General features: G+C 44.7%; 2 protein-coding genes across 4 annotated transcripts; both read right to left on the bottom strand.

The window, feature by feature from the left end:
• Nucleotides 1-23,340: 23,340 nt before the first annotated feature.
• On the bottom strand, nt 23,341-143,556 carry SDAD1 (SDA1 domain containing 1). 3 transcript variants are annotated; one of them, XM_077276237.1, is made up of 22 exons: nt 143,291-143,556; nt 141,400-141,504; nt 140,836-140,934; nt 140,271-140,381; nt 128,147-128,218; nt 127,969-128,069; nt 119,180-119,237; nt 118,971-119,042; nt 111,083-111,184; nt 100,694-100,763; nt 90,026-90,129; nt 80,178-80,235; nt 77,658-77,716; nt 75,418-75,494; nt 65,333-65,430; nt 57,152-57,228; nt 53,619-53,748; nt 53,103-53,194; nt 46,275-46,465; nt 35,486-35,573; nt 26,950-27,111; nt 23,341-23,412 (listed from the first exon to the last, which is right to left on the bottom strand). In XM_077276237.1, exons 1-22 carry the CDS (start codon nt 143,378-143,380, stop codon nt 23,362-23,364), a joined length of 2,067 nt encoding a protein of 688 aa, XP_077132352.1. In that variant the 5' UTR covers nt 143,381-143,556; the 3' UTR covers nt 23,341-23,361. The 3 variants fall into 3 exon arrangements, with proteins under 3 accessions (XP_077132352.1, XP_077132359.1, XP_077132368.1); XM_077276244.1 differs by having other exon boundaries at nt 53,106-53,194; nt 143,291-143,512; XM_077276253.1 differs by lacking the exon at nt 143,291-143,556 and adding an exon at nt 143,219-143,288.
• On the bottom strand, nt 115,416-116,609 carry LOC143787446 (lamina-associated polypeptide 2, isoforms alpha/zeta-like). Its single transcript, XM_077276190.1, has 2 exons — nt 116,434-116,609; nt 115,416-116,361 (listed from the first exon to the last, which is right to left on the bottom strand). The coding sequence occupies exons 1-2, from the start codon at nt 116,607-116,609 to the stop codon at nt 115,416-115,418; spliced, it is 1,122 nt and encodes a 373-aa protein (XP_077132305.1).
• Nucleotides 143,557-144,179: the final 623 nt, after the last annotated feature.

Here is a 144,179-nt window from a genome sequence, read left to right as displayed (position 1 = left end):
GTGCATGACTCCTGAACATCGGGAGGTGATTTGCTTTCTTGTTCTGCATAAAATGAATGATTTAGTCGTTTTAGGTCTGCCATGGTTACAGACCCATAATCCTGTTTTGGATTGGAAGGCTATGTCTGTCTCAAGTTGGGGTTGTCAGGGAATTCATTGCGATTCTTCGCCGGTGTCTATTGCTACTTCTACTCCTTCAGAAGTTCCTGAGTATTTGTGTGACTATCGGGATGTATTCAGTGAGTCCAGGTCCAGTGCTCTTCCTCCTCATAGGGACTGTGACTGCGCTATAGATTTGATTCCTGGCAGTAAATTTCCTAAGGGACGATTATTTAATTTGTCTGTACCCGAGCATGCCGCGATGCGTTCTTATGTCAAGGAGTCTTTGGAGAAGGGGCATATTCGTCCATCCTCTTCCCCTCTCGGTGCGGGATTCTTTTTTGTGGCCAAGAAAGACGGGTCTTTGAGACCTTGTATAGACTATCGGCTTCTGAATAAAATCACTGTTAAGTTTCAGTATCCGTTGCCGCTATTGTCAGACTTGTTTGCTCGGATTAAGGGCGCCAAGTGGTTCACCAAGATAGATCTTCGTGGTGCGTACAACCTTGTGCGCATTAGGCAGGGAGATGAATGGAAAACTGCATTCAATACTCCCGAAGGTCATTTTGAATACTTGGTGATGCCCTTTGGGCTCTCTAATGCCCCTTCAGTGTTTCAGTCCTTTATGCATGATATCTTCCGGAAGTATCTGGATAAATTTTTGATTGTGTATCTTGATGATATTCTAGTTTTCTCGGATGATTGGGATTCTCATGTAAAGCAGGTCAGGATGGTGTTTCAGGTTTTGCGTGATAACGCTTTGTTTGTGAAGGGCTCAAAGTGTCTCTTTGGAGTGCAAAAGGTTTCCTTTTTGGGTTTTATTTTCTCCCCTTCTGCCGTGGAGATGGACCCAGTCAAGGTCCGAGCTATTCATGATTGGACTCAGCCCACGTCTGTTAAGAGTCTTCAGAAGTTCTTGGGGTTCGCTAATTTCTACCGTCGCTTTATCGCTAATTTTTCTAGCGTTGTTAAACCTTTGACGGATATGACCAAGAAAGGTTCTGATGTGGCTAATTGGGCTCCTGCAGCCGTGGAGGCCTTCCAGGAGCTGAAGCGCCGGTTTACTTCGGCGCCTGTTTTGTGCCAGCCTGATGTCTCACTTTCCTTTCAGGTTGAAGTGGATGCTTCTGAGATCGGTGCTGGGGCTGTTTTGTCGCAGAGAGGCTCTGGTTGTTCTGTGATGAGACCATGTGCCTTTTTCTCTAGGAAGTTTTCGCCTGCTGAGCGGAACTATGATGTTGGTAATCGGGAGTTGTTGGCCATGAAGTGGGCATTTGAGGAGTGACGTCATTGGCTCGAGGGTGCTAAGCATCGTGTGGTGGTCTTGACTGATCACAAAAATCTGATGTATCTCGAGTCTGCTAAGCGCCTGAATCCTAGACAGGCTCGTTGGTCATTGTTTTTCTCTCGTTTTGACTTTGTGGTCTCATACCTGCCTGGTTCGAAGAATGTTAAGGCTGATGCTCTCTCTAGGAGCTTTGTGCCTGACTCTCCTGGAGTCTCGGAGCCAGCTGGTATTCTTAAAGAGGGAGTGATCGTGTCGGCCATATCTCCGGATTTGCGACGTGTGTTGCAGAGATTTCAGGCTGGTAGACCTGACTCGTGTCCACCCGACAGACTGTTTGTTCCTGATAAATGGACCAGCAGAGTCATTTCCGATGTTCATTCCTCGGTGTTGGCAGGGCATCCGGGAATTTTTGGTACCCGAGATTTGGTGGCTAGGTCCTTTTGGTGACCTTCCTTGTCACGGGATGTGCGGTCATTTGTGCAGTCCTGTGGGACTTGTGCTCGGGCTAAGCCTTGTTGTTCTCGTGCTAGCGGGTTGCTTTTGCCCTTGCCCGTCCCGAAGAGGCCTTGGACACACATTTCCATGGATTTCATTTCTGATCTTCCGGTGTCTCAGGGAATGTCTGTCATCTGGGTGGTGTGTGATCGTTTTTCCAAGATGGTCCATTTGGTACCCTTGCCTAAGTTGCCTTCCTCTTCCGATCTGGTTCCTTTGTTTTTTCAGAATGTGGTTCGTTTGCGCGGCATTCCGGAGAATATCGTGTCCGACAGAGGATCCCAGTTTGTGTCCAGATTCTGGCGATCTTTTTGTGCTAAGATGGGCATTGATTTGTCGTTTTCATCTGCCTTCCATCCTCAGACTAATGGTCAAACGGAGCGAACTAATCAGACACTGGAGGCTTATTTGAGATGTTTTGTTTCTGCGGACCAGGATGATTGGGTGACCTTCTTGCCATTGGCGGAGTTTGCCCTTAATAATCGGGCTAGTTCCGCTACTTTGGTTTCGCCATTCTTCTGCAACTCTGGTTTTCATCCTCGTTTCTCCTCGGGTCATGTTGAGTCTTCTGACTGTCCTGGGGTGGATTCCGTGGTGGATAGGTTGCAGCGGATTTGGAATCATGTGGTGGACAACTTGAAGTTGTCACAGGAGAAGGCTCAGCGTTTTGCCAACCGCCGCCGCGGTGTGGGCCCCCGACTTAGTGTTGGGGATTTGGTTTGGTTGTCTTCTCGGTTTGTCCCTCTGAAGGTTTCCTCTCCTAAGTTTAAGCCTCGCTTTATTGGTCCTTATAAAATTTTGGAAGTTCTTAACCCGGTTTCTTTTCGTTTGGATCTTCCGGTGTCGTTTGCCATTCACAACGTGTTCCATAGGTCTTTGTTACGGAGGTACGTTGTGCCTGTGGTTCCTGCTGTTGAGCCTCCTGCTCCGGTGTTGGTTGAGGGCGAGTTGGAGTACGTGGTGGAGAAGATCTTGGATTCTCGTCTCTCTAGACGGAGGCTCCAGTATTTGGTTAAATGGAAGGGCTATGGTCAGGAGGATAATTCCTGGGTGGCCGCCTCTGATGTTCATGCGGCCGATTTGGTTCGTGCCTTCCACGCTGCTCATCCTGGTCGCCCTGGTGGTCTTGGTGAGGGTTCGGTGACCCCTCCTTAAAGGGGGGGTACTGTTGTGAACTATACTTTTTGGCTCCCTCTTGTGGTCACTAGTGATTTGGCACTTGGATTGTCTTTTACCAGGTTTGTGCTCACCTGCTTCGTTAGGCCTGGGGTGTTGCTATTTAAACTTCCTGGATTCTCAGTCCAGTGCCTGGCTTCATTGTAATCAGTTCACTTCTGTTTGCTCCTGTCTTCAGGTCCTGGTTCTTTGCAAGATAAGCTAAGTCCTGCTTTCGTACTCTTGATCATTTGCATTGTTCATATTTTTTGTCCAGCTTGTACAATATGTGATTCCTGTTATTGCTGGAAGCTCTAGGGGGGCTGATATTCTCCCCCCACACCGTCAGTCGGTTTGGGGGTTCTTGGATATTCAGCGTGGATATTTTGCAGGGTTTTTTGCTGACCATATAAGTCTTCTTACTATATTCTGCTATTAGTCAGTGGGCCTCTCTTTGCTAAATCTAGTTCATTCTTACGTTTGTCCTTTCTTCTTACCTCACCGTTATTATTTGCTGGGGGCTTGTATTACTTTGGGGTCTTTTCTCTGGAGGCAAGAGAGGTCTTATTTTCCCTGATAGGGGTAGTTAGTTCTCCGGCTGGCGCGAGACGTCTAGAATCAACGTAGGCACGTTCCCCGGCTGCTGTTAGTGTTTGCGCTAGGATCAGGTATATGGTCAGCCTAGTTACCACTTCCCTATGAGCTGGTATTTATGTTTTGCAGACTTTGCTGTAATCTTTGAGGTCCCCTGCCATTGGGATCATAACAGTGTCTCCAATAATCACAGACAGTGTAGAGACTCCAATCCTGAATTGAAAATGGAGGGATGATAATGTCTCACCAGTAGCCAGGAATCTGCTGAACAGAAAATGAGAAGAAAGTCAGTACATGGCTTTTTGAAAAAAAAATGGAAAAAAAAAACAAAGCATGGCTTTTTAGAAAAGAAGGAAAAAAAATCAGTACATGGGTTTTCTAACAATAATCCTAAAGACAGGTGTTTGTTTTTCAAAATTACGTACCTCAGGGTGACTAACAGCCGTTCCTCAGCAGGAATTGCTCGACGAAGCTGTGTGTTCTGCCTGGCGATTGATCCTTGGACATGTAGCAGCAGGTCATCGAAGCTCTTTTCTGACATCCTCGTATAATCTAAAAACTTCTCTGGGTTTTGCCGCAGCTCTGTGTACAATGAGTCGTATGCTCCACGTCTCTCTCGGAGTTGAAGGATGGGGTGTTGCCAAGAGCGACGATAACATCTTCTCCATCTTTCTCTTCTTTGTTCTAGCAAAGGCAGCAGCCAATTTCAATTGTAACTTTTCCTTTGAACCAAAAAAGGCCCACGAAGTGTATGTAAAACAATTAATAAAGTTTATTTCAAATACGTATCCATAAAATCATGTTAACAGTATATAATGGATGCCTCAACAAAAACGACTAACAACCAACAGCAGGATGACACACTAATTCACATACAGGTATATACCATAATAGGTATTATAATCATATTGTAACCATAAAACAATTTAATAGTCACCATCAATGAATATGGTATAATAAAGTGTCTACGTGCATAGTGCTACTCTATTATGAAAAAATAAGGTGCATGGAGTCACATACTAATACCTGTGTGAAGTGTCAATATAGCTGCGTCTCACCCCGATGCGTGTTTCGCCTATCCTTCTTCTAGATCTTAATAGAAGCTGTCCATGTCAAGATCCACCTTGCAGCTTGATACAGCAGCCAAAGACTATGGTTTCATCAGTGCAGTGTGTATATATATATATATATATATATATATATATATATATATCCCATGAGACACGCCCATTGTGTCTGGTGTCCAGGAAATTGTACTGAAAAAGCATTTGAAATATCGAACGCATGCGGATAAACAATGCAAACGCATGTAAAAACGCATGCTAACGCAGCTTTTTTTGGTGTAATGTGTAAGATGATGCAGATAAAAAACGCTGCGTAAGCATTGTGATGCAGTGACCAATGCTGCAGCTAGGGGGTGCTGAATGTGCTCCTCAGGATACGCATGGAGGCGTATCTGTGATTATGATGATGAAACAGTGACCGGCAAGATTGTAAATGGCCGGTATGTGAGCTATGTAATGGAGTGTGTAGATCCTGGATGGCTTGTGTGTTGCGAGGTCCTGTGTGTGGACCGGATCCCTGAATAGCACACTGAGAGGCCATGGATCTGAAGACTTGTGTGTCGGGAGATCCTGGGAGTAGGATCGGATCTCTGAATAGCGCACTAAGAGACTTCTGTGTTGGACGGTGTCAGGGATGGACGTCCTGAACAGCATACGCAGTGGCCTGTGTGCTGGACAGTCCCAGGCGGGGATGGACATCTGGAAGAGTGCATGGAAAGGCTGAGTGTATGCAGAGTCTGCAACAGTACTTCATTGGGGAAGCTACAGCCTGTCTGAGGATCTGGACTGTCAGGTGGCCTAGTAAGCAAGGCATTGTCTGGGACGGTGGTCCCAGTTCAACAGCTTCCCTAGGAACAAGGACTGAGGAGGAGTCAGCGTGTGGAGCAGGAGCTCCAAGAAGATAACCCAGAGTATGGGGAACTGTGTGCACTGACAGGGGGTCAGTTAATGAACTGTGCGGTCACCCATGGTAACTGGATGGAGTAAGGTCCAGCATGTTTAGAGACTGCAACCTAATGTCATGTGTTGGTGCCTATTGTGTTCTATGAAGTATACAATGAACTGTGCATAACCCGGTTTATGACTGCATAATAAACTGCATGGACTGTTTATGTGAGAAAAACGTGCCTGCGTGACTGAATTCCATTGCTAAGCGAGTGTTCCCAACACATGCATTAAGCACTCTCTCACAGCATGCGTTTGCGCAGATGATACGCTGTGCACATATACGCAAATGTGAACTTACCCTAAGCGCAGTATTTGGCAATCTCTAGCAGTCCCATTGAGAATGAATGAAACAGCAGTGTACATGATCGACTACCGCTCAATTCACACAGGAGTGTTCAGAGACCCAGCGCTCTGGATCAGTGGGGGTCAGACCCTCAGTGACCGGGAAGTTATCCCATCTATCTTGGATAGCGCAGAACTTTCAAACTTGAGAATAAACCTTTAACCTGACTACTGAATATGCCCTGTAAGAATTTTAATACCTCATCAACTAATTATCTAGTACTCCATCTCCTACAAGACTTCTGTTATATGTAACTTTGTCACACAGGAAAGCAATTATCAATGGCACAGAGTCAAAGGATGGGAGCTATTGGTCATGGAATCCAGGATGGATTGTAACTTTTTAAAATTCAAGTTAACTTTTTAAAATTTGAAATATAGGGAAAGCTATCTGATAATTGTTCAGTCTTAGTCTTTTCTTTGATCATACCAGCAAACAATAAAATCACCTCTAGGAGAGGCAGGTCTGTGCGTGACTAAGTGGTACATACTCACTATAATACCCCTAGACCAACGGGCACCTGGCTGGATCGAAGGGAAGCTGGCACATTCAAATATGACACCTGCAGTTTTTGCAGATACATCAATGTATCCAAAAATGTTTCCAGTGCAGTTACAGGCAGGATATATAGGAATAGGGATTTTGCCAATTGCAAAACTGCAGGTGTCGTATATGTGTATACATGCCCTAAAGATTATGTGGGTAAAACAAAAAGACCCTTTAAGGATAGGATTGGTGAGCAGATTGGGGATATTAAACATCAAAGGGGACACGTCTCTAGCTCGCTATATAGTCAAATACCATCAGTAGAGTCTGAAGTCTCTCTCATTCAGGGCAGCTGAAACTTTACACCAATCAAAAAGACTGGGTGATTGGGACAGGAGGAGCCTTCAAAGAGAAACACGCTGGATCTTTCTGCTTGAATCCATGAGTCCAGGGGGCATCAATAAGCAACTCAGCTTTACTAGTTTTATATAAAATCTGTTGAGCTATATGTCCACAATACAGTCAATTAAGCCTAGGTACAATGATCTCTAAGAGATCATAGCATAGATACTGTATATAATCTCATTCTGGTCCTAGCAAGGATCGAGATTAATAAATTTTGCATACACCGTCCTTCCCTGTGTGTTTGTCTCACACTTATCTTTTTTTCTGAATCTTGAGCTCCCCCTTTCTTCTGTTTTTCCTGACTGCTTTATTGTGGTACAGGAAATTCTGATGTTTAATGCGGTGGTAAATGGTTTATTGACATGCCCCTATTCTGATGATCAGTACCTTTGTTGGAACGCATTTGTGCTCCACCGAGTAATGTGGGAACATTAGTTAGGCTGGGTTCACATTACGTTTACAGCAGCCTGTTCAGCACATACGGTAATGGGCTGGTGTAAATGTAATTGCCGGTATGGCAGGACGCTAGCGCAGATAGAGCATCTGCTAGCTCTATCTGCGCTAGCAGTGACGGACCCGGAAACGCTGCAGCCCGCGTCTCAGGGTCAGTCACTCAATGACGGCACATCCCTAGCGCACACCCATTGTGGGTGTGCGCTAGTGATGCGTCCGACATAGGAATTAATGGCGTCCGTTAAGGACTACGTTATGCCGCGGTGTAACGTAGTCCGTCTAACGGACGGGTTCAAATTGACTTTAATGGGTCTGTGTAATACGTGCGCTCCCACGAACACTGACATGTCTCCGTGTTTGGCACACGGAGACACGGTCCGCAAAAAATCAATGACATCTGCACAGATGCATTGATTTTAATGTGTCTACGTGTGTCAGTGGCTCCGGTACGTGAGGAAACGGTCACCTCACGTACTGGAGCCACTGACGTGTGAAACCGGCCTAAAAGGGAACATGATACACAGGAGCCTGCATGGATGCAAGACTCCATTGTCTTAAGTCGCAGGAGCTACTCATAGCTTTGCCCCTCATGCTCTAATCCCCTGATAAACCCATTATGTTATTTATGAGGGGGGAACGCATCTTGATGGGGTACTCTACTTAAAGATAAGTGACATTAATAGACCTTATTAGCATGTCTGTGAGGGATTTATTATAATTCCACTATATTTCTATTTGTTGCATTGAATATCTGAAACCTGTCTTGTCAATGCTCACTGACACACAGAGACAATGTGTTGTGCGAAGCTTACTGTTCTTTTACTGGGATACCTCATTTATGGGTGACACTGCCCTATTGTTATAAGACCTAATTCAGTTCATATAATCATAATTAGGGGTGACTCGACCCTGGTGTAACATCACTTTCTGTCTTATTGCAGAACATATCCTACTATTGGTATACCCTCACCTATTTTTTCCAAAAACCTGTTCTTTAGCATTACAACCCGTGATCTGTGTTTCCCCTTATCCCAGACAAAATACTCCCTGTCTGCCTGGGATTGTCATATGCTATATGCAGTTACTAATTGAGAGAATCTATTCTTTATTCATCAAAATACATTTTGACTATGCAGTGAGCACTTTACTTGGACACAGGTGTAAGTTTGGCACCACTTAGCTATGGCAATATAAAGAATACAGTGTCAGGTTCAGGGACTTTGTATTGCACTTAAGCACTATAATGGGTGTTAGTTACGGCTTGGTGAGGGATTCCCTTTTAGGGTCAGGCAGTGTTAATCCACATTGAGCGGGGGCGCCATTATGTTTAACCTAGGGAGCCAACCTCCGCTGTCAGGTAGGGAAACAGAGGACTACTTACTGTTCCCTTAGAATTATTTTCTTTGACAAATATATGTATCTTTGTCCATTTATGTGCCCCTGACCTGATCTGCTCACTTACATGTTTATAAGTGTTCAAGCTTTTTAGATTAAATACAATAAAAGCTAAATTTTAGAGGTTCTGTTTTTCTCTTGTATAAGAGCTCTACAAATGCGGCATGATGTCTGCAAACCACTGCAAAGTCTGCTTCAAAATGGCATTCCTTTCTATTGGAGCTGTGCATTGTGCCAGAATAGTTGTTTTCCCCCAACATATCTTACCTTTTTGAAAATAAAAGAAATTTTGGCTAAAGCAACATTTTTGTGAAAATAAAACCTAATTTTTTAATGTTCACGGTACAATGTTTTAAAATTCCTTGAAGCATCAGTGGGTTCACGAAGCTCATCATGACTCTAGACAAATTCCCTGTGGGGGGGGGGGGGAAGTAGTTTCCAAAATTAGGTCACATGTCCGATGTTTCCACAGTTTAGGCACATCAAGGGCTCCGCAATCACAACATGCATCAGCTATCTATTCCAGCCAAATTTGCTCTAGAAAAAAAAAAAAAAGTCAAATAGTGCCCCTTCTAAGCCTTGCCATGTTCCCGAATAGCCGTTTTCCACCATATATGGGGTATTAATGTACTCAGGGAAAATTGCACAATAAATTGAGCAGTCCACTTTATCCTGCTACCCTAGTGAAAATGAAAAATTTGGGGCCATCGCAATATTTTTGTTGGGAAAAATAGGACATTTTTTTCCCCCCCAAGCTTGAATGTTTGTTGCTTAGTTTCATTAGCCAATTAGTTAGGATGAAGACTTGCAGGTGTTCTGGGCTGTTTTTTTCCTAATCTAACATGAGAGAAAAACAATCCATTTTTTCAGATATAAAAAAAAAAAAGACACGGATGTGTGAATGTAACCTAAAAATGTTAAAAAAATAAGTTGCTTTCTGCACTTTTTTGGCCTATCACAAAACTGACTTAGGCTAGTTTCACATTTGCATCTATGTGTGCAGCGTATCATCCGCAAACGCTTAACACAGCGTTTTTTATCTGCATCAACTTACGTATGACGGGCAAAAAAACGCGTTTGCATGTGTTTTTGCTTGCGTTTGCACTTTTTATGAGCATGCATTCGATATTTCCAGGAGGACGTGTCTCAATGGGGGTCTCAAAACAGTTCCTGGACATGCAGAGTCCGAAGTACTCAAGCGCATTGAACGCATGTGTACTCATGTCCTTGCTTATGCATGCATTCCCATAGACAGTAATGCGTTTTTTAACGCACTCATCCGCATGCCTGCGCATATTGGACTGATTTTTGACGCTTCCAAAAATGCAACATGTTACGTTCGCCACGCCCGCCGCACACTATGAAAAAATGTGTACGCAAAAGCATGCGAACGCATACAAACATATGTCCATGCGTACACCATGTTAAAGATAGGTACGCATGACGCATGCAGATTTATGCGGGTCGTACGCTGCACACACAGGCGCAAATGTGAAACCAGCCTTAATTGGCACTATTTTAATTCTTTATTTGTAAGTTTTATTTTCTGTTTGCTCTATTCTTTCTTTTGGCTTGCAAATATGGATCAAAATACGCAAACAGCTTAAATCAGATCAAAACCCATGATGCTAGTGTGAACAGTGTGTAAGATATAAAGTTAGCTACTTGTCTATGTTTTTGGAGAGAGGGATGATGCCAGGGTGGCGGAAAATCCAGACAAGTGTATAAAAAAATATATATATTAGACTTACCTGGAATTCCTTTTCTAGGAACCCCTTATGACAGCACTACAGGAGGTTGCCCCCCCCCACACCTAATAGGGACAGGAAACACAAAAAAAGTAAATAGCCCCTCCCCACCTCCTATCATCAATGTTTTTCTAGGACTACACCAGCATCAATTTGTCAAATACTTAACACCAAGAAATAAAGGAAATCAAAAAACATAAAGGCAGGAACTAACAATGAGGTAGAGGAGGGTTCCTAGAAAAGGAATTACCAGTAAGGGTACCGTCACACATTGAAATTTTCATCGCTGCGACGGCACGATTCGTGACGTCGCAGCGTCGTATAATCATCGCTCCAGCGTCGTAGACTGCGGTCACACTGTGCAATCACGGCGCTGGAGCGATGCCGAAGTCCCCGGGTAACCAGGGTAAACATCGGGTAACTAAGCGCAGGGCCGCGCTTAGTAACCCGATGTTTACCCTGGTTACCAGCGTAAACGTAAAAAAACAAACCGTACATACTCACCCGTCGGTGTCCTTCAGGTCCCTTGCCATCTGCTTCCTGCTCTGAGTGCAGCCGTACAGTGAGAGCAGAGCGCAGCACCGCTGTGATCTGCTCTCACTTTCCGGCCGGCACTCAGAGCAGGAAGCAGACGGCAAGGGACCTGAAGGACACCGACGGGTGAGTATGTACGGTTTGTTTTTTTACGTTTACGCTGGTAACCAGGGTAAACATTGGGTTACTAAGCGCGGCCCTGCGCTTAGTTACCCGATGTTTACCCTGGTTACAAGCGAAGACATCGCTGGATCGCTGTCACACACAACGATCCAGCGATGTCAGCGGGTGATCAAGCGACGAAAGAAAGTTCCAAACGATCTGCTACGACGTACGATTCTCAGCAGGGTGTCTGATCGCAGTAGCGTGTCAGACACAGCGATATCGTAACGATATCGCTAGAACGTCACGAATCGTAACGTCGTAGCGATGGAAATTTCAATGTGTGACGGTACCCTAAGTCTAATTCTATTTTCTCTAATTACCCTCCCAGACCGCACCAGAAGAGGAATACCTAGGAATATCAGGAATGGACAATTCCCTGGAGGACTTTCCTCCAAAAGGCTAAACCTTTATAGATTAGATGCATTGTCCAATAATGTTTAGATAAGTGATGGACCAAAGAACAGGTGGCGACTCTGCATGATGGAGGCACTGCTCTTTTCGACCCACAAGACAGAACAGGACTCTTACAGGATTCCGTTTGTTGAAGATTGTAAAGGATGGTTCTCCAGACATCTAAGGAGTTAAATTATTTTTCTGTGTCATATGTTGGAACTTGGCAAAAAGAAGGGAGAATCATCTCTTTAGATACAGTGGGAAAGATAAGTATTTGATACACTGCTGATTTTGCAAGTTTTCCCACCTACAAAGAATAGAGAGGTCTGAAATTTTTATCGGAGGTACACTTCAACTATGAGAGACAGAATATTTAAAAAAAAAAAATCCAGAAAATCACATTGCATGATTTTTACATAATTACTATTTTATTGTATTAAATAAGTATTTGATACAATAGAAAAACAGAACTTATTATTTCTTACAGAAACGTTTGTTTGCAATTACAGAGGTCAGACGTTTCCTATTGCTCTTGACCAAGTTTACACACACTGCAGCAGGGATTTTGGCCCACTACTCCATACAGATCTTTCAGGTTTTAGGGCCTGTCACTGGGTAATATCGAGTTTCAGCTACCCCCAAAGATTTTCTATTGAGTTCAGATATGTAGACTGGCTAGGCCACTTCAGGACCTTGAAATGCTTCTTACGGAGCCTTAATTGCCATGGCTGTGTGTTTCAGGTCATTGTCATGCTGGAAGACCCAGACACATCCCATATTTAATTCTCTCTGAGGGAAGGTGGTTTGCTGGCTAAAACCTCGTGATACATGACCCCACGCATCCTCACTTCAATACGGTGCAGTTGTCCTGTCCCTCTTGCGGAAAAGCACCCCCAGAGTATGACGTTTCCCGCTCCATATTTGACGGTTGGGATGGTGTTCTTGGAGTTGTACTCATCTTTCTTCATCCTCCAAACACGGCGAGTGGAGTCGATACTAAAAAGTTCAATTTTGGTGTCCTCTGACCACATACCCTTCTCCCATGGGTCCACTATATCATCCAGATAGTCGTTGGTGAATGTCAAACAGGACCTGGACATGTGCTGGTATGAGAAGGGGGACCTTGCATGCACTGCAGGATTTTAATCCATGACGAAGTAATGTGTTACTAACTGTAATGTTTGACACTGTGATCTCAGCTCTCTTCACATCATTGACCAGGTCCTCCCGAGTAATGCTGGGCCATTTCCTGACCTTTCTCACAATCATCCTTACGCAACGAGGCGAGATCCTGTATGGAGCTTCAGACCAAGGAAAATTGACAGTCATGGAGTGTTTCTTCCATTATCAAATAATTGCACTAACAGTTGTTGCCTTCTCACTAAGCTGCTTGCCTATTGTCCTGTAGCACATCCCAGCCTAGTGCAGGCCAACAATTTTGTCGCTTGTGTCCTGACAGCTCTTTGGTCTTGGCCATGGTGGAGAGGTTAAAGCGTGATTGGTTTAGTGTGTGGACAGGTGTCTTTTATACAGGTATTGAGTTCAACCACGTGTAATTAATGAAGGTAATGAGTGCAGAATAGGGCTTCTTAACCCCTTTCTGACCTCGGACGGGATAGTACGTCCGATGTCAGATCCCCCGCTTTGATGCAGGGCTCCGGCGGTGAGCCCACATCAAGCCGGGACATGTCAGCTGTTTTGAACAGCTGACATGTGCCCGCAATAGCGGCAGGTGAAATCGCGATGCACCCGCCGCTATTAACTAGTTAAATGCCGCTGTCAAATGCAGCATTTAACCAGCGCTTCCGGCCATCTGGCCGGAAATGAGCGCATTGCTGACCCCCGTCACATGATCGGGGGTCAGCGATGCATCAGAATTGTAACCATAGAGGTCCTTGAGACCTCTATGGATACTGATCCCAGCTAGCTGTGAGCACCACCCTGTGGTCGGCGCTCATAGCAAGCCTGTAATTAAGCTACATAGCAGCAATCTCATGATCGCTGCTATGTAGCAGAGCCGATCGAGTTGTGCCAGCTTCTAGCCTCTCATGGAGGCTATTGAAGCGTGGCAAAAGTTAAAAAAAAAAAAACAAATGTGAAAAAAAAAAAAAATAAACGTTTAAATCACCCCCCTTTCGCCCCATTCATAATAAATCAATAAAAAAAAAATGAAACCTACACATATTTGGTATCGCCACATTCAGAATCGCCCGATCTATCAATAAAAAAAAGGGATTAACCTGATCGCTAAACGGCGTAGCGAGAAAAAAAATTAGAAACGCCAGAATTAAGTTTTTTTTGTCACCGCGACATTGCATTAAAATGCAATAACGGACGATCAAAAGAACGTATCTGCACCGAAATGGTATCATTAAAAACGCCAGCTCGGCACGCAAAAAATAAGCCCCCAACCGACCCCAGATCATGAAAAATGGAGATGCTACGGGTATCGGAAAATGCGACAATTTTTTATTTTTTTTAAGCAAAGTTTGGAATTTTTTTTTCACCACTTAGATAAAAGAGAACCTAGCCATGTTTGGTGTCGTAATGACCTGGAGAATCATAATGGCAGGTCAGTTTTAGCATTTAGTGAACCTAGTAAAAAAGCCAAACAAAAAACAAGTGTGGGATTGCACTTTTTTGCAATTTCACCACACTTGGAATTTTTTTCCCGTTTTCTAGTACACGACATGGTAAAACCAATGATGTCGTTCAAAAGTACAACTTGTTTTGCAAAAAAATAAGCCCTCACATGGCCATAATGACAGAAAAATCAAAAAAGTTATGGCTCTGGGAAGGAGGGGAGCGAAAAACGAACACAGAAAAATGGAAAACCCCAAGGTCATGAAGGGGGTTAAAGAAAAGCCAACAGGTCTGTAAGAGCCAGAATTCTTGCTGGTTCGTAGGTGATCAAATACTTATTTCATGCAATAAAATGCAATTTAAATATTTAAAATCATGCTATGTGATTTTCTGCTTTTTATTTTTAGATTGTCTCTCAAAGTTGAAGTGTACCTATGACAAAACCTCTGCATTCTTTGTAGGTGGGAAAGCTTACAAATCGGCAGTGTATCAAATACTTATTTTCCCCACTGTTCTGATGCCACTTTAGGCAGAAATAATGGCTCCAGGTGGAATACAATTCTATCTTCCAGGATCTTTAGATAGGCTCTCTCAATTAGATAACCCTAAAAGCTCATTGCCTCTTCTAGCTGGTATGGCTACTAGGATAGTTGCTTTCCAGGACAGCTTATTTAAATCCACTAAGGCTATTGGTTCAAAAGAAGGAAGAGTTAGACCCTTGAGGACAATATTTAGGTTTCAATGTGGGACTAAGTTGCTCCTTCTCGGATGCACATGGGAGGTTGCGGTCGTGAATCTCCTTGATTCACCAAATTTTGGTAAAAATAAAAAAAAATAAAGGAGCTTAAGGCCAACACCTGGACGTTAATGGTACTAGGCTTTCAGCCTCTTCCTACACCATCCTGTAAAAAAAAAAATCCAAGATTTTGGATATGTCTGGATGAAATGGATCAGGACTAACCAACCCATACCATAAAATAAATGTCTTGCATATTTTTACGCAGATAGCATTTGTTATCTATTTTCTGCTATTTGCAGGGTACTCATGACCCTGTCTTAAGGTACCGTCACACTTAGCGACGCTGCAGCGATACAGACGATGATTCCGATCGCTGCAGCGTCACTGTTTGGTCGCTGGAGAGCTGTCACACAGACCGCTCTCCAGCGACCAACGATGCCGAAGTCCCCGGGTAACCAGGGTAAACATCGGGTTGCTAAGCACAGGGCCGCGCTTAGTAACCCGATGTTTACCCTGGTTACCAGTGTAAAATGTAAAAAAAACAAACACTACATACTTACATTCCGCTGTCTGTCCCCCGGCGCTGTGCTTCTCTGCACTGTGTAAGCGCCAGCCGGAAAGCAGGGCACAGCGGTGACGTCACCGCTCTGCTTTCCGGCCGCTGTGCTTACACAGTGCAGAGAAGCAGAACGCCGGGGGACAGACAGCGGAAGGTAAGTATGTAGTGTTTGTTTTTTTTAACTTTTACGCTGGTAACCAGGGTAAACATCGGGTTACTAAGCGCGGCCCTGCGCTTAGTAACCCGATATTTACCCTGGTTACCATTGTAAAACATCGCTGGCATCGTTGCTTTTGGTGTCAAACACGACGATACACGCCGATCTGACGACCAAATAAAGTTCTGAACTTTCAGCAACGACCAGCGATATCACAGCAGGATCCAGATCGCTGCTGCGTGTCAAACTCAACGATATCGCTATCCAGGACGCTGCAACGTCACGGATCGCTAGCGATATCGTTTAGTGTGACGGTACCTTTAGAGACCATTAGCTTTTAAGATTGCAACCTTAGGAGCCAGGCAGGCAGAGACAGATTCAGAGGGAGATTGGAGGGAGAATAAGAGGTTCCTCCGTTATCTAGCTGTTCAATGTCCCAAACCAGCTTCTCTTTGGCAAAAGAAAAAAAAAAAAAAAAGGTGCTGCACGGATCATCCTGATTTTTAACAATGTTCTTGGTAGGATGGGAGTCGGGGGAGGGGGAGGAAAGGCATAGGCCAACTTGAACTCCCAGGGATAGACAAATGCATCCAATGCCATACTGGTGTCCTTTGGATTAAGAGGGAAGTATAGCCCTATTTTGCTTTTTGACTGCACGCAAATAAAGTCTACTTCTGGACAACCCCATCTCCTGTTTATCATTTGAAAAACGCTATATTCAGACGGAACTCACCCGGATGCATGTCTTCCTTGCTGAGAAAGTTCTGTGAGAGTTGGCATAGCCATTTAGATAGAGTGCCAAAAGGGACAGAAGATGCCCCAGAAATTTTTTTTGTTGAGACTGACTGCAGATTCCCAAATGTCATGCTTCCCTGATAAATTTGAGCCACTGTGTTCATGTTGTCAGAATAGATCCTACATCTGAGGTATCATTACAGCAGTCCTCAGGGTTTTTTCCACCACTTTCAGTTCTCTGAAATAGGATGGCTGAATGCTTCTCTCTTGTGGCCAGATCCCCTGAAATGAGACTCGGGAGACCACCGCTCCCTATCCTCTCTTGCTGGCATCCTTAATTACAGTTGTTAGAGGAAATTGAATCCCACACTCCTTTTGCAAGATTATCTGGCTTGAGCCTCCAACTGAGGGAGGATCTCGCTTGGATGAGCAAATAAATTCTCCTGTTTAGGGCTCCGGGGCGGGGGGATTTGTCCCAGCAGGACAAAATATAGAAGTTTGAAGAATTCTAGGTCTGGTACGAAGACAATACTTGGATACATTATGTCAAAGACCTCAGTACAGACATTGCAAACCTTATGGAGACAGTCTTCTGATTTCGCAAAGCCTGTATTCGTATTTGTCTCTTGGTAAAAAGGGTGCTCGTTCTTAGGAACTCAAAAGAAACCCTAAGAAAACCTGTATGGTTGAAAGATTTAAATATGATTTTTGAAGATTTACCAACCATCCTAGAGATGTCAGGATCTGAAGCATTATAGGTAGAGTTTCTCTGAGAAACTGTACAGAAGGAGCCATGATAAAAAAAAATCATCAAGATAAAGAATGATATACAGTACATTCTGTTTTTTGACAAATACTACTATTCCTGCCATGATTTTCATAAACGTGAGGTGTTGATGAAATTCTGAAGGGTAGAACATTGAACTAGAAGTGAAGAGTCTGCTGTATATATGGGAATATGGTAGTAAGCATCTTGTAAATCGATGGTAGCCATAAAGTATGTCCCTATCAGACAGAAATTGGACTTAATAGACTCCATCTTGATCTTTCCTTCTGTAGGTGATAGCGATTTATGGGTTTCAGATTTATAATTATTGTGTAGGTTCCATTTAGTTTCCTCATTAAGAATAGATGAGAGTAGTGAACTTTGACATGCTCCATTTCTGGAACTGGTGAAATTACTCCTGACACGTGCAGATTTTACAGACAGGATATTACAGATTTTTGTGCTTTTTGAGATTAAAGAAGTTACTTTCATGCTTTGGGGGGAGTAAGAGGAGAAATTTATCTTTTTCCATACTCTGACGGATTCCAGAACCACTTGATCTGAGGAAATCATTTGCCACTGGAAAAAAAAATTGAGATTCTTCCTCCAACATGCCTGGCTTCATTGTATATCTTGGTGCTGGTTCCTACCCCTTCCTCCTTTGGAATAGCTCCGGCATAGTTTTCCCCTCCCCTCTGTACTGCAGGGGTTAGGTCTGTAATGGAAGAAAGGATCTTCTCCTTAAGACTTTTGGTTCAAGTAGCAACTTTTTATCCGATGCTTTGTCTAAAGCAAGCCTGAACACATACTCCTTCTCAGAAGGAATTAGAGCAAAGTTTGGCTTTGAATATATCTTTGTTCCACATCTTCAGCCAGAGTGCCCATCTTGTTGCATTTAAAATACTGAAGACCTGGCTGCTACCTTGACTGACTGTTGAGGCATCTCCTAGGAATCCCATAGGTTTCTGAAGGAGAGGTAAAAGAAGCTATTAAATCTTCTCTGGGAGTATCCATGCTCAGTAGATCCTTGAGATGGTTCAGTCATTGGCACATGGACCTTACCACACAGGTTGAAACCTCTTTTGTTCCTAAAGAAGTCGCCAATGCCTCCCAAGATTTCCTCAAACAGACTATCCATCTTCTGATCTTTCGGGTCTTTGAGTTGGGAAGAATCCTCAAACGGCAAAGTTGTCTTCCTAGCAACCTTAGTGACCTAGATGAGAATCCTGGGAATCTCAGACCAACATTTAGCTACCTTCTCCTCTAAAAGCACAGTCAGATATAACATGGACAACAATTGCATCGCAATGCTCGGACTGGCCAGTGGCTCTCCTGACCAAAGCTTAATAGCCTGTATTTCTATGCAGCTGTCACACTCGGGTCAGGACCAACAGCCAGCACAAGCATTGCGATTTGATAATCATCAGTCGGGTTGAGCGACCTTTAGTTTTTTAGGGTCGAGTCGGGTTTTGTGAAACCCGACTGAATTAAAAGTCGAGTCGAGTGTAATCGGCCGACCACCGTGAAAAGTCGGGTTTCGGCCGAAACACGAAACCCAATGAAGAAATTTTTTAAATATTTTTTAAATCTCTCTCTCTCTCCTAAACGCTGATTTTCCACATCGCTCCCAGAACGCTCATTTTACACTTTGCACATCGCTGTAATGCACGCGAAAAAAAATGCCTGTTGTTGTGTACGCCCCCTAACACCTACGTCAGCACTCTACCGCTCCTTCATTGGCTGCAAAAATGGCACTAAACACGTCATACGAAACGCGACTTTTGCGCCTAGATCGCGTACCGCATGGCCGACCCCACACAGGGATCGGGTCGGGTTTCATGAGACGCCGACTTTGCCAAAAGTCGGCGACTTATGAAAACAAACGAACGACCCGTTTCGCTCAACCCTAATCATCAGTGTTATAAGGCCATCTGACTGCACCCTAATGGAAATATTTATTTTATTTTGTCCAGAACACCCAAACGTGTCTCTGGGGACTTCCATTCATCCAGAATTATTCTAGTTGGTATTGCTTTAGAGTATATACATCTCTTATCTAAAGCCATAGTATAACTCTGGTACAAGATAATGTGACCAAATGTAAACCAAAGAGGTATATATTTGGACATATAGTCCCACTGCTTCTCTTAGTTTCTGTATTCCTTTTTTTCTCTCCTTAAAAATTACTATAGATCAGTTAATATCCTAAGTTTTCAAATTTGGCTTGTAAAAGTACTTGTAAATACTAAATGCATAAATATGATTAATTTGCACGCAATATACTTATTATATAGACACTGCTAATCAGTATGAGACCCAAATTAGTTTTTCGCAATTCCCTAGCAGAGTAGTATGACATAAGGAAGAATGGACTTTGCTGCCTCCTGCAGTTATATAGACTTGTAATATTTTAGGACCGACTCCCAGCACTTCTCAGCCTTCTGATTCCAGTTAATATTAAACTCAAACACACAGGGAGTCAAAATTAAAAACAGTCACGGGCCAACCTTGATATTTATTGAAAAAAATGCCTACAATTGAGGATGTCTTTCTTTCTCATCAAATATAACGATGAACCTTTTCATATCTAAAACTTAAGTTTTGCTTAAACATTGATTCTGGAACAAGCAAAGCTTAATACTGTGAACACATGTGAAATCAAATGTAAGACATCTGTGGCATTCATTTCTTTAATTTTTTATTTTTAAATCTCATGCCTCCTCCTCTATTTGTAGCCTTTGAGCTTCATGTCCATGGTAACCCTTTATTCGATGAAAATTCAACCATTGAAGTCCATATTTTAGAGGAGCAAGGAAAAGTGCAAAAAAGCCCCCCAAAAAACTCATTCAAGCTCAGTTTGCTACACTATGATCTACTCTAGTACTATAGAAGGGAGAACCCTAATACTGCAGAAGATAGGCTTGTAGAGATTGTAGATTGCAATATACAGAGGAGTGCAAAGGGTGTGGTGACTCAAGACTCCCCCAGTAGAAGGCACTGCAGCCAAAACGCATGTTGGGGTGGTGGCACCACAGCTTCCAGGTAATTTATGCTCTGCACAAACTTTATTGATTACTTCTGTCTTTGATTATGTTGATGTGTCAGCTTCCCTCTGGTATTTTGGGTAACTTTACTCACCAGTAATAAGTTGGGTTTATATATAAAATTTCACACATATGTCCACATTCTTTATAGTAACGTGTGCAATTTTAGCTTCAATATTATGGTACATCCTTTTGTCCTGTAAGCTGTGGTGCCCTTTTTCTCCGATTGGACATGGTCTTCACTTTGTATTCCTTGATAATTTGCTCTAATATTTTATTCATTAGCAATAAACTTTTTGTTTTAGAATTAAATGGGTTTTTTTTTTTTAGCATTTGCTATTATAATAATTACACACACTATATATTGAGATAGGATCTTCGAGATGGGAATATACTTTAAGGAAGTAGCTTATGGGTGAATCCAACAAAGGGGTAAAGAGATTATCCAGACAAAAAGAAAAAATTTACTTAGGAGCAAGCCTGCACAACATACGGCCCGCTGAAAGATGTGCGACCCGCAGAGAACCGTGAGAATCCTGTTCTTATTCAACTGTGTTTACATCTTCCAGATGCAAATGCAGATAAACACTTCAGTGCCGGAACTCGGGAAGCACAGGCAGCAGCGTGATTAAGTCTCACGTCACGCTGTGATCTCATCACACTGCTGCCGCTACCAGTGCCATAGCGCAGAGGAAGCAAGGACGTGCCGGAAAAAGTAAGAGCTCCTGGAGGAAAGATTAAACATTCTATTGTATGAGGGGGCTTGCTGTTACTATGAAGCCACATTATGGGGGAATGGGAGAGAGGATTGTGAAGGAGGCACAGGATGTGTGAAGGGGTAATATGGAGAGGAGCTGTGTATGTGTGTGTGGTGGGGAGGGGTAATTATAGAGAGGAGCTGTGTGGAGTAGAAAATTATGAAGAGGAGAAATGTGTGGGTCAATACTACGGAAAGGAGCTGTGTGGGGGATATCACAGAGAGGAGCTGTGTGTGGGGGATATCACGGCGAGGAGCTGTGTGTGGGGGATATTACAGAGAGGAGCTGTGTGGGGCGGAGCTGTGTGTGGGTGTGTGGGGGATATCACGGAGAGGAGCTGTGTGTGGGGATATCACGGAGAGGAGCTGTGTGTGGGGGATATCACGGAGAGGAGCTGTGTGTGGGGGATATCACGGAGAGGAGCTGTGTGTGGGGGATACAGCATCACGGAGAGGAGCTGTGTGTGGGGGATACAGCATCACGGAGAGGAGCTGTGTGTGGGGGATACAGCATCACGGAGAGGAGCTGTGTGTGGGGGATATCACGGAGAGGAGCTGTGTGTGGGCATATCACGGAGAGGAGCTGTGTGTGGGATATATCAAGGAGAGGAGCTGTGTGTGGGGGATATCACGGAGAGGAGCTGTGTGGGGGATATCACAGAGAGGAGTTTTGTGTGGGGGATATCACGGAGAGGAGCTGTGTGTGGGCATATCACGGAGAGGAGCTGTGTGTGGGATATATCAAGGAGAGGAGCTGTGTGTAGGGGATATCACGGAGAGGAGCTGTGTGGGGGATATCACAGAGAGGAGTTTTGTGTGGGGGATATCACGGAGAGGAGCTGTGTGTGGGGGATATCACGGAGAGCAGTGTGCGGTGGATATTACGGAGAGGAGCTGTGTGTGGGGAAAATATTGTGGAGAAAAGCTGTGTAGGAGGAATCTTACAGAGTTGTGTGGGGAGACATTATGGAGACAGGCAGTGTGGTGTGGACATTATGGAGAGGGGCAGTGTGGAAGGTACATTATGGAGAGGGGCCGTGGGGAGGATATTATGGAGAGAAGCAGGGTGGGAGGGATATTTTACGTAGGAAGTACAGTAAGGGGCAATTTATTCAGGGGTGTAGCATGGGAGATATCTTTATTTAAGGGGCAGTATAATGAGACTTATTTTTAAGGGCACCATGTTGGGATGTGCTGCTGAAGACAGAAGAGGGAAGTTTGCAGAGACGAGCTCTATACATGAAATCTCATCAATTCATCTGTACTACTTGGAGACAAAAGTGATGGGTACAATAAGAAGAGATGTCACCTATATAGTACCTGGATGTAAATGTTTATTTGTGATCCTTCCTGTATTTCATCAGTGCTGTGGTTCCTGTGCGGTCCACAGTCTGACGATGGCTGGTAACAGCAACTCCCAGTATCTCCTTGGGATTGTTAAGGAAATACTGTGAATTCTAAAGAGTGTGACATAACATAGGGGAGTGTACAAGAAAGCAGTGAGGTCATTTTATTTACAATTAATCTCAAAGTTACGACAAGTCTCCAAAAAAATTTGGTACTACAAAAATAAATATTTAGAGGGGAGATTCATTACAGGTGCATGTGTCAGAAATCTGGTGTAAACAAAATTAGTCGCAATATTTTTTAGGCAACTCGACAGTTGAGCAAAAGTATTGCGACTTTTGTGGTTTACACGGGAGTCTTGGTCAGCTGTGCCCATATGGGCATGGCATAGGCAGAACAGGACATGATCCCACCCTCCCATCAAATTGATCATAAGTTAGGTCACTACAGTGGCATAAAGCTGGGTGGGTTCCAGAAGTGCCTTGTTCATTAAGACGCTTAATGAATCTGGTCAGCGTACTACAGTGAGCACTTCATTAAGACTGGCATGTGCTACAGTCTTCAGTTTATTTTTGTTAACAAAGTCTACAAACTGAATGTTTCCAAAAACCAATAAATATGAGTTTCTTGTGTAGCTCAACACAGGCGTTAAAGGGAATCTCAGATTCATGCTGCCCAAAACCAACATGAATCAAAGAGACAGTGCTTGCAGCCAGGTATGTTTTACTCTGTAATGCTACCAGTGACTATAGTGAGAAACTGGACTAGTCCGATGACCTAGTAGGGCGGCTTCTCCCTGCCCCGCTCCAGTCGATTGACAGGTCTTCCCCAATGTTTATATTTGGGAAACCCTGGCAATGAGATGAAATGGTCCGGGGAGAAGCTGGCCCAGGATGTAGTCAGACTAGTCAAGTCTCTCTCTATTGCTCCTGGCCGGTTTGCCCTGAAACACAGCAGGGAGGCTCCTATTCATGGTGCCTGTGGTTTGGGCAGCATCAATGTTCCCACAGGATCCATCAAAAAAATTTTTTACACAAAACTTTTGAGCAGGGTAACAAAACGACGTATACAATAATCACTAAACTACATTTTAACAATAGAAAATACTTTTATTTATTAAGTCGTTTTCGTTTTTTCAGAAGTGATTCTCGCAGAGCAATCTGAGGAAAGAAAACAAAAAGATGTTAACTATGAGATACTAAACTACTTGTTAAGTCAGTGTTAGGGTGTGTGCATATGGAGGTTTTTTTTTTTTTTTCTCAAGGTCATCAAAAACTGAATTTTTTAGTACAAACCACTTTAGGAAACAGTCCTTCCTTGAAGTTTTTGAAGGTGTTCTTGTTTTGTGAAACAGCTTTTATGATTTTTTTTTTATTTAGGTTTTTTTTCCTGTTTGGAATGTTTTCCATCAGGAGACACTTCAAAGTAGTAAAGCTAGTTTCACACTAGCGTTTACCTGATCTGCGGCGGGCTGCGGACTTCCTCCGTGAAGCCCGGCCCCCCGCCGCACCTCCGCCGCTAGCTCCGCCTACTTCTGCATGCGGCCTGTGTACCTATATTTAACATTAGGTACGCAGGTTGTGCCGCAGTATGCGGATGGTGCCGCATGCGTCGTTTTGACGATGCGGCGACCATCGTAGACGCAGCCATGTAGCATTTTTTTTTTTTTCCGCATCGTCAAAACGACGCATGCGGCACCATCCGCATACTGCGGCACGACCTGCGTACCTAATGTTAAATATAGGTACACAGGCCGCATGCAGAAGTAGGCGGAGCTAGCGGCGGAGGTGCGGCGGGGGACGGGGCTTCACGGAGGAAGTCCGCAACCCGCCGCAGATCAGGTAAACGCTAGTGTGAAACTAGCCTAATATACACTTTTTTCTACCACAGGGCTTTTTTTTTTTAAAGAATTAAGGAGAAGAAAAATGCTAGAAAGAAAATGATTACAAAGCCTTCTTTAAACAGTATTTGAGCAATTTTTCATATGTCTTTAGGAGCAAACCTGGTTCAAAAGACTCCTAGAAAAAACAAGACATACCCTTTACACTTTAATCACCTTTCAAGAATTTTTTTTGAATGCGCATGCATTTGTACATGAGCAGTAATACCCTTTCTGGCCATTAACCCCTTTACTGACATCAACTGCTCATGTGCAGCTCAAGTCAGTAGCAGGTGTGTGGAGCGGGCTCACAAGGTGAGCTCGCCCCATACTCGGCAAGTAACGGCTGTGCGTTAGGCTAGGGTAACACAAGCACATATTGTCTTATCTGAGAGAATTGGGTCGATAATGCAAATCAAACTCTGATCAGTGTTTGATTAGAGTGTGATTTGCATTATCGACCCGGTTCACTTGGATAAGAGAATATACACTACTGCGTTTCTCTCGGATGAGGAGAAGGTGGTAGAAAAGATTTTTGTTGGATCGCACTTGAACCAATAATACGGTGGTCTGGATGAGCCCTTACAAACAAATAAAGTTGCACTCTGTGGTGCTATTGCATGTATACATGAAATATATGAATTTTTAAATGCATTACTGCTCTGGAAAATAGGAGAATAACAAAGATACTTAGCACATAATTTGGCCAATTAGCATGCCCAGCAGCAAATGACAAGGAGATCTTCTTTTGCTGGGAACCTATCCTAATGTGAAGCCTACATTTATATGGGTAGTTAGGGTCTATCTGTAATTAAAACCTCCAGGGGATGATGGGTAGAGTGCTTGGTCAGACAGCCTATGTATACAAATAACAAAAGACTGACCGGCACTTCCAAACAGAATACTGGTCAGAACAGGGGCATCCTCCACCCATCAGCCCATGGTGGTTTTATTTACAGCCGGATCCTACTAACCCATATGAGGCCTGTCCCACACGTCCAGATAATTCCGGTACCGGAGTTGTCCGTGTGCTCACGTGGCACACGTGCGGCAGCCGTGTGCCGACTGGGTACCACACGGATCGTGCAGGAGACAGCGCTAGAGATAAGCACTGTCCCCTGCATCTGGTGCTGAAGCCGGAATTCATTCCTTCTTCTCAGCAGTGTTCGCTGGAGAGAAGGAATGAATAATCATTGGGTTGGTTTTTTTTTTGTTTTTTTTTTTGGGGGGGGGGGGGGTTAAAATAAAGATCCTTGTCACCACCCCCCTCCCACCCCCTGTGCGCCCGCCCGCTGGAAATAAAATACTCACCCGGCTCCCTCGATGCTTCCTTGCAGCTTCTTCCTGTATGAGTGGTCACGTGGTGCCGCTCATTATAGTGATGAATATGCGACTCCACCCCTATGGGAGGTGGAGCCGCATATTCATCACTGTAATGAGCGGCACCACGTGACCGCTCATACAGGACAAGCTGCGACGCTGAGAGGAAGCATTGAGGGAGCCGGGTGAGTATTTTATTTCCAGCGGGCGGGCGCACAGGGGGTGGTGACAAGGATCTTTATTTTAACACCCCCCCCCCCCTAAAAAAAAAACAATGATTATTCATTCCTTCTCTCCAGCGAACGCTGCTGGAGAGAAGAAATGAATGGCGGCTTCAGCACCACAAGCTGGGGGGACAGCGCTTACTGTAGCGCTGTCTCCTGCACGGCACACGGACAGCTTCCGTGTGCGGTACATGTTTTACACGGACCCATTGACTTTAATGGGTCCGTGTGATCCGTGCGCTCCCACGAACACTGACATGTCTCCGTGTTTTGCGCACGGACACCCGGTCCGCAAAAAAATCAATGACATCTGCAGAGACACATTGATTTTAATGTGTCTATGTGTGTCAGTGTCTCCGGTACGTGAGAAAACTGACACCACACGTACCGGAGCCACTGACGTGTGAAACCGGCCTAAATGTAGGATAGGTTCCCAGCAAAAGAAGATTGCCTTGTCATTGGCTGCTGAGCATGCATGAATTGGCCAAATGATGTGCTAAGTATCTTTGTTTTTTCCCTCATTTTCTAGAGCAGTAATGCAATTCAAATTTCATATATTTCATGTTTACATGCTATAGCATTACTGATATTTTTATGCATGATATGTTACAGCCAGGATCTACCAATAAAAGCTGCAAGTGGAACAGAGTTCTGCACGCGACTGTTAAATGCCAATGTTAAACCCTTGACAGCAGCACCAATAGTACACTGGATTGGGGGAGCGTCATTTCATGTGGCCATCGGTGCGCTCGTGATGCGATTGCAAGTATATATATATATATATATATATATATATATATATATATATATATATATATATATATATATATATAGATATATATATATAGATATATATATATATAGATATATATATATAGATATATATATATAGATATATATATATAGATATACACATATAGATATACACAAACATATACACACACAAAGATATATGACAAAGCAAAGTTTGTCATGTTCATTTGTACTGAAAGAAAAAAAAAAAAAAGAAGAAAGTGTTGCTATTCTTTGAGTTGACCATACACCTCATTAGATATTTGATATGGTTTGCTCCCACCATATATGTATGAGACAGTCGAATTCATCTCTTTTTGAAAACCTGTGCGGTACAATAATCTGTTCCTGCTGACATTAATAAGCATGTTCGCATCACACTGAATAACAAGCGTCTGTGGAAAGCTGATGGCTGCACTCTCTTATGTGCACAGCTATTGCCAATGTCGCCATCCTATGTTCGAGTGGTCAACTAGCATTACCTGCTTATCTCTGAATGAACGCTTGTTTTTGGTTCGAATGTTCTGGCTGTATCTCATCATCATATAGTTCTTATTCCTTTTCTTCTCCTTGTTGGTGGTGCTGGCATGTGGATTCATTCTCATTTTTTTCTTCACAAATTCTTTTCTGTCTGTCTTACCAGCCTATAAAATAAAATGGTCGAGAATCCGTCAAACAGTAAAAAGTTTCATTTAAAAGCTAAGCTGCTTATCTAAGATACGTTAGTACAGAGCTGGGCAAAGTGCAGCCCATATTCCTGTTCCAGTCCAGCACGCAGACAGACAGCCAAATGGGCAGAACACCGTGCCTTTGCCGCTGCCAGCTTCTTGATGGCACCTCAGGATGCAGACATCGGTGAATGCATGATTGATGGAGGACGAAGCAGCATGTGTGACTGACACAGCAGACGTGATGATGTCACTAAATGTCTGCTGTGCGGAGAGTCAGTGAATCAGAGACTGGAGCAAGGCGCCAGGGGAAAGCGAGCGACGGTGAGCATGGTTTTTTCCTTTTTCAGGTGTATGGAACGTTTTCATATCTATAGGGGGCTCATACTGTATACTAATAGTGTATTTAGGATACTATGTGGGGGCTCACACTGTATCTAGGCGGCTATGTGGGGACTCATACTGTGCATAGAGGAGCTATGTACGGGCTAATACGGTATATAGGGGGATGTCAGCATACTTAATTCTGCTCAACATTAAATGATAATATTAACACAAAATAATTAATATGATATTAACCCCTGGAGCTTTTTTCAGTTTTGTGTTTTCGTTGTTCGCTCCCCTCCTTCCCAGAGCCATAACTTTCTTATTTTTATATTTATTATTTTATATTTTTCTGTCAATATGGCCATGTGAGGGCTTAATTCTTGCGGGACAAGTTGTACTTTTGAACGACATCATTGGTTTTACCATGTCGTGTACTAGAAAACGGGGAAAAATAAATTCAAGTGCAGTGAAATTGCAAAAAGAGTGCAATCCCACACTAGTTTTTTGTTTGGCTTTTTTGTTAGGTTCACTAAATGCTAAAACTGACCTGCCAGTATGATTCTCCAGGTCATTACGAGTTCATAGACACCTAACATGTCTAGGTTGTTTTTTATCTAAGTGGTGAAAAAAATTCCAAACTTTGCTATAAAAATCCGGCATCAACAATCATAGAAGTCTCAAGTAGACCTCTGGTTGTCATGCTGACACACCGATGACCCACAATCATGTGACGGGGTCATCGGTGAGCGCATTTCCAGAGTTTGACAGCGGCATTTACCTAGTTAATAGGCACGGGTAGATCGTGATTCCACCCATGCCTATTGCGGGCACATGTCAGCTGTTCAAAACAGTTGACATGTCCCAGCTTTGATGCGGGCTCACCGCCGGAGCCCACATCAAAGCAGGGGTACGGTCATCGAATGTACTATTCCGTCCGATGGCAGAAAGAGGTTAATATGGAGCAGAATTAATTTCAGCCTATTGGTTCGCTTCTCCACAACAGTCAGTCTCTCATGTGGCCCCTCAGGAAAATTAATTGCCTACCCCTGAATTAGCTAAATAACCTGCTTGACAATAATATAGAATCTATCTTTATGAAAACTATATACTTTCTCGTACAGCGTAAAAAAATAAATAAATGACTGTAGAGTGCCAGATTCCATGCCTTTGGCCACTTTAGTCTGTGGGTTGCCTCTGACACCGCTACCAAGCTGTGAGTCCTGCCTTGATTGTTTTAAGTTAGTGTATCCCAAACTTCAATCATCATCGCCCTGTATAGATCATGTTTTCTGAATTTCCTTAGCATTGCATAGATGATGCAATTATCATCAAGGCATCAGAAATTGCCACAGGGTCTCACATCTATGTGATACTAAAGAAATTCTGAAAACATGATCTGTTGGGGGGACGAGAGGGATGGAGTTTGGAAACACTGGTTTCGGTAGAGAACTGCCATCGTCTTTTCTGTCTGAACCCCAATGGATGCACTGCCAGGGATTTGTGCAGAGGAGACAGAAGGATAGCTTAAAGTTCCTGGATACGGACCAGCAAAGAGGACTCAAGAGGGGACCACACAGCTTGAAAGAATTTTACCCAACCACTGAACCTGAATTAGTAAACATGACCAGATACTGAAGTGCAAGGAAGAAGTGGCAATGGCCAGCTTAGGATAAGTCTATGCAATCTCTGAATTGTGGCATTTCCATACACATTTTAGCCCAAGTTAAAATGTCTTGCTGAAGAGGGCAATTATGGAACTGAGCATATGGGATCATCTCCCGCATGCCATAATGAACTGGGACATTCGTCTGTAAAGAGCAATGACTTTACAGTGAGTAAAGAATCTTGGCTTGAGCTGGGTTAAGACACATGCCCTAAAAAGTTAGACACAGAATGGTACAGCAAAGACCGAGTGGTTGATCATCCAGCTGAAGTGGTATAAGACGATATGACATCTTCCTTAATTGGCCAACCTGGATGTGGATTTAATCATATTGTCATCCAAGGAGAGACAAAAAGGATAGGACCTCCTTGAAGACAACTGGAGCACTTACTGAATCAAACAGGAAAGACACAAATTGGCAATGTCTCAACGGGATTGCAAAATAAACATATAGCTGGCAAAACTCACAGATAAGCATGTACAGGTACACATTCTTGATATCTACTGAGGAGGTTCCTTAGATCCACTGATGCAACAACTAAAGGTACCGTCACACTAAGCGACGCTGCAGCGATACAGACAACGATGCCGATCGCTGCAGCGTCGCTGTTTGGTCGCTGGAGAGCTGTCACACAGACCGCTCTCCAGTGACCAACGATGCCGAGGTCCCTGGGTAACCAGGGTAAACATCGGGTTGCTAAGCGCAGGGCCGCGCTTAGTAACCCGATGTTTACCCTGGTTACCAGTGTAAAATGTAAAAAAACAAACAGTACATACTCACCTTCGCATCCCCCGGCGTCCGCTTCCTGCACTGACTGAGTGCCGGCCCTAACAGCAGAGCGGTGACGTCACCGCTGTGCTGTACTTTCACTTTACGGCCGGCGCTCAGTCAGTGCAGGAAGCGGACGGCGGGGGACGTGAAGGTGAGTATGTACTGTTTGTTTTTTTACATTTTACACTGGTAACCAGGGTAAACATCGGGTTACTAAGCGCGGCCCTGCGCTTAGTAACCCGATATTTACCCTGGTTACCATTGTAAAACATCGCTGGTATCGTTGCTTTTGCTGTCAAACACAACGATACATGGCGATCTGACGACCAAATAAAGTTCTGAACTTTAATCAACGACCAGCGATATCACAGCAGGATCCTGATCGCTGCTGCGTGTCAAACACAACGATATCGCTAGCCAGGACGCTGCAACGTCACGGATCGCTAGCGATATCGTTTAGTGTGACGGTACCTTAACTCTTCAAATACAAGACTGGATGTGCAAGTCTTTTTTGCAAACAAAAAAGTAAATAAAAAAAAACAAAAAACTGAAGAGTTTTTCCAGAGGGACTAAAACTAAAACCTAAGGAAGAAGGGACTGAGAGAAAAAAATCCCTCTGCATTTTTTGATCAGGTCTCTTCTGTTTCCTGTAAGTAGAGTGCAGCTTTAGAAGAGTCAAAAGGAACAAAATTGGTTTCTGCAATCTTTAGGGCATACCAGAGTGATTGGATCTCTTTTGGGGCAGGTGAAAGAGGGTTAACTATATCCTCAGAAATCTCTGATCAAGGCAGCTGCCAAAAAGGTCAGAATTTGCAGAAATGCTAGGGACAGTATCAAATATGCAAATTGCCTCTTCTGAGAAAAAGAGGACTTGACTCTATAGCGCCACCTGTTGGAAGTAGCGATCCTACAAGTCACAATCAACCCTCTAACGAGTCGTGCAATAGGACTTAGGATAAAAGTATCTCAATTCGCAGACACAGTGTTTCGGGCTGTTGGCCCTCGTCAGTGCGAAGCATGAGATCTGATTTGGTGAGAGGCTCTGGACTGGGGTCTAAGGGGTAACGTTTCTCCTTATGGAGAGTGACATACCGGCGGCCCCGGACGCGCGTTACGCGGTATAGCTTTATCAACAGGGGATCAATGTGAAGGGGAGTAGCCGGGTGAAGTGTAGGCTACTCCCCTTCACATTGAATATGGGTAAGTGCGCAACTATATTGGCTTAATGGCGGGTTTTGGATCCTTTATTCTATATAGGGATGGTCTATGACTTGCCATGATTTGCTATAGGGCCCTATATACCGCCACTTTTTCATCTTTGCACTTGATACTCATCCCAGGGATGTATTGTGTGGCTTACACATAACCCGGTATACCGTTATGTTTCTTCTTTGATACCTCTGTGTTGGTATATATTGCTTACCGTATGTATACATAAAATTGTCTTGGATATATTTGATATTGTTCAGTTTACTTAATAAAGTTTGTTATTGGTTTTTAAATATGGTGTTTTGGACTTTTATACTCCTTTTTCTTTTGGTTGTATGTGATTGGAGTTGTCCACTTGATTGGACACCCTTGGGGTGTCCAGGGAGGGATATATACCCTCAGTTACAGGATATATTGGTGTCTTGGATTACACTTATTCAAGCAAATAAGGTAGCACACTGTAGCGCTGAAACATGCAAACATGAAACATGAAAATTTAACTGCATTACTGCACTAGAAATATGAAAAATGAGAGCGTTTAGCACATAAAAAAGGCCAAATGTATTATTTAGCCTCCTGACCGAGCACTCCGCCTCCTAGTCACAGGTGTTTGAATTGCAGCAGGTCCAGTACCCCTCCACAGAGAGAGAGAATGGTAGTCTCACAAGAGGTTTTCATAGGCACCCATTCAGATGGAGACGTTTATTCTCAGTGAGGAAGGAAATCGTAGGACCTGGTATAAGAGAGATGCCGTAAAGTGGCTACCAGGTACACATAAAATTGGCCTTTTTTATGCGCTAAACACTCATTTTTCATATTTCTAGTGCAGTAATGCAGTTAAATTTTCATGTTTCATGTTTGCATGTTTCAGCGCTACAGTGTGCTGCCTTATTTGCTTGAGTGTACAAGGGCCCATACATCTGACCACATGCAGGGGGAGTCCAGGTCCAAGTTTTGCATCAGGATCCATCGAACTCTAGCTACGTCATGGCCCTCCTTTTCATTATGTAGATATTGAGGATAACAGTGAGGACAGGTCACACTGTGCTCACACCTCCAAATAGGGTAATAAGGTGAATTTTTTTTAATGATGTCGTCTGGAAATGGGGACATTCACGCATCTTGCTTTTGAGAAATCAAAACAAAAAGACTTCCTTTCTGCATTAAAAAAAAAAAATCTCTAAATTCATGATTGTAGGAAAAAAAAACAAACAACAGGCTGGGAGACATGGTGAAGCTGGAAGAAAAACCCTCTCGGGCTACGTTCCCACGATCAGGAAGTAGCAGCGCTCTGGACGCAGAGTATTATCGCTGCATTCAAAATGCAGGTAAATCTGCATGTGTTCACTGAACCATGCGGATTTACTGCATTCAATACATTCTATTGGTGACATTTCTGTTGCAGAGACGCTGAACGACGCTCCGCGCGTCAGTAACTGTGGGTGATCCGCAGGTGCACATACAAGCATAGTGGACATGAGATTTCTAGAAATCCCATCCACTGCGCTGTAACATCTGGCAGTTGCAGTTTTGATGCTGCATAAATATGCAGCTTAAAACTGCAGCAATTCCTAATCGTGGGAACGTACCCTCAGGACTCAGTACCAGACATATCAGTGTCCGTGTTTCATGCTTGTGGGAACCGTGTGCCGCATTAGTATCACACATACCGGCGCCTGAGAAAAACCGGGACAGTATGTACCGTTCTCAGACACAGAGTGCCTAAGACAGCTCACATCATTGTCCCCTACTCTGTCTGCTATCAGTGTGTGTAGGGGATAATGTTGAGAGTTGTATTCAAGCGTAATATTAAGAATAATATAAAAAAACAACAATATTCCTCACCTATCCGAATTTAAAAGAATCCAAAGTGTCCCACGTCATAATCCTTCTATGCGACATTTGCTCATCAGCATGAGAGGTGGCCAGAAGTGACCGATCACGCTGAAGAGCAGGGGAGAATGACTCGCTGCAGCGACAGCATGTCTCACAGTGAACTGCAGTGACATCAATGAGATCACCACTAGCACTGTAAGGCCGGGGTCACACTTGCGAGTTCAATGCAAGAAACTTGAGTCTCTCGCATCAATTCCTGGCACTGCCACCGGTGGTTCGGACCGGAGCGTGCGGCTGCATAGAAATACATGCAGCGGCAAACTCCGGTACCAAGTGCTGGCGGCAGTGCTGGGAATTGATGCGAGTTTCTAGCATTGAACTCGTAAGAGTGACCCTGGCCTAAGAAAAAGTCTCACGGTGCAGCGTAGAGCTCATTGAGGTCACCGTAGTTCAGGGGCCCGGCTGGGAACACCGCCTCGGTGACCTGCTGTAGCCTCGATGAGGTCACCAATGCTTCACTCGCAGCAGCTCATTCTACCATGGTTTTCAGCCTGGACACTTGCATCTTGGCACCATCCAGCTGGAAAAGTTTTTAACGCAGACAGATTGCAGCGTGGGACAGAACGTCGGACAGGTGAGGCATATGGTTGTTTTTTACAGGAGACCATGGCTTAAATGTAATGGTCGTTATGTGCGTTTAACTGTTTGCAATTTTTAAATAAAAAAGTAAAACTGTCTTTATTTCAAATAAAAGACTTTATACTTGCTGTGCATTAATTTACCATATAACTATAAATTAATGAATAGGCGTCTTATAGACGCCTCTTCATTCCTAACTCGTGGGCTTGATGTCACCAATACAAAGGTGACAACAACTTCACAAATACAAACCTCACTTCTCACTGCCACAGGGCAAGTGGGAAGAGTAGGGAAAGTGCAAGAATTGGCGCATCTAATAGATAGTCCCATCAGCCGATGCCTGTGACCGGAGGGAAACTGTCAACTTCGGACAGGTGAGGGATGTTCTTTATTTTTTATTGTTTACAGGGGGCAAATGCTTCAGGCGATTAGGTGTAAAGGCAAGTATAATGTGATTTTTTATTTTATTCTTAATTTTACACTTGAATACAACTTTAACAATTGTCCCCTGCTAGCATTTATCGCAGGCAGAGCAAGGGACAATTTTGTGAGCCGTCTTCATCACCAAGTGCCGGTACGTGTCACACTGATGACACATGGATGTCATCCATGTGTCACACTGATGACACATGGATGTCATCCATGTGTCAGTGTCATGTGTGAGGAATGTTTTGCGGCCCTTGCTGCAGCTAAAAAAAAAATAGACGACTGCGTGTTTTGCCCACGGACACATGGTCCATGGAAACACACTGCCATGTGCGCAGACCCATTCACTTGAATGGGTCTATGTAAGTGTCTCCGGTACGTGTGAAAACTGCCACAACACTTACTAGAAACACTGACGTGTGAAAGAGCCCTTAGGAAGAAGATTCCTGACTGGACAAGAAGAACATTTTTGATGGCAGCATTAAGACTGTCAACTCTAGAGGTAACATTTAAAAAAATCGTAGCTTGTCCAGGATAGAATCTGAGCGAGAGTCCTCAGTAACCCTTGACTTTAGATATAAAGTCAGAGTGCATTCCTTGGGAAAAAGGAATGTGGATAAATTCAGTGGTGTAGCTACAGTTCGATGGGTCCCTATGCAAAACTTGGACCTGGGACCCCCTTGCATGTTGGTCAGATTTAAGAGACCTTGTAGTGTTCTAAATCCTATAAAGACAAGAGTTGCCCCTCTCCCCCTTCATTATGTGATAATGTCCCCCCATCCTGCGCCCCTTACAGGTAGATGTCAATCCACCTGGTATATATGTCAGTCCATGCTGGTGTATATACATGTCAGTAAGAGTACCAATAGGGAGCCACAGAAAAGTTGGACATATCTATAGTTGGCAGGTCACAGGGAAGTAGGTTCTCCACTGTCCTCCTTTTCGTTATGGAGGTAGTGAGGATAATAGTCAGGACAGATCACACTGTTCCAACATCCAAAATACGGTAATAAGGAGAAAAAAAACAAGTCAACAGTATAAAAGAGGAAAACAGAAAAGATGCTAAGTGTGCAGCTGTGCCTCCTACATACACAAAGCCAAAACTCAGTGAGCAGAAGAGATACGACCAATAGGAGGAGCTTACAATTTTTGCCAACTGTATGCCCCCTAGTGGCAGCAGCTATACCAAAGGTCATCAATTCCTGATGAGAGATAGTGTTCTACTCTGCACAAAACATGATAAAGGCAGTGACTATTTAGTAAAAAGAATTAGCAATAGGTGGGATGGTTGCTTACTGCTTAGTAATATAATTATATGACAAACTTTTATAATTACTATATATCTTCTGTACCTCGTCAACAACAAACACCTAGAAAAATAAAAGAATGTAGCTTTACAAGAACAAAGCCTTAGAGGCCTTGCAGCAAGAGTAGTAGAATGGTCATAATAAAGCAAATATAATAACACAAAAGCTTACCTTAACAGTGGCAAGCCTTGTTTCCTTATCGGACTTGGGCTTTTTGTGAAGATGTTCAATATCTCGGAGTGACAACAATTCACCTTTGCTGGAAATAAAAGCAGCAAGAATAGTTATCAATAAGTGCAAGTCTGACAAAAGCATTCAATTAAATATAATAGCAAAATAATAAAATTCCATCTTTTAAAAAGGGAGTTAGCAGTTTTGACCCTTGAAATTGCTGACAGTGCAAGTCAGATAAGGGATTAAGCAGGTGAGGGTCTGGAGTGCATTTTGGGCAGGAAGCCGAGCACATCACTGATGACGAGACCACCCACAAGGCACTTCGGATCCCCAGTGAGAAGGATTAAAGCTTGATTTCGCAGTCTTGCAAAGAGCATAATTCTTAATCTAGGTGTGGTTAACCAACTTTAATGGTAACGATGGTCATTAGCGTTCATTACACAGGGCAATGAATACAGTTTTGAACAGAATAATCATTAAAAGGGGTTTTCTCATAATATACAATATTTTTTCTGTAAGAAACCTCTGTGGAAACAGCTCTCCACTTTACTGTACTGCTGACGACTGCCTCTCCCCATACAGCCTCCATGATACTGGAAGCAGCACAGACCATTCTAGTTGATGGTCTGAGGGCATCATTTGCCATGTAAGCTCTGGCTTCTAATAAGAACCTTTGCTCCCGCACATGGTGATGGATCCGTCCCCAATCAGAGAGTCCGCTGCCTGAGCTGCTTGGTTAGACCGTCTGCTAAATGTTCTTGATGCAATAGCCACTCATTTTATACCACAGTGTTACACCGCTCTCCTAATACAAATGTGCTCCTGTACTAAAGTGTTCTTCCTTCATACAGTGTTACCAGGGGCGTAACAACAGTCCTGCGGGCCCCGGTGCGAACTTTTGAATGGGGCCCCCCCCCCCCCCAAAAAAAAAAAAAAAATGATATACAGACACACGCATACAATGTTAAACTAAGAAGTAAATATCTATTGCAAAAAAAACACCCCCCCCCTAGCTGACCAATAGCACTATGCAGGGCACCCCCCCCCAGCTAAACGATAATGGCACCGGCTCCTGCCGCCCGGACATACCTGGGCCCGGCGATCGGCATCGCCAGGCAGCCCGGGACCTGGGAAGAGCATGGCGCACCCACATGTCGCACCCCCCACATGTCCCACATGTTGCTGCACGTACCTTCACCGCTCGAAGTCCCCCAGGCAGCGCGCGCGCGCCTGGCAGCCCCGCGAAAAGGAGGAGGAGGAGCCGAGGAACGTGACGCCGCACGGCCTGCCCCCACAGTCAGGGCCGTATTTAGAGTTTCTGCTGCCCTAGTCCATACTGTATAATGACCGCACATGATGCTCCATACACTGTATAATGACCGCACATGATGCTCCACACTGTATAATGACCGCACATGATGCTCCATACTGTATAATGACCGCACATGATGCTCCATACTGTATAATGACCGCACATGATGCTCCACACTGTATAATGACCGCACATGATGCTCCATACTGTATAATGACCGCACATGATGCTCCATACTGTATAATGACCGCACATGATGCTCCATACTGTATAATGGCCGCACATGATGCTCCATACTGTATAATGACCGCACATGATGCTCCATACTGTATAATGACTGCACATGATGCTCCATACTGTATAATGACCGCACATGATGCTCCATACTGTATAATGACCGCACATGATGCTCCATACTGTATATTGGCCACAAATGATGCTCCATACTGTATAATGACCCCACATGATGCTCCATACTGTATAATGACCCCATATGATGCTCAATAGTGTATAATGACCCCCTCCCATCTTGTATGCATGGCTCATATCCCCCCGCGTATGCATGGCTCATAATTCCCCCCCCCCCCGTATGCATGGCTCATATCCCCATATGCATGGCTCATTTCCCCCCCACCTCCTGTATGCATGGCTCATATCCACCCCCCCCCCCCCGCCCCTGCCCCCTGTATGCATGGCTCATATCCCCCCCACCTCTTGTATGCATGACTCATATTCCCCCTATGCATGGCTCATCACTCCCCACTACCCCCCCCATGCATGGCTCATCACTCTCCCCCCCCATGCATGGCTCATCACTCCACCACCCCCCTCCGCTCCCCGCTCCTTCTCCCATGGCACGGGCGGCTTACCGTCCTCCTTCAATCCCCCCTGTCCTCTGTCATACTCACCTGTCAGCTGACAGTCTCACACCAAGCGGGCGCGCCGACGGCGACATCCCTCCGGCTCTCTGTCCCGACTCCCGGCGCACAGGCGCAGGCTCGCAGCTCCTGCTTCCTGCGTGAGCGGTCACGTGATACCGCTCTCATTAAGGCTCATGAATATGCGCATATTCATGAGCCTTAATGAGCGGTACCACATGATCGCTCACTCAGGACGCGCTACAGCTGAGCTAAGCTGAGCTTAGCTGAGACCAGGCATGAGTGACCGGCCGCTCAGCCTGCAATTCATCCTGGCGGCGGCCCGGTAAGCTGCGCCCACGGCGGACTACCGAGGTCGCAGAGGTCGCGGCGGCACCGGGCCCTCTTTTGGGCCCGGGCCCTGGTGCAGCCGCGACCTCTGCGACCCCGGTAGTTCCGCCCCTGAGTGTTACCCTAGACACCTGCTTATCACTGAACCCAATTCTCTCAGCCACTTGGACAAAGGAAACGCAGCTGATTGTGGCACAGGGATAATATATAAATGCTGAGTATTGTGCTAGAGGAAGGCCACTATCTTCCTCACATGTCAGAAGCACAAAGCAGTAACACCGGACAGCGAAGGACCTATTAAGGAAAGCGTCACTGTGCATTCTCACAGGAGAGGAAACCACGGTACGGTTACAAAAGGAGGGGGAGCACTGAGGAGCAGCTCCAGCATCACTGAATTGCAGGTTCTGTGGGGGTTACAAACCGCACTATTCATGCTAGCTTTATATTTTATGAAGACATGGCCATTAGAATGTTTGTTTTTACCCTTCGCCACGACAGCACCCACTTTGAGAGAGGGACCCGCCCATAGGAACAGGAAACCTACAGAGATAAAAGGGCGGCCCCCCTCTCCTCCTCAGTTGGTTTCCTGTTCCTATCGGAACTCTCTGGATTACCTACAGACGGAGGTGGTTGGAGCGCCTCCACTTTTTCTTACCCGAGCCGGTACATCCGCCTGCGTGGTTCTCTCGGTGACAGCAGGGGCTGCGGCATCGGAAGCAGCGGCGGGGGAGCCACTGCATGCAGCCTCCCCCCTCGTCTGGGCACTATCCGGCAGGTTCCGGGCATGGAAGGCCCGGCCTATGGAGGGAGCCTGTGTGTACGGGGCGCCGATTCCAGAAAGCAGCGGCGCCGGCTCTGGTGCGCGGGTAAGTCTGCGCTGCTTCATTGAACCGGAAGTGTTAGTGCACTTCCGGTTCGCGGGGGGCGCGGCACGCTGCCTGGGACCGCGCGATTCAAAAGCGCCGGGGCACAGGGCTAGTTGCTCAATATGTCGTCCCCGGCAGATACTGAGCTTCCACTTGCTGTGGAACGTGATAGCGCTGACAAAAGTAGCGCTAAAAGCTTAAAGTCAGCAGCTAAACGGAGTGTTCATTCCATGGATGGATCTGACACTCACAGAAGTAAATCAAGAAGTACGGATGCAGTACTCAGACCCCACACAGTGTCTCCATCTCCTAATCCGGTATAATGATGAATAGAATAGCTTCACTGGGTGAGTGTTATAATCCTCTTCCTATAAGCTGATCCCTTCCTTCTCTGATTTTCCCCTAGGCTAAAAGGACTAGTAAATCCAAGCATAAAGAATGTGCTCTATGCAGGCAGCCCTTACCTGACACATATTCTAAAAGGCTGTGTCAATCCTGTATCAGCCAGACCTTACAGGATGAGGCAGCTGTTACAGCCACAGATATTAGAGCCTTAATACGGCAAGAAATACAGTCTCTGGGGTCAGAATCCTTGAAAAAGCAGGGCACTAAGCACCTATCTCCAATCTCTAGCTCAGAGTCTGAAGAGGGCCTAATTCGATCCTCCAACACTTCAGGATCATCTCCTAGTTCCTCTGAGGATGAAGGTGGAGCGTGTTTTCCAGTTGAGAGCATTGACAACCTTATAAAGTCTGTAAGGAACACTATGGGGTGTCCAGACACTAGGGGAGTTAAAACTGCACAGGACATTATGTTTGCAGGCCTGGGTCATAAAAAGAGGCGAGCTTTTCCTGTAGTTTCTGCCGTTAAAGACCTTGTAAAGAAAGAATGGGACAAACAGGGGAAGGGGTTTCTCCCATCCTCTTCTAAAAGACGCTACCCCTTCAGCGATGAGGAATTGGCAGTGTGGTCTAAAGTCCCGAAGGTGGATGCAGCGGTGGCGTCAACCTCGAAACCGGCATCTCTACCTGTGGAAGATGCAGGGATTCTATTAGATCCCTTAGACCGCAAAACAGAAGCTCTTCTAAAAAGGTCCTGGGAGACAAACACTGGAGCTTTTAAACCGGCCATATCAGGCACGTGTACAGCCAGGTCCCTATTAGTCTGGGTTGACCAGCTTGAACAACAGGTGAAAGGCAAGATCACAAGGGATAAGATTCTTCAATCCTTGCCTCTGATTAAAAGTGCCGCAGCATTTCTAGCTGACGCTTCAGCGGACTCCCTCCGTTTAGCAGCCAGGTCAGCAGGTCTGGTTAATGCAGCTCGTCGTGCCCTTTGGCTCAAAGGATGGAAGGGAGACGCACAATCAAAAACCAGATTATGTTCAATCCCATGCCAGGGTGAGTTCTTGTTTGGGAAGGTTCTGGATGACCTACTTAACAAGGCAGGAGAAAGAAGGAAGGGCTTTCCTAAACAGTTTCTTCCTTCTTATAGGAGAGCGTTTAGAAGACGGCCATTTAACAGGAGGAGGCCGTATGAGGCCCAAAAAGATCGGTGGGAAACAAAAGAAACCAGACCGAAAGGTGCCTTATATAGTAATCCCGAAACATCTAAGCGGGGGAGATACCATCAGTGATGAATACCCAGTAGGTGGCAGACTAAAATTCTTTTATCATCAATGGGAAAATATAACCTCAAATCAATGGATCCTTCAGCTAATAAAATCTGGATTAAGATTAGATTTCTTTAAATTACCACAAGACAACTTTGTAGTAACATCTCTAAAAGCGCCAGAACAACAGGAAGCGCTTCAGTTAGAAATTCTGAGCCTTTTGGCAAAGAATGTTCTCATCGAAGTACCAATAAACCAGGAAGGGAGGGGGTTTTATTCCTCTTTATTTCTGGTTCCAAAACCTGATGGTACTTTTCGTACTATAATTAATCTAAAAAGACTAAATGCCTTTTTGGTTGAACGCACCTTTAAGATGGAATCTATAAGATCTACTATAAAACTCTTGTTCCCTAGGTGCTTTATGGCAGGTCTGGATTTGAAGGATGCGTACTATCATCTTCCAATTCATATAGAACACCAACAATACCTCAGAGTTGCAGTAGTTCTACAAGGCCGGATCCGTCACTTCCAATTTACGGCCATGCCATTCGGCCTATCTATGGCTCCTCGGATCTTCACGAAACTTATGCTAGAGGTGATGGCCTATCTACGTCATCAAGACACATTAATTGTACCCTATTTAGATGATTTCTTAATAATTGGTAATTCAGCATCTCAATGTGAAAAACGCTTGTCTAATACCGTTTCATCATTGCAGGCCTTAGGTTGGATTATAAACTTCAAAAAATCCAGACTTCTTCCAGAAACTCGTCAGTCCTTCCTAGGACTAGTCTTGGACTCTGTAAGTCAAAAATGTCTTTTACCAGAATCCAAAAAGTTAGTCATAGTTTCAAAGGTCGCTACGGCAAGATCAAATCCTCATATGTCCCTCAGAGAGGCCATGTCTCTCTTGGGCTCTCTCTCCTCCTGCATTCCTGCGGTTCAATGGGCCCAATACCATACCAGAACCCTACAACACCAGGTGCTTCATGCTCAGTCTCATTTCCAGGATCATCTAAATTCAAAAATCACCTTATCTGAAGACGTACTTCATTCACTTCGTTGGTGGTTAAATAAAGTCCATTTGTCCAGAGGAGTCTCATGGGCATTTAGGTCCCCTAAAATACTTACTACTGACGCAAGCCCAGAGGGCTGGGGAGCCCATCTGGATCAAAATATAGCCCAGGGTTGCTGAACTCCTTTAGAGACTCAGCAGTCTTCCAATTGGAAGGAACTAAGTGCAGTATATTATGCTTTAAATTCTTTCCTTCCTCAGCTTCGAGGTTCTCATGTCAAGATCCGGTCGGACAACACAACTGTCGTCGCGTATTTAAATCGGCAAGGCGGAACGCGATCGGGAAGTCTCATGTGTTCAGCGGCAGACATCTTCGATCTAGCAGAACCCAATTTTCTATCTCTCACGGCTGTCCACATCAGAGGTATAGAGAACTCAAGGGCCGACTTTCTAAGTCGCCACACGCTCCGCCAGGGAGAATGGACCCTCAATCCTCGCATATTCAAAAACATAGTGGACATGTGGGGTCTTCCGCAGATAGATTTATTTGCGACCAGGAGCAACAGGCAAGTACCAATGTTTGCATCCCTGAATGTGGCAGATCGTCCAGATCTAGTAGACTCGCTCCAGTATCCATGGAATTACGATCTAGCCTACGCCTTCCCACCAATGATGCTAATTCCTTTGGTGGTCAAGAAAATAAGAGAAGAAAAATCAAAGGTGATTCTGATAGCTCCATTTTGGCCAAAGAGGCCTTGGTTCTCCTGTCTTCGAGCGATGTCAGTTTGCGATCCGTGGATTCTGCCAGTGACTACAGACCTACTCTTTCAGGGTCCATTCTACCATCCACAAGTAAAGGGCCTCCACCTCACGGCGTGGAACTTGAGAGGCAGATACTAACTTTAAGAGGGTTTTCTCAAGAACTAATCAATACATTACTGTTGAGCAGAAAAAAATCTACAACTCTAATCTATAGCAGAGTATGGAGAAAATTCCTCAACTTCTATACAGAACCCTTCTCTAAGGTTCCTATTAAAGCCATCCTTGAATTTTTACAGAAAGGTCGTGAGATGGGGTTATCAGTTAATACTCTGAGAGTTCAAGTGTCTGCCCTGGGAGCCCTCTATAGTGCTAACATTGCTAGTAATAGATGGGTAACTAGATTTATTAGGGCATGCGAAAGGTGTACACCGGTTCATGTTCCACGCCTGCCACCCTGGGACCTGAATCTAGTCCTAGACTCCTTATCTGGTCCTCCCTTTGAACCTTTGTATTCTATCCCTCTTAAAAACATCACATACAAGGTAGCTTTACTGATAGCCTTAACTTCTGCCAGAAGAGTGGGTGACATCCAGGCCCTCTCTATAGACCCTCCATTCCTAATAACATATCAGGATAGGATAGTCCTCAAACCTGATCCTTCATACCTCCCTAAGGTAGCTACAAAATACCATAGAGCCCAAGAGATTTTTCTACCTTCCTTTTATGATAATCCAGCAAATTCAGAAGAGGAAAAACTACATATGCTTGATGTTAAAAGAGCAGTCCTGGGCTACATAGACAGAACCCGCTCTTGCAGACAGAGTAGGGCTCTGTTTGTGTCTTTTCAGGGTCATCGAAAAGGCCATGGAGTCACGAAAGCTACCTTGTCCCGGTGGATCAGAGAGGCTATCCATCTTGCATACTTGTCAAAAGGCGAAAGTCCTCCAGAGGGAGTAAAGGCGCATTCAGCTCGAGCCGTATCATCCTCGTGGGCGGAAAATAAAGACATTCCCATCGAGCTCATATGTAAGGCCGCAACCTGGTCGTCGCCTTCAACTTTCTATAGACACTATAGGCTTGATCTGTCTTCCGCTTCTGACTTGGCATTCGGGAGAGCCGTCCTTAGTACGGTAATCCCACCCAGGTGAAGGGTCTCTGAAAGTCTCTCAAAGTGGGTGCTGTCGTGGCGAAGGGTAAAAAGCCGGATTACTCACCGGTAATGCCCTTTTAATGAGCCACGACAGCACCCTGTCACTTCCCACCCTTGTAGATATGTATAGTTATTAATACAAAATATTCTCATGGGTGATTATAGATATAATAAAATGTACTAATAATTAAGAATGTATACTAATTTAACAATGGCGGTTCCTCTTGTACTCTGAAAAACAACTGAGGAGGAGAGGGGGGCCGCCCTTTTATCTCTGTAGGTTTCCTGTTCCTATGGGCGGGTCCCTCTCTCAAAGTGGGTGCTGTCGTGGCTCATTAAAAGGGCATTACCGGTGAGTAATCCGGCTTTTTTTAATCACTCAGGAGTACCCATTTATCTTCCATTTATCAAGCCAGCAGTTTTCAGGGGTTGAAACTGCTGTAATACCATTTAACCAATACAAAAAATTACCTACACCTTGACATGAATGATTTAACTTATCCAGGGCATATCTTTTTACATAACCCCTATTAAAAAAAGTAAATATAAGCTATGTGGGACTTTTTTTTTTACTATTGGTTTTAGAATTTACAGGTAGGTAGTTGCTAACCACCTGCCTGTTTTCCCCCTGCCGATCTCTGCTGGCTCAGAATTATCACAGAGAGCTCCAGATGGTGATTCTGAGCCTTCCCGCTGATGCCACTTCCAACAGAGCAGCTACGTCACTTCCGCTCTGCTTTGTCGACAGAGGGTCGCAGCTGATGATGTCAAACCCCCTGCAGTAAGCTGGCTGTCAATCAGCATGATACAGACAATTACACCCCGACAACAGAGCAAGTCTAAAGAGGAAGAGCTGCTCTGTTGATGTGAAGCAGCAGAATCGCCAGCAGAAGTCTGTGACCAGTCTGAGCAGAAGAAGCAGGTAGTTTGCAACTACCTGCCTGTTAGTTCATAGGCCAACAGGAAAAAAAATACAAAAAAAAAAAAAAAAAAGTCTCAGAAATCCCCTTTAACCCTAGGGGTGGTTTGCATGTTAATGACCGGGCCAATTGTTTACAATTCTGACCACTGTCCCTTTAAGAGGTAATAACTCTGGAATGCTTGCACGGATCCCACTGATTCTGAGACTGTTTGCTTATGAAATATTCTACTTCATGATAGTGGTAAAATTTCTTTGATATGACTGAAAATACGGAGTCATGTGAGGTCTTGTTTTTTTGCAGGACAAGTTGACTTTTGTTTGGTACAATTTTCGGGCACATGACATCTTTTGATCACTTTCTATTCCGATTTTTGGGAGGCAGAATGAACATATACCAGCATTTCATGAATTTATTTATTTTATTTTTTTTTTTTTTGGGGGGGGGGGGGGGGGGAGGGGGGGAAATTATGCCGTCCTGTGTATGTTAAAAGTGATAAGGCAGTTTTATTCTTTGGGTCAGTACGATTACAGCAATGTCTCATTTATATTTTTTTATGTTTTGGCGCTTTTATACAATAAAAACTGTTTTATAGAAAAAATAATTGTTTTTGCATCACTTTATTCTGAGAGCTATAACTTTTATTTTTCCGCCGATGGGGCTGTACGGCAGCTTGTTTTGCACAAGATGATGTTTCAGCGGTACCATGTTTATTTATATCCGTCTTTTTGATTGAATGTTATTCCATTTTTTGTTCGGCGGTATGATGATAAAGAATTTTTTGCCTTTTTCTTTTTATGGTATTCACTAAAGGGGTTAACTAGTGGAACAGTTTTTATAGGTCGGGTCGTTGCAGACACGGCGATACCAAATATGTGTACTTTTACTTCTCTTTTTTTTTTTCATTCAAATATTTAGAAATAGAATATATATTGATTATTTTATTATTATTTTTGATTTTTTAAAAAAATATTTTTACAATTATTTAACAAACTTTTTATTTTACTTTTTTCTAACTTTTTTATTTTGTCCCACTATGGGACAATAATTTTTTGCAGGCTGATCGCTTCTATGGCATGCAGATGAAGCAGCATGATCAGCAAGTTTCCTCGCTCTGGTGACTCGGATGTCGCCATGACGACATCGGGTCACCATGACAACGATCGGGACCCCATGTCACGCCGCGGGGTCTCCGATACAAATGCAGAGGGGCTGTCAGCCCTCTGTCAGCTTCCGGAATGCTGCAATCGTGTTCCATCTCAGTATTTCGGGGGGTTAAAGTGCCTGCAGCAGTGTGTGACCGCTCTTGGCACCTAGTGCTGGGTGTCCGTTAATTCTAGGCACCCCCATGTGAGCACAGGCGATCGCGATGACGTAAAATTCCGTCCATGGTCAAATTGGCCCAGTTGACATGGATGGAATAATATGTCCGATGTCAGAAAGGGGTTAAAGAGGTTGTCTACTACTATATTACTGATCACCTATCATTAGGATAGCTCATCAATGTCTGATTAGCAGAGGTGCAGTGTGTCGTTCTTGGTGCCAGCGGCGGCGGTAGCCGGAACTGCTCAACTGTGGAGCTGCTCTGTCTTCTGGCACTTATTTCTTAATCCAGCTGACTGATGAAGGTCGAGTTTAGACCGAAATGTCCTTTTGTCTGGAAAATACTAGAAATAAAATTGAATCTCTATTGAACACATTTGAGTGCAAAGTTTTCATATATATGCTGATGGATTAGATCCTTCTTGTGCACCACTCACCAGAAGCGCCGTGTCTACCTCTCATGGGTGTTGGACCCCGACCAGACATTGATGACCTATCCTAAGGATAGGTCATCCATGATAAAGTAGTGGACAACCCCTTTATGCTTAATACTAGAACAGACATGTACAAAACCCATAAGTGATTCTTTTACAGAACAGGACAGAAGGCATCACAAACCTGTCTTCCTCATCACTGTCTATTTCAATATTCTTCCTCTTCTCCGCTTTCCCAGGCGCAGATGTTACTTCTTTTGCCAACTGCGCAACCCGTATTTTCTTGAATTCTTCCTGGGTAAGAAGTCTGCTGGCACTGACAGCGGCAGCTTTAGCCTTTCGCTCATCTTCTGGCATTGCTTGAAGCTTTTCTTCCTATAAAAGCACAAAATACAGTTTAGCATTTATGAGTGACACTGTCACATTGAATAAAACGATACCACTGTTATCTTTGGGTACTACTGATTTTGCAGAGCCATCGCCGTCGTCAGCCTTTCAATTTGTCAGTTCTGTTTTTTTGTAGGAACAAACAAAATGTGAAAAACAGAAGCAGAAAGTCGCCACTGATTAGAATTATTATGGGGTCCACGTGGATTAAGAATGAAGAAGAAAAGCTCTGCATGATGCACTTTTCTTTTCCTTCTTTTAAAAACGGATGCATACGATAATCCAAATACACTGACTAATAACTAATGAATCAATTATAAAATGGATCCGGCATCAATTCCGTTTGTCTGTTCCTAAATACCAAAGTCAAAAGTAATGTCAAAGTGGTATTATTAATGTAAACTTGGTACTTCACAGCAATTTAGGAACTGAAAATATTGATCAATTAAATGACTATTAAGAGAGTGAATATAGCCTAATTTTGTCTGCCTCTACCAGGCAAACACTATACTGAATGCTGTAAAAGAAAGGCTCATATTATACAAATAAATCAAAATATACTCGTAGAAAAGATCACTCATGTTACTTATCCTTTCATAGAGAGATGAATGAAATGAATACGTTTTCACCCTAACAGCCCCATTAAACTTGTTATTACCGATCTGCAGGATAGCCAATAAATTATTTATCAGTTAAGGCTGAACTGCTGATAACCGCAATGATTCTCAGAATGGGAAATTTATTACCAGTTACAAAACGAAACAGCAGGTTTGATGCTGGACCACCACTCCATTCATTTTCTAGGGAACTGCGGCCTAATTCTGCTTGACTGACAGCGCGCATGTTGTGTGACTGCAGGCAAAAAAGTAGTCAGTCAACCAGGAAGAGGCAGAACTGGGTGGGGCATAGAGCTGGAGTGACCGAGGTTTCAGGACTAGTGTGACAAGAAGTCAAATCTCATTAGACATCATTCACATAGGAGGGAACCGCCGAAATTAATTAGACAAGGAAAGGAAAGGGGAAATGTGAAATAAAATACAACTTTTAGTCTATAATACAGGGTTGGAGCTCTATAAACATTAAAATTATCATACATATAGTTAAAGATGTATATTGGATCACAGCTTATAGTGGTGTTGTGACCCACTAGCTCCCCATTGGGTATTGGACTCTAATTAATTAAATTGAATCTAATGGAATTTCAACCATTGTCCCTAGAATTAGAGGTTGGATTTCATATATCCACATTACATTTTAAATTTGATAAGGGCAATGACAAATTTAAATAAATGCGGTGCCAAATTGTCAAATGTGATATACACTGTCTGATTAGTGCATTATAGATTGCTGCATTTATAAATAAATGAATGTGTAGTCAATAGTTTGGGGTGAGCTGGACCGCAGAGGGAAGGCAAAAGGGCCAACAAGTGCTAAGCATCTCTGGGAACTCCTTCAAGATTGTTGGAAGACCATTCCTGGTGACTACCTATTGAAGCTCATCAAGAGAATGCCAAGAGTGTGCAAAGCAGTCATCAAAGCCAAAGGTGGCTACTTTGAAGAACATAGAATATAAGACATATTTTCGGTTGTTTCACACTTTTTTGTTAAGTATATAATTCCACGTGTTAATTCATAGTTTTGATGCCTTCAATGTGAATGTACAATTTTCATAGTCATGAAAATACAGAAAAATCTTTAAATGAGAAGGTGTCTCCAAACTTTTGGTCTGTACTGTGTGTATATGTATATGTATACATTTTATACATTGTAGTTATCAAATAGACAGAGCTAGACAGTATTATAGCTAGATAAATTTAACACCCTTGTGGTGTATCGGATATTATACCTGCAGCGTTGAAAATGTTCGTAACCACTATTGGTCAATATAAGCCATGAAGGAGCCAACAGGCAATGTGGGGTTAATACCCCAGCTGGTTTATACTCTGTTAGTCACCACAGTCAAATGACCTATAAATGTCCTCATTGTGCATTCACAGTGGACATACATATTGATTATATTGACACCCTAAGGGTATGTGTCCACGTTCAGGATTGCATCAGGATTTGGTCAGGATTTTTCATCAGTATTTGTAAGCCAAAACCAGGAGTGGGTGATAAATGCAGAAGTGGTGCATATGTTTCTATTATACTTTTCCTCTAATTGTTCCACTCCTGGTTTTGGCTTACAAATACTGATGAAAAATCCTGACCAAATCCTGATGCAATCCTGAACGTGGACACACACCCTAATGGTGTATTAGATTCTGAATCTGCAGTGTTAGATAGTATTCATGACATTGAACATGAATGAGCCAGCAGGCAGTGTGCAATTAATGCCCCGCTGAGAAACACTGTATGAGTCGCCACAGTCCAGACATGCTGGTCAAATCCATTCAGCAGATATGGATATATGCCGATATTCCTTTGCGCTAATGGCTGATTATATAGTCCGCCGGAGTCATCTGCACTATGGCTCAGCCATTGCTGGTAAATACAGCTTAGTGTGAGCAGCTGGAGTGCTGTGGTGCCTGTCGCTCAATCGCAGGTGCAGTCGGGGGTGGGGGAAGACGGCGGGCAGGTATATCAACCATGCAGTCTCCCTATAGGTAAGCGCACCACCTCCAGCTCATTCAGTTAGAGACCAAGCAGGGATCTGTATGAAGTTACTTGGAGTGCACATCAATTGGATGGCACTGCACCCTTATTATCTCTGGAACCAAACTTGTCCCAGGATGTACTGGGATTCGCAAACGAAGCATTATCACACAGGAAATAAGGAAAAAATACATACAAAGCGACAGTGTAGTTAGGGAATGTTTAATACAAGTATATAAGAAAATAGCTTAGATTATGGCACTAAATAGAAAGGGATTTAAAATGAAATTTCAGACTACCCCTTTAAGCATAATTTCATAAATGACCGTTAAAAGACACACCTGTTCAGTAGGTCGGTACCACATAATATCCTTAGACACTTAGATCCTAGTTCACATTAATTCTATACAATGAGTGCTATGTGTGTGGTAGTATAAAAATACCCAAATAATGGGACACAGATGGAACCCCGGACAGAAGCAGGCTCTTATGAGGCAGATCATGTCATGTTGTACTCCACCTGACCGCCAATCCAGCTGTGTCCACCTAAGAAGATACATGTAGAAAAGCCGCGGAGACACCATCACGTGTTTCTCAACGCAAGCAATGAATAGCCAGGTCTTTCACCGGGAAGGAACAACCACGGGAAGGGCAGCATCCAATAAAGGAAAACCACCTATGCCAAAACATGGCATCCATCCACAGACAGCTGTTTCGGGGTATTTGCCCCTCATCAGTGTGGAATAGGAAACTGGCTATTAGGATCAGTGCCTAGTGAAAAGGCTATGAACATAAGGATGAATGACCTCGGGGAGATCAAAACATCCAACACCGCGGAGACACCATCACGTTTCTCAACGCAGTGATCCAGAACACTGGCCCCATCCCTTATGGGAAATATGCAAATGCATGTAGAAAAGCCGCGGAGACACCATCACGTGTTTCTCAATGCAAGCAATGAATAGCCAGGTCTTTCACCAGGAAGGAACAACCACGGGAAGGGCAGCATCCAATAAAGGAAAACCACCATTTGCATATTTCCCATAAGGGATGGGGGCAGTGTTCTGGATCACTGCGTTGAGAAACACGTGATGGTGTCTCCGCAGTGTTGGATGTTTGATCTCCCCGAGGTCATTCATCCTTATGTTTGTAGTCTTTTCACTAGGCACTGCTCCTAATAGCCAGTTTCCTACTCCACACTGATGAGGGGCAAATACCCCGAAACAGCTGTCTGTGGATGGATACCATGTTTTGGCATAGGTGGTTTTCCTTTATTGGATGTTGCCCTTCCCGTGGTTGTTCCTTCCCGGTGAAAGACCTGGCTATTCATTGCTTGCGTTGAGAAACACGTGATGGTGTCTCCACGGCTTTTCTACATGCATTTGGATATTTCCCATAAGGGATGGGGGCAGTGTTCTGGATCACTGCGTTGAGAAACACGTGATGGTGTCTCCGCGGTGTTGGATGTTTCGAGGTCATTCATCCTTATGTTCATCACCTAAGAAGATAGACACCGCTTGAAAGGAGGCCAGACCATGTGATTCTGCCTGCCTCATTATAATGACTGCTCTGGTTGGCAATCCCTTCAGAATGCAGTTTTTTTGGAGACTGGTATGGTTTCCCTTGATGCAATGCACAGTGTAACACAAATTATTGTTCACCAATGTAGTATCAAACATCTTAAACGATACATGGCACTAACTATATATCAGTGCTGAATCAGCACAGTAAAATACATTATTGGCTTAGATACAACAGCTCAATTGACACATCACAAGCAGTGGGCTTGGATACATAAGATACCATATTCTTCGGACTATAAGACACACTTTTTTCCTCCCAAAATGTGGAGGAAAATGGGGTGCATCTTACAGTCCAGATATATTGGCTCTGGCTGTGGTGGGGAGGTGGGGGAGCGGTATCGGAGGAGCTGATCACAGAAGCAGGAGCTGGCAGCTCCGGCTAACTTGTGCCCGCTGCTAAAGAGAAATGAATATGCACTGCATTCCACGCCCATGGGCGTGGAGGGCAATGAATATTCATTTCTTCCTGGCATCCTGGTATGATTGATTGGCCCCATCCCCTTGCTAGTATGATTAGTCCCATCCCAGTCCTGGTATCAATGGCCCCATCAGAAAAGATTAAAAAAAAACAAAAAAAAAAACTTTTACTCTTACCTTCCTCCACTCCCTCGCAGTCGCAGCGTCCTGCTCCGGTGCCAGCAGCTGCTTAATGCTTGTAAGCAGCGCATGGCAGGGACATCATGCGTTACTCACAAGCAGAGCACAGCTGCCGGAATACTCAACGGGTGTTCATCAGAGATCGCGGTGAGTATCCATTCCTCCTCAGTAGCGCGCCGTGTCAGCCAGAGCCTTCCTGCTGCGGCCGGTGGTCACGTGTGCCGATACTTAAGAGAAATTAATATTGGCTGGATGGGGCCAATCATACCAGGAACTGGATGGAGCCAGTCAATCATACCAGGAACTGGATGGGGCCAGTCAATCATACCAGGAACTGGATGGGGCCATGTATACCAGAAACGGGATGGGGCCAATCAATCATACCAAGAACTGGATGGGGCCAATCAATCATACCAGGAACGAGATGGGGCCAATCAATCATACCAGGAACGAGATGGGGCCAATCAATCATACCAGGAACTGGATGGGGCCAATCAATCATACCAGGAACGGGATGGGGCCAATCAATCATACCAGGAAAAGGATGGGGCCAATCAATCATACCAGGAACTGGATGGGGCCAATCCATCATACCAGGAACGGGATGGAGCCAATCCATCATACCAGGAACGGGATGGGGCCAATCCATCATACCAGGAACGGGATGGGGCCAATCCATCATACCAGGAACGGGATGGGGCCAATCCATCATACCAGAAACGGGATAGGGCCAATCCATCATACCAGAAACAGGATGGGGCCAATCCATCATACCAGGAACTGGATGGGGCCAATCAATCATACCAGGAACGGGATGGGGCCAATCAATCATACCAGAAACGGGATGGGGCCAATCAATCATACCAGAAACAGGATGGGGCCAATCAATCATACCAGGAACAGGATGGGGCCAATCAATCATATCAGAATAAGAATGGGGCCTTGCATACCAGGACTGGGATGGAGCCAATCATACCAGAATAAGGATGGGGCCATGCATACCAGGATGGGGATGAGGGCCATGCATACCAGGATAGGGATGAGGGGACCATATTTACCAGGACTGGTGATCTTAAGTACAGAATTGACCACATTTTTTGCTTCAGTTTTATTTTTTTTCCCTAATTTCTTTCTCTAAAACCTAGGTGTGTGTTATAGTCTGAAAAATACGGTACATGGTCATAGCAATAACCACCACCAGTTTGCCACCAATGACACTGCTGGTAACAAACAGCCTGAAATCTGGGGACATTTCCTACCGGAACACAGCAGAAGGAGCTGCCAATCCAAAAGATGGCTATGCCCATGACCTGTATTTAGCGTGGCTCTCTCATAACTATAATGACTATTACCAATCAATACATATCAAATGAGAATTTATTAGATGGTGCGCTATATTGCCTTTTTACTGTAATATAATTATATTTGAGGGTAGGTTCACACGGGCGTATTAAAAAAAAATATCAGTGATATCCAATATTTTTTCTCACCTGTCATCTGTGTGCAATCCATATGCAATTCATTTTTTTACAGCAGCACTAATTAACAACTTACAGGACCATTTGCAGCTTCCTATGTTACAGAATTGCAATGTATGCATACAAATCAGATGCTATATTGTGGCTCCGTGTGCCACCTCACTTCTTTATTAAGCACGCAGACTTGAATGGGCGAGTCATTCGATTTACGGAATAAATTACTGCATGCTGCAATTTTCTTACACAGATAGTGAGAAAAATCGTTCAGCACGGTCCCACTGAACATTGGTCCGAGTGTTCTGTTTTTCCAATGGACAGCCACCTGGACAAAAACAATACTAAAAATATTAAACCATATAAATCAATACTTACAACCTCCTTTTGTTCTTCATCAGATGAGTGATGGACATCAATCCACTCCCCATCTTCATCATCATCACTGAGGCTTGCACTTTCCCAGCCATCTGAGAACACAACATATAATAAGTTAATACCTTTTCAAAAGTCTAAGGCTGGGTTCACATTACGTTAGTGGCGTTCGTTAGACGGACTACGTTACACAGTGGCATAACGCGGTGTAACGTAGTCTGTTTAACGCCGCCATTGACTCCAATGTCGGACGCATCACTAGCGCCCGCCCACAATGGGCGTGCGCTAGGGATGTGCCGTCATTGAGTGACGGACCCTGAGACGCGGGCTGCAGCGTTTCCGGGTCCGTCACTGCTAGTGCAGATAGAGCTAGCAGATGCTCTATCTGCGCTAGCATGCTGCCATACCGGCACTTGCGTTTACAGCAGCCCGTTACCGTATGTGTTGAACGGGCTGCTGTAAACGCAATGTGAACCCAGCCTAACAAATGTGTCATTGACATTTTGTGTCCTTAATTACCATCTTCCCCTGCTTCTTCTGTTGCGTTATTTTCAACTTCCAACACCTCAGCTCCAGGAATATAGTCTTTTGCAACCAATTCTCCATATGCATGAATTTTTGCCTCTGTCGATGCTTCTGTTGGTTTACCCTGTGTAAATGTATTAAATGCTTAGAACATAAACAGAACTCATACTACACAAAACCTCACTTTTCATGTGTGTCCTCAGGGGACATGAAGACTGTGGGTATAGGCTGCTTCAATTAGATGGTGGACACCAAGGCAAAAGTGATTGCTCCTCGCAGCAGGCTGTATCCCGCCTGCAGACACTGGACTTATCTTCGTGTGTTTTGCTTACGCTGTCTCCACTTTTATTCATAAGAGGAGAAGGTGTACTGCTTCCTTTGCCTCCTTAGTTCAAGACTCGTTCTGCTGACTTCTTTAAAAAGGGTAACAAAACAAAACTTTTTAGAGGGGGGAGGTCACCAATTTTAATTTGTACCACCTAATTAGGTGCTGAACAGAACCACTAAATATTTTCTCTTGCTATTATTGCGGTTGTCTGAAAGATGCTCCAATTTACAGATTCTAGATCCCTTTGGTGCATCACAAACTTAAATGGAGTTTTCATAAGAAGCGTAAGCACTCAGGACAGGGTATCTATTCTTCCACAATATCCATGGCAGATGCTCCTCTTTCATGTCAAGTTAAGGCCACTACAACTTTGTGCATCTCATCATCAAATGGAGCTCAAGAGTGTAATAAGCTTTCCTACAGGTCTTCTGATTAATGGATCTCACCTATAAAGCAACCTTGCTCAAAAATAAACTTGGACACACTTTTTACAACAAAGAGCATGGTTATTCATCTCACTTTAGCACCAGTTCTACAGGGGCAGATGGTTCATCTAAACATAAGAAAAACCTTCTAGCACATCTATCTTAATGCTTACATTACAGGAATAAAGCTACTAATGGCCCTACTCTACATGAAGGTGAGCATCTACTACTTGGGGCTTGTGGTGTTGTTAGGAAGCTTCCATTTTTAGCCCTCTTGGTTAGTATACATCTCAGATGCTGAGTCTGTAAATAGATTCTTTGGACTACAAATGAATACTTATTTCCTTGTCCACAGGCTTCTTTCGACTGAACTTTCTCCTCTAAGGAATAGCCATTCCTAGTCCTCTGGAGGAAAAAGTCAAGTGTATTTTACTCACGTTCTTACAGTGTCCATATAATGAAAGGACGTTTTTGCCCAATGCAGGACGGATTAGATTTTCTGGATACAACACTTTTGAATGGAGTGATAGAATGTTTGGATTACCTGCAAGAAGCAAAGCTTATTTCTTCCTTCGGTGAAGAACTTTAAATGGCACAACCCAACTGGTCTGGGTGACCAGTTACTTTGCGGCTCAATCACAGGATTATAAGCTTGAATCCCCTTCCTCCAGTCTGATGACTGCTCTGTGCGAATTGTGTTTGCCTTTCTGGTTTTCCATTCATGACCTTCATCCTGTTAAATGCTTATTCCTACTTAAAGTTTTGGCTTGAAACATTTCATATCCTCTGTATAACCTATTTTCTTTCTCACTTCAGTCACATGACATTCCTAGTCATTGTATCTTCTTCTACAGCACTGGCTAACTACAAAAATATAAATGTTTCATAGGAACACAAGTCATTCACTCTGGGAAAAAGACTTCTCCACTCTCTCAAAATACTTTGTCCATTAAAACAGATGTAAGGCCCATTATTTCAGGGGGTCAAACATGCATCGGTCCCCTGCAGTTGCCTCTTAACTGCCTCTGTGGGTGGACTCTTCACTTCATTTTGGAAGGTAGCGGTTTTGGTGGCTGGTGCTTTTATCTAAAAGGGTTTCATCTTCTGCTTGCCTCCCATCTAGTTCCCTTCTTCCTCTGAGCAAATTTCTTTTCTCTCTCATTCCCATATGAAACAATGCTTCCATCCCATCCACATGGTTGGGAGTTTTTCAGATCTATATGTCTGAAACATTCTCCATACGTTACGTTGACGGGACCCAAGGCTACAATCATTTAATAGATCAGGATGGCAACTTGTGACATGCTTTTGTCAAAGGCAAGATGCTCTATTCCCATGGATCCCTTTTGGATAGCATGCCTAGAGTCCCTGTACTTAAGGTATGCAAGTGAGCTCCAAAGTATTCTCTTCATACCTTACCAAGTTCATTGGTGCGCACACTTTTACAACATTGGATGCTTTTTATTTTTGCATATTCTGGACACAGCTGTGGACTGGTTGGGTTTTATGTCCACCAAGGACTGATCTAAGATCACTCGTGATGAGTGAACGTGCTCGGATAATGTGTCATCCAAGGATGCTTGTGTGCTAACTGATAGTCTTCGGCGTGCTTGAAAAATATGTTTGAATCCCCAGCGGTTGCATGTCTTGCAGCTGTTAGGCAATCTCTGCATGTGTTGCAGCTATCGAACAGCCACTAGACATGCAGCCACGGGAACTCAAACACATTTTCGAGCAAGCAGAAAACACTCAGATAGCACACGAGCGTACTCAGATAACACCTTATCCAAGCATGTTCGCTCATCGCTAATGATCACTCACAGTCCTTTGTGTACTCTAGGAAAAAGGGATTTTTTTTTTATTAGCAGAGTTTATTGAAGGCCCAAAGCTCCCACACAGTATTTTTTGCAGCCTTTATGCACAAAGTCTTCAGTAGTCCCCAATGAAAAGGAATTAAGAGTTGAGTAACAAACATTATTACATTAAAGGGAACCTGTCACCCCCAAAATCGAGGGTGAGCTAAGCCCACCGGCATCAGGGGCTTATCTACAGCATTATGCAATGCTGTAGATAAGCCCCCGATGTATCCTAAAAGAGGAGAAAAAGAGGATAGATTATACTCACGGTCATATCCGGTGGGCATCGTGGTCCGGTCCGGGTCCTCCCATCTTCATAGGATGACGTCTTCTTCGAGTCTTCACGCTGCGGCTCCGGCGCACTTTGTCTGCCCTGTTGAGGGCAGGGCAAAGTACTGCAGTGGGCATGCACCAGGAAAGGTCAGAGAGGCAGCGTGAAGACAAGAAGAGGATGTCATCCTATGAAGATGGGAGGCCCCGGACCGGACCGCAACACCCATCGGACCGGACCGCAGCGGGGAACGCCCCTGGGTGAGTATAATCTAACCTCTTTTTCTTATCTTTTAGGATACATCGGGGGCTTATCTACAGCATCACAGAATGCTGTAGATAAGCCCCTGATGCCGGTGGGCTTAGCGCACCCTCAATTTTCGGGGTGACAGGTTCCCTTTAATATAGCTGGTAAGATCATCAAGATATATACATGCTATAAGTTACTAAACAGCAGACAAAAAAACAATCCAAATATATAATGTATTAACATATGAGTATTCAGTAATGTAAGAAAAGAAATACGACTGAAAATGAAGATGTGGTGGACCGAAGATTTATTTACTGAAAATTATTTTGAAAACTGACCCTATATGGCTATGAAAATGTCACAGTAAAAACACCCATCAAGGCCGAATTAAAACTTACCCGAAATTTCTTTTGCAACATCTGAGGATTTAATGTACGGAAGAGCTGGATCAGCGCCCTGGCAGACATTGACACATCTAATTTGAGACACAAAGACCGAAAAAAAAAACCAAATTATTATTGATGACCGAGTGTATTCGTTAATATTTGCTATTCACATGGATAGTACACTATTCGGGTTACTCGTTACATTGCGAGTATTTGTGTACTCGCCTCGCTATATTCAGATGTCCTGCCCTGCAGTTCTGGCACCTCCTTTGCAGCCACTAAACATGCTGGGCTTCTTAACCAATTACAGTAATGCCACAAACATCTTGGTTGTGGTATTGCTGTGACTGGCTGGTCGCCCAGCATCATAGGGTCTATTGAAGCCCTGCATTTTGCGCATATTGCATCCGGAGCCTGCATTTTATAAGCATAGGGAGAGATCGCTCAGCTGCTAGGGAGAGTCTTTAGGCCTCTTGATAACACAAAAGCACTTTTCAGGGCTACCTGCAGTGTATACTAGTCAGTGTAGAGTAGGGAGAACGAGATACTCGAGCAGGGACAGTTGCCAAACACGACAATGGCAACTGTCGTGTAAAGGAGTTGGTCACTAGCTCCATAATTTTTTTTTTTTTTTTTTTTTAAAAGCACCGGACTATTTTCCCTGCTGTTTTTGGGGTCAGAGCCTGGCATCTGCTGTCCACATTATTCCACTTAAAAAGGTGTTAGTGAATTTTCCAACTTTGAATTTTTATGCCCTTAAATCACAGAGATATGTCACACAAAATTCTTAAGTAACATTTCCCACATGTCTACTTTACATCAGCACAATTTTGGAACCAAATTTTTTTTTTGTTGGGAGTTATTAGGGTTAAAAGTTGACCAGCAATTTCGCAATTTTTACAGCACCATTTTTTTTTTAGGGACCACATCACATTTGACGTCACTTTGAGGGGTGTACATGACAGAAAATAACCAAAAGTGAAACCATTCTAAAAAACTGCACCCCTCAAGGTGCTCAAAACCACATTCAAGAAGTTAAGTAACCCTTTACGTGCTTCACAGGAAATTCACAGAACCAGTTTTTTTTTACATCCACAAATGTAAAAAGAGAAAATGAACCACAAATTTTGTTGTGCAATTTTTCCTGAATACGCCGATAAGCTATATGTGGGGGTAAAAAACTGTTTGGGAGCACAGCAGAGCTCGGAAGGGAAGGAGCATCGTTTGACTTTTCAATGCAGAATTGGCTGGAATTGAGATCGGACGCCATGTAGAGCCCCTGATGTGCCTTAACAGTGGAAACCCCCCTCAAGTGCCCCATTTTGAAAACTAGACCCTCCAAGGAAATTATCTAGATGTGTGGTGAGCACTTTGAACCTCCAAGTGTTTCACTAAAGTTTATAACGCAGAGCCGTGAAAATAAAAAATCATTTTTTTCCACAAAAATGATTATTTAGACCCCAATTTTTTATTTTCACAAGGGTCACAGGAGAAATTAGACCCCAAAAGTTGTTGTCCAATTTGTCCTGAGTAGGCAGATACCCCATATGTGGGGGAAAACCACTGTTGGGGCGAACAGCAGAGCTCGGAAGGGAAGGAGCACCATTCGACTTTTTCAACGCAGAATTGAGATCGGACGCCATGTCGTGTTTGGAGAGTCCCTGATGTGCCTAAGCAGTGGAACCCCCCCCCCCCCCAATTCTTACTCCAACCCTTACCCCAACACACCCCTAACCCTAATCATAACCCTACCCACACCCCTAACCCTAATCCCAACCCTATCCACACCCCTAACCCCAATCCTAACCATAACCCTATCCATTCCCCCAACCCCAGCACACCCCTAACCATAACTCTAATCCGAACCCTAACCCTGAACCTAACCCTAACCCCAACCGTAAACATAATCCAAACCCCAACCCTAACTTTAGCTCCAACCCTAACTGTAGCCCCAACATTAACTTTAGCCCAACTCTAACCCTAATGGGAAAATGTAAATATAATTTTTTTTATTTCATTATTTTTTCCTGTCTAAGGGAGTGATAAACGGGGGGTAATTTACTATTTTTTTTATTTTGATCAAAATGAACCAATAGGAAAAAAAAAAAATCTATTGTTGCCGGGTGCCGGCCGGCAGATCTCGGCGGGTGCACTGCACATGCGCCCACCATTTTCTTACCGGAAGAAGACGCCAGCGGCCGTGGGTGGGGGGGGGGGGGGGGAGGGGGGAGAGGCGCTGAAAGCATAAGCACCCAGGGACACCGGTAAGTATCGGGAGACCCTATTTCTCTCTCCTCTGATGTGCGATCACATTGGAGAGAGAAATTAAATTACGAACATTTATTTATTTTTTTTTGCGGTCACCGTTATACGGTTAACAACGGTGATCGCAACCCCGGGGTCAGTAAAAACCAATCCGAATCACGTTCTCTGCAGCCGAGATCCTGGAGAAAAATCGGACTCTGTGGGCCCTATACACTTTTTCCACAGCGCCGTAATGGCGTTGTGGCTTAAGTATCCTTAACTACCGCCAATAAAAGGTGTATAGGCGGGCTTTAGGGGTTAAGTGCCCTACGCAAAGCAGTAAGCCAAACATTTCCTACTGCCTAATACCAAGCACGCACAAGGCCATTTTTCCTGCTGTTTTTGGGGTTAGAGCCTGGCTTCTGCTGTCCACATTAGTCCACTTAATGTGAAGAGGTGGAAACCCTGACAGAAGATTATTATTTATTTATATAGCACCATTAATTCCATGGTGCTGTACATGAGAAAGGGTTAAATACAGAGTTATAGATATCGTTTACAGTAAACAAATTTACAATGACAGACTGGTACAGAGGGGAGGGGACCTTGTCCTTGCCGACTTACATTCTAAAATATACCACTTCCTCTCTTCCCTCCTCCTCATCCTCTGCTGAAGTACCCTCCACATTATTGATGAGCAAGGGTGCTCGTTACTCGAGTTTTCCAAGCATGCTCAGGTGTTCTCGTATATTATGTTGGAGTCTCTGTAGCTGCATGCTTTGCGGCTACTAGACAGCCTGAATACATGTAGGGATTCCCTAACAAACAGGCACTCCCTGCATGTTTTCAGGTTGTCTAACAGCCGCAAATCATGCAGCTGCAGGGACACAAACAATCTACGAGCATGCCCAAGATACTCAGAGAACAGCTGAGCATGCTCAGAAAACTCAAGTAACGAGCACACTCGATCACTACTACTTCCCATCACTGCCAAGCTGGGACCTGTGCAGCAGCGCATTGGCAAAGCGGCAACACGCTCTGCTGAAGCTGGTCTGTTTAGGTCATAAACCCCACACTGCAGCAGAGCTGTGGCAAGCTTTAAAACAACAGACCGATCAGTGGCTCTCCCCGCTGCACCTCCAACCCGGTCTGGTCATCTGCGATAATGGGCGTAACCTGATGGCGGCTTTAAAGGTCGGCAAGCTGGTACACCTGCGATGTATGGCTCATGTGCTGAACCTAGTACAGAAATTTCTGAAAAGTTACCCTGCCTTGCCGTACCTACTTGAGAAGGTGCACTGTATTAGTGCCCATTTCTGCCATTCTTCTACCACTTTTGCTGGTCTTACAGCACTGCAAAAGTGCTTGAACTTGCCAAGTCACTCATTTGTGAACGGCCCACGTGGGAACTCAACCTATAATGTGTTGGTGAGGATTAGTGAGCAGCCGATGGCAGTAGCAGAATACCAGCTTCAACATGCCCGTCAGACTGAGAGTCAGCCACCACACAACAACTGTCAAGTGGGTGAGGATTGCTGACATTTGTTAGGTTCTTGAGAACTTTGAGTAGTGAACCAAGCTCGTGAGCGGTGATCAGGCTATTATCAGCGTAACCATCCCGCTGCTGTGTCTCTTGAAACAATCACTGCATAATCTCTAAGAGGAAGCTTTGAGTGCCCAGCATGTTGGTATGGAGCCAAATTTCACAATGGGTGCTACTACCCAGCCAATATTCTGAGGCAACATTGGGTGATGAGGAGGAAGAGGAGGAGAATGAGAAGGGAGAGGACTTGCTTTTCTGTGCTACCGAGGGGACTCCTAATGCTACAGAGGGGACACCCAACCCAAGTTTCATGTCCGTGCAGCCTGGATGGGCTGGAGAGGAGGTGGATGAGGAGAGTCACCATGAGGAGAGGATGGGTACAGTTCCTAATGTTGGGGACACAGAACATTTGGCTTTTTGCAGCTTGGTCCACAAGGCACAGTTCATGTGTAAGTATTTGTGGCAAGACCCTTGCGTGATACACATTTTATCCAACAACCAATACTGGTTGGCCACCTTTCTCGATCCACGGTACAAAGAGAAATTTCCTTCTCTCCTTTTGGAGTCACCAAAGAGTTTTACAATAGAATCGTTCAAGAGGGCCGTGGTAGATCGTTGCTGAAAATCATCACCCTCAGACAATGCTGGTGGCAGAGGTAGCAGCTGTTTTCAACACCAAGAGATAATGGCGAGAGACACGAACATCAGGTCCCAGCAGCGGGATGGTTATGCTGATAATAGAAAGGACACACGTAGGGTCACTTAAGTACCCCTTGACCATGTTCTGCAACTTTTCTCTGCTTGAATTGTTACAGGCACAGATAGCCCTTGCTGTTGTGCTGGTTTATTGAAAATTGCCCAATTTGTGCACATAGTTCAGTATCAAGGAGTCTTCTCTTCTGATATAATCTGGGGAATATTGTCAATACTCCACCCCATCTGGAGGGGGGGGGCACCATATAACCTTTATCCATTGACTTGCCCAAGAGATATAATCGAGCTCGTCATCCAGTTGACTAGTGCAGATTTATTTTTCTGTTTCACAGAGTTCACCCAATCCTGAGGCTAGCAGGCCACATTCACTGCTACCTTCTAATACTCCATGTCTCTTGCCCTTTATCCATGTAGTCTCTGCCCTTAAATGAGTTAAATAATATAGTGAGGGATGTACATTATGAATAAGTGAGGGCACTCTCAAATGTGCACAAGAGGGCCCTCCAAAATTTCTAGAGGTGGACACTTTCAAATATATGTTACAGGGCCACATGAGGGCTCTCACTAAACTCAGGTCTCCTGCCTACTGCAGGCCCTCTGAACATTTGAATTTAGGCTATGTTCACACGCTGCGGGTTTTGCTGCGGACCCGCAGCTGTTTTGCAGCTGCGGGTCCGCATCCTTTTTCCATGTAGGTTACAGTACAATGTAACCTAATGGAAAACAAAACCCGCTGTGCCGACGATCCTTTTTTTCTGTGGAAAATCCGCGCGGATTTTCTGCAGAAAAAAAGAAGGACCATGTCACTTCTTGGTGCAGAATCGCAGCGATTCTGCACCCATAGGAATGCATTGAACCGCTAACTTCCCGCATGGGGTTATGCCCACGTTGCGGGAAGTTAAGCGGATAATGTGCCGATGGTACCCGGGGTGGAGGAGAGGAGACTCTCCTACAGGCCCTGGGAACCATATTTGGGTGTAAAAAAAAGAATTAAAATAAAAAATAATGCTATACTCACCTCTCAGCGCTGCCCGCGGCGTCCGGTCTCAGTTGCTGTGCCGAACAGGACCTGTGGTGACGTCGCGGTCACATGACCGTGACGTCACGAAGGTCCTTGTCGGCACAGCCGCTTGCAGCGCCGGGGAGATCGCGACGTCAGAGGGTGAGTATAGCCAATTTTTATTATTTTTTACATTACTATTGATGCTGCATATTGCTGCATATGCAGCATCAATAGTACAGCAGTAATCCCGCAGCGGAAACCGCGGAACAAACCGCGATAAATCTGCAGGGATAACCGCAGCGGTTTTGCCCTGCAGATTTTCAATTCCGCTGCGGGATTAACCCGCAGAGGAACCCGCAGCGTGTGAACGTGGCCTTAGGGCCGCAGAATCATGTGGAGGAAGGGGGGAGGAGGAGGGTGAAGCCCAAAACTACAATGGGCACATTGTGAACTGCTATGGATTATGTATTCCACTATCTGATAGACATTTGGGCGGTCTTTCCCTCATTGACAAAGTAAGAGCCGTCCCTACAAAATGTACATTACAGGGCCCTCACTAAACTCAGGTTTCCTGCCTACTGCATGCCTTCTGAACATTTGAATTTAGGGCCGCAGAATCACTTGGAGGTGGAGGAGGAGGTTGAAGCCCAATGCTACAATGGGCACATTGTAAACTGCTATGGAATATACACTCACCGGCCACTTTATTAGGTACACCGTGCTAGTAACGGGTTGGACCCCCTTTTGCCTTCAGAACTGCCTCAATTCTTCGTGGCATAGATTCAACAAGGTGCTGGAAGCATTCCTCAGAGATTTTGGTCCATATTGACATGATGGCATCACACAGTTGCCGCAGATTTGTCGGCTGCACATCCCAAAGATGCTCCATACAAGGCAGGATGGATCCATGCTTTCATGTTGTTTACGCCAAATTCTGACCCTACCATCCGAATGTCGCAGCAGAAATCGAGACTCATCAGACCAAGCAACGTTTTTCCAATCTTCTACTGTCCAATTTCGATGAGCTTGTACAAATTGTAGCCTCAGTTTCCTGTTCTTAGCTGAAAGGAGTGGTACCCGGTGTGGTCTTCTGCTGCTGTAGCCCATCTGCCTCAAAGTTCGACGCACTGTGCGTTCAGAGATGCTCTTAGGCCTACCTTGGTTGTAACGGGTGGCGATTTGAGTCACTGTTGCCTTTCTATCAGCTCGAACCAGTCTGCCCATTCTCCTCTGACCTCTGGCATCAACAAGGCATTTCCGCCCACAGAACTGCCGCTCACTGGATTTTTTTTATTTTTCGGACCATTCTCTGTAAACCCTAGAGATGGTTGTGCCTGAAAATCCCAGTAGATCAGCAGTTTCTGAAATACTCAGACCAGCCCTTCTGGCACCAACAACCATGCCACGTTCAAAGGCACTCAAATCACCTTTCTTCCCCATACTGATGCTTGGTTTGAACTGCAGGAGATTGTCTTGACCATGTCTACATGCCTAAATGCACTGAGTTGCCGCCATGTGATTGGCTGATTAGAAATTAAGTGTTAACAAGAAGTTGGACAGGTGTACCTAATAAAGTGGCCGGTGAGTGTATATAATCCACTATCCGAGTGTCAATGAAGGAGGGACCGCCCAAATGTATGATTAACAGCAGTCCCTCCAAAACTCATGTTACAGAACCACCTGTGGCCTCTCAGGTCAACGATCAACATGCTGGGGAATAGCTAACTAAAAATGATGTATGACAGAGGGACCTACAAAATGTATAATTCAGGGCCCTCACAATTGTAAAAGGTGAAAAAAAAAAAACAACAGTACGTGTGAACAAACGCTAAAAGGGATATTTTTTGTTTCTCTGGTTTATTTAGCCTTATATACAAGTGATTAAGCTGGAAAAACGGTTTCTTAACATTTTTGGTGTGTTAAATGCAAGTTAGGTTAGGTTTGGTAGTTGTTCTTGTGCATCTGTAACAGTGGTATAATACTGCAACAAACGTATTCCCAGAAACCATATGCGAGTCAGAAATGCATGCAGGCATATTCTCTAGGCTCTTCCCATTCAGTTTCATCACTTTCCCATCCATTTCAGCCTTTTCCTTAGGCACCCAGACCCCTTTGTAGGGTCCAGCAGAAAATTTCTCGCATTTCCCATTGACTTTCATTGTACTTGCTATTCGGAATGAATACGCGATTTTTACAGAGTACTTGTCACGAGTATAGCGATTACGAATATTACGGTACTCGCTCATCACTACAAACTATAATAAAACATTCTTATTTATACATGCATCATTCAAAGAGCTCTTGAACCATTATCAAGAATGTTTAACCCCTTAGTGGCAACCAATTTTAACCTAAATGACCAGACCAAATTTTATAAATCTGACCATTGTCATTTCATGTGGTAATAGCTCAAACACTTCAACGAATCCCAGTGATTCGGAGATTGTTTTTTCGTGACACACTGTACTTTTCTAAGTACTTCCAACAGGTGGCGCTATAGAGTTCAAGTCCTCTTTTTCTCTGAAGCGGCAATTTGCATATTAAATTTCCCAGAGGAGCATTGCACGGCGAATAAGCCTCCTTACCTTGACAAGCCAGAGCAGGTATGTCACTCTTCACAAGGGGAAACCTTACCCCGTAGTTCATTTTAACAAATAAAATGTTTTATAGTCTTTCAAATATTACTCACTTTTATCCTTGTGGGTCTTATACTGTGACAGATCCTGTAAGAGCTCTTCTTTCATTGCCAAAGGACACCGAGCAGTTATCTCTTTTATGGCATTTATTCTGTAAAGTAGAAAATGCAGGACAAAATTCAAGAGACAACAAGAAAACACATACTGCAAGATCCAACATCATGTTCTGTGATACTGCTCCTCATCTTTGAGCATTTTAACAGTGATTTGGCGGTGTACCAAAGAGGCAAGTGTCAAATTTCAGCTAAAACATTCAATGTATCAATCTTCATTCATCTTCTAATAATGTAGGTTTCTGACATTGCCCCTGAAAAGATAAAGTTGAATTGCATGCAGAAGACAGCTTTGGGAATACTTAAAGGTACCGTCACACTAGGCGATATCGCCAGCGATCCGTGACGTTGCAGCGACCTGGATAGCGATATCGCTGTATTTGACACGCAGCAGCGATCTGGATCCCGCTGTGAAATTGCTGGTCGCTGCTAGAAGGTCTGCACTTTATTTGGTCGCTAGGTCGCCGTGTATCGCGTGTTTGACAGCAAAAGCAAGGATACCAGCGATATTTTACACTGGTAACCAGGGTAAACATCGGGTTACTAAGCGCAGGGCCGCGCTTAGTAACCCGATGTTTACCCTGGTTACCAGCGTAAAAGTTAAAAAAAACAAACACTACATACTCACCAGCGCGTCCCCCAGCCTCTGCTTCCTGACACTGACTGAGCGCCGGCCCTAAACTGAAAGTGAAAGCACAGCGGTGACGTCACCGCTGTGCTGTTAGGGCCGGAGCTCAGTCAGTGTCAGGAAGCAGAGGCTGGGGGACGCGCTGGTGAGTATGTAGTGTTTGTTTTTTTTAACTTTTACGCTGGTAACCAGGGTAAACATCGGGTTACTAAGCGCGGCCCTGCGCTTAGCAACCCGATGCTTACCCTGGTTACCCGGGGACCTCGGCATCGTTGGTCGCTGGAGAGCGGTCTGTGTGACAGCTCTCCAGCGACCAAACAGCGACGCTGCAGCGATCGGGATCGCTGTCGCTATCGCTGCAGCGTCGCTTAATGTGACGGTACCTTAAAGGTGTTATCCCACAAAGTACATTTTAATCAATGACCATGTCCCTGCATGGTGAGACAAAGCCATTGCACAATACACAGCAGGGGACACATTTAGAGGATTATCACAGCACAGGAACATTTTTAGTTAACCCCTTTACCCTCAAGGGTGGTTTGCACGTTAATGACCGGGCCAATTTTTACAATTCTGACCACTGTCCCTTTATGAGGTTATAACTCTGGAACGCTTCAACACATCCCGGTGATTCTGACATTGTTTTCTAGTAACATATTGTACTTTATGATAGTGGTAAAATTTATTTGATATTACCTGCGTTTATTTGTGAAAAAAACGGAAATTTGGTGAAAATTTTGAAAATTTCGCAATTTTCCAACTTTGAATATTTATGCCCTTAAATCACAGAGATATGTCACACAAAATACTTAAGAAGTAACATTTCCCACATGTCTACTTTACATCAGCACAATTTTGGAACCAAAATTTTTTTTTTTTCGTTAGGGAGTTAGAAGGGTTAAAAGTTGACCAGCAATTTCTCATTTTTACAACACCATTTTTTCTTTTTAGGGACCACATCTCATTTTAAGTCATTTTGAGGAGTCTATATGACAGAAAATACCCAAGTGTGACACCATTCTAAAAACTGCACCCCTCAAGGTACTCAAAACCACATTCAAGAAGTTTATTAACCCTTCAGGTGTTTCACAGGAATGTTTGGAATGTTTAAATAAAAATAAACATTTCACTTTTTTACACAAAAAAATTACTTCAGCTCCAATTTGTTTTATTTTACCAAGGGTAACAGGAGAAAATGGACCCCAAAAGTTGTTGTACAATTTGTCCTGAGTACGCTGATACCCCATATGTAGGGGAAACCACTGTTTGGGCGCATGGCAGAGCTCGGAAGCGAAGGAGCGCCATTTGACTTTTCAATGCAAAATTGAATGGAATTGAGATAGGACGCCATGTTGCGTTTGGAGAGCCTCTAATGTGCCTAAACATTGAAACCCCCCACAAGTGACACCATTTTGGAAAGTAGACCCCCTAAGGAACTTATCTAGATGTGTGGTGAGCACTTTGACCCACCAAGTGCTTCACAGAAGTTTATAACGCAGAGCCGTAAAAATAAAAAATCATTTTTTCGCCCCCAATTTTTTATTTTCCCAAGGGTAAGAGATGAAATTGGACCCCAAAATTTGTTGTCCAATTTGTCCTGAATATGCTGATACCACATATGTGGGGGTAAACCACTGTTTGGGCACACGGCAGAGCTCGGAAGGGAAGGAGCGCCATTTGACTTTTCAATGCAAAATTGACTGGAATTGAGATGGAACGTCATGTTGAGTTTGGAGAGCCACTGAGGTGCCTAAACATTGAAACCCCCCACAAGTGACACCATTTTGGAAAGCAGACCCCCCAAGGAACTTATATAGATGTGTTGTGAGAACTTTGAACCAAGTGTTTCACTACAGTTTATGACGCAGAGCCGTGAAAATAAAAAATATTTTTTTTTCCACGAAAATGATATTTTAGCCCCCAAATTTTTATTTTCCCAAGGGTAACAGGACAAATTGGACTCCAAAAGTTGTTGTCCAATTTGTCCTGAGTACGCTGATACCCCATATGTGGGGGGGAACCACCATTTGGGCGCATGGCAGAGCTCGGAAGGAAAGGAGCGCCATTTGGAATGCAGACTTAGATGGATTGGTCTGCAAGCGTCACGTTGCATTTGCAGAGCCCCTGATGTAACTAAACAGTAGAAACCCCCCCCCCATAAGTGACCCCATATTGGAAACTAGACATCCCAAGGAACTTATCTAGATATGTTGTGAGAACTTTGAACCCCCAAGTGTTTCACTACAGTTTATAACGCAGAGCCGTGAAAATAAAAAAAATATATATTTTTTTTCCACAAAATTTTTTTAGCCCCCAGTTTTGTATTTTCCCATGGATAACAGGAGAATTTGGACCTCAAAAGTTGTTGTCCAATGTGTCCCGAGTACGCTGATACCCCATATGTTGGGGTAAACCCCGGTTTGGGTGCACGGGAGAGCTCAGAAGGGAAGGAGCATTGTTTTACTTTTTCAACGAAGAATTGGCTGGAATTGAGATCGGACGCCATGTCGCGTTTGGAGAGCCCCTGATGTGCCTAAACAGTGGAAACCCCCCAATTATAACTGAAACCCTAATCCAAACACCCCTAACCCCAATCTCAACGGTAACCCTAACCACACCCCTAATCCTGACACACCTCTAACCCTAATCCCAACCGTAAATGTAATCCAAACCCTAACCCTAACTTTATCCCCAACCCTAACCCTAACTTTAGCCCCAACCCTAACTGTAGCCCTAACCTAGCCCCAACCCTAACCCTAGCCCTAATGGGAAAATGGAAATAAATACATTTTTTTAATTTTTTAATTTTTCCCTAACTAAGGAGGTGATGAAGGGGGGTTTGATTTACTATTTATAGCGGGTTTTCTAGCGGATTTTTGATTGGCAGCCGTCACACACTAAAAGACGCTTTTTATTGCAAAAATTATTTTTGCATCGCTTTATTCTGAGGACTATAACTTTTATTTTTTCACTGATGATGCTGTATGGCAGCTCCTTTTTTGTGGGACAAGATGACGTTTTCAGCGGTACCATGGTTATTTATTTTCGTCTTTTTGATCGCGTGCTATTCCACTTTGTTCTGCAGTATGATAATAAAGCGTTGTTTTTTGTCTCCTTTTTTTTACGGTGTTCACTGAAGGGGTTAACTAGTGGGACAATTTTATAGGTCAGGTCGTTACGGACGCGGTGATACTAAATGTATACTTTTTTTTTTTTTTAGATAAAGGAATGTATTTATTGGAACAGTATTTTTTTATTATTATTATTTATTTAGGTTTTTTTTTTTTTTTTTTTTTTTACAGATGTAAATTTTTTTTTTACTTTTTTACTTTGCCCCAGGGGGCGGCATCACCGTAAAGTGACAGATCGCTGTGAAGCCACCTCCCTGCAGGACCCAGATGCAGCCCCGCGGCCATTTTGGATCCGGGGCCTGCAGGGAGGAGACGCTCGGTACAAGGTGAGCACATCGCCTTGTACCGATCGTCTCAGGGAAACCGGCAGGGAGCCCCCTCCCTGCGCGATGCTTCCCTGTACCGCCGGAACACTGCGATCATGTTTGATCGCAGTGTGCAGGGGGTTAATGTGCCGGGGGCGGTCCGTGACCGCTCCTGGCACATAGTGCCGGATGTCAGCTGCGATAGTCAGCTGACACCCGGCCGTGCTCCCCCATGAGCGCGGCTGATTGCGCTGGGCGTACTATTCCGTCCTTGGAAAGTAGGGCCCACCCCACATGGACGGAATAGTAAGTCCAATGGCAGAAAGGGGTTAAACACCCCTTATCCTAAGATCTATTGACTAAAAAGTACTTCAATTGTGTTACAACCCCTTTAAAAGGCTTCCTGCCATAGCTCTTATTTCCCAGTTTGGTTGATATTTCACTCTCCTAAAACTGGGAGAAGGGAAAACATACTTCAGTCCCATTACTTGACTGTGTATTAACGTAGAAGGAAACTGAAGACTATCTCAAATTCATGTGAAAATCTACCAAAAGACTAAGAAATTCTGGCCAATAGTAAGGTTTAAGTAGAAGGAAAACCAGAATTATCTTAACCATACAGAATGGCAATTAACCCTAAAAGTTGTGACACAAGAGTCTTTAGGTCCTCTGCATAGACCAAGGTTAGGAGACTCAAATTCCCAAAATGTCAACATAGTGATGGGATTCTAATACATCTTCTACAAAGCTGCCCTTAAATACATTTCTCAAAGAGTTTTAGACCTTTTTGTGTTCAGAGTGGACCAGAAAAATAGGCATATTATTAATTGTAGATTTGTAGATAATTTACTGGGCAATGAATACTATCATATAGTGTTATCTAGGGAGATATATAGATAGATATATATATATATATATATCTCATAGTAATGTATCGCTTTCAAATAATTTCACATTTTGCAGATGAGTGAATATCTTCAACGACCTTACCTCTAAAATTTGAAAAAGAATATTTTGGATACTGACTAAAATCTCTCACAGCCCTCATTGAGGGACACAGGAAACCATGGGTATGTATGCTGCTGACACTAAGAGCCTAACACTATGCAAAAAAATTAGCTCCTCCTCCACAGTGTACATCCATTACCTGGCACAAAGTTAGTAAGACAGTGAGAAAACAGTAGGAGAAGCAACAGAAAGGCAAGAAAATAGAAGAACCAATAGAACTTTATACAAAAGCGGATGCGGTGTCCCCTAATGAATGCCACGAGAAAAATTTTATGGAGAGTACCCAAAATCTTTCTATATCGCATCATTATGGGATACAGGAAACCATGGGACATCCTAAAGCAGTCCAAAGGGTGGGCAAAAGAACAGTTCCCTCAAGTATGAGCTGGGGCCACTGCGGCTTGCAGGACCCTTTCACGGAGGTTTGCATCCGAGGAGGCATAGGTGTGTGAACCCTGTAGAACTTTGCAAAGTTATGAATGGAAGACCATGTAGCAGCTTTGCAAAGCGGTGAGGCCAATGCCTGGTGACAGATGTCTCAGGAAGCCCCCACTGAGAGAAACGTGACCCTGCTCTGTCCCTTATATGACAGGATTTCCAGAATGGTAGAACGGATGCAGCGGACAATGGCAGCTCTGGACGCAGGAAGGCATCTGCCAAGACCGTCGAGAATTACGAACAGAGAATAATCCGCCCATCTGAAGGGTGCAGTCACAGAGAGATAGAGATGTAGAGCTCTCACAAGGTCCAGCATGTTTAGTGACCGCTCCAGAGGGGGGAGACTGACAAAACAAAGGAAGTATGAGGTCTTCATTAAGGTGAAACAAGGAAACCACCTTAGTAAGAAAGGATGGGATCAGACATATGACCACCTTGTCCTAGTGGAACACCAGGGAAGAGGAACGGCAAGAAAGAGCCGCGAGTTCAGACACTCGTCTGACTGAGGTGATGGCTACTAGGAAGGCAAGCTTCCAGGAGAGGAAGGAGAGAGAGATTTCTCATAGTGGCTCGAATAGGGACTCCTAAAGGATGTCCTGTACTAGGGTGATATCGCAAGACTCTACCGAGGGCTGGTAAAGAGAAAGTGTGCAACCCCATTAAGGAAAGTACTGATCTGAGGATGAGACGCCATATTTTTCTGAAACAGAATGAACAGTACCGAGACCTGACCCTTGAGGGAACTGAGGGAAAGGCCAGATTCAAAGCCCAACTGTAAAAAGGCATGGTACAGCAAAGACCATGGAGGCGGCCTGCTTGGCTTCACACCAGAGGAAGAATGTCTTCCATGTACGTTAGTAAGTGTGAGAGGAAGAAGGCTTCCTCGCCCTGATTATGGTCTGAATGACCCAATGGGAGAAACCAGCGAATCTCAGTACCGCGGATTCAACAGCCATGCCTTAAAGTGATTTAGAATTCTTGCAGAAGAGAGGGCCCTGCAAAAGAAGATCTGGAAGTTTCCACTGAACATTCGCCAGGAGATGGATTTACTTCCGTGATTCAAGGTCTACTGGGCCAGTCTGGAGCCACGAATGTGACAGGCACTTCTTCTGCCTTGATCTGCTTGACCAGCCTGAGCATCAGCGGCAGATTAGAACACAGGTATGGGAGGGACAACTGGGACCAGGAGATTGCCAGCGTATCTGAGGCGACCACTAGGGGATTGCGAGATCTTGATACAGACCTTGTAGTTCAGTCTTGATGCAAAAAATATCAATGTCAGGAGTTCCCCATCTGAGGAAGATCTGGTTGAAGTTGGGTTCAAGGACCATTCAACAGTGGTGAAGCCCTTTCTGCTGAGAACGTTGTCAACTCCAGGGATTGGCACAACTGAGTTAGCCAATGCGTTCCATTGGGCCCACGACAAGATATGAGACTTCTGACAACCCTGCTCAACTTAGAGTTCCTCTTTGGTCGTTGATGTATGCCATTGACGTGGCATTGACAGTATGGGCTCTTATCGGATGGCTGGAGAGAAGGTTCAGCCAATGAAGAAGAGAGCCATGAAGATTGCTCCGAGTTCCAGAATGTTGATGGGAAGGGAGATACCCAAAGTGTTCCATTGGCCCTGGACTGTTAGATCATGAAAAACTGCTCCCCAAATGAGCAGAATGGCATCCGTTGTTACAGCTTTCCAACACATTGCCAGAAACGATCTTACATGATGAACAAGGGGAGAGCATCTACACCATTACAGGGATCACTAAATCTGGGATGGAAATGTGACAAGCCGCTCCAATGAGCAGGTGGACTTGTCCCACCTTGATAGGAGAGAGATGTAGAGGGCATGTGTGGAACTGCACAAATGGGACAGCTTCCATTGAGGCTACCATCTTGCACAGTACGCTCATGCAGAACCAGAGAGAGCATGAGGTTTCTTTCTTGGTTGGCGCTTTGTCTTCCTGAAGAATACGGTCTGCTCAGATGGTTCAGGCTCCACGTCCTTTACGTTAAGGGTCTTAACTGCCAGAATCAGAACATCCACCATATCCCGTAGTTTTGAGAACTGTTCAGAGTCAAGATTGGAATCGGAATGGGAGTCTGACTCCTGAAGCGGCGGAGCGGCAGAGGAAGGAGCGTGAAAGAGTGATGCCATCCTCGATGATGTGGAAGGCGATGGGAGTACTGCACGATGAGCTGGTGGGTGCGTTATCATGGTAGAGTTGAGGAACCAGAAGGTCCAGGTCGCCGAGGAATCAGATGGGACCCCCGTGGCTGTAGCAGCATTGGGCAGTCAGTGATGAGCGAGTATACTCGCTGCTCGGGTTTCCCAGAGCACGCTAGGGTGGTCTCCGAGTATTTTATAGTGCTCGGACATTTAGTTTTCCTCACCTCAGCTGCATGATTTACGGCTGCTAGCCAGGCTGAATGCATGTGAGGAATGCCTGTTTGTTAGGGAATCCCCTAATGTGTTCAGCCTGTCTGGCAGCCACAAATCATGCAGCTGGGGCAATGAAAACTAAATCTCCGAGCACTACAAAATACTCGGGAGTCCACCCGAGCATGCTCTGGGAAGCCCGAGTAACGAGTATACTCGCTCATCACTAGCAGTTATCCCATAACCATGGTCTTGGACACCAGGTCGGCGACTGACCGGGATAGAGTGGCGGCCCACTTGGGGAGAGGGGGCACGCTCTTAATGCTGGCAGTGGGTGGCTCCTGGGGGGATACAGCATGGTGGGTGGACTGCAATCTGGGCAGAGGCACAAGGTTTGACCAGAGTGATACCTCATGTTGCAAGAAGAGCAGGCAAAGGGCAAGACAATAGCCAGTAGATGGGAGGGAGACTCCCTGGGGTTAGGCATAGAGGAGGAGAAATGTGCCAATGCTGGGAATAGAGATGCCCACAGGTGAGGGAGCTTATCTAGGCATTGGAGCCTGTGAATCTGCAGAACTGGTTGAAATACTAGCTCAGCAGTCCAGTGTGGTGAACTGCAGTCTGTGGGAGTCACGGAGCATACAGTGGTTCAAGGTGAGCTGGAGACTAGAAGATGGCACAGGGAATGAAAAGAGAGGGCGGAGTCAGAAAGGAACTCCCTGATAGGCTGAGAGTGGTGGGTAGGGGCACTTGAGAGCCAGCGCGTGTGATTGTCTGGGCTGCCAGGGATGTGGTCTGGCCACCGAAGGCCCCATTGAAAGCCCAGGACTAAATTTTAAAGTGTGGGCGCTGAAGAGAACCAGGAAGCCACAAGTGGTCTTGGAGGTAAAAGACAAAGCTTGAATGATTGAATAGAGGGAAAAATGCAAGGGAAGTCCTAGGACCGTTTTTTTTTTCCTTCTTTTTCTTTGGGAGCCCCCTAAGTGCCCACAGATTTAGAAGGTACCTGTCGTGCAGATCCCGGAATCCTTCTTCGCTGATCATGATGGATGACTCATGACTAGTGATGAGCAAATATACTCGTTACTTGAGATTTCTCGAGCATGCTCGGGGGTCCTCCGAGTATTTTTTAGTGCTCAGAGATTTAGTTTTTCTTGCCGCAGCTGAATGATTTACATCTGTTAGCCAGCATAAGTACATGTGGGGGTTGCCTGGTTACTAGGGAATCCCCACATGTACTTATGCTGGCTAACAGATGTAAATCATTCAGCTGCGGCAAGAAAAACTAAATCTCTGAGCACTAAAAAATACTCGGAGGACCCCCGAGCATGCTCGAGAAATCTCAAGTAACGAGTATATTCGCTCATCACTACTCATGACCAGATGCAGTCTTCCGGACAGCTAGAAGGTAATGGGTCAGTCTTCCCTCTGGGGGGCAGGGTTGTGGTGGTAAGAACCATCCGCCGGGGAGCCCCAAACACTATTGCTGTGTTAGGGGATTAGGGTACTGTATCGTAGACCAGAGAGGATACAACATTGACACTACACAATGTGCTCTCGGTCACTATGTGGGATGTCAGTGGGACAAGTCCATTCTGTTGACCTCAAGCTGTATCTGAAAGAAAAAGGGGAATTAATTAAAAAAAACAAAACCTAAAAAGATAGAAATAGGACTGGGTCCAGACCCATGCCTGCCTCATACGGACACTAAGCAAAAACAGATTAATCTCGTGCCAGCTGGTGGTGTAAACTGCTAGGGAGGAGCTAACTTCTTTTGCAGTGTCACCCTCCTAGTGGCAGCAGCATGCACCCATGGTTTCCTGTGTCTCCCAATGAAGCGATAGAGAAATCTCATTTCATAAAAGGTCTATACTTTATTTTTGTAGAATAGACAGGATTATATGGGTAATGGTTGAATACGTCCCATTATGCTTAAGAGGGGGTGATGGGTTGGAATGTAGGGTTTGGGTGGTTTTGTTTACACAATTATATTTGCAAAAAATCTGATAAAAACATTCCGATATAAAAATGTATTAATGATAAGTTCAGTTTTTCTGTAGTTTCCAATTTATCTTTCTGATTTAATGGGTTTCTTCACAACATCTGTGCCAGATGGTTGATTACAATTAATCACTTACCCAACAGTCATCACTTCTCCTGAATTTCTGTCAGTCACAAAGTTATTAGCAATGGTCATCAGCACAGACTGCGCAATCTGAAACAAAACTCAATAATGAGAATACAGCAGGTGATTATTTTTATAAATCATGACCATATTGCTGCACTCTTACTAAAGCATGTGCATATACAGCATTGGTGAAAAGTTTGGACACTCTTGTTAATGTAAAGGTTTTCCTTGTTCTTATTGGAAGGTGCACAAAGTGGATTCAGACTGTAGGCAGCAAAACCACAGAGGGACACACATGAAAAAAAGAGCAAGTGTGAAACAAGCCTCAAACAAGCCTTTTTTACTATAATGACATCTTTACATCCCCATGGGATTCTGTCAAGCAGCTTAATAAGGTAGATAACAGGAATAGCTTTCCAAGGGTTGAAAAGGAGTTCCCAGAAGTGGTGAGAAATTGTTGGCTGTCTTGCCTTCACTCTGAGGTTCAACTTATCCCAACTGGGTTGATGTCTGGTGGTTGTGGAGGCTGTGTCAACTGACGAAGCACTCTATCCCTTCTTCTTGGTTATTTAGCCTTTACATAGCTTGGAGGTGTGTTTTGGGTGATGGTGATGTTGCAACACAAATGATGGTCCCACTAACTGCAAACTAGATGGGATGGCAGGTCACTGCAGAATTCGGTGGTTGTCATGCTTGATAAGTGTGCAGTCTATTTGGAATAAATCGCCAACAGTGTCACTTGCAAAGCACCCCCACACCACCCCTTCCATGCTGAACGGGCAGTACTGACAACTGAGCGTTGAAGGTACTGAGGGACAGGCCAGATTCAAGGCCTGACTGTAAAAAGGCATGGTACAGCAAAAACCATGGGGGAGGTCTGATTGGCTTCACACCAGAGGAAGAATGTCTTCCATATACGTTTGTAAATGCGAGAGGAAGAAGGCTTCCTTGCCCTGATCATGGCCTGAATAACTCGATCGGAGAGGTATCTTTTGAACAAATAAGGTTTAACACATTCTGGTTAGTTTCACATGTGTTTCTTTAATTCTTTGTTTCAGGTGTTCTTTTGTGGTTTTGCAGCCTTCGGTCTGAATCTACAATGTGCACATTCCAATAAGAACAGAGAAAACCGTTGCACTCACTGGTGTGCCCAAACTAATGAAGGGTACTGTACATGGGCAATTGTTACAGTTGAGCGAATTTTTCAAAATTCGGTTCCGATTACGACCGGCAGCGAATATTGTATTTGCAATATTGGCCAAACAGACGAATGTCATTGGAGTCAATGGGAGTAGAAATGACGGAATATGTTCGGAATCGATTGTCAAACAAATTCGGCACAAATAGGGTAACAATATGGCACGAATATGGCAAATTCTGATTCGGCGACCGATTCCGAACATATTCGCTCAACTCTAGCAATTAGTATGTTCTCCCCGTGTTTGTGTGAATTTCTGCCGGAGTCTCCGATTTCCTTCTTCACTCCAAAGACATACTGACAGGGAATTTAGATTGTGAGCACCAATGGAGACAGCAATGATGTCTGTAAAGCACTGAGGCATATGATGGTACTATATAAGCAAGTAAAATAAATTTTAAAAAAAATCTAGCTTAACAAAACGGAGTAAGAAAAAAAAAAAAATCTTAGGTGTGCTTCCTATGCACACTAAGCAAAAACTGGAGAAAGCTGACGCCGTCCAGGGGTATATACTGCAGAGGAGGAGCCACAGTTAATCTTTTTCAGATTATGCATAGTGTCGCCTCCTAGTGGACAGCAGCATAACACCCATGGTCCTGTGTCCCCCAATGAGACGACAGAGTAAATCTTATATCTGACCCATGAACCCGGCTGCCAAGCTTCTATTCACAGATGGCTTGTAAAAGTGCTGCCCCATGTTATCATTTTTGCTTTATCTGTTTGCCTAGCAAAAAAATTGCATGGATCTTTCTAAAGTCTGTTAACGTTAAGGCAATAGATGCTAGAGACATGTCTGCTAACCAAGAAGCAGGAGTAGGGACAGCGATTGGCAACGTACAGCATGAGCCAAAGCAGTCATTCTTCCTGTTACTGGTGTGAGCAGGAACTTTGGCTGGTCCAACACAAACAAAAAAGCACAATTTGAAAAATTCAGAGCAATTTTCAAGTGACTAGCTGGAATGATGTTTTGTCTCGCTAAATAAATATGGTAAAGATATTGCACTTACTAATATGAACACGTATTTGCACTTATGGGAAAAATCAAAAATTACCTCTGGAGGAACTAGATGATGGGTAGCATGAGCAGCAAACAAAAGGATTCTGGTCACCTCTAATTAAAAGAAAATAAGAAATTAGAAAAGAATGGAAGATTTGACAATGGACTCCATGCCTCACAGTTGGAAGCCTCCCTTAACACCTTAAGGACTGGGCCGTTTTTCATTCACGCAGTTTCATATTTTCCTCCTCTTCTACTAAAACGTATTTTTATTTTTCAGTCTACATGGCTGTATAAGGGCTTGTTTTATTGCGGGACAAGTTGTCATTTTAAATGACAATATTCACTCTACATAAAATGTACTGAAAACAGCAAAAAAAAGTGCAAGTGAGGTGGAATCGAAGCAAAATATGAAAATGACCAGGTAACTTTGCTCTATGGACTAGTATGATTATGAAGATACCAAACGTATACGGTACTTAGGTTCTTTGAGACACATAACTTATTTTTGGGTCATTAGAGTTGTAGGAGGGTGTTTTCTGGCTGCATCAGCTGTAGTTTTTATTGATACTATTTTGGTGTTCATACTGCTTTCTGATCTCCTTTAGCTCCATTTTTTTCCCCAGTAACAAAGAAACAGATTTATTTGCCACTATCAATTTTTATAACCGTTTTGATGTTTATCATATGGGACAAATGTAAACATTTTATTAGTTCTGACAATTCTGCACAGAATATCAATTTTTTTTTTTAAATTTTATTTTTAGACTTCACTAATCACAGCTTAAGAAAAATGTGTTGATTTAGATGCAGATTCTTTTTGTTTTGTTTTTTATTCTATAAGAGTTTTTAATGTTTAATTCAGGTTTACTTAGTCCCCTTAGAGAACTTGAATGTATTATCTCTTGATAAGCTATGCAAAACTATCATTGCAGCCTATTGTAGAATTACTTGTCTGTGATGAAGACCACCCACAGGAATGAATTCATAGTAGTAAAGGTACCTTCACACGAAACGACATCGCTAGCGATCCGTGACGTTGCAGCGTCCTGGCTAGCGATATCGTTTCGTTTGACACGCAGCAGCGATCAGGATCCTGCTGTGATGTCGCTGGTCGCTGAATAAAGTCCAGAACTTTATTTGGTCGTCCGATCGCTGTGTATCGTTGTGTTTGAAAGCAAAAGCAACGATACCAGCGATGTTTTACACTGGTAACCAGGGTAAACATCGGGTTACCAAGCGCAGGGCCGCGCTTAGTAACCCGATGTTTACCCTGGTTACCAGCGTAAAAGTAAAAAAAACAAACAGTACATGCTCACCTGCGCGTCCCCCAGCGTCTGCTTCCTGACACTTACTGAGCGCCGGCCCTAAAGTGAAAGTGAAAGCACAGCGGTGACGTCACCGCTCTGCTGTTAGGGTCGGAGCTCAGTCAGTGTCAGGAAGCAGACGCTGGGGGACGCGCAGGTGAGCATGTACTGTTTGTTTTTTTTACTTTTACGCTGGTAACCAGGGTAAACATCGGGTTACTAAGCGCGGCCCTGCGCCTAGCAACCCGATGTTTACCCTGGTTACCCGGGGACCTCGGCATCGTTGGTCGCTGGAGAGCGGTCTGTGTGACAGCTCTCCAGCGATCAAACAGCGACGCTGCAGCGATCGGCATCGTTGTCGCTATCGCTGCAGCGTCGCTTCGTGTGACGGTACCTTAATACAATGGTTGACACAGAGGCCTCTAGTACACCCATAGCAAACCACTGACCCACGTAGCCTGCTGATAAGCACTGGAGTGACCTTCACCATGGCGGAGGTCTCAAATGTCACGCTTGCTCCCACTGTAGCAGTTACTCTTGAGTAGTGATGAGCGAACGTGCTTGGATAAGGCGTTATCTGAGCATGCTCGGGTGATAGCCGAGAGACTTCGGCGTGCTCAAATAATATGTTTGAGTCCCTGCACCCGCATGTCTCGAAGCTGTTCGACAGCTGCAACATATGCAGGGATTGCTTAACAGACAATCCCCGCATGTGTTGCAGCTGTCGAACAGCCATGGGGACTTGAACATATTTTTCGAGCATGCTGAAGACACTCGGTTAGCACACGAGCATGCTCAATAACACTCGAGTGCCCAATATTCAACACAGCACTCTGGAGTGAGGTAGCTCCTGAGCTCTCTCCATGCAGTGATAGTGCACTTCCACTCAACAAGTGGAGCAACAGTTGCCAAAGGGCTAAAGGTAGACAATTTTATGTACACTCTGACAAATTAGGTAATCTAGCAATATTATATACTCTATGGGTGTGTAATAAATGTATCAATTTGTATACAGCTATCCTAGCATAAAAGTTAGGCTTCAACTTTAAATACGGTAATCTAAACCCACTGATTTTGACAGTTTTCGGCAATGGCATAGGGTTTATGGCCAAAAGCACAACATAATCGATTCTTAGTTTCAAAAGGGATAAGCCACAGATTATGATGAAGTCATATGATTTAACAGTTGGCTGATCATTAGTCGCATTTGTATGGCAGGCTTTGCCATTTGTATAATATGTATTGGGCAATAAAATAACACGGCTTACCTCTTTGATGAGGTTGAAGAAATCTTTGTATAAATGGGTAGAAGTTAAAAAGAAATAGCTGTAAGAAAGAATTGGTCATAATTAAAATTACCACCAAAAGAAAACAATTTATGGTGATCCATCCAAATATCTATGAAAGCACTTAAAAATTATAAGTACCGTAACAGTATAAATCTATGCCGGACTACAAAACTTTGTAACTTATTAGCAATGCTTCCAACACCAAGCATATTGGACATATTCACTCCAAACAAATACACTACGTATATCTACACACATACATATCAGGATGTAGATATAGCATTCGAAACTAGCAGATATTTGTTCTAAATGGCTGGATCAAGTCAGACGCCTCAAAAAATAAAGATGTACAAATATAATTAATGACTAAAAAGTGAATCGAGTCGGGCATTAAGGTCAATGGCAAGGGGTAAGGTCAGGGCCGGCGTCAGCACCCGGGCAAGTGCCGGGGCCCTGGCGAGACGGGGGGGCCCACTCACGCTGTCTGGGATACAGCGCACACACTGGTGTAAGGGGCGCGCGGTCAGAATTTTCATAAACTAGAGGGCTGTGTGTGGAGGGAGCAGCAGGAGTCAGCATTGTGACAGACAGCTGGGAGAGGAAGCCAGTGCTGAGCAACAGGAGGGCGGGACTTTCCAGCATCCAATCCCGGCTGAGCGCCTTACTACAGTATTCTCCAGTAGTCACAGTCAGGAGTGAGTCACGGAGCAGCCCCCCTCTCCCGGTGAGTGTTGTCTGAGCCTGTGTTTAAGTGTATGGACGGTGTCTGACAGGCTCTAGTCCAGTCCCTGCAGCCGACCATCCTCACTGAGTCGGCTACTGTGCTCATTGACAGCGTCAGTCAGCACAGCAGCTGCTATGTCCTGAGTCACTCTGACCCATCTGTATCATCAAAAGATCAGAGTTGAGTGCCCCTTCCCCCTTCACCTCCTGCAGAGAAGCATGAGTGCTGAGCCCAACCTGCCCCCTGACAAGACACAGCAGCCCCCTCTCAGGATTCCCTGCATTTACTTCTCCAAACCTCAGTCTTCAGAATGGAGCTGTGGTGTCCTGCCAGGGGGCAGATGGGGCACAGAAGCCTTATCCTTCTCTGTTCTCTGGAGGGGGCTTTATAGCTGCTGAACAGGCTCACCTTCTAGAGATGTTATGTAACATTACATTTCCACACACACATATATATATATATCTACTGTATAATTGTCTAAGGGTCACTTCCATCTGTCTGTCACGGAAATCCCAAGTCGCTGATTGGTCGCTGCAAAACGGCCACGACCAATCAGCGACGGGCACAGTCCGGTGGCGAAATGGCCGCTCCATACTCCCCTGCAGTCAGTGCCCACTCCATATTCCCCTCCAGTCAGCGCTCACACAGGGTTAATGGCAGCGGTAACAGACCGCGTTATGCCGCGGTGTAACGCACTCCGTTAATGCTGCTATTAACCCTGTGTAAACAACTTTTTACTATTGATGCTGCCTATCAATAGCATCAATAGTAAAAAGATCTAATGTTAAAAATAATAAAAAAAATAAAAAATCATTATGTACTCACCCTTCGTCGGCCCCCAGATCCAGCCCAGGCCTTTCCCGCTCCTCGCGACGCTCCGGTGACCGGTCCATGCATTGCGGTCTCGCGAGACCGCTATGTCATCATCTCGTGGGACCGCAATGCACTCTTGGGACAGGAGCGTAGCGAGGAGCATCGGTAAACGCCTGGGCTGGATCCGGGGGCCGACGGAGGGTGAGTATATAACTATTATTTATTTTAATTCTTTTTTTTAACAGGGATATGGTGCCCACATTGCTATATACTATGTGGACTGTGCTATATACTATGTGGCTGGGCAATATACTACGTGGCTGGGCAATATACTACGTGGCTGGGCAATATACTACGTGACTTATCCTGAGTCATACCGACCAATTTCATTGCTTACAACGGATGTCAAGCTTCTGGCCGGGGTGTTGGCAACCAGACTGTCAGGTGTTCTCTAAATTAATACATCCGGATCAGTCCGGCTTTATGCCCGACAGGTCTACGGCAATTAATTTAAGAAGGCTTTTTATGAATGTACAGCTGAGTGCTGATAACTGTGGCCAGAGAGTTATTGCATCCTTAGACGCCCATAAGGCTTTCGACAGTGTAGATTGGGGGTATTTGTGGCACTTGTTACACTGTCTGAGCTATGGTCCACAATTTGTGTCCTGGGTCAAACTGCTGTATGAGCAGCCAGTGGCTAGAGTTAGGGTGAATGGAGAGTTTTCTCGTACGATTAAGTTACATAGAGGGACGAGACAGGGGTGCCAACTCTCCCCCTCACCTGTTTGCTTTGGCGGTTGAGCCGTTGGCAGCCAAGATTAGGCAGTCTATTGAAGTTATCTGGGTTTAAGTATGGGTCAATTGAAGAAAAGATAGCGTTATACACGGATGATATACTGCTGTTCTTGAGCGATCCACATAGCTCATTGGGAAATGCTATTCGGCTTATCGAAAGATTTGGAGCATTGTCGGGGTGGAGGATACATTGGAATAAATCAACTCTGTTTAAAGGGACACTGTCACCCCCTCCAGCCGTTATAAACGAAAAGAGCCACCTTGTGCAGCAGTAATGCTGCAGTCTAACAAGGTGACTTAGTTTTTGTTGGTGTTATTCCCACAATAAAGGTATTTATAAAGTAGCTCAAATACCTCTCTTTGTACCTGGAGTCAGGTCTGAAGCCTCCTCTTTGAAGCGCCCAACCGCCGTCAGTCATCTCTTCCGTGTTGATTTTCGCAGCCCCCTCAGCACTGTTATTGTCTGAAATCCTGCGCTCTGCTCTTCTGCCTTGCGCAGGCGCATAGAGCATTTGCCGTCCTAGCGCTGGTGCCGGGTTCCGTTCTGCGCCTGTGCGGGCAGTGCGTCCACCCTGTTACTGAATCCCCGCCCCGCACTGTGTTATGCATTATGCACAGTGTGGGGCTGTGATTCCTGGGCATGCGCACTGCGCTTGTCAGACGCTCCCCAGGTCCCCCGCCTTTCAGCGTTGCCGGAATATACAGGTATCCTTGCCGGCGTTTGGAACAGCTGCACAGAACAACGCTGGAAGGAGGGGGACCTGGGGAGCGTCTGACAAGCGCAGTGCGCATGCCCAGGAATCCCAGCCCCACACTGTGCATAATGCATAACACAGTGCGGGGCGGGGATTCAGTAACAGGGTGGACGCACTGCCCGCACAGGTGCAGAACGGAACCCGGCACCAGCGCTAGGACGGCAAATGCTCTATGCGCCTGCGCAAGGCAGAAGAGCAGAGCGCAGGCGCAGGATTTCAGACAATAACAGCGCTGAGGGGGCAGCGAAAATCAACACAGAAGAGATGACTGACGGCGGTTGGGCGCTTCAAAGAGGAGGCTTCAGACCCGACTCCAGGTACAAAGAGGTATTTGAGCTACTTTATAAATACCTTTATTGTGGGAATAACACCAACAAAAACTAAAAGAGTCACCTTGTTAGACTGCAGCATTACTGCTGCACAAGGTGGCTCTTTTAGTTTATAACGGCTGGAGGGGGTGACCGTGTCCCTTTAAGGTAGATGACATAGGGGATGAGGTGGGAGATGTCGCGGAGGGAGGCAGACTTAAAAGTGGCTGATCAATTCAAATATTTGGGGATATGGATCTCTATGCCGATTACAGATTACTTGCATATGAATTTTACTCCCGTGTTAGGGGTTCTTAAGGCAAAAGTAGGGGCCCGGTCTAAATTGCACTTGTCAGTGGTGGGCCGAGTCAATCTTATTAAAATGATTCTCATGCCTAAGATAATGTATGTTCTCCATAACTCATCTATTTGGATACCACGTGGGAAATTTAAGCTGATTAACTCCTTATTTAGGAATTTGGTGTGGGGGAAGCAGCATCCCCGTATTAGGTTGGAGACGCTTCAGAGACCTAAGGATGAAGGAGGTTTGGCTTTGCCTAACCCTGAAATATACTTCCTGGCGGCTCAGTGCCAGCACTTAAAGGGCTGGGAGCATGAGGAGTCTCCCAGCATGGTACAACAGCTGATAGAGAGGGTGACGACAAGATGTCCTGCGGTACAGTGCTTGGAAGATGGGTCTCTGGGGGCACTTGGGAAAATCTATCCAACACTATTCCTGATATATAAATTATGGGGAAGAGTTAGACAAATTTGTGGAGTCACCTGTCTTACCAGGTTCTCCCTGCTGTTAACGGAGTTTATGGCAATGGGATGTTTACCAGAATGGCAGGCCAGGGGGATACGATATGTCTATCAGGTTCTAGAGCGGCGAGAGCTGAAATCCTTTTCCCAGCTACAATCGGAGTTTGGTATTAGGGCTTCTGGGGGATAGCAATATGCACAGGTGAGACATGCGTTTAATGCTCAGAACAGGAGAGACTGTTTTAAAATTCAAGGTGATTTAGTGTTGGAGTATGTGTGTGGAGAGGGGGCAACGAGAGGGGTTATTTCCACCTTGTACACAGACCTACTACATACTCATTTACTGGGTTTCCCGATTGGTGCTAGAACTAAATGGGAAAGAGAATTGGCCCATTTAGAGGATGAAACATTGATGTCTGTGTTAGAATGGATACCAAAACGGTCACTGAAAGAACCATATAGACTGTCTCAGCTTTATATCCTTCACAGAGTGTATCGATCTCCAGATGTTTTGTACAAGGCCGGATTGCGGTCTGACTCGGAATGCCCTAGGTGTAGGAATGACAATGCTGGACTGCTTCACATGCTCTGGACGTGTCCGAGGTTGGCTGCTTTCTGGTTGGTGATTATCAGTGGAATAGGGGGCTTATAGATGCGTGGTCCCAAGACAACCGGTGGTGTGTTTGTTGGGATATGTAGAGGAGATAAGAGTAGATAACAATTTGAAGATGGCAATTGCTAGACTATTGTACATGGCTCGGAAGGTCACAGCAAGAAACTGAATAAATGGATCCACCTTCAAGAGGAAAATACCTTCAATATGTGAAACATGTTATTACTCTAGAAAAGGGAGTTTACCAGAAAAGAGGGAAAGTGTAGTTTTATGATAAACTGGCTGGAATTGGGGTAGGGCAGGGATGAGGGAAGAATGTTGAATGTTCTGGGAGGTTTTTTTTTTTTTTCTGTTGGAATGTTTGTTTATAAGGAGACAGTAGGAGTCATCATATAATACTAAAGTATATGCCGGTATACGATATGCTAAGGGAAGAGCATGAGCTGGCTAAAAGGGGAGAAGGGGGGGGGGAAATCTTCTCAAAATCCCTGTTTTGTAGTAAGATGTTTATTGTGATCTTATACTTAATAAAAATCTATTTGAGTTTAAAAAAAAAATGACTAAAAAGTTTTAATAAATAAATGTTAGATTTAATTTTTTTATTTTTTATTTTTTTTTAATAAAAGGTTGTCATCTGTAGTCTATGTAGAAAGGCGTCGTCAAATTTGGCAACCAAACCAAAAATGGCAACCGTTCTGACAATCAAAAAATAGAGATGCTGCAGAGACCATCTCTCACTAGGAAGACCATGGTCATGAATGTTTTATATTCAGGCAACTAACCATCTCAACCTGCCACATGGTCACTCCAAAAAGTGGCTCATATTTTAAATGGCAGGTTCAGAGAAGATTTGTTGTAGCAAGAATTAGAAAATCTTTACAAGGCTATTGTGCCAAAATTCTAGCCATATATTGTCCTCAGACGTTATTTTGCATTTCTGTAATAGTCACATGTGAAATGAATGTATCGGGTGCACCAGAGTGGCTCACAAGTGAGGCTCTTTGAGATGGGTCCCAAACAGCTGGACCAATTTTTTGATGGCTGAATGACGAAAAATTGTCTGTGTGCAACTGCTTAACCCCTTCATGACCCAGCCTATTTTGACCTTAATGACCTGGCCATTTTTTGCAATTCTGACCAGTGTCCCTTTATGAGGTAATAACTCAGGAACGCTTCAACGGATCCTAGCGATTCTGAGAATGTTTTTTCGTGACATATTGGGCTTCATGTTAGTGGTAAATTTAGGTAGATAATTTCTGAGTTTATTTGTGAAAAAAACAGATATTTGGCGAACATTTAGAAAATTTCGCAATTTTCACATTTTGAATTTTTATTCTGTTAAACCAGAGAGTTATGTGACACAAAATAGTTAATAAATAACATTTCCCACATGTCTACTTTACATCAGCACATTTTTGGAAACAAATTTTTTTTTTGCTAGGAAGTTATAAAGGTTAAAATTTGACCAGTGATTTCTCATTTTTACAACAAAATTTACAAAACCATTTTTTTTAGGGACCACCTCACATTTGAAGTCAGTTTGAGGGTTCTATATGGCTGAAAATACCCAAAAGTGACACCATTCTAAAAACTGCACCCCTCAAGGTGCTCAAAACCACATTCAAGAAGTTTATTAACCCTTCAGGTGTTTCACAGCAGCAGAAGCAACATGGAAGGAAAAAATTAACATTTAACTTTTTAGTCACAAAAATGATCTTTTAGCAACAATTTTTTTATTTTCCCAAGGGTAAAAGGAGAAACTGGACCATGAACTTTGTTGTCCAATTTGTCCCGAGTACGCTGATACCTCATATGTGGGGGTAAACCACTGTTTGGGCGCACGGCAGGGCTCGGAAGGGAAGGAGCGCCATTTGACTTTTTGAATGAAAAATTGGCTCCAATCTTTAGCGGACACCATTTGGCTTTGGAGAGCCCCCTGGTTCCTAAACATTGGAGCTCCCCCACAAGTGACCCCATTTTGGAAACTAGACCCCCCAAGGAACTTATCTAGAAGCATAGTGAGCACTTTAAACCCCCAGGTGCTTCACAAACTAATCCGTAAAAATGAAAGTGTACTTTTTTTTCGCAAAAAAATTATTTTAGCCTCAATTTTTTCATTTTCACATGGGCAACAGGATAAAATGGATCCTAAAATTTGTTGAGCAATTTCTCCTGAGTACACCGATACCTCACATGTGGGGGTAAACCACTGTTTGGGCACATAGTAAGGCTCGGAAGGGAAGGAGTGCCATTTGACTTTTTGAATGAAAAATCATCTCCATCGCTAGCGGACACCATGTCAGGTTTGGAGAGCCCCTGTGTGCCTAAACATTGAAGCTCCCCCACAAGTGATCCCATTTTGGAAACTAGACCACCCAAGGAACTAATCTAGATGTGTGGTGAGCACTTTAAACCCCCAGGTGCTTCACAGAAGTTTATAACGCAGAGCCGTGAAAATAATAAATGTGTTTTCTTTCCTCAAAAATATTTTTTTAGCCCAGAATTTTTTAATTTTCCCAAGGGTAACAGGAGAAATTTGACCCCAAAAGTTGTTGTCCAGTTTCTTCTGAGTACGCCGATACCCCATATGTGGGGGTAAACCACGGTTTGGGCACATGCCGGGGCTCGGAAGGGAAGTAGTGACGATTTAGAATGCAGACTTTGATGGAATGGTCTGCGGGCATCATGTTACGTTTGCAGAGCCCCTGATGTGCCTAAACAGTAGAAACCCCCCACAAGTGACCCCATTTTGGAAACTAGACCCCCAAGGAACTTATCTAGATGTGTGGTGAGCACGTTCAACCCCCAAGTGCTTCACAGAAATTTACAACGCAGAGCCGTGAAAATAAAAAATCATTTTTCTTTCCTCAAAAAAGATGTTTTAGCAAGCAATTTTTTATTTTCACAAGGGTAACAGGAGAAATTGGACCCCAATATTTGTTGCCCAGTTTGTTGTGAGTACACTGATACCCCATATGTGGGGGTAAACCACTGTTTGGGCGCACGTCAGGGCTCGGAAGGGAAGTGGTGACATTTGAAATGCAGACTTTGATGGCATGGTCTGCGGGCGTCACGTTGCATTTGCAGAGCCCCTGATGTGCCTATAGAGTAGAAACCCCCCACAAGTGACCCCATTTTGGAAACTAGACCCCCCAAGGAACTTATCTAGATGTGTGGTGAGCACGTTCAACCCCCAAGTGCTTCACAGAAGTTTACAACGCAGAGCCGTGAAAATAAAAAATCATTTTTTTTTCCTCAAAAAAGATGTTTTAGCAAGCAATTTTTTATTTTCACAAGGGTAACAGGAGAAATTGGACCCCAATAGTTGTTGCCCAGTTTGTCCTGAGTACGCTGGTACCCCATATGTGGGGGTAAACCACTGTTTGGGCACACGTCGGGGCTTGGAAGGGAGGGAGCACCATTTGACTTTTTGAACGCAAGATTGGCTGGAATCAATGGTGGTGCCATGTTGCGCTTGGAGACCCCTGATGTGCCTAAACAGTGGAAACCCCTCAATTCTAACTTCAACACTAACCCCAACACACCCCTAACCCTAATCCCAACTGTAGCCATAACCCTAATCACAACCCTAACCCCAACACACCCCTAACCACAACCCTAACCCCAACACACCCGTAACCCTATTCCCAACCCTAACCCTAATCCTAACCCCAATCCCAACCCTAACCCTAATCCCAACCCTAACCACAACTGTAACCCCAACACACCCCTAACCCTATCCGTAACCCTAACCACAAGCCTAATCTTAACCCTATTTCCAACCCTAGCCCTAATTCCAACCCTAACCCTAAGGCTATGTGCCCACGTTGCGGATTCGTGTGAGATTTTTCCGCACCATTTTTGAAAAATCCGCAGGTAAAAGGCACTGCGTTTTACCTGCGGATTTACAGCGGATTTCCAGTGTTTTTTTGTGCGGATTTCACCTGCGGATTCCTATTGAGCAACAGGTGTAAAACGCTGCAGAATCCGCACAAAATTGACATGCTGCAGAAAATACAACACAGCGTTTCCGCACGGTATTTTCCGCACCATGGGCACAGCGGATTTGGTTTTCCATAGGTGTACATGGTACTGTAAACCTGATGGAAAACTGCTACGAATTTGCAGCGGCCAATCCGTTGCGGATCCGCGACCAATCCGCTGCGGATCCGCAGCCAAATCCCCACTGTGTGCACATGCCCTAACCCTACCCCTAACCCTACCCCTAACCCTAGTGGAAAAAGAAAAAAAAATATTTTCTTTTTTTTATTATTGTCCCTACCTATGGGGGTGATAAAGGGGGGGGTCATTTACAATTTTTTTTTATTTTGATCACTGTGATAGGTTATATCGCAGTGATCAAAATATACCTGGGACGAATCTGCCGGCCGATTCGGCGGGCGCACTGCGCATGCGCCCGCCATTTTGGAAGATGGCGGCGCCCATGGAGAAGACGGACGGACGCCCGGAGGCTCGGTAAGTATGAGGGGGGGGGGGGGTGATCTGAGCACGGGGGGGTGGCATCGGAGCACGGGGGGAGCGGACAGGACGACGGGGGAGCGGGCAGAACGACCTAGGGGGGCGGACCACATAACGGAGGACTGGGGAGGAGACTAGTGGGTGTGGGGGGGGGACAGATTAGGTTTTCCAGCCATGGCCAATGATATTGCAGCATCATTGTAATATTTCACCAGTTTTCATAGTGAAATATTACAAATCGCTCTGATTGGCTGTTTCACTTTCAACAGCTAATCAGAGTGATCGTAGCCACGGGGGGGTGAAGCCACCCCCCCTGGGCTGAAGTACCACTCCCCCTGTCCCTGCAGATCGGGTGAAATTGGAGTTAACCCTTTCACCCGATCTGCAGGGACGCGATCATTCCATGACGCCACATAGGCGTCATGGGTCGGATTGGCACCGACTTTCATGACGCCTACGTGGCGTCAAAGGTCGGGAAGGGGTTAAAAGGCATTCAGTGTTCCTCCGACAGATTTTTGTGAATTGTAAAAGTAGCATGAAAATCCTTCTTTAACAAACCAGCATAAACAGCAACCCACCTCATGGATTCCAACCAGCCTGGAGATGAGGTCCATAAACATCATCTTAACTTCAAATCGTTCTTTGGATTTTTCCAACTCTTTCAAAAGTTTTTCTGCAAAATCTGGAGGAAAATTTAAACAAAGTTTTTTTTTTTTGTTTCATTAACGCCTCAATAAAGATCTTTTGCACTTAAAGGAGTTATTTCAGCTTATCAAAATGGGTAAAATTGCAAGGGTCTTACAAAAACAAGCAATTTTGCAATTTACCCCTAATTAAAAATCTTCTATTATAAAAAAAACTAAGATTTTGAAATAGGCTTGCAAGGTGTTTTCCATAAAGCTTTAAGTGCCGCTCTGAAGCGGACTGGCTGAATCGATGTAGAAAAGGCAAAACTGACACTTTAGGGTAGCGGCTCAGTCATCTGGAAATGAAGAGGTGAGCGTGTGAAAATACGAACCCTTTAAGATGCTCTACTTGGCTCTGCTCATATCTGCATTGAACCATATATAACAAACACGACCAAGACACATGAGCATAATAAACCGTAGTAAATTACCCATAATCATGTGTCTTTTAGGACTAATAGACCCATCATCAATATCATACATAGACACCATAAACAAAGCAATGATGCAACTGGTCACTTTTGTATAGAAAAACTCAATATAATCTTTATTAATAATAATTTAAAAACACATCATCACATCAAACCAAATTTGGGAAAAAGGGTGAATATTGGAGCACCTTATACACTCTGTGTGTTACATAGGTGACGGACGTCCATGTCCGGACTCAGAACCCACCACTAGGTATATACACTCACTGGCCACTTTATTAGGTACACCTGTCCAACTTCTTGTTAACACTTAATTTCTCATCAGCCAATCACATGGCGGCAACTCAGTGCATTTAGGCATGTAGACATGGTCAAGACAATCTCCTGCAGTTCAAACCGAGCATCAGTATGGGGAAGAAAGGTGATTTGAGTGCCTTTGAACGTGGCATGGTTGTTGGTGCCAGAAGGGCTGGTCTGAGTATTTCAGAAACTGCTGATCTACTGGGATTTTCACGCACAACCATCTCTAGGGTTTACAGAGAATGGTCCGAAAAAGAAAAAAAATCCAGTGAGCGGCAGTTCTGTGGGCGGAAATGCCTTGTTGATGCCAGAGGTCAGAGGAGAATGGGCAGACTGGTTCGAGCTGATAGAAAGGCAACAGTGACTCAAATCGCCACCCGTTACAACCAAGGTAGGCCTAAGAGCATCTCTGAACGCACAGTGCGTCGAACTTTGAGGCAGATGGGCTACAGCAGCAGAAGACCACACCGGGTACCACTCCTTTCAGCTAAGAACAGGAAACTGAGGCTACAATTTGTACAAGCTCATCGAAATTGGACAGTAGAAGATTGGAAAAACGTTGCTTGGTCTGATGAGTCTCGATTTCTGCTGCGACATTCGGATGGTAGGGTCAGAATTTGGCGTAAACAACATGAAAGCATGGATCCATCCTGCCTTGTATGGAGCATCTTTGGGATGTGCAGCCGACAAATCTGCGGCAACTGTGTGATGCCATCATGTCAATATGGACCAAAATCTCTGAGGAATGCTTCCAGCACCTTGTTGAATCTATGCCACGAAGAATTGAGGCAGTTCTGAAGGCAAAAGGGGGTCCAACCCGTTACTAGCATGGTGTACCTAATAAAGTGGCCGGTGAGTGTATATAGCTGTGTACATGGTCCAACAATGTGGACTTTAGCAGGCGTTTTTACTTCAATAGTATTGATACCGATCACCGGTTAACATAAGTACACACTGCTAACATTACCATATAACACATGCCCCCCCCCCCAGAGAGTTACCACCAAAAGGTCATAAACAAGCCGAAAAAATCAGCTGAAATCATTACCTCTGTAGCGGGGGTATCACGGTGAGGCTGTAATCCGGGCAATGGCGTCTGCCCCAACGCACGTTTCGGACCTAATCCTTTTTCAAGGGGCCTGGCTGCAATACCTCGCATTGATCTTTAAATAGTATCCTTCCCGCGTGTACGGTGACGTCATCACCGGAAGTTGCGCGCCCGGCACCGGAAATGACGCGCCACGTCGTCCAGGTAACCACAGCAAGCAGCGGGCATCGGCGTCACAGGGAGGGAAGGTCATATGACCAAACCCCCCATACAGATACCGATAACCCGCGGCTACCATGGCACCCAGACGGCGAGCGCGTACAGAGCAGGGAGCGCAACTATCTGTACAAGATGGACAATTGCCCAATATTAATTATGACTCTTAAAAATATATAAATATATAATTAAAACAAGACAAAACTAGGAACATGGGGAACAAATGGCTGATGGGAGACAAAAGGCTGGATATTATACCTCCTATAACCGGCATATCCCAGCATGGAACTAACAGACCACTAGTATATATCTATTACACATAAGAGGTTTTCACATAACAGGCAGATAGTTTATACAGATAATATTATATATCACATCTTTTAGACCTATATCGAATATTCATAATTATCACATCTGATAAGCTACTGCCCCTCAATCAGTGCCACCATAATACCACTAAAAATATTGACCATCAGTCAAAAATATATAGTCCATTATTTGCTTTATAGCGGCATCCATCTTCTCATACTACTTTATAAATTTCTCCATCTGTCATATCAGGAAATATTCCATGCCGATGCACCGTTCCTCATATTCCACCATGTCTCCCCGATCAGAAATAACTAAGATAAATGTGATATAAAAACAAGTTAAAATATGTACACACAGAATGGATAATGCTCCATATACAGAGAGCAATGCTCAGAGAAACGGGGTGAAACTAAGGTTCTCATTAAGTCCAGATGGATGGACTGTGCCCAATGTCCATATCCACCTGGACTCTACCTGAGCTAACTTCCTGAACATCCCACCACCACGAATGTTAGTATTGAGCATATCAATGCCTCTTACCCGAAATTGACTACTATCACAATTATGGAACCTACGAAAGTGTCGAGGGATCGTTTTTAATAGTGTCTCATCCTCTGCAGCAACCGCTGCCTCGATCCCTAACACATGCTCCCGAATTCTGATCTTTAATTGTCGGGTAGTCATACCCACGTAGATCATATCACATGGGCAGACACCATAATAAATTACGTTTCTGCTGGTACACGTAATATTTGTTTTAATACTGAATTCCCTAGAGCCTTCCTGATTTTTAAATTTGTCCGTTCGATCCATATTAGGACAGGCCACGCACTGGCCACATGGGGTACTCCCACAACGTCTCTTAAACTGATCCAAAAAAGTGGTTGCTGGCTCACCCGTATAGTGGCTATGGACCAGTCTATCCCTCAGATTTCTAGATCTTCTAGCTGTAATCACAGCCCTATCTGGGATAAATCTAGAAATCACTGGGTCGGCCTTTAATATATGCCATGACCTATCAAGAATTTTCCTCATTTTCGGGAAGTGTGAGTGGAAATTGGTGATAAATCTCACATCACCATTTCTTTTGGGTTGTCGAATACCATACAGTAACTCATTTCTAGAGGAACCCTTAGCACGATTATATGCTTTCTTAATCATGCGGTTGCTGAAGCCCCGCTCCTTCAGGCGTTGTTTGAGTTCTTCAGCCTGTTTGTAAAAATCACCATCTGTGGAGCATAGCCTCCGCAACCGCAAAAATTGTCCGGTGGGGACCGACTGAATCATGTGTCTAGGATGGGAGGATGTTGCGTGTAGCAACATATTAGTAGAGGTGGGCTTCCGGTAAATATCCGTCTGTATCTCACCCCTCCCATCTTTCTTAAGTGTAACGTCAAGAAACTCCAAAGTTAAGGAGTCACACTTATATGTAATAAAGATATTCTGGTCATTGTTATTTAGTGATCTCATAAAAGTATGTAGATCATCACATGACCCCTGCCAGATCAGAAAGATGTCGTCGATGTACCGGGTCCAAGATAGGACCCGGCACATCGGCGACGACTGATCCGGCAGGGAGAGGTCTCTCTCCCACAGCCCCAGGAACAGGTTGGCGTAAGCCGGGGCAAAGGAAGCCCCCATGGCTGTTCCCTGGAGCTGCAGGAAGAAAGACCCCTTAAACACAAAAAAATTATGTGTTAGTGTGAACTGTAATAACTCAATGACCAAATCTCTAATATTACCTGGTAGATTAGACGTTGAGAGGAAAAACTTCACTGCACGGACCCCATCAACATGTCTGATACTGGTGTAGAGGGACTCGACGTCCCCCGTCACCAGTACCATATCTTCCTCTAAACACAAACCATCAACCTGTCTCAACAATTCCCCTGTGTCTTTCAAAAAAGATGGCAAACCTTCTACTAGCGGTTGAAGCTTAGAATCGATCCATCTATTTATATGTTCGAGATAATTTCCTCGCCCAGAGATAATGGGCGAAATGCCTCTCTTTCGTATAGGGACTTAGGCCATACTACCACGTTCCCCCCCTTGTCGGCCGGTTTAAAGAGAGGCATTTCGCCAATTGGGCAATGCCACATGCTATAAAAAACTCACGTTCAACCCCTTGTCGGCCTTTTCTACACAACTACGGACTATTATCGGTGGGGCTAAAGATATGGGAACAATTACAAAGGAGTTGGCAGATGCTTTAATTGTATCAGATCCTATTGTCCCCACCTTCTATTTGTTGCCAAAATTACATAAGGACGCGCAGACGCCCCCGGGTCGCCCCATTATCTCTGGGCGAGGAAATTATCTCGAACATATAAATAGATGGATCGATTCTAAGCTTCAACCGCTAGTAGAAGGTTTGCCATCTTTTTTGAAAGACACAGGGGAATTGTTGAGACAGGTTGATGGTTTGTGTTTAGAGGAAGATATGGTACTGGTGACGGGGGACGTCGAGTCCCTCTACACCAGTATCAGACATGTTGATGGGGTCCGTGCAGTGAAGTTTTTCCTCTCAACGTCTAATCTACCAGGTAATATTAGAGATTTGGTCATTGAGTTATTACAGTTCACACTAACACATAATTTTTTTGTGTTTAAGGGGTCTTTCTTCCTGCAGCTCCAGGGAACAGCCATGGGGGCTTCCTTTGCCCCGGCTTACGCCAACCTGTTCCTGGGGCTGTGGGAGAGAGACCTCTCCCTGCCGGATCAGTCGTCGCCGATGTGCCGGGTCCTATCTTGGACCCGGTACATCGACGACATCTTTCTGATCTGGCAGGGGTCATGTGATGATCTACATACTTTTATGAGATCACTAAATAACAATGACCAGAATATCTTTATTACATATAAGTGTGACTCCTTAACTTTGGAGTTTCTTGACGTTACACTTAAGAAAGATGGGAGGGGTGAGATACAGACGGATATTTACCGGAAGCCCACCTCTACTAATATGTTGCTACACGCAACATCCTCCCATCCTAGACACATGATTCAGTCGGTCCCCACCGGACAATTTTTGCGGTTGCGGAGGCTATGCTCCACAGATGGTGATTTTTACAAACAGGCTGAAGAACTCAAACAACGCCTGAAGGAGCGGGGCTTCAGCAACCGCATGATTAAGAAAGCATATAATCGTGCTAAGGGTTCCTCTAGAAATGAGTTACTGTATGGTATTCGACAACCCAAAAGAAATGGTGATGTGAGATTTATCACCAATTTCCACTCACACTTCCCGAAAATGAGGAAAATTCTTGATAGGTCATGGCATATATTAAAGGCCGACCCAGTGATTTCTAGATTTATCCCAGATAGGGCTGTGATTACAGCTAGAAGATCTAGAAATCTGAGGGATAGACTGGTCCATAGCCACTATACGGGTGAGCCAGCAACCACTTTTTTGGATCAGTTTAAGAGACGTTGTGGGAGTACCCCATGTGGCCAGTGCGTGGCCTGTCCTAATATGGATCGAACGGACAAATTTAAAAATCAGGAAGGCTCTAGGGAATTCAGTATTAAAACAAATATTACGTGTACCAGCAGAAACGTAATTTATTATGGTGTCTGCCCATGTGATATGATCTACGTGGGTATGACTACCCGACAATTAAAGATCAGAATTCGGGAGCATGTGTTAGGGATCGAGGCAGCGGTTGCTGCAGAGGATGAGACACTATTAAAAACGATCCCTCGACACTTTCGTAGGTTCCATAATTGTGATAGTAGTCAATTTCGGGTAAGAGGCATTGATATGCTCAATACTAACATTCGTGGTGGTGGGATGTTCAGGAAGTTAGCTCAGGTAGAGTCCAGGTGGATATGGACATTGGGCACAGTCCATCCATCTGGACTTAATGAGAACCTTAGTTTCACCCCGTTTCTCTGAGCATTGCTCTCTGTATATGGAGCATTATCCATTCTGTGTGTACATATTTTAACTTGTTTTTATATCACATTTATCTTAGTTATTTCTGATCGGGGAGACATGGTGGAATATGAGGAACAGTGCATCGGCATGGAATATTTCCTGATATGACAGATGGAGAAATTTATAAAGTAGTATGAGAAGATGGATGCCGCTATAAAGCAAATAATGGACTATATATTTTTGACTGATGGTCAATATTTTTAGTGGTATTATGGTGGCACTGATTGAGGGGCAGTAGCTTATCAGATGTGATAATTATGAATATTCGATATAGGTCTAAAAGATGTGATATATAATATTATCTGTATAAACTATCTGCCTGTTATGTGAAAACCTCTTATGTGTAATAGATATATACTAGTGGTCTGTTAGTTCCATGCTGGGATATGCCGGTTATAGGAGGTATAATATCCAGCCTTTTGTCTCCCATCAGCCATTTGTTCCCCATGTTCCTAGTTTTGTCTTGTTTTAATTATATATTTATATATTTTTAAGAGTCATAATTAATATTGGGCAATTGTCCATCTTGTACAGATAGTTGCGCTCCCTGCTCTGTACGCGCTCGCCGTCTGGGTGCCATGGTAGCCGCGGGTTATCGGTATCTGTATGGGGGGTTTGGTCATATGACCTTCCCTCCCTGTGACGCCGATGCCCGCTGCTTGCTGTGGTTACCTGGACGACGTGGCGCGTCATTTCCGGGCCGGGCGCGCAACTTCCGGTGATGACGTCACCGTACACGCGGGAAGGATACTATTTAAAGATCAATGCGAGGTATTGCAGCCAGGCCCCTTGAAAAAGGATTAGGTCCGAAACGTGCGTTGGGGCAGACGCCATTGCCCGGATTACAGCCTCACCGTGATACCCCCGCTACAGAGGTAATGATTTCAGCTGATTTTTTCGGCTTGTTTATGACCTTTTGGTGGTAACTCTCTGGGGGGGGGGGCATGTGTTATATGGTAATGTTAGCAGTGTGTACTTATGTTAACCGGTGATCGGTATCAATACTATTGAAGTAAAAACGCCTGCTAAAGTCCACATTGTTGGACCATGTACACAGCTATATACACTCACCGGCCACTTTATTAGGTACACCATGCTAGTAACGGGTTGGACCCCCTTTTGCCTTCAGAACTGCCTCAATTCTTCGTGGCATAGATTCAACAAGGTGCTGGAAGCATTCCTCAGAGATTTTGGTCCATATTGACATGATGGCATCACACAGTTGCCGCAGATTTGTCGGCTGCACATCCCAAAGATGCTCCATACAAGGCAGGATGGATCCATGCTTTCATGTTGTTTACGCCAAATTCTGACCCTACCATCCGAATGTCGCAGCAGAAATCGAGACTCATCAGACCAAGCAACGTTTTTCCAATCTTCTACTGTCCAATTTCGATGAGCTTGTACAAATTGTAGCCTCAGTTTCCTGTTCTTAGCTGAAAGGAGTGGTACCCGGTGTGGTCTTCTGCTGCTGTAGCCCATCTGCCTCAAAGTTCGACGCACTGTGCGTTCAGAGATGCTCTTAGGCCTACCTTGGTTGTAACGGGTGGCGATTTGAGTCACTGTTGCCTTTCTATCAGCTCGAACCAGTCTGCCCATTCTCCTCTGACCTCTGGCATCAACAAGGCATTTCCGCCCACAGAACTGCCGCTCACTGGATTTTTTTTCTTTTTCGGACCATTCTCTGTAAACCCTAGAGATGGTTGTGCGTGAAAATCCCAGTAGATCAGCAGTTTCTGAAATACTCAGACCAGCCCTTCTGGCACCAACAACCATGCCACGTTCAAAGGCACTCAAATCACCTTTCTTCCCCATACTGATGCTCGGTTTGAACTGCAGGAGATTGTCTTGACCATGTCTACATGCCTAAATGCACTGAGTTGCCGCCATGTGATTGGCTGATTAGAAATTAAGTGTTAACAAGAAGTTGGACAGGTGTACCTAATAAAGTGGCCAGTGAGTGTATATACCTAGTGGTGGGTTCTGAGTCCGGACATGGACGTCCGTCACCTATGTAACACACAGAGTGTATAAGGTGCTCCAATATTCACCCTTTTTCCCAAATTTGGTTTGATGTGATGATGTGTTTTTAAATTATTATTAATAAAGATTATATTGAGTTTTTCTATACAAAAGTGACCAGTTGCATCATTGCTTTGTTTATGGTGTCTATCATATCTGCATTGCAATGGTTTCTGTTGAAGTCAAGTTCGACAGCAAAAATAGCCCCCACAAACAGGAGGAAGATTAAATCAATTATAAGTCAATTACGTCTCCAAGCTTGTCTACTAGATCTCTTTCAGCAACTATGAATGTATGAACATAAGTTTTTTTTCGTCGCAACTTCCTGTAAAAATGCAACATTTGCCCTGATATTGTATACAGAAAAAAAAAAAATACACTAGACATGGTTCAAAGTGGTCAACTAGATTACTAACCTCTTAAGGAATGGATGATTTTTCATAATTGCACTTAAAAGAGGTTGTGTCATGACCAAAAGTATATTTTAATCGATAGATCTAGGAATAAAAATAAACTCCACAATTGGATGTTTAAATAAAATGTCCCTGTGCTGAGATGATCTTATAAAGGTGCCCCTGCTGTGTACCACAGCTCCTGGACAGGGGAGGAAGCAAAAAAAAGTATACAGACATTACAGCCAGGGATCGCAGCTGATTCTTTTTGTGAATAAAATATTTCACTGCCTGTTTGTTATGTAATCCCTACATGTGTTTCGGGTGTTGAATAGCCGAGAGACATGCAGTCCCGGGGACTCAAACAAATTTTTCGAGCACGCCAAAGACATTCGGCTAGCACACGAGTACATTCGCTCATCACTGGTCATCAATAGCAGAGACCTTGTGAACACTAACTTTATAATTGAGAAAAACTGAACTTAATGAATTTACCGTATATACTCAAGTATAAGCCGACCCGAGTATAAGCCGAGACCCCTAATTTTGCCACAAAAAACTGGGAAAACTTAATGACTCTAGTATAAGCCTAGGGTGGAAAATGCAGCAGCTACTGGAAAATTTCAAAAATAAAAATAGATACCAATAAATGTAAAATTAATTGAGACATCAGTAGGTTAAGTGTTTTTGAATATCCATATTGAATCAGGAGCCCCATATAATGCTGCACAAATGTTGATTATGACCCCATAAGATGCTCCATACAGACGTTTGCCCCATATAATGCTCCAAAAATGCTGATTATGGCCCCATAAGATGCTCCAGAGAGACATTTGCCCCATATAATGCTGCACATGGCCCCATAGAGATATTTGCCCCATATAACGCTGCACATGGCCCCATACAGATATTTGCCCCATATAACACTGCACATGGCCCCATACAGATATTTGCCCCATATAACGCTGCACATGGCCCCATACAGATATTTGCCCCAAATAACGCTGCACATGGCCCTATACAGATATTTGCCCCATATAACGCAGCACATGGCCCCATAAGATGCTCCATACAGATATTTACCCCATATGCTGTTGCTGCAATAATAAAAAAAAAAATGGCATACTCACCTCTCAGGCACTTGCTATATTCACCGGTCCGCTTTCCATCGACAGCCGCCGCTGTGTCTTCCCCGTTCTCTGCACTGACGTTCAGGCAGAGGGTTGCGGGCACACTAATCGCGTCACCACGCCCTCTGACCTTAGCGTCACTCCAGAGGACGCAGAAGACACAGCGGCGCCAACAGTGGAACGGGGAACAGGTGAATATCGTGCACTGCGTTATACTCACCTGCTCCTGGCGCGGTACAGTCCCTGTTTCTCCGGGCGCCGGCAGCTTCTTCCTGTATTGAGCGGTCACATGGTACCGCTTATTACAGTAATGAATATGCAGCTCCACACCCTATGGGAGTGGAGTCGGGTCCATATTCATTACTGTAATGAGCGGTACCATGTGACCGCTCAATACAGGAAGAAGCTGCCGGCACCCGGAGAACCAGGGACCTGCAGGGACCACGCAGTGAGCAGGTGAGTATTATTAGACAGCTGCCGCTCCCCCTCCCCTGCCGACCCCTGGGTATGACTCGAGTATAAGCCGAGAGGGGCAATTTCAACCTAAAAAAATGGGCTGAAATCCTCGGCTTATACTCGAGTATATATGGTATGTCTATTGTATTCTAGTATTTGTATATCTAGTGTATTTTCTACACTTAGTTCTTTTATGGATATACACTAATACAAATAACTAACTACAATATGACTAAAGTCGTTAGACAACTTCTAACTTAAAAAGATTGAAATGGAAAATTGTTGTTTTTGTAACATGGACTATACATTTAATTACCTTGTGGGTCATGCACCAGATGAATCGCTGAAAAGTTGAAAACCTCTGGTCGTCTCTTTTTTTTATGTTGCTGAAAGATTTGGAGACAAATGCACAAAAGAGCAAAATGAATAAAAGTGAGAATTGCCATAACTTTTACCATTTCCCCATTTCAAAAGGTAAAAACAACTTATAGTCAACTCTCAAGCTTTCCATTAGAATAGTTTAAAGAAGACATTTCACCAGCTGGCCACATGATGTAAAAGTGGCTGCAGGTCTATATAAAATGCAGTTTTTATTTTTTAATTTCTCCTCTCCAGTGCAGAGATATTAGCTTGTAAATTTAGGTTGTAAATTATAAGTGATTCCCTAGCTAGGAGAATGTACTTTTTCCCCTTGCATGACACTGACCAATCATAAGCTGCAGGTGTCATGAAGAGAGGAGAAAAAAGGGATTTTTGTGTACTCGCCATAAAATCTTTATCTCCGAGCCAATCATTGGGGGACACAGGACAATGGGTGTTATGCTGCTAACACTAGGAGGCTGACACTAAGTTAATACAAAGAAAGTTAGCTCCTCCTCTGAAGTATACACCCCCATGCTGGTTCCCAGAGAACCAGTTCAGTGAAAAAGCAGTAGGAGATCATTAACAACATATGAGTACATGTGAAATTACAGATCAAGTGCAAAGCCATTAGGCTAACAGGGTGGGTGCTGTGTCCCCCCAATGATTGGCTAGGAGAAAAAGATTTTACGGTGAGAACACAAAAATCCCTTTTTTTCCTTCGCATCATTGGGGGACACAGGACATCTCAAAGCAGTCCCTGGGTGGGAAACAACATAACAGATCAAGGCCCCACGTAACAACTGTCTAGATGTGTGCCACCACGGCCTGCCGAATTCGCCTGCCCAGACTCGCATCGGTGGAAGTCTGGGTGTGAATATTATAGTATTTCGAGAATGTGTGCAGACTGGACCAAGTAGCAGCTTTGTAGACCTGCTCCGCCGACGCCTGATGCTGAAAGACCCAAGAAGCCCACATCGACAAAGTGGAGTGTGCCCTGATCCCCGCTGGGATAGGCTGGCCTCTGACACGGTAGGACTCCTGGATGGTGGAACGAATCCACCTGGCTATAGTAGCCTTTGAAGCGACTAAACCCTTCCTGTGCCCCTCAGGAAGCACGAATAAAGCATCCGTACTATGGAAGGACGCCGTCCTCGAGACATACCTTCTCGTAGCTCTCACAACATCCAGAGTGTGAAGGGCCCGTTCCACTCTGGACCGGTGCCAGACAGAACGAGGGAACAACAATGTCTTCATTAAGATGGAAGGACAGACCACCTTGGGCAAAAAGGATGGGGACTAGTGATGAGCGAATATACTCGTTACTCGAGATTTCCCGAGCACACTCGTGTGTCCTCTAAGTATTTTTTAGTGCTCGTAGATTTAGTTTTCATCACCACAGCTGAATGATTTACAGCTATTAGCCAGGCTAAGTACATGTGGGGGTTGCCTCATTGCTAGGGAATCCCCACATGTAATCAAGCAGGCTAGTAGCTGTAAATCATCCAGCTATGGCGAAGAAAACAATCTCCCAGAACTAAAAAGCTCGAGTAACGACGTGACCGCAACGAGAAAGGCGACCTTCCAGGACAGGAAGGTCAGCGAGACATCCTGAAGCTGTTCAAAAGGAGTCTCCTGTAACACCCTCGGACCAAGTTAAGTTCCCAAGGATCTAACGGCATGTACTACATGTGCAACCCCTTGCATGAAAGTCTTCACTTGCAGTTTTGTCATAATCCTACACTGGAATAAGACCGACAAGGCCGAGAACTGAGGGAACTGAGAGCCAGGCCTGAGTCCAGACTGGACTGATGGAAGTCAAAAATGGTGGGGATAGAAAAAACGAGGGGGGGGGACATCACCTGATCTCTGCACCATGCAAAAAAGGTTTTCCAGGTACGGTGGTATATGCGTACTGACGCAGGTTTACGAGCACTAAGCATTGTGGAAACAACCTGCTGTGAAAAAAAACAGCCTGGGTTAGAACTCAGGATTCAACAGCCAAGCCATTAAACACAGGGCCCCCTGAGTTCTGGTGGCAAATCAAACCCTGGGAGAACAGATCTGGATGATCCGGCAATCGCCAGGGATGTCGGAAACGAGGTGTACCAACTCCGCGAATCACGCTTGGCGGGACAGGATTACTGGAACCCCCTCCGCTTTGATGACTCAAAAGTAGTAGTAGGGGAAAAATGTAAGGAAGGCGAAACTGCCACCATGGAAGAACCAGAGCAACCACTCTGATGGCTCTTGGATCTAGAGACCGAGCTATGAACTCGGGAACTTTGGCATTCAGTCTGGACGCCATTAGTTCGACATATGGGATCCCCCAGCGAAGACAGATCTGTTGAAAAACTTCAGGATGAAGTTCCCACTCCCCCAAAGAGAGACCCTGACAGCTGAGGAAGTCTGCTGCCCAGTTTTCTTCACCTGGGATGTGCACTACCAAGATCACCGAGTGATTGCTCTCGGCCCATCGGAGAATGTGAGCTACCCCGGCCAAGGCCGCTCCGGCTGTGGGTGCCCCCTTGATGACTGATGTACGCCACAGCTGTGGAATTATCAGATTGAATTCGGATGGGGTGACCCGCCAGAAGATAGTGGAACTGCTGCATGGCTAGCCGTATTGCTCGGATCTCTAGAACATTGATCGGAAGTCTGGATTCCTGAGTTGACCAGCAGCTTTGAGCAGTACGGTGAGAAAAAACTGCTCCCCAGCCCAGAAGACTGGCATCGGTACTCACCACTAACCATTGAACCGGAAGAAAAGATCTCCCCTGGTTGAGGGAGGAGCTCAGAGTCCACCATCTGACTCACAGAGACAAGCGGCACAGGCGGTCGAGACAGAATGGGTTCCTGACCCAAGCTGCCAGAAGAGCATGCTGTACGGGACGGAGATGCAGTTGAGCGAAGTGGACTGCTTACATTGTGGCCACTATTTTTCTCAGAACCCTCAAAGCAAATCGGATGGAATGAGGGGGACAAGAGACAAAATGCACGAGCTCCGTGTTGAAGGGCTAAGGCCTTGTCGAGGGAGAATCACCAACCCTCAGGAGGTGTCCAGGATCATCCCTAAAATGGACTCTGCACAGTCCTATAATGAAAGTCCCTTGACTAGAAAGTCATCCAGATAGGGCAGAACTACCACGCCCCGAGAGTGCAACATGGACATGACGGCCGCCATGACCTTTGTGAACACTCTGGGAGTGGTAGCGAGGCCAAAGGGCAAATCCGTGAACTGAAAATGCTGTTCGCGAATGGGGAAGCGCAGGAATTTTTGGTGAGGGGGAAAAAAAGAAGTAATAAAATATATATCGGAATGCTGAGGTAAGCATCCCAAATGTCTATGGAAGTCAGAAACTCCCATTTTTCTACTGAAGTAATGACCGAACGGACGGACTCAATCTGAAATTGGCAGACCTTGACAAAATTGTTTAGAGGTTTGAGGTCCAGGATGGGTCTTACTTTTCCGTCCTTTTTTGGAAACACAAACAGGTTCGAGTAGAACCCTTTGAACTTTTTGTTTTCTGGGACTGGCACAATGACTCCATCTTGACGCAGTGAATCTATGGCTCGAGGGAAAGCCCTTGTCCTCGCTTTGGAGTTTGGAAAACGGGAAAGGAAGAACCGTGTTGCGGGACGAGAGGAAAAATCAAATTTGTATCCGGAGGACACCAGGTCTCTGACCCATTTGTCATGGACGACGTAAAGCCAGACCTGACGAAACAGAAGTAGGCATCCGCCTACCTTGCTGGTGCCGACCGGATAATGCCAGGAGTCATTGGGCAGAAAATCTCTGCGACCTAGTTCCCTTAGGTCTAGACCATAATTTCCCAAACTCCAGTCCTCACGGACCCCAACAGGTCATGTTTTCAGGATTTCCTTAGTATTGCACAGGTGATGGAAGTATCAGGAGTTCTCTCACTTGTGCAGCACTATGGAAATCCTGAAAACATGACCTGTTGGGTTCCGTGAGGACTGGAGTTTGGGAAATACTGGTCTAGACTGTCTTGGACGACCCTTCCACTGCTGGTGGGGTCTATAGGAAACTTGCGACCCTTTGTTCCTGTGTGAGGAATGCCCTGATTCGGAAGTAGCAGCGGGCCAGCTTGGGTTGGTATGAAGAGATCAGAAGCAGATTTGTTGCTGACGCTTAAAAGGGACACCTAAGCCTCTGCTGGGGAAGGAATTTGCTCTTCCCTCCTGCAGCATCCGAAATAAGCTGATCCAACTACTCACCAAATAAACGGCCACTCTGGTAAGGGAGTGATATCAGAGACCTTTTGGACGCAGAGTCCGCTTTCCATTCTCTGAGCCATAATGCTCTTCTGATTGTAATGGCATTTGCTACTGACAGCGTCGCACAACTAGCCGCATCCAAAGAGGCGTGAACCACAGTCTCCCGCTCAAGAGATTTAATTGGCCAGCTGCACTGCCTCCGGGGAAGGTTACTGCTCTGAATCGAAGTAGTTAAGATCTCCGCCCAGGAAACCATTGCTTTAGCTACCCATGTGGCGGCGAAGGAAGGATAGAGCGCTGAACACGAGGCCTCAAAGACTGAACGAGACAGATTTTCTATCTGATGGTCCATGAGATTTTTAAATTGATGACCCATCCGACAGCGATAAAAGGATTTTGGAAGCCAGTTGGGATACTGGTGGGTCTACTACAGGAGATTCGGCCCAATCTTTCCTCAGAAAAGCTGAAAAAAAGGATACCGCTCTTCAATAGGCCTCTGCCCAGTGAATCGCTTATCTGGACGCTCCCTGTGCCGATCAACTATAGTCCGAAACTCCGGGTGAATGGCAAATGTTCTACAAGGGCGTGTAGTCCTTTTGAAGAATACTGTATGATCCGGAGCAGAATCGGAGTCATCGTCAACCTTCAGCGTTTGGTTGGCGGCCTCAATAATTGAATCCACCAATTTCTGGAAACCTGGCGAGTCCAGATCCAAGGAAACATCTGAATCATACTCAATCATGTTCGCCACACACCTCTGGTGAGAGAGAGCGAGAAGCGGTGATCGCAGATGGCAAGGCACTAGTGACGAGCGAGTATACTCGTTGCTCGGGTTTTCCCCGAGCACGCTCGGGTGGTCTCCGAGCATTTGTGACTGCTCGGAGATTTAGTTTTCTTTGCCGCAGCTGCATGATTTGCAGCTACTAGACAGCTTGATTACATGTGGGGATTCCCTAGCAACCAGGCAAATATAGACAAATACAAGGGGGTAAATATAGACATACAATTAAACATGAGCAAAAAGCAAGGCACACAGGTAAATAAGGAGGGAGGACCCTGCCCGCGGATGCAGAGGATGGGTGAGGATACATTAGGAGAGGGTAGAGCTGGTCGTGCGGCGGTTCAGTAGCTTGAGGACCAATGCAGGCTGCAAGCTTGTCTGAAGAGGTGAGTCTTCAGGTTCTTTTTGAAGGTTTCTATGGTAGGCGAGAGTCTGATGTGTTGTGGTAGAGAGTTCCAGAGTATGGGGAAAGCACAGGAGAAGTCTTGGATGCGGTTGTGGGAAGAAGAGATGAGAGGGGAGTAGAGAAGGAGATCTTGAGAGGATCGGAGGTTGCGTGTAGGTAAGTACCGGGAGACCATGTCACAGATGTATGGAGGAGACAGGTTGTGGATAGCTTTGTAGGTCATTGTAAGGGTTTTGAACTGGAGTCTCTGGGCGATAGGAAGCCAGTGAAGGGCTTGGCATAGGGAAGAGGCTAAGAAATAGCGGGGAGACAGGTAGATCAGTCGGGCAGCAGAGTGTAGGATGGATTGGAGTGGTGCCAGAGTGCTAGAGGGGAGGCTAGAGAGTAGGAGGTTGCAGTAGTCAAGGCGGGAGATGATAAGGGCATGCACTAGTGTTTTTGTGGTGTTGTAATCAAGGAATGACCGGATCCGGGAGATATTTTTGAGTTTGAGACGGCAGGAGGCAAGGGCTTGGATATGTGGCTTGAAAGAGAGGGCAGAGTCAAGGTTCACCCTGAGGCACCGAGCGTGTGGGACTGGGGAAAGTGAGCAGACCATGACATTGATAGATGGGGAAAGATGATGAATTCTGTTTTCTCCATGTTCAGTTTTAGAAAGCGAGCAGAAAAGAAGGCCAAGATAGCAGACAGACAATGTGGGATCTTGGTAAGTAAGAAGGTGAGGTCAGGTCCGGATAGGTAGATATGCGTGTCATCAGCATAGAGATGATACTGCACACCGTGGGATTCTATGAGCTGTCCCAGGCCGAAGGTGTAGATGGAGAAGAGTAGGGGTCCTAGAATAGAGACTTGAGGAACACCGACAGACAAGGGGCAAAGTGAGGAGGTGGTGTGGGGGACGGAGACACTGAATATTCGGTCTGTCAAATATGACGAGATCCAGGATAGGGCCAAGTCTGTGATGCCAAGAGATGAGAGGATCTGTAGCAGAAGGGAGTGGTCCACAGTGTCAAAGGCAGAAGGCAGGTCCAGGAGAAGGAGGACAGAGTAGTGTCACTTGCTCTTGGCAGTTAGTAAGTCATTGGTGACTTTAGTTAGGGCAGTTTCAGTTGAGTGATGGGGTCAGAAGCCAGATTGTAACCGGTCAAAGAGGGAGCAGGAGGAGAGGTGGGAGGACAGTTGAAGATGGACATGTTGTTCCAGTAATTTTGAGGCATAAGGGATTAGAGATATTGGGCGATAGCTAGACACAGAGGATGGGTCAAGGGAGGGCTTTTTGGAGAGCCCTTTCCACACGGTGCGTTGGCGCCGGACAAAACGAAGGCAAGACAATGTCCTCGTTCATGTGGAATGAGGACACAACCTCTGGCAAAATAGGGGGTGCTAGCCTAAGCACCACCTTATCCTGATAAAAAAGCAAAAACGGAGCTCGGCAGGATAGAGCCGCCTGATGGCCACCAGAAATACTACCTTCCAGGAAAGGTATGTCAAGGAGATGTCCTGAAGAGGCTCGAATGGAGATTCCTGCAGGACCCCTAGGACCAGGTTAAGGTCCCAAGCGTTCAGGGGGGCCTTGTAAGGCAGTACCATGTGAGAAACGCCCTGTATGAAGGTCTTCACCTGTAAATTGGTAGCGATCCTGCGCTGCAAAATGACAGACAAGGCTGATATCTGTCTCGAGGGTACTTGGTGCTAGACCCGAATCCAGGCCGGCTTGGAGGAAAGCTAAAATGTTGGGGATAGAGAAACGAAGTGGAGAATAACTGCGCTCTCTGCACCAGGCGAAGAAGACCTTCCAGGTGTGATGGTAGATACGTGCTGAGGCGGGCTTCCGGGCGCTATATCATAGTAGCAGCCACCTTCTGGGAGAACCCGGCCTGGGTTAGAATCCAAGATTCAATGGCTAGGCCGTTAAACTCAGGGCCCCCGAGCTCTGGAGGTAGACCGGGCCCTGGTAGAGAAGGTCTGCGTGCTCTGGCAGCCGCCAGGGATCCTCGGCGAGCAGCTGTACTAGGTATGCGTACCATGACCGACGAGGCCAATCTGGAGCGACCAGAATTGCTGGGACCCGCTCTATCTTGATCTTCCTGATGACACTTGGGAGCAGTGGCAGCGGGGGAAACAGGTATGGGAGATGAAACTGGTTCGAAAGTAGAAAAGAAAGGTCTGGGAAAAACCAGACATGTGCCTGCTTAAGACACCAAGCATGAACTGGGTTCGCCTGCGGCCAGTGTCAGGGTGTATACTGCAGAGGAGGAGCTAACTTTTTTTTTGGTTTACTTAGTGTCAGCCTCCTGGCGGCAGTAGCATACACCCACAGTCCTGTGTCCCCCAATGAGACAAAGGTGAAAATGTCAGAAGAACATGTTTTCTCCAGAGAGATGTAATCATAGCCAGCACTGATCGCTATGCTTAATGTGTAGTATAGAGCAGAGCTGGGTATGATTACAAACACCCGTGGCAGTTCCCATCTCCTGGCAGTGAATGTAGGGAAGCAGAGCTGCAGAGGTGTTTGTAATCAAACTCAACTCTGCTGTATTACCATAAATTACAACCAAAACTTTACAAGCCATTATCGGCTTCAAGTTCAAGACAAAGACATTTCCTCTCCTTTGAGAATAGGCACAACTGCATATTTTTTATACATGCATCTATAAGAGCGCAACATTTTTTGCTTCTTTCTTCATGATACTTGAGGAATTAGGCTTATGTCGCTTTTGTATTCTTTTACATTTTAATGTCAATATTGGGAAAAATATGAAGGAAAAAATAATTAGTCCTCTCCCTTTTTTAACTGTATTTAGAACCACAAAGGACCAATAAAAACACAATTTGAATGGTGTCCCCTCCTTTCCGTTACAAATATTTTCCGAAATCAGACAAGTGGCTTTTTTCCCTCCCCAATGTGGGCGGGGAAAGAAACAGTTACTAGGAATGATAGCAGCTTTTTTCCCCCTACTTTTAAAAGAGAACCTGTTAGCGGGATTTAGCCCTATAAACTAAAGTCATGGCTATAATCGCACTATAATGCTGATTTAACGGATACCTGACGTGAAACCATCCGATCAGTGGCTGTTGAATCTCACCTTGTGAAGTTTTTACAAAATGACTTCTTGTGTGCTAATAGAAAGCAGACTCACACTGCACACGCGCCGCCAACACAATGATGGCGGTAGTGTGGCATTTTAAGGAGGCAGGTCATAATCAGTGACCTGTCCAAAAAGCTGAGAAGGCTTGTGGGTGAGGGGCACAGAGAATCAGAAGACCACCTTGACCCTATGTCCCGCCACGAAGCACACAAGATGCCATTTTATGAAAACTTCACAAGTTGAGTATTCAACCACTGATCAGATCCCTTCACATCAAGTATCAGATAAACCAGCATCATAGCACCATTATAGCCATGACTTTAGTTTATAAGGCAAAATCTTGCTAACAGGTTCTCTTTAATTGTGAATTTCTTTCTAACTTTGAGCCATTTAAAAGATCTTTAAAAAAAACCTCTAAATTCCCCTATAACTGGGATTGACATATTAGGGCTGATCTAAGTCTGTTAGGACCTAGTAGCTCATGCTACCTCCTGTCACTGTGATTACTGGGTCCAGAGCAGGAATCGCAGTCAGCCCTTCCTTTACTGTATACTCTGCACATGTTCATAGACTGATAATCCGCGATCTCATGCAGCTACTTACTATGCAAACAAGTTTTACAACATCACTGCTGAATAATATGTGGATCACACAAATGTTTAAAGTCTATGGGCAGTGCTGAATTAGCTAGTGTCTTATCTATCTATATAATCGTCTAAGGGTCACTTCCATCTGTTTGTCTGTCACGGAAATCCCGCGTCGCTGATCGGCCGGCCGTGAATTCGCCCTTCCCTACTCCCCTCCAGTCAGTGCCACCATAGCTGTTTAGCAGTCCGTTAAACGGACTGCGTTACACCGCGGCATAACCTTCCGGCGCCTTTCCCGCTCCTCGCGACGCTCCGGTCCCAAGAATCCATTGCGGCAATGACCAGAGATGACGTTGCATCTTGGGACCAGAGCGTTGCGAGGAGCATCGCTAAACGTCTAGTCTGGATCCGGGGGCCGCCGGAAGGTAACTATTTTAATTCTTTTTTTTTTTTTTTTTTTAACAGGGATATGGTGCCCACATTGCTATACACTGCGTGGCCTGTGTTATATACACTGCGTGGCCTGTGTTATATACACTGCGTGGCCTGTGTTATATACACTGCGTGGCCTGTGTTATATACACTGCGTGGCCTGTGTTATATACACTGCGTGGCCTGTGTTATATACACTGCGTGGCCTGTGTTATATACACTGCGTGGCCTGTGTTATATACACTGCGTGGCCTGTGTTATATACACTGCGTGGCCTGTGTTATATACACTGCGTGGCCTGTGTTATATACACTGCGTGGCCTGTGTTATATACACTGCGTGGCCTGTGTTATATACACTGCGTGGCCTGTGTTATATACACTGCGTGGCCTGTGTTATATACACTGCGTGGCCTGTGTTATATACACTGCGTGGCCTGTGTTATATACACTGCGTGGCCTGTGTTATATACACTGCGTGGCCTGTGTTATATACACTGCGTGGCCTGTGTTATATACACTGCGTGGCCTGTGTTATATACACTGCGTGGCCTGTGTTATATACACTGCGTGGCCTGTGTTATATACACTGCGTGGCCTGTGTTATATACACTGCGTGGCCTGTGTTATATACACTGCGTGGCCTGTGTTATATACACTGCGTGGCCGTGCAATATACTACTATACATATTCTAAAATACCCGATGTGTTAGAATCGGGCCACCATCTAGTTATAGATAATCATGTAGGAATCAGTCCCATGTCAATAAACAAGACCGCTTAAAATGACACAAAGTCTATTGCATATGCACCTTCAAGACTTTCATGGCTTTCTCCAGTTTCCTCTTGCTCTTTGTATTCTTTTTCCCAGTGGCATATCTCACCATAAGGTCTCTTGCAGTTGGTCCTTCATCCTTTAAATTAAGTGGGAATTTAATTCACTTAAAAATCAATAATATATATATATATTTATTTCTAGCTGCTAAGTTGGGTGACAGTGACCACATGCTGTCAGATTAAGTGGAGTAAAGGCAAAGGTATATTCCAAACAGTGCTCAGAAATGAAGATATGTCCTCCTGTAGGGTTTTGCAGTAAGTATACAAAAATACTCCTGCTGAGTTTAAAACCCCACTGCGAGAGGGTGTCCTTAATTTCAGGGATAATCCCTGATGGAGGAAGCCGCAAGCTACCGAAACGCGTAGGATTAGGACCCCTTATATTCCCTTACACCTGATTTCAGGTAGGGGTGTGATGTCACCAACCCTAATACATGTGGTTTTACCACTTAGGTCAGTTGGCAATATTGTTCCACCGGCCGGGGCAGCGTATGGGTCTAATATTATTGCCCAAACTTAGCTTTATACAGCCCTTGGAATCCTTAAACAGATAGATCCATGGTTACGTACTGTCACAGATAGACTCACACAGGTCAGTGCTGGGAGCGTATAGGACCTAGGTACTCTATCAGTTTCCTGTTTCTTTCCAATGTAACTCCACCCACCCCCTCGGGCCACAAGGCTTTCACAGTACTGCTGCGTGTCCTTGGCGGCTCCTGGTGGCTGTCAGGGTATGTGCACACGTCAGGATTTCTTGCAGAAATTTCCTGAAGAAAACCGAAAATTTTCTGCAAGAAATCCGCATTTTTTTTCGCGTTTTTTTTTCGTTTTTTTTCGCGTTTTTTTAGCATTTTGCAAGCGAAATTAGCTTGCAGAATGCTAAAGTTTTCCAAGCGATCTGTAGCATCGCTTGGAAAACTGACAGGTTGGTCACACTTGTCAAACATAGTGTTTGACAAGTGTGACCAACTTTTTACTATAGATGCAGCCTATGCAGCATCTATAGTAAAAGATAGAATGTTTAAAAATAATAAAAAAAATAAAAAACGGTAATTAGTCTTACCGGTAATAGTATTTCCAGGAATCCATCCTGACAGCACCATGGAGGTTGTCTTCTTATCCACAGTGGGACAGGAAACCACGAGCATAAAAGGACCCTCCCCTTACCAATCATCAGTGATTTTCAAAGTACCACATCTGGATGGATGCCAAAAAAGAATATTTTATTTAAACACAAACAAGATACAAATGTTTACGTCACATCAGATCTTAGTAAATTAGCATGGGAAGGGAAACTAGCAGTGCTGTCAGGATGGATTCCTGGAAATACTATTACCGGTAAGACTAATTACCGTTTTCCAGGTCATCCACCTGACAGCACCATGGAGAAGTACCAAAGCAGACTACTTCCTAGGGTGGGAATACTGCCTGGAGTACCCTCCTGCCAAAACTTAATTGTGTTGACATCACGTCTAGTTTGTAATGTTTGGAAAAAGTACTAAGGTTAGACCAGGAAGCGGCGTTACAAATTTGATCTGCTGAAGCCCCCCCTTTTTCTGCCCATGAGGCTGCCATTGACCTAGACGAATGTGCTCTGATATAACCCGGTGGATCCCTCCCCCGGGCTTTATAGGCCGAGATTATTGCGGATCTAATCCATCTCGCAATTGTGGATTTAGATGCCTTCTTACCCTTATTCGGGCCTCTAAATTGAACAAAAAGGTTATTATCTACCCTCCAGGGTGCTGTAATTTCTAGGTATTTAAGAACCGATTCTTTAACGTCCAGACTATGATAAAGAGACTCTTTTTGATTTCTGGGAGACTGAAAGAAAGAAGGGAGTATGACTTCCTGATTAATATTTGAATCGGAGACCACCTTCGGAAGGAAAGCTGGGTCCAGTCTCAGAACCAGCCTGTCATGAAAAATCTGTAAGTACGGATCTTGAATAGAGAGGGCCTGAAGCTCTCCCAGTCTCTTAGCGGAAGTAATGGCTACAAGGAAGGCCGTTTTTAGGGACAATTTACCTATGTCTGGGTTATCGTCCAAATTAAACTGAATTTTACATAATTCGTTAAGAACCAGATTTAAATCCCATGGTGGGATAGTCTTCCTTAATAGAGGTTTTAGTCTTGCAACTGCTCTGGAAAATCGACTTATCCATGGGTGAGCTGATAAAGTACAGTCGTAGAAAACACTAAGGGCCGCGATTTGTACCCGTAAGGTACTGGGTCTGAGACCTGCATTAAACCCTGCCTGGAGAAAATCAAGGATTTTGGGAACATTAGGCCGGTCAGTATCGACTGCAGTTTCTCCACAGTGGCTGCAGAATTTTTTCCAGATTTTTAAGTAGATAGAAGAGGTTACTGGCTTCCTGCTTGCTTTTAACGTAGAGATCACCTCGTCCGATAAACCCTTTGCTCTTAGGACTTGCCGCTCAGGATCCAGGCTGATAGACGGAGGGATTCCGGATTCTGGTGTAGAACGGGACCTTGAAAGAGGAGATCCCTTCTTTGTGGAAGAATAACTGGTTTCCCCTTTGACATCTTGTTCAGTAAGGTAAACCAACTCCTCTTCGGCCAGTACGGTACTACAAGAAGGACTTTGGCTCCATCTTCTGCGATCTTCCTGAGAGTCCTTGGGATTAGGGCAAGCGGTGGGAACGCGTACAACAGGCCTCTGTTCCATGATTGGGAGAAGGCATCGACTCCAGCTGGGTTTTCCTGAGGGTTTAGTGAATAGAAGATGCTGGTCTTTGCGTTCTGTCTGGTTGCAAAGAGGTCTATCTCCGGATACCCCCAATGACGACACAGGTCTCTGAAAACCACGTTGTTTAGCTCCCATTCCGTAGATAGCACCGTCCTCCTGCTCAGGAAGTCTGCTACTTGGTTGCTGGAACCTTCCAGGTGAACTGCGGAGATCGAGAGTACCGTCACTTCTGCCCACCTGAAGATTCGTTCCGCCAACTGCTGTAGAGCTCTGTGTCTCGGGCCACCCTGATGTCGAAGGAACGCCACTGCTGTCGTGTTGTCCGAGAGCACCTTCACGTGCCTGTTCTTCACCAAGGCTTGCGCTGAAGATAGGACCTTCCAGACTGCGAGCAGCTCTCTGAAGTTTGAGGACCGCATGCTGTTTTCTCGGGTCCACAGACCTTGGTAATACCTTCCCTGGATGTGGCCTCCCCAGCCTTGCTGACTTGCGTCCGTGGTAATTATTACTTCGGGAGTATGACTCCAGGGTACTCCCTGCTTGAGGTTTTTGGGATCTGTCCACCAACGCAACGAGGTTTTCACCTGGTTTGGCAACTGTATCACCTTGTCCAAGGACCCCTGTCTTCTGTCCCAGGATGAGAGAATCGCCTGTTGAAGCTGTCGGGAGTGAAACTGACACCAATTTACGCAAGGTATGCATGCCGTCATCATTCCTAGGATTTTCATAGCATCCCTGATGGAAACTCTGTTTTTCGCGAAGAGATGAATCTTGCTTATTATGCTTCGGAGTTTTTCCTCCGGCAAAAAGGACATCCTGACATCTGAGTCTAACATGACCCCGAGGAATTTTATCCTCCGTTTGGGTACTAGATCGGATTTTTTCCAGTTTATGATCCACCCCAAATTCTGCAGTGTGGAGATTACGAACTGACAGTCGGTCCTGAGTTGATTTACCGTGTCTGCTACCACTAGGAAGTCGTCCAGATACGGGATGACTAAGATATCTCGATTTCTTAGGTAGGCTACTACCTCTATCATAATCTTTGTAAAAACTCTTGGCGCTGAAGCTAGACCGAACGGCAGACAACGAAACTGGTAATGAAGGACTTTTCCTCCTTTTTCTACTGCAAACCTCAGATATTTTTGGTGGTTTAGGCAGATAGGAACGTGGTAATACGCACTCTTTAAGTCTAGAGTGCACATAACCACTTCCCTGTCCAGGAGGGGAATCGTAGATTTTATCGATTCCATTTTGAATCGTTTGTATACTACCCAAGAATTTAGGTGTTTGAGATTTATGATAGTTCTTGACTCTCCCGAAGGTTTTATTATAGAGAATAGGCTTGAGTAAAATCCCTGTCCTATCTCTTGGGGAGGTACCGGGACAATCGCAGCTGTTTTTAGCAGATCCTGAATATCTACCCACATGGGCGATGTTGTGGTGAGATGGGGGCTGGAGATCAGGAATTTTTGTGGGGGAGGAGAAGAGAACTCGATTCTGTAGCCCTGAGCAACTAGTTGTAACACCCATGGGCTTGTAGTGATCTTTTGCCAGCCTCCTGAAAATCTGGTTAAACGCCCCCCCACTCTGGTGGCGTCATTTTCTATGGTAGCTCGGTGTTGAACCTGAAAAGGTGGATTCCTTATTCTTGGTTCTGGATTCTCCGCCCTTTGGGTAACTCCACCTGCCTTGTTTCCCTTTCCCCCTATAATCACTTTTTTGATTATAACGTGGTCTCCGAAAGGGCTGAAATTTTTTACGTTTGTCCTCTGGGAACCCCTTTTTATCATCTGACGCTTTCTCTAAGATGTCATCTAGTACCGGACCGAATACTCTTCCCCCTGAAAATGGTATGGCGCAGAGCTTATTTTTGGAATGAACGTCCCCGGACCAGTTCTTGAGCCAGATGGCTCTTCTGGCCGCGTTTGATAGGGATTGATTCCTAGCCGTAAACCTTACTGTTTCCGCCGACGCATCTGCTAAGAAATCTGTACCCATTTTAAGGAGGGGAAGGGATTTTAATATTGTTTCTCTAGGGGTTTTAGAGGAAAGCTGGTCCGCTAGGTCGTCCACCCATAGGTGCATAGACCGTGCTACTGAAGTTGCTGCTATGTTCGCACGCATTACAGCTGCTGAGCTCTCCCAGGCTCGTTTTAGGAGACTGTCTGCCTTCCTATCCATAGCCTCCTTTAAATTAGATGAGTCCTCAAAGGGTATTGCAGTTCTTTTGGAGACTCTGGCTAAGGGAACGTCTATTTTAGGGACATCCTCCCAGTCTTTGACCTCCGCTGGATCAAAAGGGAGGCGTAGCTTAAAGTCTTTAGGAATGATTAGGCGTTTTTCCGCCTCCTCCCATTCCTCCAGAATCATTCCACGAATATGAGCGTTGACGGGGAAGACTTTTGAGGTCTGGGCTCGTAATCCGCCAAACATTTCATCTTGGATTGAACAAGAGGCTGGCGGCTCTTCAATTTGCATGGTGTGCCTTACTGCGCCCAGGAGCTCGTCGGTGTCCGCAGAGGAAAATAAGTATTTTTTCCCCCTGTGGAAAAACAGCAGACATAAGTGTCAATCCCGCCGGACACCAGCCGTGCACAGTGCGGAGCCCCCTCACCTGCCGGGAGGGTCTTTAAACTCCTCGTTCTCCAGCTCTGAATCGGACAAGGCCCCTTCAGATGAAGAGTCCGAATCCCTCATTCTCTTCTTATCTGGCTGTGAGGGTTGAGGGGTCATTAAGCCCGAGACTGATGCCTGTACCTCCTCCCTGATCATAGTCCGCATGTTAGACATGAGAGAGGCCTGCTCTTCGCCCAGTATGCGGTTAGTGCAGGGCTCACACAGGGGTTTCTGCCATGTGTCCTTTAGTTTAGCGGAGCATAACGGGCACTTCTTACATCTCCCTTTCTTAGCTGCGGCGGTGGAGGCTACCTATAATAATAGAAGTGGCCCTGTTTTAGAAGGAGGTAGAAACACCCGGGAGGTAGGCATTTAACAGTTGCCCTCTGCAAGGGGACTTACGTGAGCCTGGCTATCACCCTCTATCCTGGCGGAATCCTCCATCTCGGATATTGCAGGATAGAGGTCTAACTACGGCTTTTACCTTATATGCTTGTCCTCCTGGCGTTGGAGCGTTCGCGCTCGCCGGCATGCCCCGGAAGTGCTGCATCTTCCCCATAGAGAGATGGGGACGCCGCCCCCGCCCCCTGTCGACCGCGACCCGGAAGTGCTATGCCGGGCTCAGCGTGCGGCGTTCCAGGGAGACAGAGCTGCGGTGAGCGTCCAGGCTGTCTGCTCTGTTCCAAAGGCAGACCCGGAAACGCTCGGCGGCGTGCTCGGTCGAGAGCCTCTCCAGGAGGAAACGACCGGCAATCCCAGGAGCAGCGCTGCACCGGGTGAGCTGAGGGACCCTGTGTCGGGTTTCGGCTTACGGGGACTTGTAGTGGGAAGGGTAATAAGGGCCGAGACCCCCCGATCCACACTCCCCCAAACGGAGCTGCCGGAATCCTCGTAGTTCCTATCCAAAGTGGGACAGGAAAAACACTGATGATTGGTAAGGGGAGGGTCCTTTTATGCTCGTGGTTTCCTGTCCCACTGTGGATAAGAAGACAACCTCCATGGTGCTGTCAGGTGGATGACCTGGAAAAAATGGTTATACTCACCTGCAGACAGCGGATCTCCTCAGCGGCGTCCGTTCCTATAGATGCTGTGTGTGTGCAGGACCTTCCATGACGTCGCGGTCATGTGAGCGGTCACATGACCGGTCTCGCGACCAATCACAAGACCGCGACGTCATCGCAGGTCCTTCACCGCACACCCGCTATAGGAACCGAAGCGGCAGCATGCACCGGAGAGGCGGGAAGACTCCGGAGGCCATCGAAGGTGAGTATATCACTATTTTTTATTTTAATTCTTTTTTTTTTTACCAATTATATGGTGCCCAGTCCGTGGAGGAGAGTCTCCTCTCCTCCACCCTGGGTACCAACCGCACATGATCTGCTTACTTCCCGCATGGTGTGCACAGCCCCGTGCGGGAAGTAAGCAGATCAATGCACTCCTAGGTGTGCGGAATCCCCGCAATTCGGCATTTTTAATGAACATGTTGCTTTTTTTTCCGCGATGCGATTTTTTCGCGGAAAAAAATGCAACATTTGCACAAAAAATGCGGAATACACTGTAAATAATAGGAGGCATATGTTAGCGTTTTTTTCACGTTTTTATCACGTTTTTATAGCGAAAAAACACGAAAAAAAATGCGAAAAATACTGAACGTGTGCACATGGCCTCACTGTGCGCCGACACAGACGGACACCTCCGTGCTCACTACAGACAAACAGCGCCATCTCTCTACGCTACAGGCCGGACACCGTGCAGCCAGCTCCTAAAGTGACAGCAAGTTTTGTGCACCCATCTAACATCCAAGGTAACCGCATGAGCTTATATGTTTAATTATACGTAACAGTATTTATACACATGTGCTTTATGTACTGGTAAACACACTACAGCCCTGGACATAACGCACCCAGCTTTCTTGTTAGGATCAGTGTACCCAGCTTTCCTAACAACCTAAACCCTGGGCATTATTTGCCGCTTGTTATACATGCTTATGCACTTGCACCAATATATGTGAGGACATCATGCACCCAGCTTTTAAAGTGACAGCAAGTTTAGTGCACCCCTCTTTTCCAGCCACTCGCCAGTAAAATCCAAGGTAACAGCTTGAGCTTATATGTTTAATTAACAGCATTTAAACATGTGCTGGCAGTCTAGTGTATGTATTGTTTAAATACACTGCGGCCCCAGACACAAGGCACCCAGCTTTTCTGTTAAGATCAGTGCACCCAGCTTTCCTAACAAACTATATTCTGGGCATATTTTCAGGTTGTTGTACAGAACTATATGCTTATGCATTTACATCAATTTATGTGAGGTGGTATCTTGTCCTATATACACTGCCACTTTTGTGAAATTAAGGACACCCTTTCGCAGTGGGGTTTTAAACTCAGCAGGAGTATTGTTGTATACTTACTGCAAAACCCTGCAAGAGGACATATCTTTTCCCTCCCCCCTCCCATTTCTGAGTGCTGTTCGGAATATACCTTTAAAAATTAATATAGTCTGCAAAATTGAAACATCTACCCTGACAGGACTAACCTCAGATTCGGAGTCACTGTCTTTCTTCTCATTGTCCTTTCCTAGAAAAAATTGCAAAGCTGCAACCAGTATCTGGGAAGAGAAAATAAATAAATCGTATGGATTTCAAGAAATGTATCACCTGAAATTTCCCACCCAGTAGCAAATAATCAGTAATTTTAATAAATTCAAAAAAAAAAAAAAAATTGGATTAAAGCTCATAAACTCACCTTAGTTACTTTAGAAAAACAGGCGGTTGTTATTACATTGACTGTTTTAGCATCATTCCTGGAAAAAAAAAAAACAAAACAAAAAAAAACAAGCTATTAAATCTGTTGATGGTGCGGGGAGATCGGTGCCCTTGAAGGGACCCGTCGCCCCCAAGAATCAGCTCAGGCATGACATCCCACATCGCAGGAGAGGATACGGAGAGGTGACACTCTCCGTGCTCACCTGTTGATGGTTCGGGGAGATCGGAACCTTGAAACAATCCGTCGCCCCATTCATGCGAGGAAAGATTAAAATTCAAAAAGGCAAAGAGTAAAAATTGAAAAGTAAAATAATGAAGAGCTTTGGGTCTGAATAGACCCGTCCGTGTGGCCCCTACGGACATTAAGCAAGAACTGGTTAGCTGAGAGCCAGCAGGAGGGTGTATACTGCAGGGGAGGAGATCACTTTCTTTGTATCACTTAGTGTCAGCCTCCTAGTGGCAGCGGCATACACCCCACGGTCTGTGTCCCCCAATGAGGCGAAGGAGAAACAAGCTATTAAAAAATATAAATATCACTTAACAAAAAATAATTATTTGCCACACAATATTCGGAGGCAAAATTCTCGGATAAGATGCTAACCGAGAGAATGCCCGGGTGATAACTGAGTAACTTCAGTGTGCTCGAAAAATATGTTTTGAGTCCCCGCAGCTGCATGTCTCGTGGCTGTTGGGACAGCAGCAATACCTGCAGGGATTATCTGTTTGTTAGGCAGTCCCTTCATGTATTGAAGCTGTCCAACAGCCGCGAGACATGCAGCCGCGGGACTTGAACATATTATTCGAGCACACCAAAAACACTCGGTTAGCACATGAGCATGCTCAGATAACATCTTATCCCAGAACGTTCGCTCATCACTAATTAAGAGCATATTACCCGCTCCACGCACAGTGATATGTTAGTATTGTCAAGGTGAAAATATATTTCTTATATATCTTTCTGTACTTTTATACTCTTATACTGTGAAACAATAAGTTTTTCCTATGCTTGCAGATATAACTGTATTTAAAGATGGCCGCCAGAGCTTAGTTTCGTTTCAGGTTTTAGTGTCCGAAGGGTTAAGCCATTTCCTCAGAAACGAAACTCAGGAATGTGAAGAAAGGGAGGATTCACCAGAAGACGTCAGAACAAATCAGGAAGACTGGATGCTAGCTTAAACCCCGCCTAATGCACGCCTTCCCCTAACACTCAATATAGTATTGTGTATTTTTAGAATAAAGCCAGTTGGTGTGACCGCTGCAGATATGTGTGGATGCACGGGGCATTAACTAAGTTTGAACCAGCTACCTGTCTGATTTATTCTTATCCGGTACCAAATGCCCTGCACACATATTAATTTGGAATGACTGGTGAATGAGGATTTAATTGTCGTATTACGGCCCCGACAATTTTGGCGCGACCAACGGGGGGCGTGGCCAGCGATCCGAGACTCTCTGGACCCATGCCTGGATGTCTGTGGATGATACCCGTAGTGGCTGACCTCGAGGACTGATCACCCTCCTGATACGGTAAGTGGCGATCATATACACTGTATATGTCACACTTGCTAGTGTCTCAGCCGTTATTGGTTTGTCTGTGGTCTCTTTGGGTCCGGGAGGTGCATGATCGAGTGGTGAGATCAAACGTGATCCTGTGCCACGCTCTGAACCAGCAACTGAGAGACGTCGCATCCTGTGCGACCTCTGTACACCACACCTCCTTTACCGGTCATTGTACTCCGTTCAACCACCCTACCCGTGACTATTGTCTAGTAGTGAAGTGGACTGAAAAATTGAGCCAGTTGTAGATTGTGGGGCAGCTTAGAGAAAGGGATAGGAGACGCAGCCTCTGTGATATTGTGCTGACAGGTAACTAAGGCGTTCCGTGAGGGGACCACCTGTCCAGGCAGGTAACTAAGGCGTTCCGTGAGGGGACCACCTGTCTAGTTAGGTAACCTAAGACGTTCCGTGAGGGGACCACCTATATTTTTGTGGAGGGGTCTCATTAGGAGGCTGCCTCCCGACTGTTTGGGATATCGTGGCAGGATAGTCTGTAATCACTGTTGTTCAGGTTAGGGACGGAAATATTGAGCGCGAGGCTCTTTTCCTAGTACGTCGAACGTGAGGCTCCGTACTGTGGAACTCAGTGTTGAAGATTGCTGCCAGTGGCCTACTGCAGGAGGCCATAGTATCCTGGGAGCCAAGCTGCGTATCTTAAAGTAGAAGTCCGTGCCCCACAAGTTAGATGAGGATGCCGTGGAAGTCAAGACAATGGTCACGGGAGGGCAAGAGACAGTCAAGAAGCTTATCTGCGAGTTGCGCGAGGCTTAAAGAACAAAGGATGAGAATAGGTTGATGGAGGGGAGGATCAGATAATGTAGAGCCCGTGTTTGGTTATAAAATGCCTGTGAACTGTGATCTTACAGATTGTAAAATGGCCGCCGTGCCACTGATGATGAAAATGCAGTCTCAGCCAGCGCCCTGTAATGGCGGCGGAAAGAGATCTCCAGAAGTGTAGGTGTGTCCTGTTTGTGTTGTGCAGAATCCAACCTGGGTGGTGACCTGCCTTGTGTGTGTGTACGGACCGTCCTTGGGGCTCCGCCCAGACCACGGAGGATTATAGGAAAGTTTTGTAGAAATTAGGTCTGAAAACTGCTGTAATTTGTGACTGTAGAAGATACGGAGCTTTGTATCAGTGCTGTGTACTGTAGGGGAGGGGCTGAGCAGCTGCGAGATTTCTTTGTCACTACTTCTTTCTCCTTATCTGCGCTACGTGCTGGAGAAAGGGGGGTATAGAGTTGGGCTCTTGCTCTCCCTTCAGCGCTGAAGAATGCAGTGATTTTTTTCTTATCTCTGCGTTACTAGATGGGAGGGGCTGAGTGAGCCCCTGCGCTATTTGCTTGCAATTTTTCCCCTCGGCGCTGTGGGCTACGGGGGAGGGGGGGGGGGCCATGTATTGCATTCCAAAGTTTTCTCTGTCCTTGGTTTAATACACACTGAGAGATTTGTATTTGAAGCAATAAGTACTGTATGAGATTGGAAGTGAAATAGACCTGTGTCTAGTCTTCGATGAAAACTTGTAAGTAATTGAAAGATTGGTAAAAGGCACCAATATATCCTGGACTGCCGAGAAGTTCTATGGGTGTCTTATGGTAGTGTTTGAAGATCTGGGATTCCCATTGTAATAAAAAGCCCATTCATACCTTTTTGTAGTAGACCCGATATTGAGATTTCCACTCCGGATGATGCATTGCAAATAGTAAAAGGTTTTCAAAAGAATTTAGTCCAGCAGGAAAAAAAAAAAAAGGGGTTAAATCAGCAGAGCTTCTTGCTGTCTATGTAACAGACTCTAGTTTCTGCCTCCTCCCTTCGTACACGTGAGTCCAGCTTCACATTCCAATACGCCTTTAACCCCGTATGGGAATTTCATTATCTCCCCAGCCCCGCCATGCAAATTCTCAGATCAAGAGCTTGTTTTAATTAGAGTAGATGGCAGACCCAATAAATATACTCTTATAAAACCTATCCCTGTGGGACCTTTCCCTGAAGTTACTGCTCAGTTCGTAATCTTTTCTATATGTTCGGTAAATTTACTGGGGGCAGATTTATTATTACAGTTCTGCTCCAGAATATAATTCCAAGATGATGGTCAGATAGTCCTTGCGTTATATAACTCCTATGCAGATGAATATAAAGAGATGTGTATCCTACTTGCCCTTCCCACAGTTATGATGGTCCTGATAGACCCAGATTCTCCCCCAATAATGCCTGTAGAACCAGTAAAAGTGTTTCTCAAACCTGGTGCTCCTTTTCCCAAAGTCTATCAGTACCCTTTGAAACATGATCAGGAGCAGTGTCTCAAGGGGCAAATACAAATGTTATTCGATAATGGTGCCCTGATACCCTGTGTTTCCCCAGGTAACACACCCGTGTTTCCCGTTAAAAAAAAAATGGGGGGGCCAGTTATAGCCCAAGAGTGTCAGGCCTACCTTGCCGCTCATGGCCCCTTGCATCCAGGAGACGCTATGTCCACCCAAAGAGGGAATTTGCCCTGTGATATAGTGTTACACACTGCAGGCCCCGTATATGATTACAAGACACCCGAGCACTGCCGTACAGTATTGCAGACTGCCTTGCAGACAGAGCTCACCTATGCAGGACATGCTACAGGTGTGCTGATTCAGCTTCATGGAGACAGAGACCTGTTGCTTATTATAGTGGCCGCCTGGATAGGGTGGCAAGAGGAAGTCCCTCCTGTATTTGGACTGTGTTGTCTGTCCAGCTGTTGCTACACAAGTCTTCAGAGATTGTTTTGGATTACCCACTGATGGTCCATACCCCACGATGTACATAGTATCCTTAACCAGGTACAACCTAGCCACATGTCCATGGCTGGACAGCTGCGACTTCGGTGTGCTATTCTCATGCCTACTAATGTGACTTTGAAAAGGTGCACTGTCCTGAACCCCGTTACTCTTCACCTAGTTCCCCTGGATCCAAAGGGGGGAGGAGTAGGTGACATGAAGGTGACATGAAAAAGGACACTCTTTTTCTTTTTCTTTTAAGAATGGATCCAGAGGAACAAGATTAGGTTTCCAAACCACATGATTGTCTAGAATTGATGTCTCAGGAAACGGCTGGTCTCTAGTGTGCCTATTCTAATGCTGATTTTGAGCTTTTTGTAGATGGATCCCGTCACCAAGATGACCGAGGATGCTACTGTACCAGATATGCTGTGGTCTCAGAACATGAGATAATCAAGGTAGAGTCAATGCCAGCTCATATGTCTGCACAAGAAGCAGAGCAAACTAGCAGAAGGTAAGACTGTAAATATCTACACTGATTCCAGGTATGCTTTTGGCATTACACACGGTTATGGGCCTATCTGGAGAGCCAGGGCTTTCCTGACAAAAAAAAAAAAAAAATGGCCACCCCTTTAAACATGCTGAGGCAGTCCAGCAACTTATGAATGCACTACAGTTTCCCACCCAAGCAAGCATTATAAAGGTAAAGGCACATAGCAAAGGCACTGATGGACGGACAAAGGGTAACGCACTGGCAGACCAGGCTGCCAAGAAAGCAGCAAGCACTCCTGTAGCCTCTCAAGTACATCACCTAGACACCCCACCATCTCCACTTGTGTTGAAAGACATCTTAGCCCGGTTACAAAAACAGGCAAGTAAGGAGGAGAAAGATAGGTGGCAAAGGATAGGGGCTTGCTCTGATACCGTTACCGGACTATGGGGGAGGGGTGAAAAGGTCTGCCTACCACAGGTACTGTACCCAATGATGGCACAGGTTCTGCACGGGAATGTGCACCACTCGAAGACGGCCATGTGTGACACCCTACAGAAACAATGGATTGCCCCCGAGTTTTCCACCTGCGCAGAAAGGCAGGTACAGAGCTGCATGATATGTGCCACACATAATCAGAGTAGGACAGTGAAAACCCCATCCAAACACACTCCCCGGCCCCTTTAACCAATTCCAGAGACTGCAGATTGATTAAATTCAGTTACCCAGGGTAGGGACGTATGAGTATGTGTTGGTCTGCATTGATTTATTTTCAGGTTGGCCAGAAGCCTACCCAGTTGCCAAAGCTACGGCTAAGACAACGGTGAAGAAACTGATGGCTGAGATCATATGCAGGTATGGAGTTCCTGAAGTCATTGAAAGCGATCAGGGTTCCCATTTTACTGGAGAGATCATGTCAGAGGTAATGGCAGCACTGGGGGTAAGTCAAGCATTGCATACACCATCCGCAGAGCAGTGGAAGAGTGGAGGGACTAAATGGAACTCTTAAGCTTAAAATCCAGAAGGCAATGACAGAGACTGGTAAACCATGGACAGAATGCCTCCCTCTAGCTTTGTTTTCAGTAAGATATACCCCAAACAGGAAGACAGGACTGTCACCGTATGAGATTCTGTTTGGCAGGAGCCCCAATCTTGAATGTTTCTTTCCACAACAGTTGTAGCCCAAGTATCAGGACTTGACTAGCTATGTACAGGCCTTACATGGACACCTTGCCAAAGTGCATTTAACTGTCTTCAGTTCTCTTCCAGACCCAGACAAGGTTCCTGGACACCATCCCTTTGTGCCAGGAGACCTGGTGTATGTGAAAAAGTTTGTGTGCAGAGATTGTCTCCAGCCAAGATTTGAAGGACTTCACACGGTGATCTTGGTTACCCCCACTGCAGTAAAACTTGAAGGAAAGAGCACCTGGATCCATGCCTCACACTGTAAAAGAGACCGAACCAGTGTTTAGTCACAGAAGTGACTGAAGGGAAATGTTGCTGTTGTTTTTGATCCTGGAACTGAGGGCCATCCTCGCCCCTACCTCTTCGGCCCCTATTGTAAATAAGAATTCTGGTCCCACTATTCTCTGGGTAAACCTGACAGCCCTGGTAAATATCTGGCGATTTGATTTCTGTGATGTAGTCAAGTGTCCCGAGACTGAACGGGTGGTAGAGGAGATCATCCAGTTTTATATGTGCGTTACCAGAAATGACAACAATAACCGTTATTATTGGCCAGATGCTGCCTGGAATACGGGAGATGATTGGGGATATAAACCTAGCGAAGCCATGTTCTCTAAGGATGGGACGGGTAGGAGTCTTCGTGACAGAATGCATCTAACAGCCCTTCTGCAACCACTTAGGGGCTGTAAATGGGGTAAAAGTTGTCACCCCCTCCTCCTAAATCTTGAAAGCCCCCAATCTGCTGATCTGCAGACGTTCGTATTAGGAAGGCATTATAATTATGTATTTAGTGCTGGACCCTATGTGTATTTAGGCCATATACAGCTCCAGGATATTAGTTTCAGACCAACCAAAGCCCCCGTTACCAGTACACCTAAAACAGGCCCAGGTGAGCGTTTGCAAAATGTAGTTAATGAAGTGAACCCCTTCCAGGTCTCAGTTGGCAAGAGGTTTTCTCCATAGAAACACAAACAGCCCCAAGGAAAAACCTATGGTTAGAATGGGTGAGATACAATGTAAAAGTCCAGAACATCTCTGTAGGATGTATTGCTTGTGCTGCTGCGAATACACACCTATACACACATGCATTACTTTTTCCTGATGACAACACCACCGCCTGTGTCATGAATTTGTTGAAAGGTCTGAAGCCCACTGATTGTCCAGATTATGTCCTACTAATTCATGAGAAACCCAAACTAAAGGTCCCAGGAGAAGTAACCGTATTAGCTGACAATTACACCTGCTACAATTCCCAAGACACCACAGGTACACCAGTAGGGATCTTCAAGACAGGTTTCTGCAAAGGGAACAGTTCTCTAGATACTGATTTGCTAATTAAACATACACAATATATGTACACCAAAGATACCTGATGAACCTACCAGAAAGAGGAGAAGTCTCGATCAACTCCACATGAGTTATGAAGAAGATCCACTAGTATATATTGATGCCATTGGAGTGCCAAGGGGGGGGGTGCCTGACCAGTTTTGAAGCCCAGAACCAGATTTATGCCGGCATTGCTTCTATAATCCCACAGGTGCAGATTAATAAAAATGTTGAATGGATCAAATATATATATTACAGAGAACAAAGATTTGTTAATTATAGCTGTGATGCCTTTTAGGGTATAGTTGAGGATTTGGGCCCTAACACTTGTATGACCCGTGCTGCAACCCGACCTAAGAGAATTACACTGAATCCTGTCCAGACAAGATCACATGCAGTGATATAAGAAGCTGACATAGGATTGTGGTTGGCGGATAGTGGGGACATTAACTTTTAGGAGTAGGCTGACAGTAATCCTTTTGGGAAGGAGCTGTAGACCAGCATGTCATGTCGCCCCCACCACCAGAGAACCAACCACATCAGGTAGGGTAAGACAGATACAGGAGTATTATCCCTGGAGGCCTCTCGCTAGGGGAGAGTTTCTGAGGTGTCTGGATGAAGAAATCCACCTCCCTTTTCCCCATCACATGGACAGTCTCGAAGGATCTTTCTTTAAGGGAAAAACTTAGTGTTTAGGGGGGATTGTCAAGGTGAAAATATATTTCTTATATATCTTTCTGTACTTTTATACTCATACTGTGAAACAATAAGTTTTTCCTATGCTTGCAGATATAACTGTATTTAAAGATGGCCGCCAGAGCTTAGTTTCGTTTCAGGTTTTAGTGTCCGAAGGGTTAAGCCATTTCCTCAGAAACGAAACTCAGGAATGTGAAGAAAGGGAGGATTCACCAGAAGACGTCAGAACAAATCAGGAAGACTGGATGCTAGCTTAAACCCCGCCTAATGCACGCCTTCCCCTAACACTCAATATAGTATTGTGTATTTTTAGAATAAAGCCAGTTGGTGTGACCGCTGCAGATATGTGTGGATGCACGGGGCATTAACTAAGTTTGAACCAGCTACCTGTCTGATTTATTCTTATCCGGTACCAAATGCCCTGCACACATATTAATTTGGAATGACTGGTGAATGAGGATTTAATTGTCGTATTACGGCCCCGACAGTATAGCCTGGCGAGTGGCTACATCCTGAACACTGCCATACAATGAAGAGCCAGGCATGGCATAGGCAGAGTTCCCAATTTAATAGCTAAGCCTGCCCTGTTCCCTGTCCATACTTTGTAGTATGGGGGCCAGCTTTCCTAGTGAAATTCCCATGCTGGAGAGGAAATGCGGTTCTATATTGAGTAAAGGACCGGAAGACGATTTTAGGCATAAAGTATTTCACTGTGCCAACATCCAATTCTCTGACGACAAGCAAAGTCCCACACGTCTTTGATTTACTTACCAGATATTTCTTCTGTACAGCTCTATCATGACATCCAGTGACATCTTAGCTGCTATTGCGTTGTTGTCTCGGAGCATTGTATACATAAAGTTCTGTAGGGTCTAAACACACAAGTATCACATCGATTATTTCAGGGGATTCTGCCACCAACACCGTATACTATGGAGAGGATTCTTACTGTGTTCACTTTGTTGTTCTTATGCTTTGCATTTATATTTTTGATGTCTGTCACAATGTGAGTGTATAGGGTCTGTAAAAAATAAAAATTATTACAGTAATTAACAGTGGTCTCCAAAGATCTTTATTTATTTAGTGGACCAAGCCCTGATTTATTTTATGTATTATTGCTACAACATATTCCATAGTTGTACTGAACAAATTGCTGTAAGCTCGACAGAACCATGGAAAATCCAGGTGCTCTTATGTTATATGTACACTGTGATCAATTATTAGGCAGCTTGTTTTTCTCAGGCCAAAAGGAGAAGAAAAAAAGATCCAACTGACTCCGAAAAGTCTTATTCTTAGTGGCAGCTTCCTCTTGGCAGCCGCAAACACCCATGATTTCCCTTGTTCCCCAAAGAAGAGACTGAGAAAGTCAAAATTTGTTAAGTCCTACAGAGGTTTTGTTGAAAATTACTAAGAAATTGGGGTGTGATCATAGTCATCAACAGCTTTGATGCAAACAATTAACAGGCTCACAAGAAGAAAAAAAATGCACATTAACTGCCAAAGATTTGAAAATCAAATGTGAAGCAACCAGGAAGCCATTATCCTCCAGTGCAGTCATATCCCAGAACGGCAGCCTTCCTGGCGGCCCAGAAGTACAAGGTGTTCAGTGCTCAGAGACATGGCCAAGGGACGGAAAGCTGAAGCCTGACCACCACCGAGCAAGACACAGATGATGAAATGTCGAGACCTGGGCCAAGAAATATTTGATGCATTTTTTTCCAAAGATTTTACAGATTGATGAGAGGAGAGTGACTTTTTTTGCAGACCAGATGGATGGGCCCATGGCTGGATCAGTAACAGACACAGACCTTCACTTCAACTCAGACACCAGCAAAGTGATGATATGGGCTGGTGTTATTAAAGGGAAGGTGCCATCAAAAAAAAATTTTTTCCAGCAATTGAAAAATTGTAAAGAATTAATGTTTACATTTTCTTAACCCCTTCATGACCTTGGGATTTTTCGTTTTTCCGTGTTCGTTTTTCGCTCCCCTCCTTCCCAGAGCCATAACTTTTTTATTTTTCCGTCAATTTGGCCATGTGAGGGCTTATTTTTTGCGGGACGAGTTGTACTTTTGAACGACATCATTGGTTTTACCATGTCGTGTACTAGAAAACGGGAAAAAAATTCCAAGTGCAGTGAAATTCCAAAAAAAGTGCAATCCCACACTTGTTTTTTGCTTGCCTATTTTGCTAGGTTCACTAAATGCTAAAACTGACCTGCCATTATGATTCTCCAGGTCAGTACGAGTTCATAGACACCTCACATGTCTAGGTTATGTTTTACCTAAGTGGTGAAAAAAAATTCCAAACTTTGCAAAAAAAAAAAAAATTGTGCCATTTTCCGATACCCGTAGCGTCTCCATTTTTCGTGATCTGGGGTCGGGTGAGGGCTTATTTTTTGCGTGCCGAGCTGGCGTTTTTAATGATAGCATTTTGGTGCAGATACGTTCTTTTGATCGCCCGTTATTGCATTTTAATGCAATGTCGCGGCGACCAAAAAAACGTATTTCTGGCGTTTCGATTTTTTTTCTCATTACGCCATTTAGCGATCAGGTTAATGCTTTTTTTTTTATTGATAGATCGGGCGATTCTGAACGCGGCGATACCAAATATGTGTAGGTTTGATTTTTTTTTTATTGATTTATTTTGATTGGGGCGAAAGGGGGGTGATTTAAACTTTTATATTTTTTTTTTTTTTTCACATTTTTAAAAACTTTTTTTTTTCACTTTTGCCATGCTTCAATAGCCTCCATGGGAGGCTAGAAGCAGGCACAGCCCGATCGGCTCTGCTACATAACAGCGATCATCAGATCGCTGTTATGTAGGAGAATTGCAGGTGTGCTGTGAGCGCCGACCACAGGGTGGCGCTCACAGCCACCGGCAATCAGTAACCATAGAGGCCTCAAGGACCTCTATGGTTACAATGGAGGAGCATCGCCGACCCCCGATCATGTGACAGGGGTCGGCGATGCGCTCATATCCGGCCGCACGGCCGGATGCGATAGTTAAATGCCGCTGTCTGCGTTTGACAGCGGCATTTAACTAGTTAATAGGTGCGGGCAGATCGCGATTCTGCCCGCGCCTATTGCGGGCACATGTCAGCTGTTCATAACAGCTGACATGTCCCGGCTTTGATGCGGGCTCACCGCGGAGCCCTGCATCAAAGCAGGGGAGCTGACCTCGGACGTACTATCCCGTCCGAGGTCAGTAAGGGGTTAAAAAATATTTTCATTTGTTTATAATTTAGTAAAATATGAAAAATAATTTTAAAAGGTTTGGCATTTCCACTTTTAAACACTAGGGGGAGCAGCTACTGAAATTTGACAAAAACCTAGTGTACAACTAGCTCACATTACAGCACTGCAGTAATTATGGGTGGAGTCTGCTGTCGTGTGTGATGTCTCCTCTCCTCCCCTTCTGGGTGTTTGCTAAGGGATAAGAGAGGATGATATTCAGGAACCCAGTGAGCAGCCATTTTGTTGGTGACTGCAGAGTAAGGCTGCTGTCACACTATCAGTATTTGGTCAGTATTTTACCTCAGTATTTGTAAGCCAAAACCAGGAGTGGAACAATTAGAGGAAAAGTATAATAGAAACATCTGCACCACTTCTGCATATATCACCCACTCCTGGTTTTGGCTTACAAATACTGATGTAAAATACTGACCAAATACTGAATGTGTGACGGCAGCCTTATACTGACAAGTAGACAGTCACCGAGGATGGCAGGCAGCAAGGATTCTGGGAGATATGTGGTGGAGGGAGCAGGGTGACAGCAGCACAGAGTATTTCAGGAGAGCAGTGTGCTGGTCTATGGGGGGCACCCTGTTCAGTGCGCAGAGCAGCCAGGGATTGTACATAGAGCACTGTCTTTTATACACATGGATGGACCGTCTGCTCCACAGAAATCCAGGAAACATTTATGTGGATTGATGGCCTGTTCTGATCCAGACTTTGCATGCAAAGACCCCATTCCCCTCCTCAGATCCTGTCTTCTCCATCCTGTCCTGGCGATGTGTGAAAGTGAGACGTCAGGCGCAGTCCGGGGTGACGCTGGGAAGGAAATGTAGCCATATAGTAACGATAAAAATGAGACCCCTCTCTTCAGCTGCCTCACCAGCCCTGACTGCACCTAAGTGGAGGTCATGCTGCCCCCTCTATTACCCCAGACCCGCGTGCAGGTGCTCAGCCAGAACCACCATAGAATGGGTCCCCTTTCTGAAGATAATACTGCCATAGTGTTCTCACATAATACCGCCATATAGATCACACATAAAACCACCATATAATTCTCACATAATACTGCCACAGATAGATCACACATAATCCCACAATATAGTTCTCATATAATCCCGTCATATAGTTCTTATATTATTGCACCATACTGATCAAACATAATACAACCATACATATCACATATAATATGGTCATATAGATCACACATAATGCCATCATACAGGTCACACATAATAATTAGCGGCATCAAGTGTGGTCTATATGGCAGTGCTATGTTAAAAATATACATTATATGGTGGCATCATGTGTGATCTATATGGCAGTTTTATGTAATAAATATATCCAGCAATATTATGTTTGATCTATATGGCAGCATTATGTAAAAAATATATATGGCAACATTACGTACGGTCCATATTACAGTATTATGTAATAGATATATCTGGCGGCACTATGTATGACCTATATGGCAGTACTATGCAATAAATATATGTGGAGGTATAATGTGTGGTCTGTATGAGTATTATGTTATAAAATATATATGGCTGCATTATGTATGACCTATATGGCAGTATTATGTAATAAATATATATGGTGGTATATTTATTATGCAAAGGCAGGAAAGTTGTGAGCTATGCCCTTCTGTGACCCCCACAATTATTATATTTATTTAATTTTTTTTTTTGGGGGGGGGCAACTAGACCATATGCTTTGTCGCCCTATGATTTGTATGTACGCCCTTGGTGACGATCCTCACAGCTTGTCCTGAAAGACACGAGGCTTGCGGTGTCAGTGAGATTGAGGTGGGTTTCAGGGAGCACGAGATGGGTGTCGGGGAGTATGGGGTGGGTATCAGGGGGCATGGGGTGAGTGTCAGTGAGTATGGGGTGGGTGTCAGGGGGGCATGGGGTGAGTGTCAGGGAGTATGGGGTGGGTGTCAGGGGGGCATGGGGTGAGTGTCAGGGAGTATGGGGTGGGTGTCAGGGGGGCATGGGGTGAGTGTCAGGGAGTATGGGGTGGGTGTCAGGGGGGCATGGGGTGGGTGTCAGGGGGCTTAGTGTGGGTGTCAGGGCCCAGCCACAGTCTTTCCTCTTCTGCTCCCTGGATCACTAGTCTCAGACTGCTGCCACCTGCCCTCTGCAATGGAATGTATAGTAGGAAGATCAGGCAGGAGACCTGAGGAGCTGCAGGACTACGACACTTAGGAGCTCAGTCCTGGCATACTGGGACTTGTAGTGACAGCAGCTAGAGCTTGCTGAGTGTCATCACCCCCTGGGGTCTGCTTCCTTGTGCCAACCATAGCCCAAGTGTTAGAACAATATTATTGTGCCAACCATAGCCCACCTCTTTACACTGTGCAGACCTTTCACCTGATCCATAGGTGAAGCCCCCAGACTGCTGCCTGCCTGCACACTGATCTTCCTGCACCATGCACAGCAGGCAGCGAAGGGTTAACCATTACTGGCCAGCCTGGGTGCCGCCCCTTGTAACCACCCAGGGATCCCCGGCTGCAGAGAGTTGCTCTATTTTCAGAAACACGGACTCCAGGCTGCACCTACAGTCACTGTGTGAGTGTGATGAGGTGCAACACATCCAGGCTCCAGCCACAAATCAGTGCTGCACAGAGAAGCAGCAGACATAACGCTCCATATACAGGGAGACACGCTGCTGCTGGGGGATTTCTGGCCCCTGGACTGAGGGAGGAAGCTTTCAGCAAGACAGTGCAGGTCGGCAGTGATCGCAGCCTGTACTGTAATACTAATTACAGGCTGCGATCACTGCTAGCACTGCAGATACTTACCCTGGACCCTCGCTCCCAGCAGCTTTTCCCCAACATCTTCGGTCATCGCAGCCCACAGCAAACAAAATGGCCGCGATCTCCTCTCACAGCTGTGACGTAGCAGCTCAGTGGGCGTGCCCAAGTCACAGCTGTGAGGCAGGAGATGGGGTCGGAGCCCGACCGTTGGCTCCTATGTCCATGGCTGCCGTAAGTGAGGAGTGCAAGTGTCGTGCCCAGACACTTACACCCACACTAATGAAAATGGCGGCCTCCAGTGGCCAAAGTAAAAGGGAATAAATAAAAAAGTATGAAAGTAGTACATTTAGTTTTGTATTAAAAATAATTGATTATATAATCAATAATTATTAATACAAAAATTAAAATCACGGCACCCTCCCTTTAAAGATAAGCTAATTGGACCTTGTGCAGTTGAAGAAAGACTCAAAATCAACTTCCAACCCTGCTGCCAGTTTTTAGAAAACACTTTCTTCAAGCAGAGGCACAAGAAAAAGTCTGCATCTTTGCAGAAAAACATGACTTTTATGCAGAACAATGCTCCATTACAAGCATCGCAGTACTCCACTGCTTGTCTAACCAGTAAAGGCCCTAAAGAATATTGACATGGCCCCTTCCTCCGATGACCAAAACTCTGTTGGGATCTTGTGGGCCCTTGTTAAATGGGAGATTTACGGTGAAGGAAAACAGTAGACCTGTCAACAGTTTCTGGGAACCTGTTGTTGGTGCTGTCGAAAAAGTGAATTGTCAGCAGACTAAGAAACTGACAGACTCCATGGACGGAAGGCTTATGACTTATTGAGAAGAAGGTTGGCTCTATTGATCAGTGATAAAGATTTTTTGGAGACATATCAGCAATTTGTTTTTGTACAGTTTGAGTTGTTTGGTAATGTTTCTCACTTTAACCCCTTCACCCCAAAGCCTGTTTTCACCTAAGTGACACGGCCAATTTTTACAATTCTGACCACTGTCACTTTATGAGGTCATAACTCTGAAACGCTTCAACGGATCCTGGTGATTCTGAGATTGTTTTCTCGTGACATATTGTACTTTATGATAGTGGTAAAACTTCTTCGATATGACTTGCATTTATTTGTGAAAAAAATCAGAAATTTGTCGAAAATTATGAAAATTTAGCAATTTTCAAATTTTTCGCTTTTATGCCCTTAAATTAGAGAGTTATATCACATAATATAGTTAATAAACAACATTTCCCACATGTCTGCTTTACATCAGCACAATTTTGGAAACATAATTTTTTTTTGTTAGGGAGTTATAAGGGTTAAAAGTTGACCAGCGATTTCTCATTTTTGCAACAAAATTTGCAAAACCATTTTTTTTACGGACCACCTCACACTTGAAGTGACTTTGAGGGGTCTATATGACAGAAAATGTCCAAAAGTGACACCATTCTAAAAACTGCACCCCTCAAGGTACTCTAAACCACATTCAAAAAGTTTATTAACCCGTCAGGTGCTTCACAGGAATTTTTGGAATGTTTAAAAAAAATTGAACATTTAACTTTTTTTTCACAAAATTTTTACTTCAGATCCAATTTGTTTTATTTTACCAAGGGTAACAGGAGAAATTGGACCAAAAAAGTTGTTGTACAATTTGTCCTGAGTACGCCGATACCCCACATGTTGGGGTAAACCATTGATTGGGCACATGGCAGAGCTCGGAAGGGAAGGAGCGCCATTTGACTTTTCAATGCAAAATTGGCTGGAATTGAGATCGGAACCCATGTCGTGTTTGGAGAGCCCCTGACGTGCCTAAACAGTGGAAACCCCCACAAGTGACACCATTTTGGAAAGTAGACCCTCTAAGGAACTAATCTAGATGTGTGGTGAGCACTTTTAACCTCCAAGTGCTTCACAGAAGTTTATAATGTGGAGCCGTAAAAAAAATTAATATTAATTTTCACAAAAAATGATCTTTTTGCCCCAAATTTTTTATTTTCCCAAGGGTAGCAGGATAAATTGGACCCCAAAAGTTGTTGTGCAATTTGTCCTGAGTATGCTGATACTTCATATATGGGGATAAACCACTGTTTGGGCGCATGGCAGAGCTCGGAAGGAAAGGAGCGCCATTTGACTTTTCAATGCAAAATTGGCTGGAATTGAGATCGGAACCCATGTCGTGTTTGGAGAGCCCCTGACGTGCCTAAACAGTGGAAACCCCCACAAGTGACACCATTTTGGAAAGTAGACCCTCTAAGGAACTAATCTAGATGTGTGGTGAGCACTTTGAACCTCCAAGTGCTTCACAGAAGTTTATAATGTGGAGCCGTAAAAAAAATTAATATTAATTTTCACAAAAAATGATATTTTTGCCCCAAATTTTTTATTTTCCCAAGGGTAGCAGGGTAAATTGGACCCCAAAAGTTGTTGTGCAATTTGTCCTGAGTACGCTGATACTTCATATATGGGGATAAACCACTGTTTGGGCGCATGGCAGAGCTCGGAAGGGAAGGAGCGCCATTTGACTTTTCAATGCAAAATTGGCTGGAATTGAGATCGGAACCCATGTCGTGTTTGGAGAGCCCCTGACATGCCTAAACAGTGGAAACCCCCACAAGTGACACCATTTTGGAAAGTAGACCCTCTAAGGAACTAATCTAGATGTGTGGTGAGCACTTTGAACCTCCAAGTGCTTCACAGAAGTTTATAATGTAGAGCCGTAAAAAAAAATTAATATTAATTTTCACAAAAAATGATATTTTTGCCCCAAATTTTTTATTTTCCCAAGGGTAGCAGGATAAATTGGACCCCAAAAGTTGTTGTGCAATTTGTCCTGAGTACGCTGATACTTCATATATGGGGATAAACCACTGTTTGGGCGCATGGCAGAGCTCGGAAGGGAAGGAGCGCCATTTGACTTTTCAATGCAAAATTGGCTGGAATTGAGATCGGAACCCATGTCGTGTTTGGAGAGCCCCTGACGTGCCTAAACAGTGGAAACCCCCACAAGTGACACCATTTTGGAAAGAAGACCCCCTAAGGAACTAATTTAGATGTGTGGTGAGCACTTTTAACCCCCAGTTGTTTCACTAAAGTTTAGAATGTAGCGCTGTGAAAATCAAAAAATCATTTTTTCTTTCCACAAAATGATGTTTTAGCCCGTAATTTTTTTTCCCCCAAGGGTAACAGGAGAAATTGGATCACAAAAGTTATTGTCCAATTTGTCCTGAGTACGCTGATACCCCATACATTGGGGGGAACCACTGTTTGGGCGCACGGCAGAGCTCGGAAGGGAAGGAGCGCCGTTTGAAATGCAGACTTAGATGGATTGGTCTGCAGGTGTCATGTTGCATTTGCAGAGCCCCTGATGTACCTAAACAGTAGAAACCCCCCACAAGTGACCCCATATTGGAAACTAGACCCCCCACGGAACTTATCTAGATGTGTTGTGAGATCTTTGAACCCCCAAGTGCTTCACTACAGTTTATAACGCAGAGCCGCGAAAATAAAAAATATATTTTTTCCACGAAAATTATATTTTAGCCCCCATGTTTTTATTTTCCCAAGGGTAAGGCTGGTTTCACACTTGCGTTTTTTTAAAAAAACGCATGTGTGAAAAAACGCATGTAATCGCGGTAAAACACATGCGTTTTTTTAGACGCATGCGTTTTTATAGAAAAACACAAGAAAACAAGAAAAAACCAAAAAACCCTAACCCTAACCCTACCCCTACCCCTAACCTGAAATACGTGGCACTGAAATACGTGGCACTGAAATACGTTTATATATGTATATACGTATATAAGTGCCACGATATTTCAGTGGCCACGTATATAAGTGCCACGTATATAAGTGCCACGTATATAAGTGCCACGTATATAAGTGCCACGTATATAAGTGCCACGTATATAAGTGCCACGTATATAAGTGCCACGTATATAAGTGCCACGTATTTCATGTACATGCCACAATATTTAAGTGCCACGTATTTAAGTGCCACGTATTTAAGTGCCACGTATTTCACGTAAATGCCACGATATTTCAGTGCCACGTATTTCACTGAAATACCGTGGCACTTAAATACGTGGCACTGAAATATCGTGGCACTGAAATATCGTGGCACTGAAATATCGTGGCACTGAAATATCGTGGCACTGAAATAACGTGGCACTGAAATAACGTGGCACTGAAATACGTGGCACTATGACTGTCAGAAAATGTTCATTAAACGGTTAGGAATGAGTTTAGGGGTAGGGGTAGGGTTAGGGTTTGGATCCCTTTATCACCTTGATGGTGGTGGGTGACTTTTCAGTGTGTGTTCTGTTTTTTTTCTATAAAAACGCATGCGTTTTTAACGCAAACAAACGCGTTGAGATCGGGCGCCATGTCGCGTTTGGAGAGCCCCTGATGTGCCTAAACAGTGAAAACTCCCCAATTCTAACTGAAACCCTAACCCTAGTCCTAACCCTAGCGCTACTTTCACACTAGCGTTTTTTTGCATACGTCGCAATGCGTCGTTTAGGCGAAAAAACGCATCCTGCAAAGTCATCTGCAGGATGCGTTTTTTCCCCATAGACTAACATTAGCGACGTATTGACACACGTCGCAAGCGTCGTGCGACGGTTGCGTCGTGTTGTGGCGGACCGCCGGCAGCAAAAAACGTTACATGTAACTTTATTTGTGCTGACGGTCCACCATTTCCGACCGCGCATGCGCGGCTGGAACTCCGCCCCCACCTCCCCGCACCTCACAATGGGGCAGCGGATGCGTGGAAAAACAGCATCCGCTGCCCCCGTTGTGCGGCGCTTGCACAGTATGCGTCGGTATGTCGGGCCGACGCAGCGCGACGGCCCCGTACCGACGCTAGTGTGAAAGTAGCCTAACGGGAAAATGGAAATAAATATATTTTTTACAATTTTATTATTTTTCCTAACTAAGGGGGTGATGAAGGGGGATTTGATTTACTTATATAGCGTTTTTTGGGCGGATTTTTATGATTGGCAGCCGTCACACACTAAAAGACGCTTTTTATTGCAAACAATAGTTTTTGCGTTACCACATTTTGAGAGCTATAATTTTTCCATATTTTGGTCCACAGAGTCATGTGAGATCTTGTTTTTTGCGGGATGAGTTGACGTTTTTTGCTGGTACCATTTTCGGGTACATGACATTTTTTGATCGCTTTTTATTCCGATTTTTGGGAGGCGGAATGAACAAAAACCAGCAATTCCTGAAATTCTTTTAGGGGGGCGTTTATACCGTTCCGCGTTTGGTAAAAAGGATAAAGCAGTTTTATTCTTCGGGTCAGTACGATTACAGCGATACCTCATTTATGTAATTTTTTTTATGTTTTGGCGCTTTTACACAATAAAAACTATTTTATATAAAAAATAATTGTTTTTGCATCGCTTTATTCTGAGAGCTATAACTTTTTTATTTTTCTGCTGATGATGCTGTATGGCAGCTTTTTTTTTGCGGGACAAGATGACGTTTTCAGCGGTACCATGGTTATTTATATCCGTCTTTTTGATCGCGTGTTATTCCACTTTTTGTTTGGCGGTATGAGAATAAAGCGTTGTTTTTTGCCTCGTTTTTTTTTTTTTTTTTTTACGGTGTTCACTGAAGGGGTTAACTAGTGATATAGTTTTATAGGTGGGGTTGTTACGGACGCGGCGATACTAAATATGTGTACTTTTATTGTGTGGTGTTTTTTTTATTTAGATAAAGAAATGTATTTATGGGAATATATATATATATTTTTTTTTTTTCTTTATTTAGGAATTTTTTTTTTTTTTTTTTTTTTACACATGTGGAAAATTTTTTTTTTACTTTTTTACTTTGTCCCAGGAGGGGACATCACAGATCGGTGATCAGACCGTGTGCATAGCACTCGGTCTGATCACCGATGTGACAGGCACGTTCCACAGGCTTGCCGGCGCCTGCTATGAGGATTCTCAGCAGACGCCGGCAAGCAGGGTCATCTTATGACCCGGAAGGAGTCCCGCGGCCATCTTGGATCCAGGGACTCCTTCCAGGTCACCGGAGCAGCGCGATCTCATCGCGCTGCTCCGGTGGGAGAGCGCAGGGAGCCCCCGTCCCTGCGCGATCCCCCTCTATGCCGCTGTCACTATTGACAGCGGCATCAGAGGGGTTAAATGCCCGCGATCGGCGACAGCGCCGATCGTGGGCATTGCTGCGGGGTGTCAGCTGTCATATACAGCTGACACCCGCACCCGATCACCGCGGCGCTCAGCGTGAGACCGCGGTGATCGGGGCGCCGTACTAGTACTGCGGCTGGCACTAATGCAGTGCCGGCAGCGCCGTACTAGTACGGCGCATGGCACGAAGGGGTTAACAGGTGAAAATAAACAATAGAGATGGGAAAATTGACGTTTTTCCATTTAGTTGCATAATACAGCACACTAAGTTGCTCAGTAGTTCTGCACCCATAGATATTCTCCTAAGAAAGAGAAAACCTCACTTTTACTTTTTAATATATTCAGGTTTCTTAACCTTTTGGGTTGACAGACAGCACTGTAGATGTTCAATAATCACCAAAAATGCAAACTGCCTAATAATTAACCACTACACCCCACATAAGACATGTGGGGTGTAGGGGCATTTTTCTAATGTATATTTCTAGGGTATGTGCACACGGTGCAGATTCGTGTGCGGATTTTTCCGCACCGTTTTTGCAAAATCCGCAGGTAAAAGGCACTGCATTTTACCTGTGGATTTACCGTGGATTTCCTGCGGTTTTTGTGCGGATTCCACCTACGGTTTTACACCTGCGGATTCCTATTATGGAGCAGGTGTAAACCGCTGCGGAATCCACACAAAGAATTGACATGCTGCGGAATAAATGCAGTGTTTCCGCGCAGTATTTTCCACAGCAAGTGCACTATGGATTTCGTTTTCCATACGTTTACATGTTACTGTACAACACATGGAAAACTGCTGCGAATCCGCTACGGATCTGCAGCAAAGTCCGCAATGTGTGCACATAGCCTTAAAGGAACACTTTGGACAAACAAAATTATTTGTACTTGTATTTGTGGAAAAATATTTATAAAATCTCATTACCTTTCTTAGAAGTTTATCTTGGCATCTTAACAGTTCAAAGAAGAGTTCAAGAAGAACAGCCGGGCTAATTAAGTCCTTGTTTCTTAACATGATTAAAGCTTTGCATAAAGTCTGAAAGACAAGAAGCAAATGAGTCACAAGCACAACTACTTCAATTGTTAGTACCAGCAAACATACACTTATCCATTTTATTTGCTAAGACCACTTTTGACATTTTGGGTGGCTGTCTCAAACAAGTATCACTATAGCAGAAGCTCCACCTACTATGAAATAATAATTAATATTATTAATGCTAAAGCTACCTAAAAATAACTATTAGGCTGAATTCACACATCTAGGTTTCAAACGGACCACACAGAGATTCTATGTGAATGGTATCTGTGTGGTGTCAGTCTGAAGCACAGTCCAAACTTGGACATGTCACTATTTATTTTAGGGTTGGGATAAAGGGGGGCAAATCTTCAGCTCACAAAACAAAAAGCAAATGAAAGGGCACGTAATGCTGTCTGAAAAAAAAGTGCATAACACAATATGTGAATGTGGCCTAATGCAAGGAGTAGATTACCATTCTGAGATCTGGATCCATGACAGTGTGTTGTGAAGATAGGATAGATTTCAGCTGCTGTGGGAAGTCCTGAAGGTGTTCTGGATAGCAGTGAGCAGTCTGGAAAATACAGAGACATCAAGGCCACTTTCACACGGATGTAATGAAGTAATATTTTAAGATTTGTTTCAAGCAAAAAACACCCTCACCTATTTACTCAATGGTTCTGCCGAACTAAAATTAGGTCACCATAAAACCCTTTGGTGATCTGATTTTAGTACTGTAAAACCATGGGAGTTCAAGTGCTAGAACTGATCATACTCGTTATGTGATTCTAGCCTTATCAGTAGGCTGCATTCACACATCTGGGTTTTCAGTCCGTGATGCACATCTGGCCGCGGGTCTCCTGATCCAAATTAAACACTCTCATAGCTGCATATGAGGCTGTCAATTTCAGGATCGGAGACCCCTGGCCAGACCGTGCATTGCAGTTCATACTCAGACCTCAACACACAGATAATCTATCCAAACATCCTAAAAAGAAACCCCCATCAAGTCGGTCCCAAAGTAGTTTAAGATTCTTACCTGCGCCATAAACATGACCAGTGTAGCCAAATCCTTGTTAGGACGGTCTGGCTGCAGCTTGAAGACTTCAATGTTGGACTGATAGTGTTTGTACTGCTGTAAAAACTTCACAAAACATTAAAACTTTAGTATTTAACAGTATATAACACCACATGCTTTCATGGGTTAAATGCTACATTTACTAAAAAAATAAAAATAAATAAAAATACGAATAAAATCAGCCATCTCCTGACTTGAAAGATTAGATTCGGTAGCCAAATAGATGGCAATAGCCAAAAATAATGTTTTCAGAATTGCTCCCTTTAAATGTAGGAGTGTCCAAATAACCTAGAAATAAAGACTACCCTGAAGACCAGAAGTGTAAATTCACACACAGCAGATTTGTTGCGATAATTTTGAGACATAAAACCAGTTCAATTTTTTCAAATGGAAAATGAGTCTGCGACTCAAACACACATTTGTGCCAGACTTATTTACAAGTGTGAAAAAAAAAATCTATGCTGTGAAAAAACCTTGAAGAGAATTCCCATCTCCAAGATCCTATCCCAATATGGAGTAGGTATAATAGCAGCAAACAACTCCAATTAGAAATGTATAGTTCTTCTGATTCGCTATGTCCCTTTCCTCATGTGCAGGGCATTGTAGAAGCTTCGGTATCCATGGTTGCGACCAATTATATAGCGACAGTTAGCTAGTTGCTTGTGGTCGTAACTAGTGATGAGCGAATATACTCATTACTCGAGATTTCCCAAGCACGCTCGGGTGACCTCCGAGTGTTTTTTAGTGCTCGGAGATTTAGTTTTCCTTGCAGCAGCTGAATGATTTACATCTGTTAGCCAGCATAAGTACATGTGGGGATTCCTGAGCAACCAGGCAGCCCCCACATGTACTTATGCTGGCTAACAGATGTAAATCATTCAGCTGCGATGAAAACTAAATCTGCGAGCACTAAAAAATACTCGGAGGACACCGAGCGAGTAATGAGTATATTCGCTTATCACTAGTCGTAACCATTGATATCTAAACTACAGCAATACCTACACATGAGCAAAGAGAAGAGAATCTGAAGAACTGTACTACATTTGTAATTGGAGGTACTTGCTATTATTACACCTACTACATATTGGGATAGGATCACCCCTTTAAGAGTATATTTACACAGTATCTTTGCAGTTTTTGTTTCTTCAAGAGAGGAGTGCAATTCTACATTAGAATATGCGTTTGAGACTTAGCACCCTCATGTCAGTGGCTCCGTCGAGGCTTTCGCCTTAGGAAATGGGATTCAGGTGTATGCGATGATGGAGTTATTGACTGTAATGATGGAGACGTTGTCCTGGTGCGTTCTGTCGGACATCAATTTCAGCCATATCTGTGTTATCTATTATCTTTGCTGGCCCCCCTCAAATAGGTGGATACGGCCAGAACTGATATTCAACAAGGCACATAGTGACCCCATCCGCATCATTACAGCACGTATACCTGTATTCTGATACAGACCACCTGATGAGTAAAGCGTGATGTGAGCAGGGATTCCGGCCAGCTCTCCGCTGACAGCAGGGGGCTCCACTGCGCCAGGGCCCTGTTCTCCCATTGGGGACACCTGCATCTGCTCTATGTCCCTGGTATATGGCGATCAGTGCTCCGATGGAGGCGATCACACAATCCCCGTGCCCTTCTACAGCCCAGGCAGTAACCTATAGTAACAGGAGGGCTCCCTGAGTGGACTGCTGGACCTTCACCTCCTTGGCATGGGCAGATGGGCACTGAGGAAGCACACACCCCCTCCCTAGGTATGTGCAGCACTGCTGGCGATACTGACACATTCTATGGTGGAAATCCATTGCACAACCTTCCTCGGCCATTCCTTTCCCTGCTGGCACCCAGCTCTTACCTCCTCGGTGTATGAGGACGGCTCCCTCTTTATCAAGTTCTGCAGCTGCGGAAGGTTGTTCGGCAGCTTGTTATTATTTCTCCCGGACATGATGACGACTTTTCAGAAGCAGCGCTTCCTAGGTTCTCCGATTTTCCACAGCTTGCTGAGCCGTAGTCGTCAATAACCAGCACACGTGTGCTCACACTAGGAGGCCGCCATGTTGAATCGTTACGTCAGGACGGCAAGTCGAACGGGACCTAATTCTTCACTAGTGCGCAGGACACAGCGCCATCTAGTGGTGCGATCGGATATAGGCTTACAGTGATATCGCTATGTCACGAGTTATCAGTGGGACGAGTTTTGTCACTGTCTGTGTCGCATGTCTCAATGTTTTTCTTATATTCCACAGCTAGTCTCACTTATTAAACTTGAGTAATTGCAATAACAGGAATGTCAATGATTCATTATATTTAGTCTGAGACATCCATGCAGAGAGCAGGCATTGCTGCCAACAATCCTACCCTTGAGCTGTACAGATTTTTCAGACACAAGCCCAGGAAATTTATATGTAGAGATTGCAACCTGTGAGGGCCCTTCACAAGGTGACGCCTGATTACCCCCCAAAATGAGAGCCGCCTACAGATGGGTATGACTTATATAGGGTCATGGGTCACCGAAATCCTGGAGGCAAAACTATGTGACAAAAACATTACAGACATGCGCCCCCCCCCCCCCACTTAGGTGCAAAGCAGGGCCGGCCCAAGAGATTACGGCGCCCTAGGCGAAACTATTTTGTTGCGCCCCTACTACTTTTATCATACCTCCCAACTTTTGAAGATGGGAAAGAGGGACAATTTTTAGTCCACGCCTCTGACCACACCCATTCATAACTAGCCACACCCATATC

Source organism: Ranitomeya variabilis, chromosome 1 (assembly GCF_051348905.1).
Source record: "Ranitomeya variabilis isolate aRanVar5 chromosome 1, aRanVar5.hap1, whole genome shotgun sequence".
Lineage (NCBI taxonomy): Eukaryota > Metazoa > Chordata > Amphibia > Anura > Dendrobatidae > Ranitomeya > Ranitomeya variabilis.
Note: the sequence above shows the minus strand (reverse complement) of the source record. Positions and strands in the feature narration are given on the sequence as shown.

Bases quoted from the DNA above. Each gene is read 5' to 3' on its own strand.
- LOC143787446 (XM_077276190.1), bottom strand. From the start codon at position 116,609: ATGTCTAACATGCGGACTATGATCAGGGAGGAGGTACAGGCATCAGTC. The intron at 116,362-116,433 runs GTGAGGGGGCTC...GTTTTTCCACAG, and splicing joins TTTAAAGACCCTCCCGGCAG to GGGGAAAAAATACTTATTTT.
- SDAD1 (XM_077276237.1), bottom strand. From the start codon at position 143,380: ATGTCCGGGAGAAATAATAACAAGCTGCCGAACAACCTTCCGCAGCTG. The intron at 119,043-119,179 runs GTGAGTTTATGA...TTCTCTTCCCAG, and splicing joins GTTTTTCTAAAGTAACTAAG to ATACTGGTTGCAGCTTTGCA. The intron at 53,749-57,151 runs GTAAGTTTTAAT...ACATTTACACAG, and splicing joins TGTTGCAAAAGAAATTTCGG to GGTAAACCAACAGAAGCATC.